This window comes from Carassius auratus, chromosome 34, assembly GCF_003368295.1.
Source record: "Carassius auratus strain Wakin chromosome 34, ASM336829v1, whole genome shotgun sequence".
Lineage (NCBI taxonomy): Eukaryota > Metazoa > Chordata > Actinopteri > Cypriniformes > Cyprinidae > Carassius > Carassius auratus.
The window spans coordinates 8881559-9023240 of record NC_039276.1 but is presented as its reverse complement, the minus strand read 5'-3'; the positions used below and the strand labels follow the sequence as shown (position 1 = coordinate 9023240).

General features: G+C 37.2%; 12 protein-coding genes, 1 long non-coding RNA gene and 1 pseudogene across 31 annotated transcripts; 4 read left to right on the top strand and 10 right to left on the bottom strand.

The window, feature by feature from the left end:
- Nucleotides 1–5362: 5362 nt before the first annotated feature.
- Nucleotides 5363–10664, bottom strand: crlf2 (cytokine receptor like factor 2). The gene is made up of 6 exons (XM_026217772.1): nt 10497–10664; nt 9119–9276; nt 8876–9029; nt 8452–8554; nt 8261–8339; nt 5363–6772 (listed from the first exon to the last, which is right to left on the bottom strand). The coding sequence occupies exons 1-6, from the start codon at nt 10594–10596 to the stop codon at nt 6548–6550; spliced, it is 819 nt and encodes a 272-aa protein (XP_026073557.1). The 5' UTR covers nt 10597–10664; the 3' UTR covers nt 5363–6547.
- Nucleotides 10665–25975: 15311 nt separating this feature from the next.
- slc25a6 (solute carrier family 25 member 6) lies at nt 25976–30616 on the bottom strand. The gene is made up of 4 exons (XM_026217771.1): nt 30361–30616; nt 28258–28744; nt 27306–27446; nt 25976–27216 (listed from the first exon to the last, which is right to left on the bottom strand). Exons 1-4 carry the CDS (start codon nt 30469–30471, stop codon nt 27059–27061), a joined length of 897 nt encoding a protein of 298 aa, XP_026073556.1. The 5' UTR covers nt 30472–30616; the 3' UTR covers nt 25976–27058.
- A 471-nt stretch (nt 30617–31087) lies between these two features.
- LOC113053811 (N-acetylserotonin O-methyltransferase-like protein) lies at nt 31088–33455 on the bottom strand (annotated as a pseudogene).
- Nucleotides 33456–37537: 4082 nt separating this feature from the next.
- Nucleotides 37538–43198, bottom strand: LOC113053090 (P2Y purinoceptor 8-like). Its single transcript, XM_026217770.1, has 2 exons — nt 43046–43198; nt 37538–39335 (listed from the first exon to the last, which is right to left on the bottom strand). Exons 1-2 carry the CDS (start codon nt 43068–43070, stop codon nt 38293–38295), a joined length of 1068 nt encoding a protein of 355 aa, XP_026073555.1. The 5' UTR covers nt 43071–43198; the 3' UTR covers nt 37538–38292.
- A 1397-nt stretch (nt 43199–44595) lies between these two features.
- On the bottom strand, nt 44596–53092 carry LOC113053088 (regulator of nonsense transcripts 3A-like). 4 transcript variants are annotated; one of them, XM_026217763.1, is made up of 12 exons: nt 52493–52804; nt 50654–51250; nt 49864–49970; nt 49664–49770; nt 49398–49496; nt 49137–49247; nt 48748–48803; nt 48515–48673; nt 48040–48164; nt 47180–47468; nt 46814–46891; nt 44596–45512 (listed from the first exon to the last, which is right to left on the bottom strand). In XM_026217763.1, exons 2-12 carry the CDS (start codon nt 50792–50794, stop codon nt 45348–45350), a joined length of 1437 nt encoding a protein of 478 aa, XP_026073548.1. In that variant the 5' UTR covers nt 50795–51250; nt 52493–52804; the 3' UTR covers nt 44596–45347. The 4 variants fall into 4 exon arrangements, with proteins under 4 accessions (XP_026073548.1, XP_026073551.1, XP_026073552.1 ...); XM_026217766.1 differs by having other exon boundaries at nt 47180–47465; nt 52493–52801; XM_026217767.1 differs by lacking the exon at nt 46814–46891 and having other exon boundaries at nt 52493–53092.
- Nucleotides 53093–53559: 467 nt separating this feature from the next.
- cdc16 (cell division cycle 16 homolog (S. cerevisiae)) lies at nt 53560–61330 on the bottom strand. Of its 2 annotated transcripts, none has more exons than XM_026217762.1 (20): nt 61181–61330; nt 60788–60822; nt 60267–60300; nt 59740–59794; nt 59504–59601; nt 59224–59262; nt 58801–58941; nt 58463–58622; nt 58103–58197; nt 57664–57797; nt 57501–57580; nt 57365–57414; nt 57212–57285; nt 56457–56582; nt 56201–56353; nt 56047–56110; nt 55732–55793; nt 54332–54467; nt 54150–54240; nt 53560–54053 (listed from the first exon to the last, which is right to left on the bottom strand). In XM_026217762.1, exons 7-20 carry the CDS (start codon nt 58897–58899, stop codon nt 53809–53811), a joined length of 1569 nt encoding a protein of 522 aa, XP_026073547.1. In that variant the 5' UTR covers nt 58900–58941; nt 59224–59262; nt 59504–59601; nt 59740–59794; nt 60267–60300; nt 60788–60822; nt 61181–61330; the 3' UTR covers nt 53560–53808. The 2 variants fall into 2 exon arrangements, with proteins under 2 accessions (XP_026073547.1, XP_026073546.1); XM_026217761.1 differs by having other exon boundaries at nt 60267–60324; nt 61181–61321.
- Nucleotides 61331–61600: 270 nt separating this feature from the next.
- On the bottom strand, nt 61601–66263 carry LOC113053089 (DCN1-like protein 2). 2 transcript variants are annotated; one of them, XM_026217768.1, is made up of 7 exons: nt 66192–66263; nt 64786–65002; nt 63571–63739; nt 63042–63172; nt 62857–62939; nt 62602–62698; nt 61601–62456 (listed from the first exon to the last, which is right to left on the bottom strand). In XM_026217768.1, exons 1-7 carry the CDS (start codon nt 66192–66194, stop codon nt 62377–62379), a joined length of 780 nt encoding a protein of 259 aa, XP_026073553.1. In that variant the 5' UTR covers nt 66195–66263; the 3' UTR covers nt 61601–62376. The 2 variants fall into 2 exon arrangements, with proteins under 2 accessions (XP_026073553.1, XP_026073554.1); XM_026217769.1 differs by lacking the exon at nt 66192–66263 and adding an exon at nt 65179–65269.
- Nucleotides 66264–68679: 2416 nt separating this feature from the next.
- Nucleotides 68680–84515, top strand: tfdp1a (transcription factor Dp-1, a). Of its 6 annotated transcripts, none has more exons than XM_026217755.1 (12): nt 68680–68824; nt 72919–73003; nt 73089–73155; nt 73331–73434; nt 76006–76127; nt 77852–78017; nt 78162–78308; nt 78398–78466; nt 78537–78688; nt 78982–79148; nt 79245–79326; nt 83263–84515. In XM_026217755.1, the coding sequence occupies exons 2-12, from the start codon at nt 72992–72994 to the stop codon at nt 83402–83404; spliced, it is 1230 nt and encodes a 409-aa protein (XP_026073540.1). In that variant the 5' UTR covers nt 68680–68824; nt 72919–72991; the 3' UTR covers nt 83405–84515. The 6 variants fall into 6 exon arrangements, with proteins under 6 accessions (XP_026073540.1, XP_026073543.1, XP_026073542.1 ...); XM_026217758.1 differs by having other exon boundaries at nt 83247–83383; XM_026217757.1 differs by lacking the exon at nt 68680–68824 and adding an exon at nt 70047–70128.
- An 899-nt stretch (nt 84516–85414) lies between these two features.
- Nucleotides 85415–86534, bottom strand: LOC113053735 (uncharacterized). The gene is made up of 3 exons (XR_003277294.1): nt 86306–86534; nt 86029–86191; nt 85415–85691 (listed from the first exon to the last, which is right to left on the bottom strand). It is a non-coding gene; the product is annotated as an uncharacterized LOC113053735 (long non-coding RNA).
- A 1123-nt stretch (nt 86535–87657) lies between these two features.
- Nucleotides 87658–90945, bottom strand: si:ch211-160b11.4 (bone marrow proteoglycan). Of its 2 annotated transcripts, none has more exons than XM_026217753.1 (7): nt 90795–90945; nt 90406–90471; nt 89469–89975; nt 89192–89274; nt 88442–88579; nt 88237–88342; nt 87658–88041 (listed from the first exon to the last, which is right to left on the bottom strand). In XM_026217753.1, exons 2-7 carry the CDS (start codon nt 90440–90442, stop codon nt 87974–87976), a joined length of 939 nt encoding a protein of 312 aa, XP_026073538.1. In that variant the 5' UTR covers nt 90443–90471; nt 90795–90945; the 3' UTR covers nt 87658–87973. The 2 variants fall into 2 exon arrangements, with proteins under 2 accessions (XP_026073538.1, XP_026073539.1); XM_026217754.1 differs by having other exon boundaries at nt 90406–90489; nt 90795–90903.
- Nucleotides 90946–91726: 781 nt separating this feature from the next.
- LOC113053734 (junctional adhesion molecule B-like) lies at nt 91727–96868 on the top strand. Of its 2 annotated transcripts, none has more exons than XM_026219004.1 (10): nt 91727–92235; nt 93788–93853; nt 93957–94067; nt 94462–94611; nt 94766–94953; nt 95104–95212; nt 95724–95840; nt 95937–95961; nt 96062–96089; nt 96201–96868. In XM_026219004.1, the coding sequence occupies exons 1-10, from the start codon at nt 92184–92186 to the stop codon at nt 96237–96239; spliced, it is 885 nt and encodes a 294-aa protein (XP_026074789.1). In that variant the 5' UTR covers nt 91727–92183; the 3' UTR covers nt 96240–96868. The 2 variants fall into 2 exon arrangements, with proteins under 2 accessions (XP_026074789.1, XP_026074788.1); XM_026219003.1 differs by having other exon boundaries at nt 92004–92235; nt 96059–96089.
- A 1308-nt stretch (nt 96869–98176) lies between these two features.
- LOC113053081 (GA-binding protein alpha chain-like) lies at nt 98177–104713 on the top strand. Of its 6 annotated transcripts, none has more exons than XM_026217747.1 (10): nt 98177–98660; nt 100168–100264; nt 100394–100538; nt 100640–100724; nt 101057–101284; nt 102141–102335; nt 102426–102479; nt 102689–102817; nt 103701–103893; nt 104015–104713. In XM_026217747.1, exons 2-10 carry the CDS (start codon nt 100188–100190, stop codon nt 104274–104276), a joined length of 1368 nt encoding a protein of 455 aa, XP_026073532.1. In that variant the 5' UTR covers nt 98177–98660; nt 100168–100187; the 3' UTR covers nt 104277–104713. The 6 variants fall into 6 exon arrangements, with proteins under 6 accessions (XP_026073532.1, XP_026073534.1, XP_026073533.1 ...); XM_026217749.1 differs by lacking the exon at nt 98177–98660 and adding an exon at nt 98670–98854; XM_026217748.1 differs by lacking the exon at nt 98177–98660 and adding an exon at nt 98670–98858.
- Nucleotides 104714–104807: 94 nt separating this feature from the next.
- Nucleotides 104808–127508, bottom strand: LOC113053080 (amyloid-beta A4 protein-like). Of its 2 annotated transcripts, XM_026217745.1 has the most exons (17): nt 127257–127508; nt 123153–123320; nt 122335–122464; nt 121920–122032; nt 121368–121558; nt 114082–114311; nt 113700–113870; nt 110960–111093; nt 110385–110459; nt 109941–110099; nt 109637–109765; nt 109435–109534; nt 108623–108826; nt 108416–108469; nt 108259–108329; nt 108009–108155; nt 104808–106655 (listed from the first exon to the last, which is right to left on the bottom strand). In XM_026217745.1, the coding sequence occupies exons 1-17, from the start codon at nt 127317–127319 to the stop codon at nt 106554–106556; spliced, it is 2241 nt and encodes a 746-aa protein (XP_026073530.1). In that variant the 5' UTR covers nt 127320–127508; the 3' UTR covers nt 104808–106553. The 2 variants fall into 2 exon arrangements, with proteins under 2 accessions (XP_026073530.1, XP_026073531.1); XM_026217746.1 differs by lacking the exon at nt 113700–113870 and having other exon boundaries at nt 127257–127507.
- A 675-nt stretch (nt 127509–128183) lies between these two features.
- Nucleotides 128184–141207, top strand: LOC113053078 (uncharacterized). Its single transcript, XM_026217744.1, has 4 exons — nt 128184–128483; nt 137426–137755; nt 139917–140243; nt 140626–141207. Exons 1-4 carry the CDS (start codon nt 128444–128446, stop codon nt 140781–140783), a joined length of 855 nt encoding a protein of 284 aa, XP_026073529.1. The 5' UTR covers nt 128184–128443; the 3' UTR covers nt 140784–141207.
- The last annotated feature ends 475 nt before the right edge of the window (nt 141208–141682 follow it).

Below are 141682 nucleotides of genomic sequence, written 5' to 3'. Positions count from 1 at the left end.
ATTCCTCCAGAACGTTTGTTCTTCAAAGTAAACATCAATACTGTTGATTCTTTCTTCTACTCTATATAATTAAATAAAAAAGAGGGCCTCCATGTTTTTTTTTTTTTCACAAATCTTTAACATCTGTTTTACTTTGCATCCACTGAGCACACTTTCACATACAACCCAGAAAGTGAATAACAAGGCATTTTTGATAAAAAAAGGAGCATCAAGGAGGTACAATATGGTCAGCCTCCAGTGGGTTTGCTTGCAGTAACATTTGTCATCCACCATTTACCACCATGGGGGCCCTGACACATTCATCGTAGCATATTAAAAACAAGTTGATAATAGTGAAAACAATGCAGAAAAAAAACTCCCTTAAGTGTCTGCTTCAGGGACAGTTTATGTGCTAGAGATGGTGATTCTTTGATATTCTGCACATTCTTTAGGTGCTGTAGAAGGCCCGTGCTGTAGAACCCATCTTGCTCTTTGTGCATAATGTCTCAGGGCCTTATGATAATGAATGCATGAACTGGGTCTTCCCCCACTAAAGCATTACAATAAATAAAACATTTTAGTCTAGCATGGCTTATCTCTGCAGTCAGACTGGTCGTGGTGGGGGTGTTGCAACAATATATAGTGATATTCTCAATGTTACCCAGAAAACAGGATACAGGTTTAACTCTTTTGAAATACTTCTGCTAAATGTTACTCTGTCAGACATGCAAAAGAAATCTAATGTATCTCTTGCTCTGGCTACTGTGTATAGACCACCAGGGCCGTATACAGAATTACTAAAAGAATTTGCAGATTTCCTCTCAGACCTTCTAGTTACAGTTGATAAGGCGCTAATCATGGGAGATTTTAATATTCACGTTGATAATGCAAATGATACATTAGGACTTGCGTTTACTGACCTAATAAACTCCTTTGGAGTCAAGCAAAATGTCACCGGGCCCACTCATCGTTTTAATCATACACTAGATTTAATTATATCGCATGGAATCGATCTTACTGCTATAGATATTGTACCTCAAAGTGATGATATTACAGACCATTTCCTTGTATCGTGCATGCTGCGTATAACTGATATTAACTATATTTCGCAGCGATACCGTCTGGGCAGAACTATTGTTCCAGCCACCAAGGAAAGATTCGCAAATAACCTGCCTGATCTATCTCAACTGCTATTTGTACCCAAAAATACACATGAATTAGACGAAATTACTGACAACATGGGCACTATTTTCTCTAATACATTAGAAGCTGTTGCCCCAATCAAATTGAAAAAAGTTAGAGAAAAACGTACTGTACCATGGTATAACAGTAATACTCACTCTCTCAAGAAAGTAACTCATAGTCTTGAACGCAAATGGAGAAAAACTAACTTAGAAGTTTTTAGAATTGCATGGAAAAACAGTATGTGCAGCTATAGACAGGCTCTAAAAACTGCTAGGGCAGAGCATATACACAAACTCATTGAAAATAACCAAAACAATCCAAGGTTTTTATTTAGCACAGTGGCTAAGTTAACAAATTACCAGACGCCACCTGATTCAAATATTCCACCAACGTTAAAGGGGCACTAAGTAGGAATTACTCCCATCTAGTGGTGAAATTGTATTTTGCATTCAAACTAATTTTGCTCTCCAGCGCCTCGCTTTTTCAAATGCGCGTTGCATCTACGGTAGGCGATATGTACCAAAAAGCTTTGACGGGATGTCTTCTAATAGCACTTCGTCGAGTTTTCCTTCAGGTGAACAGGTCTGTTATTTCAAACAAACAGCAACATGACCATAAACAAACGAATGTTACAGTATGAATTACTGACTGTGAAAAACATGAAATATTGTAATTAGTAGTTATGTCTTCTTTATTCGTTATATTTTCTGAATAATGTGCATTGTTAGATATAAAAAAATATTGTAGTATAGATTGTAACACTGACTTACCTGTCGAGAAGAAAACTGGCCACTTCAGCGTCTCTTTTGAAATCTTTATCCAGCATTAGCTCTTTCCACCTAGAAAAAGCTTCCCCGACATTAACTCTTGTTTTCTGTAATCTACGGTCACGTTTCCTTTTACGTTCTATTTTTGACTGTTTTGGCGACGATGTTTTCTTCTCCTGTGGCGCGGCATATGTATGGTCCATAATAAGTATGCAATCCAGACTTTTAAACTTTCCGGTGCAGTTTCAAGCGCCTCTCACTGCTCTGCACCTGCGTTTCTGGCTCTGACCGAAAACGTGTTGTGGAAACGCGTTGGCTTAGTACTTTTTGTCCCTCTCTGCTATTATAGTTTTGCAAGATGGCGGAACTACATGGAAGCCTCCGTCGACCTACCCGTCCCATGTATATAAAGATAATAAATTCTTCATTTACGAGGATTAGTTTAAACATTGGCATAGGTATTTGTACACCATTGAGGGCATATTTATGAATAAAAATATTGATTTTAGATAATAAAATACCTAAAAAGTTACTTATTGTCCCTTTAAATAGTAATGACTTTATGAATTTCTTCACTGATAAAATAGATAACATTAGAAATACAATAGCGAATGTAGATTCTACAGCATCTAACACTTCAGTTTCATCCATCTGAAGTGATAAACTGCAGTGCTTTACAACCATAGGACAGGAAGAGCTAAATAAACTTATCACTGTATCTAAACCAACAACATGTTTATTAGATCCTGTACCCACTAAATTACTGAAAGAGCTGTTACCTGTAGCCGAAGAACCGCTTCTCAATATCATAAACTCGTCGTTATCTTTAGGACACGTCCCAAAACCATTCAAGCTGGCGGTTATCAAGCCTCTTATTAAGAAACCAAAACTAGATCCTAGTGTACTGGCAAATTATAGGCCTATTTCAAATCTTCCATTTACTTCTAAAATTTTAGAAAAAGTTGTGTCTGCTCAATTGAGCACCTTCCTACATAAAAATGATCTGTATGAAGAATTTCAGTCAGGTTTTAGGCCCCACTATAGCACAGAAACTGCACTTGTTAAAATTACAAATGACCTGCTCCTTGCGTCAGACCAAGGCTGCATCTCATTTCTAGTCTTACTTGATCTTAGTGCTGCGTTCGACACCATAGATCATGACATACTCATAGATCGATTACAAAACTATACAGGTATTCAAGGGCAGGCTCTAAGATGGTTTAGATCCTACCTGTCCGATCGCTACCATTTTGTTTACTTAAATGGGGAGTCATCTCATTTATCATCAGTAAAATATGGAGTGCCACAAGGATCCGTCCTAGGTCCCCTTCTATTTTCAATATACATGTTGCCCCTTGGTAATATTATTAGAAAATACAGAATTAGCTTCCACTGTTATGCTGATGATACTCAGCTATACAGTATATCTCAACGAGACCAGATGAAACTTCCCAATTATCTAAGCTAACAGAGTGTGTTAAAAATGTAAAAGATTGGATGACAAATAATTTTCTCCAATTAAATTCGGATAAGACAGAGATACTAATTATTGGACCAAAAAACACTACACAGAATCTTGTAGATTACAATCTGCAACTAGACGGATGTACTGTTACTTCCTCTACAGTCAGAAATCTGGGTGTTATATTAGACAGCAATTTGTCTTTTGAAAATCATATTTCCAATGTTACAAAAACTGCATTATTCCATCTTAGAAACATTGCCAACCTACGAAACATGTTATCTGTTTCTGATGCAGAAAAGCTAGTTCATGCATTCTTGACCTCTAGACTGGACTATTGTAATGCACTTCTAGGTGGTTGTCCTGCTTCTTCAATAAACAAGCTACAGGTAGTCCAAAATGCAGCAGCTAGAGTCCTTACGAGGTCAAGAAAATATGATCATATTACCCCAATTTTACAGTCTCTGCACTGGCTACCTATTAAGTTCCGTATCAGTTACAAATTATCATTACTTACCTATAAGGCCCTAAATGGTTTAGCTCCAGCGTACCTAACTAGCCTTCTACCACGTTACAACCCATCACGCACCCTAAGGTCACAAAACACTGGACTTTTGGTCGTTCCTAGGATAGCAAAGTCCACTAAAGGAGGTAGAGCTTTCTCACATTTGGCTCCCAAACTCTGGAATAGCCTTCCTGATAATGTTCGGGGTTCAGACACACTCTTTCTGTTTAAATCTAGATTAAAAACACATCTCTTTCGCCAAGCATTCGAATAATGTATCTTTTAAATTGTGAGTGTAGTTGCATCTGATCAAAGGTGCTTTTTTATTCATTAGCTTTGGTTAAACTAATTTTACTTTGTTGGATCAGCAGCTATGCTAATGATGTCTGTATTTTGTTTCTATGTTTCGCCACGGGATTTACATCCCGTGGTAACTAGGATTTACACAAGCTCCAGTCTGGATCCAGAACACCTGAGAAGAGATGATGCTGACCCTGAGAGGACCTCAGATGATGCTAACCCTGAATCAACAAACAGAACTAACAATTATTGCTGAATGTGTGACTGAATCATATAATAACTTAATTAATAATATTGATAGTTCATCGTCTAGCTGACTACATCTTGTATTATTATTATTATTTTTATTTTTTCTAAAATCCTGTCATATGTGCACAAACTACTAGCTACTACTAAATATTGTAGAAACATAATTTTCTATAAAGTTGCTTTGTAACGATTTGTTTTGTAAAAAGCGCTATACAAATAAACTTGAATTGAATTGAATTGAATTGTGTATGTGTGTGTGTGTGTTTGTTTCCTGGTATTCAAGAGTAAAAATCATCACAGATAGGCCAACATGTTTTTGCATAAAGCTTTGGAGAACAATTCACCAGGGAACACAATTCATTCCTGTTTGCCAGAAAAGCAAAATGTATAATTAAAAGTGTAAAGATGTAATTGTTGGAGTGTTGATTATCATTAAATAGCTCTGCAGAAATATGACTGTAAGCCGTATTTAGCATACTTAATTTATTAATCGAGCAAGCTTTTTGTTGCTTCTCTTATGTAAGCTGGAGGAGGTATGAAGACTTTACCTGGTGTGAACTCTCATATAACTAGAGGTGACTAGCTACATCAGATTGTTAGCCTTTTATGAGTGGACATCAATTATCATGTATGAAACACAAAGAAATACCACCTCCAGTGCCCCTACTTGGAAAAGAGTTTCATTGTAAGAGGCGTCGATGGAAAATTACATATAGTGAAAGCAGTTAATCGTATTTAGAAATCTTTTATTATTCTGAGTAAACTTTTTTTGTACTTGTGAGGTAATTCCCCTGCCCTCTTAACTAAAAAACAAAGATTTCTATTAGTCAGTTAGCACACAAGTGTTACTGGGGAAAAGCCTCAATCACACCTTCGCCATAGCAGTGGGTTTGTGTATCAAAGACAGTTAGCAGTACACTGTTGGTGGATATAAAGTTGAAGGGTTTATTAAATTCAAAAGTAAAAAGCACAAGTACTTACATTTTTTAGCAAAAAAAAAAAAAAAAAATTGACAAAGTGTAAAAATCCAAAAGTCTGAAAATATGTGTACATTTGAATTTGTAGCCTTTTTCTAATTTCACATTTCCTAGCTACTAATTATATGATCAACATATCAATTGTGCTGAAAAAAAAAAATGCATGACAAAAAATGAACTTGAATATCAATGTCCCCAGTATTTGGTTCGTCCTCCTTTCTCTTTGTTCTTGTTCATGTTCTTGAAAATGATTTAGAATGATACAAAGAGCATATTGTGCTTTGATGGAAGTTAGAATCTGACCATTAGTATGAAAGAGTTGCACAACTGTTTCAAATTTGCTTGACCATAAAAAACGCAGCTCATTGAAGGTTCCTTTACATTTGAAATAAAAATGCATTTGACATTTTTTTTAATTTTCATGTTTTTTTTCTTCAGTTTTTCTAAGCTGCAACAGGTACGACTGAACGTGTAAAATTTTTACATTCACATATCCACCTGTATGGCTTTCATTTTTGCTTCTATGTACAGTATACCTTAAGGATTATTTGCTCATTTCTTCACCCCACTCTAATTTATCAATCACAACAGACTGGAATGTGTGGCTGCTGCCCTGGCTTTTACGCCGTCACACTGAAACTCCACATCTGTTATGCAGTTTCACATTAACTTCAAATAACATACACTCTCCCTAAGAGAGGGCTGTGATGCAGTAAAGAGTGTGCTCCTTGTTGGCTTTGATATGATTAAACTCTTCTTTAACACCTCAGGATAGTCAGAGTGCCCTCCATTGTCTAATTATTGTACTACACTCACATTGTTTGCTTATGATGTGCTCAAATGGTTTTCTGTGCACTAGCTTGCTTTAGCCACAGTCCTGATCACAGACTTTAGGATTAACCAATGAGATCTGTAATACCCTAGACAAATATATCAATTAGCATTCCCACTGATCTCAAAGGCACTTGTTTGGTGATGCAAGAATCCTGGAAATGTATTTCTTCAAATCCTTTAGTTGCATCAGAATAGTGACATGTGACCCCATTTATCACACCAATTAAATAATCAATCATGAAAGCATTGAACTGGCTGATGGATATGATTTCAGTCCCTCTCTGTGGTGTTAAAGGATGATATACCCCAACACACTCTGAGAGTACTGCGGTTCTGTGTTTTCACCAGATGTCTGAGAGGAGTAGATGCAGTACATGCTGTCATGTTGCTCTGGGTTGGTGTCCATGGGCTGTATTACCAAAGTTTGATGTTGCTCTTCAATTTCATTCTTGTCCATAATCTCAACATCTGTTGTTGAGCATTCCTCATTCCAATGCGTAAAGTTCTCCCACCACTTAGAAAGGAAATGTCAGACAAAATTATTTCTTGAGAGCTTAGCAATTATGCCTACAATTCATACATTTGTAAAAATAAATATAGTTTCCAGAGCCTCCTTTTAGCGTGAGAAAAATTGTAATAATCTAAAGCACCTTTTTCCACAATTAAGAACTTTTTGTACAATTGAAATGTTCCACTGATCTTTATGTTTATTCATCGAACCATATATATATTGTAAGAGTAGACCAGTCCAGAACAGTGGCGAAGCTACTTTCTGTCCAACCCACCCACAATTAAGTTAACGACGTGAGGACGCACGTGTTTGAAAATAGTGTTACATTTGAAAATTGCCACTCAGTATTTAAAAAGTATACATTGGATTTCCCAAAAGAAATGTAAGTCTTAGCACGGAATCCGGTCCGCCTACAAATGAAACTAGACAGGCATTAGATGGATTTATAGATTAAAAACTTCTGAGCCAAACCTGTTTAAAGCATCACATTACCATAGATACAGTGTAAAGAAAAAAATAAACATTGTGCTAGACACCGTCCACGACGAACTACATATTTACAACTGCGCTAATTTCTGGGGCCTTTAATATCTTCTCCTTTGAACGTGAAGTGAGACACGCTGCGAAGCCCCATCATCTAAGGTAATGCTTTACATATAGTAAACTATAGTTAACATTTGGCAATGCTGTAGGCCTACGTTAACAATGAGAAATACATTTTGTAGGCCTACAGTATTAATTCATCTTTGTTGACATTAGTTAATAAATTTTCTACTTATCTTTAGCTCAGGTAACATTTGGTTAACAGATCAAACTTTCAAAAACTTTTTAATACGCTACACTTTGCCCACCAAGTTTTATGTAGGCCCACCCACTTAAACATTTCTGGCCTCGCACCTGGTCCAGAAAGCAATTTTGCCACAAGTTTTTTTCAGAAATTTTGCGTTTGTAGGTAATTAAGTAAATATATTAAGTAAAAAATAAAATGTGTAAATACCTTAAACTGTGTTCTTTTATTGGATAAAGATCATGGTTTAAGCCCAGCTGAAATTATAAATAGGCTTTACTAGTGTTCTGGCAATATTCAATGTGTACATGTTTATATACATTTTCAAATACTGGGAAAAATATGTTTTATACAGCTAATAGTGTTTTGTTGTACATGTAAAAACACTCTCTGAGATTTTAAAATGTAAAGTGATAAAAAGCTGCTACAGAACCACTATAAATACCACAGGAATATGTTTTTAAACCTAACCAAATTAAGCAACTTCACATTTTTAAAGTATAGAATGGTGACAGAATTCACATTTGATCTGCGATTGTGTGTAATTTATTTGTTTTAAAAACAGAAGTAAAAAAAAAAAAACCTGAAGAATCCTATGGCATGAAAATGCTAATTCTCTTCCAGCAGCTTTAAGAACTATAAACATCTTTAGGTGTATTCTGTCAGATTAATGCATTTGATATGGTGGATGGCATTGGCCTTACCTGAAACTGTTCAGCATCCATGATTTTATTTTTGAAGTGTTTGGGATCTGGTACTTCAGGAAGAATCAGTCTTCTAATTCTTTCAAGACCAAAGAATGGCATAGTGTTCAAACATTTGATAAAAAAAAAAAAATAATATGGCAAGAATTTTATAATAATTGTGCTGGTAATAAGTGCTGGTTTATACTCACCCCTGTTGAGTCAACAGACAAACCAGAAGAAAGGCGGTTAGTGGCAGCACAATTATCAAAATATAAACCCAAATGTAGGCGGATGCTTCTACCACACAAGCATCTGTGAATAAAATGTTTAGTTTATTTGTGAAGCTTTTTACACACACAGAAGAATATATGTAATAATTTACTTCTTTTTATATTTCATTTGACATATCCAAATCAACTTGAAGAATCCAACAGCAAAAGAAATTCATACTAGCGACAAAGTAACACAAGAAAACCACAAAAACTCCACAATTACTCAGAGTAGAGTATAAAATCGTAAATATTTTTAACCATACATATTGCTATGGCTGATGACCAATTGATGCCTGTTTATCAAACCAGGCTCTGGAACTGAACCTGGACCTGAACACATGGATTTTCAAAGAAATAGTACCTGCATTGTTTCCCCAACTTTGCACTTTTGTCCAATTGCTCCATGGCTTGTTCAGACACTCCTTCCTCATTCTTATTCTGAAATCGTAATTCTTTTTCATGCTGACATAGTTCAGGTTCAAATGTGTTTGTGTCACTTTAATGCTGTTTATGTCCTGCATGTAAGCATATAAGATTCATGAAAATTTTTCGAGTCAAGTCTTACTGCAGCTCAAATGTGTAAGTGTCTGCGAGTGTTCAATACCTCCCAGTCTTTGACACACTGGCTTTTGTACTGCACTTCAGCTTCATAACAGTCGGGGTTATCGTTTTCATCTGGGATCTTCCATTTTATATTAAGCCCATGTGATGTATTACTAATCGTAAAATGAATCTGGTCCGGGTCAATATCTAATATCACATCTTGAAAAGAGCAGAATAATTAATAGTACTGTAGGTACACAGTTCAGCAGAAAGTGATCAGGTCAGTCTTGGCAATCAGCATTCTGATATTTCCCAATAATTAATAAGAAGTGCTAAATAACAGATAACAGGACTTGTTTCTCACTAATGCAACTGTTACCATTTCACATCTTATCGATTATATATATATATATATATATATATATATATATATATATATATATATATATATATATATATATATTGCATCAAGGCCCTGGTCACAGAGTCAAAGTTTATTTTGCAGTAACAACCAGCTGGATGTAAGTTATCCGCAACTGTAACTGAAACCGAAGCTACTTTCATATTTCTTGTATCACACCTCAGATTCACTCTCATTGTTTTCATAGCTCTAAATAGTATAGTTTTTTTAAAATGTTCACATTAGCAAATGCTCGAAAATGTACATTTAAATAAAAAACTAAACTCATTGCAGAAAATGCTGAAAAAGTTCACAGATGTTGTTTGAGATTACTGTATGAGTAATATGTCAGAGTTTACAGTATGAAATTGACTGAATGAATAACATTATTGCGAAAACATGGGGATTTTACTTAATGAACGTTCTGATGTGAATCTTTGTCGGGTATACAGGATATACCAGATCATGTGAACGCCTCCCCCTCCTCAGGCCTTTTGATGTGGCTCTCCAGACAGCTCATGCACCATGATGCATCGCTACTTATCAGCAAGCTTATCATCATCATCAGATGTGTCTAAATGTACACTGACAAGAAAGTTCTTGTCATACGCTCCATTCCTAAAAATTAAACGTATGACCTTTACATAGAAAAACACGTGTTTGTGGTGAGTCTAATAATCATGATTCTGAGGGACTTTTTATGTCATTCTCATAAAACTTTGCAAAGTCTCTTTTCATGCTCTTTAGTCAAGTCAAGTCACCTTTATTTAAATTGCACTTTAAACAAAATACATTGTGTCAAAGCAATTGAACAACATTCATTAGGAAAACAGTGTGTCAATAATGCAAAATGATAGTTAAAGGCAGTTCATCATTGAATTCAACTACAAATCTTTCTAAAAGTTATTTATATATGGATAGATTTCACATAGAAATGATGAGTAATTTGCTTATTTGAAAGTTGCTTTAAACAATAAATGTTAAATATTTGTCCTGTCAATTAAGGTCCTAAAGCACTGAAGAAGAAAGAAATACTCACCATATTCATCATCATCAATTTCATCATAATATTCAGCACTAGACATGGAAGCAAAGAGCAAGGCAAGGACTAGCAGGTGATACACACTCCAGCTGTTCATGATATGTCCCTCTGTCAGTTGCTTGTCAATGAAGGTTTCTCATTCTTTAGAGCACAGAGGAAAAGGTGACACAATTTATAGTACCTGAATCACCAAACCCCACTGTTCCACCACTCATTTCCTTTCCATCCTCTAACCACACTTCTTACTCAGTGGTTCAGTGAAGTCTGAGGGAGGGCTTTGATTTGAGCTCTTGTCACATCAGTTATTTTGTTCTAAATTCTGTTATTCATTTCACATTTCTTGGGACTCCAGTCGATTTTTGGTAGAAGTTATTGTTGGTGATTTTACCCATTTATGGGAAAAGTTCTTTGCTGCTACAGAAGAAAACTTCAGTGTTTTCTTACTCCTTGTAAAACGATCCATACACTCTTAAAAATAAAGGTGTTTCGCGATGCCATAGAACTTTTTTTTTTTTTGTCTAAATGGTTCCATAAAGAACCTCTAACATCTGAAGAAACTTTCTATTTCACAAAAGGTTCTTTGTGGTGAAATAATACTGTTCTTTAAAGAACCTTTGAGTGAATGGTTCTTTGTGGAACCCAAAATTGGTTCTTCTATGGCCTCGCTTGAAAAACCTTTTGAAGCACCTTTATTTTTAAGAATGTATACAGATGTTAAAAAAGAAGCCGGGGTTTCACTTCTGGTTATGGATGATAAAATCAATACTAATCTAAAGTAATGTACCTAAAGTAAATGTAACATCACAAATATATGACTTTAATTATCAGCAGAAAAATGTAAAAAAAAATGTAAAAAAAAAAAAAAAAAAAAAAACTCAACCCGCTATTGATAATATATTTATATTTATTTTACATGAGAAAGTCTCATGACAAACTCTTGATCACGTTGACCTCAAGAGCAGATATCCACAGAAACGACCACAGAAAGAGGAAGGAAGAGATCAAGGGTGTGAGAGATAACCAGGGGCCCATTTCACAAAGGAGGCTAAGTGAAAACTCTGAGTATGTTAACGATGAAATGAGGGAAACGCTAGGTTTTCTGTTTCAGAATGGAAGATTTGTCAAACCCAAGAAAGCAGGGTAAGTCAAGTCTGTTTCTGAAAGAGAGCTAACTTATACTCAGAGTCAGTTACCATGGTAACTTACTCTATGAACCTAACCTGGTCAGGAGCAGGTTTTCTTCAATAAACCCAGAGTTTTCGGGTACAAAACAGCTGAAATGAGTTGGCTTAATCAACTCTAAATGGACTGACTCTGAGTTAAGCACGTGCACCACAACTATAAAAAGCCATTATCAATGGAGCACCAATATTACGATTCACCATGGCAACAGCTCCCGCCAAAAAGCCGGCTGCATACTTCCGACTCGATACAAATGTAATTCTTCTCATTTTTATAATATCACAGGTGAAAACTGGCAGAATGTTAGATCAATGAACTAATAGCAAATCATTTTATGGTATCTCATGAGCAAAAAATTTTTTATAAAATAATAATACTAATAATATTTTAAGTGCATTTTTCTTATTTAACAAATGTACTGCCAATAGAGTAAAAAAATACGGCAGTGGCTATTTACACTAAGTGGAACTAACATACTTTCTTAGCGACAGATCCTACTTACAGTAGGCTAAGTGCAAGTAGCTCTAGATGCTATTTAGAGAAAAAATGTACAGTGAAAATCGTGATATATTCTATTTACCACGTAGAAGTAAAAGTACCATGTAAGTGTAAATAATAATTAGATGCTAGTTAAACTTTATACTGGCAGATACATTTGCACCTCAGTATTGTTATACATTAACAGGATGCAATAATAACAGATTGTAAATGATTATATTTATTACAATTATAAATAGTTGTATCATAATTAAACACTCGTTAGGCACTTTACTTCCATTTTTAGAACATTTTGATCATTTTTATTGAAAATAAATTCTAATGTGACATGTGATGGGAAAAGTGAGAAGAACGAGCTCGGCAAAAGCCGGACTCTAACCCAATCGGGGTTTTCCAAGTTTTCCATGCCCAAAACAGTAGATTTGCTCTTAGTAATAGACACTCAGAATAATCTTGTTTTCCATTTGCATTAAGATTATTTTTATTACCACACTGGCATATCTTTTTACTTAAGTTAAATGCACTTAATTTAGATCCCCCCCCCCCCCCCCAAGAAAACAAGACTAAGTATCTTATATAATTTTCTCATATAGAAAATCAATCTTTATTTAATTATTTTTTTATATTTGTACTTGGGGAAAAAAGAAAAGAAAAAAAACACTTAGTAAGAAGGGCATTTTTCCAGCGTGCATTAATGAAGTGTTTAAAAAGGGGAGGAGACTGAACGAAACTCAGAGTTTCCCATCTCAGGGTAAGTCAACTCAGAGTTCAAGTTTAAACTCAGAGTTGGTTGAACCTCCTTAGTGAAACAGGCGCCAGGCTAATACACTTCACTTACTATTTTCTTTTACTGAATTATTTTTGCAAGATCTTTAAAACTTTCAACACCACGACTTACTAGTCTTTTGCAATTAGCAACCACAAAATCCTACCACCAGAAGCCATAAATAATTCAAATGATATGAATAAATTTATATTAACCTTTCCATGTTTGTAAGTTGTATCACACTTCTTGTCTTATTAACCAAACCTTGCAAGTAGGTTAATTTATAATCTTTATGATCTAGCTATAGATAGCTTAATAAAATACACGCAGTAATTTATCATGAACTGCACATATAAGATGTTGGATATTAATTACCACACAAAAGCAGATGCATGGGAAGTGTACGTGTGAACAGTCACACTTATGTGCCTGGAGCTGTTGTTTTGTAAAAGATAATGATCATGTTTTTGCACACAGAGTGTATATTTCAAAGTCAATAGAGGAAATGAGTTGGTGTTTATTTACCCTCTCTTCATATCTTATCAAAAGATCCTTCCAGTACACTAATTATTTTGTTTATTTATCTAATTATCTGCTTAAACAATCGATTAATATCTTAAAAAAAACATACTTAACATTTAATAATCAGCTTAATAATCAGCTTGATAATTTTCCCAATCTAATGAAAAGTGATTATAAACAAAATTTCACCTTAGTCACATGCACGTAACAAGCATCTTATCTTATGAAAAATGCATTACATACACTTGGGTTCATTAATTTACTTTAATCTTTTATTGCATTTTTTCTACTTTTTTTTTTTTTTTTTTTTTTGAAAAAAAAATATATATTTTTTTTATGTTTATGTATTTTGAAAATCCAAGAAGAGCATCCTTGTATGTTTATATACAATTCAAGCTTTGATAATATCTGTCAAATGGGTTTTGATCAAGTGAAGAGAATATATAATTTTTGGGGGGAAATTTCATAATGCTAATACATATTTAGCATGTACACTCTTCACAAAGACTGTCTCAACAGACAATAAATGCATATAGAACCTTAGTTTCAGAAATCCACTGCTTCGTTGAATGACACTGACCACACCAATCTTGTCATTTCATTTGCGCCACAGAGAGGACAGATATGTCAAGGTAGGGAATGAAGGGGAAAAGAGAGCGTCGATTCAAAAGATGACGATAAATCGTTGAGAAGCACTCGATTTCGTCCGGGCTGCGGAGTAGTTGTCCCCCTCTGGGAAGGGCTGCGTGTCTGCAGAGAAACTGAGTTAAGACGAGACCTGTCAGGAACAAAGAGCGAAATTCCAGTGATATGTTTAGCTAAAAGGGTGAGAGAAAAGTGAATCAAAGCAGTGCAGGATCAAAGAAACGTTTCAGTAAAGTCAACTTGGCTGCCAAGAGACCAGCAGGGGATGCATATGATTTATAAGTTGTTCTTCAGAACCTTCTGATGTTGAAGAATTGATTGTTATTGTTGCTAGAGAGAAGAAGAGGAAGACGTGGGACTGAGGTGGATCACCTATTTGCGCTTCAAAAGTGGAGCTCTGTGATGTGTGACCGTTGTCAAACACTGGAATGACACCATTGGTCTTTAACAGAGGCACTGGAACATGTCAGGGCCAATAAGCCATTGCAACAAATGGCAGAAGAGAAAGTGACAGTTGTTTTGTTTGCTTGGACCTGACATGCAGTCAAACAAACAGCTTTTGAAAGTCAACATGACTGCGAGTGATTATCAGTGGCAGTTTGTTTGAGGCAAGGGCGCGCTAAAGGTCAACTAAAGGGTGAATGTCAACAGTGCGGTGTATTTGTGCTAGAAGAGATGCCACACTCACTGATTTACTGTTGCTTTGAATAATACATTTAAGTGCATCTACATTAGTAAACCTGCAGAATTCAGCGGATAAAATGTTCATTAAAGGGATAGTTCACCTAAAAATAAAAATTTTATGTTTACCCCGAGGGCATCCAAGATGTAGGTGACTTTGTTTCTTCAGTAGAACACAAACCAAGATTTTTCACTCAAACCGTGCCAGTCTATCAGTCTTATAATGTAAGTACATGGCAATCACAGCTAAAACATACACAAACACACACACAAAAAACATACACAAACAAAACCAGATTAAATCCTGAGGCTCGTGACGATACAGTGATTTGTAAAGACACAAAATGATTGGTCTGTGCAAGAAACTGAAGAGTATTTATATATTTTTTTTACCTCTAATTCACGCAATGTCTGAACTGTTACTCGCCTTAGAACGTCCTCTTGTGTAAGACCTAGGCAGCAGGCGTGTGAGGTGTCTTCTTCTTCTTGCTTTATGGAGGATCGCAGAATTATAAGTGCATTACCGCCTCCTATCTCTCAAATGGACCATTGACACTACTAATTGAGATTGTAGATAGAGTGTAAGTGGTCCATTTGAGAGATAGGTGTTGGTAATGCAAGTCTGCGATCCACCATAAAGCAAGAAGAAGAAGACGCCTAGCTGCTGCTGAGAATGCACACAAGAGAGTTCTAACAATTCGGTCATTACTTGAATAAGAGGTAATATATATATATATATATATTACGTTGCTAGTGAGGTGAAAGGTGGATGATGATTATAGGGGTCCAAGGCTGATGGGGGGGGCCCCGGCGATCTCAACCGTCTGGCTGAGGCCAGCCTAAAAAGATGATCAGGACAGTTGACAAGCACTTCTGCATGTCATCACGAAAGCTTATCATATACACATGTTTTTAAGGCTTGCCAATTGCAAATTTAAACAATCAAAAGAGATAAAAAAAAACACAAGACATGGAAATGCTCAATTGAGTAGCTGGTTACTTGCGCTGTGTTTGGTGCGCACACAGAGAGCCACGTCTCACAGACATCAATACTGAACCGAGCTCTCCTTTTCGAAGTTCTCCTAGAAGTTCCTCCTGCACCTGAACGAACAAATACAAATCACAGTTTAAACAAGGGATGTGAAAGAGCCCAGTTCAGCACTGGTGGTATTCTGGTGTTCAGGGCTCACGCAGAAAGAGGCATCTCAAAACACAAATTAGCCTCTTTTTGCTCTTGTACTGATATACAAAATATGTCAAAATACCCGTTTTGGAAAGGATGTTCGGAAAAACTGTGAGTTATTTCTTAAGTCAACGTAAAGTAAACTGGTGAAAGAAATCGGATGTATGTCATTATAATGGATGCATTCATTGTCTCTTAAAGTGAACATGCCTAATTTAGCTACTAACTGCTGTAATGTTAATCCAAGAAAATGAAAGAAAGAAAATCACTTTTTTAGGTTTTTAGAATTTTATATATATATATATAATTTTTTTACTAGTAGGTGCAAGACACTATAATTCATTTATGTAAGTGAGGATAGCAAAATAAAGTGAACTGTGACATATTAAACCTAAAAATTATTTATAAAGTGGACTGCTAGTGGAAAAAAACCCAATTGGAACCACAAATTATTCTTTCACTTTCACCTCACCGTGTTTTGCTTACATGTTTATTTCCTGAATTGATAATGTAGTTGTGTAAATATTGTCAGACTAACAGATGACTGAAGTTTTGGTTGATTGTAATCCATTAGATATATTTCTATCAAATTTATCTGACATTATCAAGATGAATTTGTTCTGACTCAGTTTTTGTCATATTTTATAACCATCTGCTAAACTATAGCAAATAAACTGTGATAATGTGAGAAATGTTGAAGTCGCCAACATCTTGGATGCCCTTGGGGTAAGCAGCATCCCTTTAATATCATCAATATAACTGAACTGGTCAATTTCCAAACCTACTTAGTCAGTTATCAGGTTTGGTCATCAGTGACATTTTGCAGTGTACATGAAAAAAAGCTGCTGAGCAAAAACATGTTTACGGTGAGTTAACCACTAACCGCTAAGGTATTTTACATGTCAGACCTTTCTCCGTAACTCAGAACATTATCAGCTTGTACCAATCACTGTTCTGCATAGTTCTTGTAAAAGTGCATGTTTCTCTTATCTTTTTATTGGAATTCATTATCGTTTGCTGAAATAGCCTTTATGGTCATAGCAGAAACAGGATATTCAAAAGAAGCATAACGCATATGAAAAAGCACTCCATATGTGTAAGAATCATAAATAATTCTGCTCTAGCATTGTTTCTGTAGCATAGTCAATAGTATAGTTCTTTACAAAACTTTTTATTTTATTGTATTTTGTTTTATATTTTATGGTTTGTGGATCACAATAATAAAGAATAAATACAAGATAAAATTGAAGACCTTACTATTATTCTAAAATGTGCAAAAAATATATATATAAATACTTTTAAAAAATAATACATTAATTTTTAATACATGACTAATTCACTATCTAAGTCAGAACATTCCATGATTTATTAACAAGAAAAGTCTATTTTTAAAATAAACATAAAAGTAAAGATCCAGCACTGTTAATGATACATGTTACTGTTTTTTTCCTCTGCAGTTTGGTCACAATATATAAAAAAATAAAATAAAAAAAATAAAAAAAAATAGTGGACATTACTATTATATTAAACTATTATATAAGGAAAAATATTTTTTACGAACATTTTTCAAATAATATATTTTTTTAATATTTAAATAATGACTGATTACAGAAGATGTGCGGTATTCGGTAATATGATATATCACAATAATTAACGTACACAATATTGTTATCATATACACTAAAAAATACCATGAATAATTATTTTATAGAAATTGTTCAGATTTTTTAAATTCATTTAAAGACTTTTTCCATCAGCTGATTAAAATGCATGACACAACTGTATGAGGCATAAAATACATAAGCACAATCTGATGTAAACAAGCCCAACACAGATAAGAAGCGCATGGCGTAAAAAAAGAGTGAAGATAATGCATATTCACTCTCTGACAGCAGATGGCGATGATGGAACAGCAAAAATGCAGCTGTAACCAGGTAACCCTTTAGCATTTAAAGGACTTCAAAGATTTAAACAGCCATTCAGATGGTGTTCATAACAACACTGAATACTTAAAGGTGCTGTATGTAAGACAGACACCGAGCAGTTGAACTAGTCCAAATTCAAAATATTGGAGAGGGTTTTTTTCACCTGGCCCCTCCACCTCAGACCCTTTTTAAAGGAGAATGATTGAGTGTGCCATTGCTTTTGAGATAAACATGTATATTAATTTAACATGTTTCATAAATTTCTTCAAACATGTTATTGTATATTTATGCTTTAGTAAAGTAAAAAAAAATAAAAAATACATACAGCACCTTTAAAATCTGAGACTGGCTATTTATTTTACTAAATATTTTACATTTTAAACTGGACTACAGTATTCCCTAGACATTTTTTGAAAAGTTTTGATTCTTTATTGTTCGGTAGCACTTTACACTAAAGCTCCATTATTTAGGCTAACATTAGTTAATACATTAGTTAACATAAACTGCCAATGAAAATTCTTCTAAAGCATTTCTTCATCTTAGTTAATTTCAACAATTAATAACATTATAATTAAAATCAGAAGTTGTAACTGTATTGTTTAATAGACCTGAGCTAACATGAACTAACAGCTGTTATTATTCTGGATACAAAGAATAACTTCTGTAATAAATGTAGCCATTTCATTCATTGTTTACTAATGAGACCTTATTGTAAAGTGTTACCTGTTCTTTATAATTATTTATGTCTTGCTTTATTGTTTATAAATGACCAGTTCTATTTGTTATATAAAAAAGTTATTAAACCTGTTATATTGTTATAAAACACTTTTTTGCATTATTGTGATAATACCTTACGTGTGTTTAAAACGTAAGAAATTATCACAACATGAAGCATAGAGGTTTAAAATAAGTCTAGATGTTAATAATAAATGACTTCCTAGATTACTTAAAGCTGCGGTAGGGAACTTTTGACGCTCTAGCGGTTAATAAACAGAACTGCTTGTGTCTTGCGGAAGAACATTATAGCCGGAACTACTTCTCTCGGTTTATGTCTATGAAGAATCACAAAGGTACTGGGTTACTCCGCCGCGGTACCCCCGAAGCAATCTAAAATAGTCAGAATATACACTTATTATAGGTGCACCCTAGTGATTCAGGACAAGCTAAAAACACAGTTTGGAAAATGGATTCATGGTGTACTCGCTTATGATATACATTTTTCTACATTTTGAACACAAACAAAGTTACAGACCGCAGCTCTGATTGGTTGATTTCTTACCGGGGGTGGTCTGTAATTGCAAATGGCAATAGGACCACTGGGAGGAGACAGAGGAGCTTAATTTTTGGCACAGATTATCTGTCTCATATTCTACCGTAAAGAGATAATGACAGGTTTAATAAATATGTAAAAAATATTTTTTTACAAAAGTTCCCTACTGCACCTTTAATTTACTAACGAGAAAATTATTTTTTTAATAAATATAAAAAAACGACACATCATTCTTAGATACATTACTGTTGTTTATTTGTGTTGTATTTTTTCAAACAGAATGAAAGAGTATAAAGATGTGTGACGTGACAGAGAACATGGCATGCAAGACATCTGAAGCGAGCAGTATGTGTATGTATGTGTGTGTTTATGAGATGCAGCCAGCAGACTGCAAGGTAAGAGTGCTCCACTGGGACAACTCAGAAATAACAACAAAGAGTCAACAGAGGTCTGGATGAAAGCCCTGTCATGAAACATTTCACTTCTCACAGTCCACACCTCAATGAGTATTTGGTCATGGACCGATTGACTGAGGCTGCTGCCACAGCACATGGGATTTTGACCACAACAAACCTTAAATCTTGCAGATACCTCAGTGCAGACACATTTAATATCACAAAACACACTCAATGAATTACATATAACTGTGCTTTATCTGTGCTATTCGTCCTAGGCTTTGTGGGTAACTCACAAGCCTTGCTTTCTTCACAAGTTTACTCTGAACTGGACATTATTTCAGAATTTATCTTTTCAAATACAAACAAAGAAACCCAATATAAAGAATAACAGAGAATGAACTGCATGCTTTTTAATGGTAATAATATATTGAAAGTTCATGTTTGATATGATCCTCAACCTGTTTCTTCTAGCAGTTCATCTTACATCTCAGAACCATTACTTTGTTTCATTTTCATTTCAACAGTGCCATCAAGTGGACTTGTCTGCTTAGTAGTTGTAAATTAGGATAGAAATATAAAAGCCAGAGCATAAATGTTTACTGTGCATTAATTAAAATGAAGTGCACATTTTTGGATTTTCACCAAATTCCTGTATAAATGTATAAGAATTCTCTGATTCATACAAGGGAACACAGATAATGTTTTAATTTCATGTCACATGTTGTCAATGAACAAATAGTTTTCCACAAGTATCAACATGTGGGAGCAATTGAACATTTCCTGTTATCTGAAGAAAGTTAATGGCTTTAAACCAGTCATTTTAATATCAAAGCACTTAACACTAGTATTATAATTACTTGCAGGTTGGCAATTCCAAACCCCTGTCAAGGTTTCATTTGAAGAAAATTACTTAATATTTATCTGACATGTACAGTATGCTTGGAGACCGACGAGGCAGCTCACATTACAGAAGATTGCTTTGTATTATGGCCATTTTGGTAAATTACTTTGGCCTTTGATCTCTGCCAGTTGATTGACTTGCATGGTTTTCATTATAAATACTTGCAAAGTCTGTCTGTTGATACTAGTAAACAAAATCAGAGACATAATAAAGACTGTGTCCAGCTGTGCTTAGTATAGATCAGTTTGATTACAGAGGCTTTGAAATGCTCTTGCTGAGGAAGACATTATTGCCATATATGGATACTTATTACAAACAAAATGAAGTTTCAACAAGCATTGTTCTGTTAGTACACAGTATTGGCAGAGAGGGAGCATACAGCGACAGATTTAGCTATTTTCAGGAAATATAGCCTACAAAAAGTAGAACTTACTAAACATGTTAAATATTGTGCTGCAAGCACAAGGCCACACACTAAATGAATGAATACATGGACATACAATATTGATTTGTTTATATCAGAGCATAAATGTGCATTAATTAAAATGAGTTTGCACTTTATTTTACAGTACGTGTACTAACATGTACTTATAGTGTACTTACAGTGTATTTATCTAAGACAGTTCTGGTAATACAAGGTTACTACATGGGGTAGGGTTAGGTTTAGGGCTAGGTTCAGGGTTAGTACCTAGTTATTACATACTGTAGTTATTGTAACTACTATAGTAAGTACATAGTTTGTACATGAGGAACAGGACTGTAAAATAAAGTGCTACCTAAAAAGAAGTGCACATTTTTGGATTTTCACCAAATATTCTAAAAGAAATAATAGACATATTAAAGACTAAAGAACAGAAACTGCTATTTGGAAATAATTTGATTTTTTTTTCTGGGAGTGAGCTAGGCCTTTTCAAGCTGATGGCCTGCTCCCAGCAGAGTCGGAGTGGAGCTCCTGTCGGACAACATCTCCAGGACGCTACACTCCATATGACTAGTAATAGAGAGGTCAAAATATACATTTAATGCAGGCTCTAGAAAAAAAATCTGATGGAGATTTAAACCAGAAAAATGCTAAATATAGTCTCCTAAACATTAGATCACTCTCACCCAAAGCAGTTATTGTAAATGAAAAAATCACAGATAATAGATTTGATGTACTCAGCTTGACTGAAACTTGGCTAAAACCAAATGATTATATTGGTCTAAATGAGTCTTCTCCACCAAACTACTGTTATAACCATGAGCCCCATCAGACTGGTCGTGGTGGAGGTGTTGCAACAAAACATAGGCTAGTGATATTATCAGTGTTACTCAGAAAACAGGATACAGGTTTAACTCTTTCAATATACTTCTGCTTCATGTTACACTGCCAGATATACAAAATAAATCTCTTGCTCAGGCTACTGTGTATAGACCACCAGGGCTGTACTTCCTAAAAGAATTTGCTGATTTCCTCTCAGACCTGTTACTATTAACAGAGCACTAATTATCACGTTGATAATACAAATGATGTATTCTGACTTGCGTTTACTGACCTAATAAACTTTTCGATTTCAGCAAAATGTGACTATGCCTACTCTTCATTTTAATCATACACTAAATTTAACTATATCGCATGGAATTGATCTTACTTATAGATATTGTGCCTCAAAGTCACAATATCTGGTCTCTGTACCCATAAATAGACATGAACTAGACAAAATGACTAGCAATGGGCAATATATTCTCTAATACATTAGAAGCTGTTGCCCCCATTAAATTGGAAAAGGTTAGAATGTGCCATGGTACAACACTAATACCCATTCTCTCAAAGAAAAAACTCTTAGTCTTGAGTGCAAAAAAATAAAAAATAAATAACTTGGAAGTTTTTTAGAATTTCATGGGCAAACAGTATGTCCAACTATAGACAGGCCCTAAAAGAGAATATACACAAACCTAAAGAAAATAACCAAAACAATCCAAGGTTTTTATTTGGGACAGTGGCTAGCTTAACAAATAATGTCACCCGAACTAAATATCCCCTCACAGTTTTAATAGTAATGACTTCATAAATTTCTTCTCTGATAATAAAGATAAAGAACAAATGTACTGTTGATTCTACAACATCTAATACTTCAGCCTCATTCATCGCACCCACCATAGCACAGAAACTGAACTTGTTAAAATTACAAATGACTTGCTTCTTGCATCAGCCCAAGGCTGCATATCATTGCTAGTTTTACTTGATCTTAGTGCTGCGTTCGACACCATAGATCATGATATACTCATAGATCGATTACAGAAATATACAGGTATTCAAGGGCAGGTTCTAAGATGGATTAGATCCTACCTGTCTGATCACTACCACATTGTTTATTTAAATGGGGAGTCATCTAAGTAATAGCTTGGAGTGCCACAAGGATTTGTCCTTGGTACTCTGCCATTTTTTCATATACATGTTGCCCTTTGTTAATATTATTAGAAAATACGGGATTAGTTTCCACTGTTATGCTGATGATACTAAGCCATATCTCAACAAGACCAGATTATACTTCTAATGTAAAAGTTTAGTTTACCAATAATTTTCTCCTATTAAATTTAGATGAGACAGAGATATTACTTATTGGACCAAAAACCAGTAAACATAATCTCATTGATTACAATTTGCAACTAGAAGGATGAACATCCTCTACATTCAAAAATCTGGGTATTATATTGGACAGCGACTTGTCTTTTGAAATTCATATTTCCCATGTTACAAAGACTGCATTCTTCCATCTTAGTTAGAAACAGTGTCAAGCTACGAAACATGTTTCTGATGCAGAAAAGTTATTTTGTGCATTCATGACCTATAGACTGGTCTATTGTAATGCACTTCTAGGTGGTTGTCCTCCATCTTCAATAAACAAGCTACAGGTAGTCCAAATTGCAACGGCTAGAGTCCTTAAGAGGTCAAGAAAATATTATATTACCCCAATTCTACAGATTCAGTACTGGCTACCTATTAAGTTCTGTATCAGTTACAAAATATTACTTTCCTATAATGCCCCAATGGGTTAGCTGCTGCGTACCTAACTAGCCTTCTGCCACGCAAAACTCTGAACTTTTGGTAGTTTCTAGGATAGCAAAGTCCACTAAAGGATGTAAAGCTTTTTGCATTTGGCTCCCAAACTTTGGAATAGACTTCCTGATAATGTTCGGGGTTTAGACACACTCTCTGTTTATTAGATTAAAGACTCATCTCTTTGGCCAAGCATTTAAATAATGCATCTCATAATCTTGGAATGCAGATATATCTGATCAAATAAGCTTGGGTCAAACATATAAATTTTGCTTGGTTGGAACAGCAGCTATGCTAATTATGTCTCTAATTATGTCTCTATTTTGTTTCTCTGTAGGTAACTAGGATTTACACAAGCTCCAGTCTGGATCCAGAACACCTGAGAAGAGATAATAACAACCCCTCAGAGGACCTCATGATGCTAAACCTGTAGCAACATACAGAACTACAAATTTTGCTTTAAGTTTGATAGCAACATGTAATAATTGCTTTTAATAGTGTTCATTGTCTGTTTGATTACGTCTTTAATTGATTTTTCCGTACATTTCTGCCATATGTACATTAACTGACATAATCACTACTGATAAGCAGCTACTAAATATATTGTAGAAATGTAATTTTCTGTAAAGCTGCTTTGCAACGATTTGTATGGTGAAAAGCGCAGTACAAATAAACTTGAATTTAATTTAATTGAATTAGGGCTCTTAGTGCAAATCGTTAATCGATAAATGCATTAAGCAACTATTATCATAGGCCTATGTTGTTATGTAGATAGAAAAGAGTTAAATGCAAAGTCAGAATTTCATGTCTGTTCTCTGGTTCATTTTACACATACAACAACAACAGGCATAGCCTGGGCCTTTTTGAGGGCAAAATATAAAGATCTTGCAACTTAATAAAACTACAAAAATATATTAATAATAAATAAAACACATATTGAACCAACTTTGGGCTAGATTCAACCTTGATTCAAAATTCATGAACATGCTATGAACTGCAGTTAACAACATTTAAGACCATTTGGGGAAGTTGTGGCCTAATGGTTAGAGAGTCTGACTCCCAATCGAAAGGTTGTGAGTTCAAGTCTCCAGCCGGCAGGAATTGTAGGTGGGGGGAGTGCATGTACAGTTCTCTCTCCACCTTCAATACCACGACTTAGGTGCCCTTGAGCAAGGCATCGAACCCCCAACTGCTCCCCGGGCGCCGCAGCATAAATGGCTGCCCACTGCTCCGGGTGTGTGCTCACAGTGTGTGTGTGTGTGTGTGTGTTCACTGCTCTGTGTGTGTGCACTTCGGATGGGTTAAATGCAGAGCACAAATTCTGAGTATGGGTCACCATACTTGGCTGAATGTCACTTCACTTTCACTTTTGTTTTCTATTCTACACTTTTTTTCTGTCTTACTAAACAACAAACACAAGCAATCATAACAGTCTTTTTTAAAAACCTTCAGCCTGCACAAACCTTGAGAACTGCATTAATAAAAAAAAAACCTGCAGAGGTTAACTTGTCACTTATCACATACTGTCCCACATTAGGCTAATTATAATGTCCCACTTTTCAAAACCACATTTTCTAAAGTGGGACACTAAGAAATTTGATTAAAAATATATAGTTTATACATACAAAGTTACACTATATTTTGATGGACAAACATTACATAAGCACATTAGACAACAAAAGTAGCTAGACGGTTTTGTTTAAAATTAATTTCTACACCTTACTATCAAGTTTGTCAAAACTTTATGTCTCTGACATTTGAATGGCCTTTACACAATGTGATTCCTATCTAATGATTGCTCTGCCCTCAAATATGACTAGACAGCTGAAAGGTCATGTGATTTTGAGCTTTGAATAACCCATAGCTTCACTGGCATTTGTGCATTTATGGGGGAGCTACAAACACTAGACCATAGGTGTCCCACTTTAGGGCAATTCACCCTATATAATGATCTCTAATATAGATCAGTGGCATGAGTCTGCATTTGCTATGCCAGATGTTATATATGTCAATATTTCAAAGGTTACACAGAGGATAAAAGGCTTGCCAGCAGAACGACAGCCCATTAACAAATAATGTGCATTTCTAAATAGCACGCACTTTTAATGGATATCAATGGTGATTTTTTTTGTCTTTAAATGTGCATCTTTTTATGTCTAGTGTAATATATATATATATATATATATATATATATATATATATATATATATATATATATATATATATATATATATATATTTTTTTTTTAACTGTTTGCATCAACACAGCCAAAATGATCAAAAAAAATCTGATCAGGTTATAAGCTTTGAGGAGTATGGTTATATTAATGACTATAGAACCATGCTGCAATCAACCAATCATAATCAAGTATTTGAGAGTACAGAGTAATGATTAATAAAAAAAAGTCCATAAACATTAAATCGCCACAAAGTTTTAACACCATAATAATGAAAAACTTAAAACGTGAGAGCATAGGGTATCTACTTTTATTGAATTCACAAGCATTCTTGATGTTCTTACAGCCTTCCCCTCCATATAGTGTGGATTAAGATCTACATGCTAAATAACAGGTATAATGTTTCAATGATCATTACTGAACTCACAATGCCCTTCCTTAACTGTCTTCACATTTCTACTTCTAAAAGCAGGATCTAGGCCTACTTCAAGATAGAAGACCAGCCTGACGCAACCAAACACTGAGACTGACAAGAAAATGACCATGAAAGTATGACTCCCCTCTCTATCCAAGATGGAAAATACTTAAGCGGACTTCCAAAAAGAGAAATCATGGAAATAAACTTTTCGTGTCACATAAGATCTGACTGTGAATGCTATGTCTCTGGCTCCACACAATCTCTGCTGGAACACTTTACTAGGCTCTTTCACTAGAGGGCAAATGTGTTGTGAATTAAAGCGTCATATTTAATTTGTCTCTGACCAGCTTCTCAGTTGGTTTTTCAAGTCCAACTTGAGAAAACATTTAAAGTGTGGAACGGTAATCTGTGTGTTTGAACTCCACTATTGTTTTTTTTGAGAGTGATATTGTATACCCTTGTAGCTAGGAGAACTGAAAAACTGAGCTTGAGGACTACAAGAACATGGGACTGAACGAATGCAGGACAAAACGCTGTCGTGTCACGCCATCTTGAGGAGGCATTGTGGTATTGCTAAGAAATGATGGCTCAGATTTAAGAAGAAATATTATACATAACATCAATAAGTTCACATATATTTTAAATAATTTTCAGCATAAATATATAACAGCTTTCCTTATATATCCAATTTTATAATTGTATCTTTAATATTTCTCTTTCTTTTTTTTTGTTGTTGTTGGATAAAATAAGGGTTATTTATCATTTTTTAAACATAAAATATAGCCACAAACAACATTATTAATTGCTTTTGGTATCTAACACAATTTAACCAAGACCACATTTGTGCAGGGTGGGGAGGGTTTGGGTGAAGCTTGACAAAGCTGTGTGGGAAAAGCTATTCTACTATCTTTGAGTACATTGTAAGTACATCTTTTAGTACATTTAGTACATTGTTTAAACAAACTTCTTGAATTCATCATAAAGCACGAGCACGAAAGCACCCCCCATTCCTCTGAATACATTAGACAGAGCCCCTTTGAAGAACGCTTTTCCACCCTCATCACGAGCGATCTTTCTCCAGCAGTCAAGGGTTCCAGTATACATAATATCCGCTGAGAAAACAAAAGACAAAGGCCTCAGTTGAAATAAATGCATACTTGATGAAGAACAGTGCATGTGTTTGAGCATGCGTGTTGTATACCTCCTTTGCGTCCAGACTGCATCATCATGCGACGGCGCACAGTGTCAAATGGATAGGACACCACGCCAGCCACTGCTGTCACAGTTTGTGCAATCATCCAGCTCACCACAATGTGGGTGTTCTTAGGGTCAGGAAGCATACCTGCGCACAAAATAATGCACATGTGTTTCACATAGAATTCAGAACTGGTTGTGTGAATTTGACTTGAACTGAAATGAAATGAGGAACCGTATTCTGAATGCTAAATAGTAATTCCAGTAAAGAAAAAACAGGTAATGCAGGTTCTTGAATATAAAGTGATCTTTCACTCTGGTCCCCAAAAAAATATAATTAAATATACAGTAAACAAAATAAAGAAATGTTTAAAGGTGAAATTTCAAGCAACTCTATCCAAAACACTAATATCTACAAACTTCAGATTTTAAACTTTTTTAAAACTAGTGTTATTATCGTTAACTGAAACTATTATAAATAGTTTTCTTTCACTGAAGCTAAAAAAAAAAGGAAACTGATGGGAAACTGGCTGAAGTTAAAAGTAAAAGAAAATACTAAAACTGAAATAAAAATAAATTAAAGTTAAACAAAGCTATTACAAATGACAAAAGCTTATGATAAAATAATTAAAACCTAAACTAAAATGAAAAAGGAAAAAAAAATCGAATTCAGAATGTTAATAAATACTATATAAATGATAACAGTTTCAAACTAAGCTTGTTAAGCCAAGAATCTAGTATATATATATATATATATATATATATATATATATATATATATATATATATATATATATATATATATATATATATATATATATATATATATAAACTTTGAAAAAATGAAAATGATTTCAAATTCAGGAAATAAACTGAAATATAAATAAACATTCTCAAAATAATTCTAGAGTCCCACCACAACCCTGCAACTCATGTCATCTGAGGTACAAACCCATTACCTTTAGCAGTGTCATAGACTCCGAAGTAGGAGGCCCTGTAAATAATGATGCCCTGGACAGAGACATTGAAGCCCTGGTACAGACCCCGCAAACCATCTGACCTAAAGATTTTGAGCAGGCAGTCAGCCAGCCCAGTGAACTCTCTGGTGCTGCCAGCTTTGCCAACATCTGCACCTAAGCGGGTACGAGCAAAATCCAGAGGGTAGACGAAGCAGAGGGATGTGGCTCCTGCCGCTCCACCAGAGGCCAAGTTGCCGGCGAAGTATCGCCAGAACTGCGTGTGCTTGTCAACGCCACCCAAGAATATCTGTTTGTACTTGTCCTTGAAGGCAAAGTTGAGGGCTTGGGTGGGGAAATAGCGAATTACATTGGCTAGGTTTCCACGCCAAAAGGAAATAAAGCCTTGCTCCCTAGGAATCCTCACAATACAGTCGATAATACCTTTGTACTGTTTGTCTGCACTGATCTGCTTACTGGCATGTTGTACCTATAAAGTGAAAAATAATATATTGTTAGATACATTGATTTTTTGTGTTTTGTTGGTCCTTTTTTTTTACCGAGCCCTGCACATGACATGCAAGAAAAAAATTAATTAATTGTGTGCATGATCTACTAATTCGCTCCCTCAATGTACTAAAACGTGCACATGGTTACTATTGCATTCCCTCAATATACTATTGCGAATTAGTAAATCTTATGCACAATTTATAAATCGAGTGAACGAAATAGTTAATCGAGGGAACGCAATAGTAATCGTGTGCACGTTTTAGTATATTGAGGACGATTTAGCCTACAATTTTTTCCTGCATGCCATGTGCGGGGCTCCATATTTTTTTATATTTAATTTATTTAATATTATTGCAATTTAAAGTAACATAAAACCCTTTCTTTTTAAAAAAAATTCTGTGATGGTAAAGCTGAATTTTTAGCAGCCATTACTTTATCTTTTAGTGTCACATGATCCTTCAGATATCATTCTATTATGCTGATTTACTGGTCAAGAAATATTTATTATGGAAAACATAATAAATTTTTCCTATATTCTTTAACAAATAAAAAGTTGTTTCATAAACATTACTAATCGTTCACATTATGTCTTAAATTATATATATATATATATATATATATATATATATATATATATATATATATAGATTTACAATTTAAGTTGTATTATATACCATCTTACTGACCCCAAACCTTGAATGGTAGCCTAGTGTATCACAGTTGCAATAAAATATTCAAGATCATGTGACACTGAAGACTAGAGTAATGACCAATTCAACCTTGCTACCACAAGAATAAATACTTTTTAAAATTGTATTAAAATAGAAAACATTTATTTTGAATTTTTATAATATTTGTTATCAAATAAGTGATCATTGGTAAGCTCAAAGGGATAGCTCACACAACCCATTGACTTCCATAGTATTTTTTTTTTCCTACTATGAAAGTCAATGGCAACCACCAACTGTTTTATTACCAGCAATCTTCAAGATATCTTCTTTTACGTTCAACATAAGAAAGCAACTCATACAGGTTTGGAGCGACATGAGGGTGAGAAATGATGACGTAATTTACATTTTTGGGTGAACTATCCCTTTAAGAGACTTTTTTAAAAACATTTTTTTAAATATTGAAGATTCCAAACGTTATATGGTAGCATTTAGTTCTGACATCATTTACTTCTGATTTTAGAGGAACCGGCGAAATCAGCCCTTATGCAAAAGGTCTGGGCCTGTAAAATGAGACCAGACTGCAGGGGACAAGATGTGCCACTGCCACATAACTATCTGCTAGAAATTCAGTTTGGCCTTAAAATACTGTAATGTAGCCTACATTTGGAACACTGAAATCTAGAAATAAAGATCTACTCGAGAGAATCCCAGAACAGAGACTCGGTATTAAAATTACAATTGTAATTTTGAGGTTCTCCAAGGTTGCGGATGCTGCAGACACACAACTCAAATACGGCCTCTGAAGGACAAGGTCATTCCGCCTCTTTATAGCCACAAAATAATGCAATTCTAAAGAAGGGGTTTTTTTAAATGATCATGCGTCATGGCAGAATGCGTCAATAGAAGCCAGGATGATTATTCTTACCTGCAGCAGCAGTTTGACTCTCTCTATCGGTGCGACTGCAGTTTTGGAAATAGCCGCTGCGACACCGCCGGCCAAAAAGTCTTTAGCAAAAGAAAGAGTAGCATCAACCATGGCGACAATACTTAAGCTCGGTGTATCAAAAACACGATATGCTGAACGTGCTAGCAGAAGCAGGAGGTAGAGAGGAAAGTGATGAGGAGGATGCTGCAGAGGACACACTGCGGTAACTCTCGAGGATTCTCGCGATATTTGCTCCCGATTCACCAGGGTCAAGTAAAGACGTTGTGTACAGCTACAGAATTTACATTTCCATGAAATGTTGTAACTATTAACTATCTCTTATCAATAGTACATTATAAAATGTTATTTACTATTCTAATTGATTAAATTATGTATTACATTATTACAATTTAAAAGATTTGAACTATAAACGAACATACAAAACCAGGGCTGAGGAATCATATATCTGTATTATTAGAATTTTGATTTAAAACTTAATAGCTATGAAATATAATCACTGAATCCATTCCCTGTATAACTACAAACACACTCCTCGCTATATATATATATATATATATATATATATATATATATATATATATATATATATATATATATATATATATATATAAAAGAACATTCATTTGATTCAAACCCATATTTCATTCAGTACATACAACTCTCTCTGTAAATAAAAATAATCATGCTCAAATACTTATTTTGAGCTTTAAAGTGAGAAATCAGGCCAGGGGTTTACAATCAGAGAGGGGCCACAAGGAGGCACTAAGGGGCAATATGCAAAGGGATCATCATAATACAGGGTCCTACTAGGCATCAAAAGTTTGATACTTTACAATCAGGCCGACATATTGAGAATTCTCTTTTTAAAGCACTTACCTGGAGTGCATATTTTAGACACTTTAATCAATAATACATGAAGTTTCTCATCAGACCAATCATTGAGGATTCGTGCAAGAATATACAGGTCTGCTTTAGGTAGGTCATAATTAAAGAATCTCCTGTTGTGCAAAAGAAAGAAAAAACTTTCCCCAACACTGTTTACAACATGCCTCATACCATACAAATATATAAATATTTTATCTAGACTCCACTTCAAAAATTCAGAATCGTGTTTTTTTTTAATGTTTTTCAAAAGAATTCTCTTATGCTCTAGAAAGCAACATTAATTGTATGTTATCAAAAATACAGTAAAACAGTAATACTGTATTAATAAAAACAGTAATACTGTTAAATTACAATTTAATAAATCTAAAAATGTAATGTATTCCTGTGATGTTCAAGCTGAATTTCAGCAGTCGTTACTTCATTCTTCAGTGTCACATGATCCTTCAGAAATGAAAACCTTCACCCTTAAGAACCTTTAAGATTGTTAACCATTTTGTCAGTGTGGAAAATAAACTCTAGTTTTAAATGTAGGTCAAAGCTGGTAAAGAAAATAAACAGGAAAATACAGATGTCCTTGGCATGAAAAGTACCTGAGAGAACTGGTAATTAGAAGAATATATCATTTGAATAACAAGTTTGCAACTCCTTTTTCAGAAAATATGCATGCACCTTGCTCTAGTAAAATCTCAAATTATGCAAGACAGCAGTGGGACAGTGGTTTCTGCACATCTTATCTTTCAGCTCTCGCGGTCACTTGTGCACATCGAAATGGGAAGTCAGCAGTGCAGTGTTTTGATCTGTCTTTTTTTTTTTTTTTTTGTTACTTCACAAAAAAAAATTTCATGAGTGGGGAATGTTGAATAAACCTGAACGTTAGAAAAAAGATCAGAGAATATGTTCTTTATTGCATTTTTTCTTGAATTCATATTTGAATTCACAAAGATTTATTTTCATTTCTTTATTCTCTATTGTGTGTGTGTGTGTGTGTGTGTGTGTGTGTGTGGTGTGTGTGTGTGTGTGTGTGTGTGGTGTGTGTGTGTGTGTGTGTGTGTGTGTGTGTGTGAGTGTGTGTGTGTGATTTAAAAATTTACTTGACTTTGAATTTACCTGATACAGTATATTAGGCCTGTTCATTTAACACATTAAATTTCAGTCGACTTAAAAAATAATAATAATTTTATTACCTAAAAATGATCAAATTGATAGCCTTTATTTTACCATCTGTCTCTATATTTGAGGGAAAAATCATATTCCTCCAATGTCACAGGCTGTTTTATATGGAGAAAGATCAAATGCTGCTGCCACATCTTTTTTAATTAACCTTGCAATGCTGTGCATGGCATGCATGAATCGTATCTTAACTTCACCTTTACTTTAGTAGGTATCCTAGAAAACATCAAAACAGTTCCGCTTAATAGTTGAATGTCAAAAGCTTTTGAAAATGCATGAACCACAGGTGATATAAGCAGGCATGTTTACCTCGTGTTTACCTGAATCACATCCTCATTCTTCTTCCCAAAAGCTTGCTCATGTTGGCTGGTGCCCTCCTTGACAGCATTCTCTAGATGACTGAATTTCTGTTCTGTAGTTCAATACACTGCAACAGACAATAAACAATGTTACATTCACAATCCACCTGACAATGAAGAGAACATGTTATAAATAATCAGTAGGAGGAAATGTATGTATGTGAGTGCCTTGTGTCAACGAACAGAGAAAGGGCTTGTGAGTTATAAATTATATAAATGAGCTTAGGGGTTTCTGAACTTACATGTAGGGAAACCACATGTGATTTCTGTGACAAGCAGAGATAAATCTGTCAGCCTTATCATTTAACCAGATTCTGCTGCATGGCACGTGAAATCCCACAGTACAGCAAAGAGTACTGCTCAGAAATGCTCAGAAAATGTGATCACCACCTGCAATGCATTTAGCATATGAAAATCAATAAACACAAACTCACATGGGCTTCTCACTGTTGACGTGTTTCCAGAGCATCTCCTCAGATAACTCTGCAAATGTAACTTTTGTTTCTTCATAAAAATCAACCACTTTGTAGTCTGTAGCAGAACCTACAAAGAGGAATGATTCATTTTTAAAATGATCTATCTATTTTAAAAATTCAAGACTTTAATTGTAAAAATGAATACATTTCACTTTCACATACCACTCTTGTCAAGGCAGAGCATTATAGCCACACCTGTGAAGATGCTATGTTCCTCACCACTCATCCTGAAATACATTCATTTCGATATACAGTATATTTCAGTTCCTGCATCAGTGCAATAAACTTAAGACAACAAAAAATGAAAATGTACCTAGACAGCATACTGTAAGCATCTTGTCTACCTGTTAACTTCTCCAAGATCAAGCCATCAAATGTTTGAAGATGAAAAGAGTAAGACAAAGTTTTCAACCATTTCTGAATACAGCACATATACTGTTATACAGAATAAAGGGGACATTGTAAATTGTCAGAAACTCAAATTTAAAAAACTGTTTTCTCACATACAGAAATATACAAATTACAAATGGCATTTGGTGAGCCACTTCCAAAGCCTTCTGTTTGGCTGTCTCCGCTGCATGGTCATATGGGTTCATAAACAAGGAAAAAATTTACAGCATTAGATAAACTCTCCAGACGTCGTGAAGATACACTTGCCAAGACAACAAGCTTTCCAGTCAGCTTGCATATTACTGGATTTAACAGCATGTTACACCTCTCCTTTTTGTCTCTTCAGGAGGTATATCCTGAGAATCAATAGAAACAATAAATCCTTGTACAAATCTTTAGCACCTGGACATGGAGTTTAACTCCATGGCTTATTAAGCAAATTCACAATTGCTTGTGATGAAGCAGCAACATTTTGAGTTTGAGTTTGCCCGATAGTCATTTCCTTATCATTGTTTTTTTTTTTAAACAAAAAACATCAGTCTATCCATTTCTAAGAAAAAATTATGCATGCACAGCATGGTTGCTTTAGAAGAGTATTTAGGTAGTCAAATACAGCAGTGTATTAAGAACCTGGCTTGATGAAGAACCCCACATGAAGAAATACTATAGTAATTTATAGTGTTTTTTAACCGTACTATAGTAAAGTACTTGAATTGATTTGTTGGTAATTCTATAGTTGGTGTGGTAATATAACACCTATACTAATATAAACAAATTACTTTACCCAATACTGTAGTTTTCTACAACTATATGGTATAATATAATAAAATACACTACAGTTTACTGTAGTAAAAACTGAAGTATATTACAGTACAGTTTATCAGTTCACAGTTAATACTACAGTGTAAAAGTTTTGTTAATACTCTAATATATAGCTACAATAGCCTATATATACAGTGTAAGGGTTTTTATTTATTTATTTATTTCAACCATGGTTGACAATAAAGATTTATTGTATTGTAATACACTTTATAGAGAGTATTTACTATAAATTACTAAAGTATTTTTCATATTCATGTATTCATGTTTTAGTTTTTACATTTATACAGTCAGAAGTAGCAAACGACACATATGTAAACATATGTAAATATTGATTTATCTTTATTCTTTATTTACCTGGAAAGGCCTGTTCCACTCAACTCTTTGTGCTTTCCAAAACGTACTGCACTGACAGTCAGAGACCTATCACACATGCGCATGTTGTTACCTAATATAATAATCACGAAAAAGGCACCAAAATAAGTAAAATAGCCTAAATGAAACATAAATAGGTTAAAATAGAGAAAGTGGTTTTAAATTCCAAATCATTTTGTGGTCAGAAAAAAAAAATTTCATTTGTAATGCCATGGTTTACCCACTAGGTAGTTACCTGTGTGGCTCTTTACTAAATATATCTTGAAAAAACTATACTCTGTTCTTGTTAATGTTCAAAATAAATAAATAAATAAATAAATAAAAAAGAAACAAAGAAAGAAAAAGAAGGAAAGAAAGAAATATATATATATTTGCAGGTCACACCTGCTTTTTTTTTTTTTTTTTTTTTTTTTTTGAAGAAAAATTTTAGGCATGATTTAACACTAGATTTTTAAATAAGAAATGTAATAACTAAGTAAATAACCAAGTTTAAAATGGTGCTAAAAATTCATTTAACTGGATTCTACAAAAGATTTCTATCCCTCTTTTTTTAAGCATATTTAAGTTTTATTTAAGTAGCCTAAGCCTAATTGATATCGAATCACGATCGAAATCCCTTACCCCTCACCCCCCCAAAAAATCTCACTCCAAGTTGAATTTAAAATTTGTCAATCCTGTGTAAGGTAAACATATTTTAAGGTTTTTCCATGTAAACACCACATTTACCGGCTTAGTCACGGTGAAAGTGAAACTTTAACAATGCATGCTTAAAGCCACGTTAAATTGAAATGTTTAAGGCCACATGAAGCTGTTAGAAAGCATATGAGGATTTCCTAGAAGCAAGGAAAAAAAAACATTGTGTGTACCCAATCTTAACAAAGCTGGAATGTGGTAAGTTTATTCACTAAAACAAGTTTAATATACCATTTACAAATATATATATATATATATATATATATATATATATATATATATATATATATATATATATATGTATATATGCTCACTCTGCTGTCATTTAATAGATTAAATACACTACAATTTTATTGAATACAACGTGGAGTCACATTTTTTATTAAAATATTCATATTAATCAAGGATTAATTGACTTTTATTGCACCTTATTTCGAAATACGTGCTTTCATATGTCCATTAGTTATGTTTTAGTTTGGCTCTAGTTTTGTATTTATTCCAGTTTATATGAAAAGGTTAATGTAGTGTGGATTAAAATTCATATACTGAGTAAATCCTTTTCACTGAACACGTTAAAATAAGTTTGATAAGTTATGGGAAAGAGCGATCATGGTGCTGTAGTTCGTTTATAGCCTAAATTTAGCTTTTAAGTTCTGGCGCCTTTATTGATCTTTCAAAATTCAAAGTTATATTATTTTGTGAAGTCGATTATCTTGATGGACAAAACGTGTAAGTTTCATGAACTATGGTTAAACACAGAGCTTATTTTATTGCGATAATTCAAAAGCATATGGAAAAATCTTTTTTTGTCTATGGAACCAGTGTGATCTGCCTACAGAGTGACGTCATGAACATAACCATAGTCGCGTGACTGCTGACGTCAACAGTGCTCGAGACACATCACCGCTAATTTATTAATTTTAGCGATATGTTTAGCTATGTTCAGACCCCTATTTAGGGTCTTTTGTTCCATAAAATCTAGCACCTTTTTGAATAAACATGAGTTTGCATCCAGTTCGAATGGCACTGCAACAATGACTCAATAGGTCTATATCCAATGACATGATACCGCTTCCTCACTAAAATGCTGTTTCCCTGCCTGGGATTTCTAAATTTTCCAAAATATTTGGGTTTTGGCTTTGTTTTCCCATCACTTTTATACTTGATGGCGATAATGACTGAAAAGTAGTTCGACCAGTATGTCAGTTTGCAAGAAGGTGGGATCACAGAGAACAGTCAAAGCATTGAAAACACATATAATATATGAGGACTGTCAAAAGGGTAAAAAAATCAAAACCCAGGCATTTTGGGCAATTTACAAATCCTGTTCAAGACATGGTCATCCTATTAGGCTACTACTAAGTCATATTATTGCCTATGAGACGCATAGCAGACATCCATATCTAATATAATATAACATATTTAATATGTATGTTTATAATGTATATATATATATATATATATATATATATATATAAATGCTCACTTTCTCTCTCTCTGTTTCTCTCTCTCTCCCTCTCTCCCTCTCTCTCTCTCTCTTTCTCTCTCTCTCTTTCTCTCTCTCTCTCACACATGAACTATAACATCACCTGTCGCACACTTTGAAGTGGCATTTGCAAACTGCTTTATTTCCTTTTTGCGCATTGCACTGGGCATTTTCTTTAGAATTCAGTTGTGTACTACACATCGGTCTGACACCACTTATATCCATTTCCTGGAAGCTATTTTATTTCCACTGCAAATCTTGCACTGATTATTTTTTCCTTTTTTAAAAGTTCCATTTGTTTAGTGCATGTACTCTGCACACCTCGCTTGACATGCCATAGTTCTCAGTTTCAAAGGAACTGAAAAAAAATCTTGACCTGGCTGTGACATGTCTGTGGTTGAGATTCTCAGAACAATTAGCAGTTGTTGCCTGTTAGTTGGATGTTACATTGATTTGTTAAATAGGCCATATGTATAGTTAATCTTAGAATGACAGCAATTAAATCAGTTTATTTAGCTGTGTTTATTAAATGCAACATGACAAAATAAATGCCCCTACATGACTTTGTACACTTTTTTTTACCACAGAAAAATAATACCCAGTAATAAAAAAATAAAAATAAATAAACATGCAACAATGAATACTATTGTAATAATACATGCACATTATTAGCAGTGTAAATAAAATAAATATTAAAACAGCTTAGCTCATAGAAAAGAAAAAGAATTCTAACTAAACAATAACTGCATATTTCATAGCATAAAATTATTTACATATTAGCAATATATCTAAAATAGCTGCCACAATAAGTCTTTGTAGTTTTTTAGTCAGATCGGAAATTACTGAAGTTGCTGCCAACCACGCATCAATGTACAAAAAAATATGTCAAAGTTTCGGTGAGAAGGAACTTGGATGAATGATACCAAAAAAAAAAAAAAAACAAGATACACAACATCACGCGCCCTGAATGCATGAGCAGCATGCTTTCCTTCAAATGCTCAGACAGGAAATCAAAACAGAACAAAAGCTAAACGCTGCAAAAACAATAACAAGAAAACTCTCTATGGGAAGTGATCCTTATGGGTTTGCATTACATTATTATAAGCCGTGTGAATTGTGTGAGAGCTGTGGTTGTTAGCACTTGTGCTCTGACTCATATAACTGCTCATATTGCTCCTGATTCTGACAATTCCCCCATAGAATATCTTCTCAAAATAAAAATAGCAGAAACTAAAAAAACTAAAGAAATGTTACAAATTCAAGAGTCACAGTCCTCTTTTGCATTGACCGTTGAACGTCCTGAGAAAAAGCTTTCTCTATGACCCTCGGTCATTTGCATGTCCGTGCTGAGAGTCTGCAACCTCAGAATTTGCCTTAGCTTCCGACGGAACTCTTTCGATGCAAAATAATAAATAAATGGATCTATGCAGCTATTAATGCAGCTAAGAGTCAGGGAGAGTTTATAGTAGATATAGAGAGATTTGTCATAATACAGCCTTACAATGCCGTGGGCCAATAGTAATATATTATTGGGAGCAAAACAAAAAATGTACACAAACAGAACAATGCATGCCAACCGCACAGCACGGCCTTTCTGATGACTATTGGTACTTCTGACCAGGACGCAGATGATGTTAATGTAGCAAAACACTGTTATGATGAACGGACAGAGGAAGAGGATGATGAACATGCCAAAAATGAAGCCCGTCCAGTGAGCAATACCTGGGAGCAGGTCCTTTCTCAACACATCAAAACATGTGGTGATATTGCGCTCCTCTACAAAATATGTCAGGTCTTTGTGTTGCAGGGGGCTCAGAATCACAAGGACTAGCAGCCATATGAATATACAGATAACAATTGCATATGTTTTCCTCTTCCTCATCTCTCTGAAACGCATCGGTTTCACAATCCCCACATAGCGGTCGGCGCTGATGGCAGTCATGGATAAAACGGAGCTGTACATGTTGGCATAGAAAACCACCGTCAGTACATTGCACATGCCTGGACTCAAAGTCCAGTTGTAACCCTGCATTTGGTACATGATCTGAAAGGGGAGCACAGTAACCAGAATCAAGTCAGTCAGGGTGAGGTTGATCATGAAGATGATGGAGGGGGTTTTTGGAGATGTGCGCATCAGTAACAGAAACAGAGAGATGCCGTTTCCGCTCAGGTTGGTAAGGGTCACGATGATATAGATGGCTGACACAATTTCACTGGCCAAGTGGTTGTCAAACATGGCCAAGGTGGCATTGTCCATTTTGATTCTGTCCGTTTTTGAGTCATTCATGGTTGTTTTTCCACCTGTTTGAAGAGACAGAGAGATTACATCTGCTATGGGATCTTAACACTGAACCTCAAATTGTAATAAACATCTGCATTGTTGGCTAGTTTTATTTGTTGTACCAAAAACGTGGCTGTAGAAACAATTGCTAGTAAATTTCACAAATAATTACTAAGAAATGGTTTCAGAACAATAATCTGTTCTGAAAAATGTCATTGTATGCTTTAACACTGTAGCTGAACTTTGAGAGCTTCATTTAAGATTCTGTTAAAAAAGAACATTTATCATATAAAAATGCATAAACTACAATACATAATTGATATGTAGATTATAATTTATACACTCAGAAAAGAAGTGTAAGGGTACACTTTAAAAAGGTACATTCTGTACCTTATTTACTCGTAAAGGGTGCATGACACATACTAGTTTTGAAAGGGCACCACTGCAGTGACAAAGAATGCATGTAAATGCATGTAAAGTTTTAGAATTTATGTATAAACTATAATTGTATTAATTTGTACAAATAATTTTATATTTATGTTACTATTATTCACATTATTTTATTATAATTTACATACAAAAATTTATTTATAATTTTATTTATTCATTATAAGTAAAATAATTGAATATTTTATTGTATTTTATTGCCTGTGAGATCGTAAGGTTTTGCTGAAAAGAATTCTCCCTGCGGTCACACAGGAAGGCCATCAGATACAACACTAAAAATGATGCTACTTAAAACCATCACATACATTGGGGTGCACTTCTGTGAACAGGAAGTGTGAGGCCAGGTTACAGGCTTTCCAAACACTTTACTTCAGCACGTTCACAAACTGCAGACATTCAACCAACAAATCACTGCCTAACTTAAGTTTCAGAGCTGTTTCAGAAATGTTGACTGAAATGATTCACAATCACAAAATCTCAAGCAAGGGACTTTTTTCGTGTTTTTCAAAGGAAGTCTAAAATTATTTTAATGCCACAGCATGTGCTCGCATCAGATTCGATAGTCATGACCGATTTAGTGCAGCTGTCTTGCACAGATTGAAATTGTAGCGGTGAGCTGTAGTTTCAAATGCTTTAAGTAAAATACTGTTTTCTGAAACGGTGTCCTTGTTTCTTTAAAAGACATGACAAAGGTCATGATGCCTACTTATGTGTACAGCACCTTTATGCATACTAACCTGAACACTTAAAGTTAGTTTCTAAAATGTGTCGCCAACTCTGTTTAAAAGTCAACCCTATATGCTCATGAGTCATTTATTTTTGTGCATCCTAAAGCAAGACTTGCACCAAAAATCTTCATGCAAAAAAAGCCACTTGTTCAGTTTATTAATTAAAATAAGCTTAAGTATATTCTGTGAAAATCTAATTTTATTGTGTTCACTCTGTGTTTACTACATGAGTAATTTGTGTTCACATGACTTAAGTGGATCTGTAGTTTCCAGCATGCTTCGCAAGGGACTGCATTAGGACAGTAAATTTTGGGATTAAGTATTATTTCAAGTGTTTTGTCACCTTAAGCCAACTAGATTGTATTGACCCAACTTTGTATGAACTTGTGCATGAATTAAATTCCAATTAAATTGTGTGTAAAAAAACTTAAAACTTAAATTAAGTGTAGTAAATTCAATTGTTGTTTTAAACCACTGGTAAGAAAACATCTAAAATACACTTTTAAGTAAAATACATGCTTTTAATGTATTTGATCAATATGTATCTTTCAATATTTTTAAAGGCTGTTTCTGAAAAATAGTTTTTTTTTTTTTTGTCAAGTCAAAAATCTCCACTCAAGTACAACTTGCACCAAACTTAACGGTTTTATTAATATCATTATTCTGAAGGTTTTTACAGTTTTACAGGTTATTACTAAATTAATATTAATAAAATTAATATTAAGATTCAAAACGATTTATGATATTCGTATGTAATTCACCCGATTTTATATAAAGCAATTTTTTTTTTTTTTTTTTTTTTGCAATTCTTAATGTAGTTAATAAACTGAGGAAATGGTTATATCAATTAGGCAATGTTTTACCTTATTCATCTGTGGCTTCTTGCCTTAAAGGGAAAGTTTAACCCACAATTCAATTCAAGTCATCATTTATTCATCTTACGTGGTTTAAAACCTTTACAGTATGTCTTTTGCACTTCTTCAGAGCACTAAGAAAGATATTTTGAAGACTGCTGGGGTCCAGACAAAATTGGACACTGCTTATTTTCATTGTATCCACAGAAGAAAGTCGTGCAGCTTTAGAACAACATACTGTAATAGTGAGTAAAGGATTTAAAAAAAAACCGTTAGCTAAACCATTGTTCATTATCTAGAGATTTTATTTGCCATTGTTTATAATTGTTTCGATGTCCATTTGATTTTCCTGCTAAATATTAGCTACACACTGTACTTGAAGTCCCATCAGCTCTATCTTTCACAAGTATTTTTATATGGGCGTTTCTTTCATTAAGCCATAAGCAAGTTTTAAGTGCAACTTTCATGCAAGGGCTCCTGTAGTACAACTGGTGGAGAACACATTTAATAGTGCTAAACTCACACAGTACAAACTAAATTAAACTGTACCTGAAAAAACTGCACGTTATTTTTAATTTGGCACCTGGTTAATTCAGAATCATAAAACTTATAACCTAGTAACCTATTATCACATAAAGCATTGCAAGGGTTTTTTTTTAAGTCTTTTTTTGCAATGAAACCATGCCTGTGTGAAGATAACAACCTACATGCAGAGCAACGGCTCGCTGCCACACTTTCTTGATTTAATAGTTCTCAGGGTATGTTTTTTTTATTTTATTTCTTTAAGTCAGTTTCCTTATATCCAGAAACCATCTCGGCTACAAAAAAAGCTATTGCAAAAGTTCATAAAACTTTTTCAACTTTTTCAACTTGTAAGTTTTCACAGCGGAACCTGTTTATGAAATCGCCGTTTTTCTACAACAGTAAAACAGTTATCAGACACAAATTCACAAAACAGAAGGAATGTAAAAAGTAAACCTTTTAGCTTGAAGGACAGAATTCAACTAAATGATATTAATTTAAAACAGTTTTAGGTATTTTAAACCACCAAATAAAAACCACTGCTCTAGTAGATTAACAAATATCTTGTAAATTAGACTTTGATTAAAAAAAAAACATTATTTCTCACATCTAGGCCTATTGTTTCCTTTTTTTTACAGCGATAAAAACATAAAACTGGCTCAAGAGTAAATCTGTAGGCAATCTCACAGTACTTTCTCATCACTCATGAAGTGTTACACCATCATGACTCATCTTTAGAAAGAGCACTCTGTTGTGAAATGACGTTGATAGTATGTGATCAGTGAATTTAGAATTGAGTCTAACATGGGAAAAATGTTGTCAGTGTTACTATATTTTAAATGTTACATTTGTTGTCCTTTTGTATCAGTAGGAGATTTAGTTGGAACGTTCAAAACACTTGTCAAATCTGGAGCAATAGTTGACTCAAATTGAATGAAATCATCCATTCAGTGAACAATCCCACAGTTCTACCTCAAAAAGAGCAGCAAAACATTCAGGTTCTATCTAATAGCAGAGCACGTCAATTTTTCACAAAAATCTGAATGTGCAATCATATTTCAAAGAAAACTGCATCAAGTCCCTTATCACAGCAACTCAAAGTGTTAAGTATATCTGCACATTTTTAGGAAATGCTTATTTAAAAATACAAACGAATCTATATCAGGCTTGTGTACGTACCCTCAAGAAGCACGACTTCTCTCATGTGTTGATGGCAGTTAATTTGGCTTGACTGTTAGACGCAGGAAACTTCTTGATGAGAGGAAGTACAACGCCTGACTACTCTTTTCATTTAAAATAAAGTAAGCTTAGAGTTACACTACATATGTGAAATGTAGCAACACAACACATTCCACGCTTCCAAAATATCAAAGATGTAGAACATTTATTAGATGATTACATAGTTTCATCATCAAAGTTATAATATTTATTAATTCATCAGTTCACAAATAAAACTGAATTTACAGTATCCAAAGAGGAAGTTCCTCAAATGTCATGCTGGTTGTACACAGTTTCTCTTTCTTCATTAATGATGTTTGACTGTTAATGTTTAATTGGATTCGATTTTTAAACACCTCCTAAGGTGAAATTGATGTGGGAGGATGTGGTGAAGGCAATATGCCACATAAACCAGTAAAGTAAAGGCACACACCTTTCTCCATGCCAAGCACAAATACACTAAGGGGTCCCACCCAACAACAGATACACCAAATTTTTAGTTGTAAACTAACAGATGCATTAATGCAAACCTCAGTGTTTTTTTTTATTTTTCGTCAGGCCTGTATAAAGTCCCATGATGTGGATATATATATATATATATATATATATATATATATATATATATATATATATATATATATATATATATATAGAAAGAAAGTTTTTTTTTTTTATTCATTTTTTTAAAGCAAATAAAAAACAAAAAAGGAAACTGTAATGCAGAAACTAGGGGGTTTTATCAGCGTCATACCTGTGATCTTGTTTCCTGTTTGTTTTGTGAGCGCAACTTTTTTGTTGGTAATTCATGCAGCGAACACATTAAAATAAACATTTTATTTTGGAGTAAAGGGAACTGCTGTATGCTTTTAGTACTGACTGACTAAAGATTACTGCCATTAGTGACAGGACACTTCTGCACAGGATGTATTTATCACATCTTCCATCAATACTCCTTCACTGAGAACTAGAGAAGTGGTGGCGATAGGAATGAAAAAAAAAACAACAGAAAAAAAAAAAACAGACTAAGAAGTAAAATTAAGGTAAAAAGTCATGCTGCAAAAGAGACACAGGAAGACATTATGACTTGTTTTCTCAGTCTGAACGTGTGGGAACTAAAGGTGTAGTATGAGAAACTGCTAATTATATTAATTTCTATCTTTTCAGTACGAACTGTTTCTGCTTTAGAGTTGACTCACAAAGAGCAGACGTCAGCTGCTGAGCTGTACTGCAAGTAAAAGCCATCAATCTTAAGTAGTACAGCCTTAAGGAAAATAGTTATTTTGTATTATTTGATTTGTAATTATGGTGAAGTTTGGTCTTTTATCTTCGGAAATAACCTTAAAAAATACTGAATTATAGAATTGTGTATTTTTTTATTCTTTTTTTGTAAACTTAATTTTACCAAATTATTTTTTAAGCTATACACTGTTAAATTGAAGCACATTGTAAAAGTCCAAAGAAAAGTTATGAATTTAAGTGTTTAAAGAAATAATGGCAACATTCAAATAATACTTTTTATAATCATCTTTATTGTACACAAATGGTCAATCCATCAAAAACAGCATCACATTTTTAATTTCTTTATTTTTTGGACTCTACAATAATTCTAAAAACCTGTATTTTTTGTAGGGTTTTTTAATAACAGACGGGATCTTTAAGTGCAAATCAGTTGCAAAGGTAAGGCGTGTGAACACATGTAGCCTCCCACCACTGAATGACTGCAATTTCTCAAAAACATGCACTATGGTTACAAATATCACAACGTGTGTTATCTGACCTAACAGAAGACGATTTTAACAAACAATTTTGTTCTTTATGGCCCGCAGGAAAATCACTTCTCTGAAAGTTACTAGATCCTGTTATGAGATGTATTTGTTTCTACAGAAAAGCCACAATGTCTATACATCAGGGACAACAGAAGCATCATTCAAAGGCAATACAGTGTGAAAGTGTTCAATTAAGCATTACATGCTTAAATGTTTCATTAATACAATGTAGCATTTTTATATAAAGTAAAATCTATATATATCAACAGTATATACTACAAAAGGCATACAAATCTGATCTGAGGTATTTTTCTCAATGAAGCATTAAATTTATGACACTGTTGACTTTGTGTATAAAATGTTAAGTAGGGAATTCAATGCACTATACTCACACATCGACTAACAAGACAGAAAACCAGGTTGCTCGCGAGTGTTCTTTCTATTGTGCCATGACCCTTGCTTCTAAAAGTAGACTTCTTCCTGTCGTGATCTTTTTTTCACTCATCGACACTCTTCTGTGAGCCTGTACCAATGAGTGTCTTGTGGCAGTGTTCTCCTCCGTGTTCGGGAGAGATTGGTGGGAAGTCAAACATCTTGTTTCCAGAGCCAATTCGCTTGCGGTTTCTAGCACCAGGTTGGTACAGCTGCATTGCCGGTCGGTCCTTTGCCGTGAAATGAGTAAGACACAAAAAACAAAAGCCATACACTCATACTGTATGTCATACCACAAACACAGATTTTTCTCATGACAGGTTATAGTCAAGAAAGTGCTATTCATGCATCTAATCAATTTTCTTCCCCATCTGAATCTTATTTCAGACAACCAGCCATTGACAGCCCCTCAAAATCCATTTAGTCCATAAGGTCGTGTGTTTAATTCCCAGGGAACACATGATAGGTAAAAATTGTTAGCATGAATGCACTGTAAGTCGCTTTGGATAAAAGCATCTGCTAAATGGTAACTTAATAAAATGTATAAACAGAATCCATCATGTAGGCATTTTAGTGTGCAAGATCATATGTATTCTTCTGTATACATTTAGGAGCTTTTCCCAAACCAAGTGAAATGCTATTTACTGTCTACATAGGGAGCAGTATTTTAAGACAACATCCTACATATGCTTTACATACAGTAGGCTGCAACCCATAGTTTGGTGAAACAGGTTGCCAAGCTAACAATGTGATACCCTAATAAGTGTAAAAACATGTTGGGGAAAAAATCCTTTTTAGATATAATTACATTCTATCCACACCTTTCACTATATAAGTATACATACAGTGTATAGACATTGACTTGATAAAAACTGCTGAACTTAAATTTCTCTTGCCGTCTTGGATGGATTTTTTCCCCCTAAAATAAACCAAGATTTGGTCGATTTCTTTTTTTTTTGGGGGGGGGGTTCTTTGTTCAAAGTCCTTCAACTTTAACTTTCAAGTTTAAACAAAAGGTTTGAATTTCTGTCACTTCATCCACCATCTAGGATGGATTTATTGTCTCTGAAAAAACAGAATCTGAAATATTTATTCTGCACTTTATGAAATAAAGTTTCAACATGTTAAATGTTTCAAAATGTCACTTTTTAAATGTATTTTAGAGTTTAAATGAGATGTTGAAATTAATTTACAAATAGGCTACATTTAAAAAACTATATTTATAATTCTATTTTTCTACTGATATTTATCTTTTACAGACCCCCTTATTTTTTAAAGATATCATATAATTTTTCTATAATGTTATATTTTTATATGATGTTCAGAAATCCATAGTATATTCATAGATTTAAATGAGTCGTCGCCTCTCATATATACTTTTTTAACTAGATTTCTAATGGAAATTCCTCATCTGCCATCTAAAATGAATCCCCCCACACCACCTTTACATTGGGGCCAAGATGCATACAATGCCTTCAAATGCTGCCCATGTAGGCAGACATGGGTAGAAAGGCTCAAAAACTAGCTGTACCTTTGCTGGCAGAGCCCCTCCTATCTGGTCTGGCCCCTCAGACTGGGAAGTCCTTTTCTCCTGATGCACTAACACAGACTGAGAGACACGTTGTCTTCCGTCAATAATATTGCCAACAGCCAAATCACAGCTAACTACCTCAACACTGAAAGCCCCATGAGGGAAGCAGATTGTTTTATTGTATTTCCCACAGACATAATGATGTATAAATAAACTACAGATGTGTAAATACTGAATGCATAAGTGGATTCATCTGCTACACAGACCGGACAAACTGACTGATGACAATAACTGTACATAATACCAGAACCAGAGCTGCAAATGAACTGTGGTTGAGATATCGCTACTCTGTTGGCATTTATTTACCTTATTGCGAATCCGTTCTTTCCTGCTGCCCATGTCTTCTCGATCCTCTTTTCCGAGTTTGTCTCCAGTCTCTGGGCAGAAAGAATGGCCATGATGTTGGTCTTTCTTGGCTCTGTCCTGACAGTAGCCTTTACCCCATTTGGTCTCCTCCTTGCGTCGCATAAACTTGTCAAACTCGTAGTGATGCCTCTGTCGTTTGCGCTCCTCGTCTCTGCTGTGATGCTCTTTGTCTCTTTGCCGACAGCCGTGTCCTTCCCTCTGCTCCTTGTCACTCTTGATTTGACTCCTACTAAGTAGAGCCCACTTAATCAAATCAACCACTTCAATTTGACATTATAAATAAATGTATATACAGTGAAGTCCAGAAGTTACTAAATATGAAAAATCGTCAAAATCTGATGATCGTGTTATCCAATGTGATTTCCAAATATTTAAAGAACATGTGGCTCAATGGGGGAAAGAACATCTTACTATCTACACAAAGATTTTTTAATTATTCTTCATCTTAAGACATTTTTCAAAATCCTTAATTTGGACTTGGTTCAATCTATCAGTTTTGTTTATTGAATGGAGCTTGCAGCCGACTGTAAGAAAGGCGCAGGGTTTAAGAGAGAAGTCTGTTGTTTCACCGGAAGGTTGAGACTTTGATTAAGATCAGGTTTTGATTTTTGCTTACGAGGTCAAAAAAAAAAAAAAAAAAAAAAAAAACTTAAATGTATGCATGGATGGAATCTTACACAATAAGATCATTAGGATGCATTCAGAAAACAAAATTTTAATTTTGTGCCAACTTTAAACTTATTCCAAATTCAAATTACAGCAGATTTGCAAAGCAGGGGCAAGTTTTAGGTAGCTCTTACTTATCCTTGGAATCCTTTGACTTAGTGTGTCCTGCCGGCTTTCCCCATCTGTTCTCTCCACTGTCTGCTTTATCTTTCAGTCTGTCAGAGTCCATGTCATCTTCTAGATCACACTTCTTCAGAAGCTTAATGAGTCAATATTCAGACGTCATGTAATGACTAGTTTTCAGTACAGTACTGATAACCACAGCTGAAAAACAGTCTGTCACACTTGAGGTCCAGAAATGAAGATGTTCAAAGATTAAAGTAAACACCAGGTTTATTTGACAAACACAAAGGTAGATATTACAGTACATCCAAATACGAGTAGGCGAATGTGAAAACAGAAGTGAAGTGAAAACCGAGCAACTTAAACACAGGGCTATAATAAGAAAAACCAGTGCTGATTAAATTAATCTCAATGAAACTAAGACCAAAATAACTGTAAGTCAGTGACACAGTCATCTTCAAGTTGTGATATGGTTTTAGGTCATACCTTGATCTTTATCTCCTTTTCAGAAAGCTTCTTCTGCTTTTCAGCCTCCTTCCTCTTTCGTCTCTCCTCTTCTCTGCGCTTCCGCTTCTCCTCTTCCCTCTGTCGCTTCTTTTCCAGTTCCCTCCTTCGCCTCTCCTCTCTTTTTTCCTCTCGTACTCTCTAGAATTGAAAAGGATCATGCATATACAGCATAAAACCGCAGTTTATAACATGCATTGAGATGGTTCTCTTACCTGTTTCTCTAATTTCTTGTTTTTGATGTATTCCAGCAACGGTGTGGTCCTTTTGGCTACAAATAACATCACATAAAGGGAAAACAGAGCTCAGTTAACAGATTTAAAAAACTGGTAGAGACTTGGGCAGCATTGGGCAGCACCTAACACCTGTTATGTTCTACTTCAAGTAATCATCCATTAATATCCTCTATTCCAATAAATCCATAGCAGCCCATTACAAGATATCCTACTGGTATAATAGAATAGCATTTCTCAACATCAAAAGTGTTCTCATCAAAATTAACTAAGACCAGCTTAGAAATAATGCTTGTCATGTAAAAACATGTCCTAGACATGCATTTATCGGTAAAAAGACTATCAGTGCTAAACAATTTCCTAAACAGTACCTATGAGTTCTCGGGTTTTAGCTTCAATCTCTCCCAATAGTGTTTCTGGATTGGCCATTGATTTCTCCTCATCACAAGAGTAATTTTCCAGAAATCGCCTGTATTCTGGGTCTGAACAAATATTTTAAATAGAGAAAAAGTGTTTGACAAATTGATTGGCTTTTTGCAGTATATACTTCACTCAGTAAAGTCATTTTGTATCAATACCTGAAATGTATAAATACTATTAATAATGTTTTACTAATAAAAAAATGTAAATACCTTCTTCAATAGTTCCTGCTTTAGCATCTTTCTTCTTTAACTTTTTCTTGGAAACTTTCTGAAATGGAGCAAATTCTACAACAGCTGGATACTCTTGGCCTAAATTTAAAACCATATATGAAACAAATGGTATTTTAAGCAAATATTTTATGAACTTATTATACATTAAACAAAATAAAAGCCATTTATATTACCTTTATTATAGTTATAACTAGAATGAACTAGATTGAGGGATGATAAACCGTAAAAAGAGGATATTAAATTACCTTTATTATCAATGAATACATAGCCATCAAAGCGATCTCTGAAAACAATGATATCCTCTGGGTTTTTGAAGTTGATGTATGCTCTTGAGAAGAGGTGTGGATATAAGCTGGGGAGAATAAATATATAAAGACATGCACATGTAACAAATGCTCACAGTGCTTCTGATCACAGTATATTCATACACACAAACCAAATAGACCTCTGATCAGCGGAGAAGAACTCAAAATAGTCAAAAGATGGAAGAGGACTCAGATGCTCCTCGAGCTGGTCTTTTGATAAACTGGGTGGCAGTCGGCGTATGACAACCTATATAAAAAGAAGCATGTATAAAGGAAATTGTCCTAAAAGAAAATCTACATCAAAAGCAAGATCAGCACCCACAGTTACAAAATTATAGTTGCGAATATTAGAAATAAAATGGCAATGCAAAAATCGTACATATATGATGTGAGCACAAAATTGCATGAGAGAAAAAAAAAAGGCCCGACTAGTATATAGTACAAAATAAAAGCTGAAATATTAATGATGCGGGGCTCTGAACATTTTTCATTCCTTCACTTATTACGGTCTAATTTTACTGAGAACACAGTTTCTGTGCATGAATCAAATAGAATGGTTTATTGTGCTTTTGTGTCATGTTTAATGATTTAAAATTCCCCATTAATTGCAAATGCATGGTAAAGAACAGTACATTATTTGAATTTTCCATGTGTTCCAAAATGTAAGTCAAACGTGAGTGTGAGTAAATGTTACACATACACATTTTCAAAAAGATCTAATATTCAACTCCTGGACTGTTAAATCCATCCAAAGGGGGTATTTGTATACGAGTCCATTTGTGTTTGACGTGATTGATGCCACTGGGATCTTCGTTTCGAACGGTTGTCCTTCGTTTTCGCTGTCTATGGTGCTGAATCCCGTTTCCTCCATCATCATCATCATCATCATAATCACATTCTCCCAACCTACCAAGCGACTGCGCCACTTACCTTGGTGAAGGTCTCCTTTTTCTCCTCCTTGTGCTTCGGGTTCACCGCGACGTTGTCCTGCTCCCTCTGACAGTCCCAAAACAGGATCTCGACGCTGCCTCTCTCCCTGCTTCCTATCCTCTGCTCCTTTTCAGACCTCATATCTCCATTTCGCCCTGTTTGCTCTCCAAAATCCGCAAACTCTCGCGAGAATTCACCCAAATACCGCGAGGCTTGGACGTTCGTCTTTTATTCTCGTCATGTCAAGAGGTATGTTTCGTTGCATTTTGTTTAAACATTTTTTTACAAGTTAAACAGAAAAATGTTATTTGGGCATTATATATTTGATATACAAATTAATATAGCTATAGTTTGCCGTTTATTCTGAGTAAAACACATCTCTTCCTTTCAGCAAGGTGGAGGGCTATAAAAACAAGAAGCATTACTGTCATCGTTTAGTGACGGGAGCCGCGCTGTCGTCCTCGGAGTCGCTGTCAGTGCTGCTCGGCTGAACGCAGGGTCGATCAGGACCGAACGGGCTGCCGGTGCTGACTCTGCTCCACTCGTCCGGGCTGCAGGGCTGACTCACGGAGCGCCCTTGATAGTCGTGACTAGGAACTGCAAGAAGCACGAGACCACAATCTATGTTCAAACTTATTTTTGTCCATGTATCTAGATTTTGTTTCCATTCCCGTATTTATCTGTGTCTACGAAAGTAGCTACAATTCATTCATTTATTATAAACCCATCTATACAGATATATAACCTTAAGTTAATTGTCAAAAATATTGGCATACCCTGTCTAACTACAAAAATAGGTCCAACTGTTTATTTATCTGCAAAAGTAGCCTATTCGTTCGTCTACAAAAGAATATCCATCCATCTGCGAAACTACTCCATATATCCACTCATTTGTTAATCAAAACAAATGTGTCCGTCCATCTGACTACCAAAACTATCTTTCCACAGCCAGACCTATATTTATCTGCAAAAACCTATCTGTATGAAAAAGCATGCATATGTCCATTCATTTATTTATCTGCAAATGTATCCATCATCTAAATACATAAACTTTATCATTCGAAATATCACATCTACAAAAGTAGACAGCCATTTATTTATCTGCAAAAGTATCTGTCCATCTTTCTGCTAAAGCACCATCCGCCCATTTATTAATTTTGTCTGTCCATCTACTTACTGTTTTCCACATATAACTGCAAAATTATCAATCCTGCCATTAATCTATATGGAAAAGTATCTATCCAACCATTTACTTGAACAATTCACATCTGCAAAGGCATCCATAAGCAAATCCATCATCTATCTGCAAAAGCATTTATCCATTCAGTTATCTGCCAAAATGTTTTATATGAATCTATTTTTATTTTTCTAATTCACAAACCTAGCTCAATATTTAAGTGTCTTTAATCACTAAATGTGACATTCAATACGGTGCTGTCACAGCATCGACATTTAGGCTTAATTTCCGTTGTATATTGTCAACAACATAGTAATGTAATTACTTTCAAACAAAACAGCAGGGAATTCGTGTCCACGATTGGGAAAACTGTACAGTTATATCTATTACACCTGTCCTTAACTTCCAGAACCCCACATCAATAGCAGCAAGTGATTTGAAATACAACATACAATTATGTACAGCAAGTACACTCTTCCTAGCATTCATTTTATTTGTATTGTTTAGAAGTATTTTGATGTTAAAAGTCTCCTAATATAAATTGGCACCAAAATCAATTGCTCTGCATATAGATGCAATCATTTACTTACATCTAGCTACATTATTTCCTCTGAGCATCACTATATATTTAAAGGTGTTGTAGTGTGTAATAACCGTCTTACCACTGAGAAATGTTTGCTTCCCGCTGGCCGTCTCAAGGCAGAGCTGAGGTGAAGGCCTCTCTGGTGTGGACACGGAGCTCTTTAAACTGGGCACAAATGTGGAACAGGTGTCCAGATCTCGACTCAGGCGCACATGCGTGTAGGTGAGGTTGGATTTGGATGGCGTGCAGCCCATGACCAATTCTGCTGCTCACAAGCCAGCTTCCATCTGGGGAGCATCCAGAGTGCCACAGCCTGCACATTTCAGTGGAACCAAACAAAGACACTTCTGCTGTACTTCAGGGGCCGATTTGAAAGACCCCATGACGTTCCTGATGCACAATTAGAGAGGAGGTGCCTGATGCCCCATTGAGAGGGGCTTTGAGTACAGCGAAAAAATGAATATGTAAAAGAACACTTTAAAATAACTTTCAGTAAACTTTTGGTCAAAATTTGGAATAAAGAAGTTAAGCAGCTTGACATTTTTGTGGAACTACGATACGTTTATACATTACGTTAATTTATTTGAAAAAGGAATTCTTTTGGAACTTTATTCATGTCTAACTTTTGATCAATTTAGTGTGTGCCTAATAAATAACACGTTAAAATATATAAAAAATAGAAATTCATTTTAAATTGTAATATTTCACATTACTGTAGGCTATCTTTTATAAAATAAATACAGCTTTGGTTGAGAATAAGAGACTTCTTTCAAAAACATTTTAAAAAATCCTAACTTTTGACCGGCAGCGTGCAGTTATCACACAAATCATATTAATTTATCATATTCTTGAATTCTACTAATAACTGAAAGTTTTTTATAAAGCTTTACAAAAACAAATTTCCCAAAAGGTATAGTTACTAAAGAATCTGTGGGCTGATTTTGGCAACTTGAACAAGAAATGCACAGATTTCCTTGCATTCTCATCTTCAGACACAGATTTGAGCTAGCTGATAAAATCACTGATCAAAGTCTTTGCAAGGAACTTCCTTTGGTTGACTTGACTAATTTCAGGGTTTTATAAACAATGCAAATGTCAGCAGATAATACAGTTTGATTAGCAATGTAAAAAGCACATTTTCACACATTCACAAAACAGGTGTTTTAATACAGCACCAATGAGAATACACAAATCTTTGTAAAAATATGGATGCAGGGTTTATTGATTAAATCATTCGAACCCTTTTGCATTCATTTTACTTATTCATGGTAAAAAAAAAAATCCACAGGGGTCCGACACGGCGGGGTGGCGGATGGAGGGAAGGTGTGACACGTCACATTCTATCATCATCATCTCATACTTAAAGTTCCTCTTTAACCCATCTATAGGTCTCCATCACGTGCTGGTGTCAGACATGGACGTCTCCAGCATCATGTCGCTCTCGTGCATGTCGCATTCTAAGAGGAAGCGCTGGAAAGCATCCGTTTGTTTGTCAGCGTTGAAAGATGGCGTTTCCAGGCACACGTTCACCTCTTCTACGGGTTGAGCTCTTGTCTCATTGCCTTCAGCAGAAGTGTTGATCATCTTCATCAGCGCAGGCGTGCTGAGGGTCTTTCTCACTTTGTCTTTAATATCAGTTCCTGCAAAACAACACAACTAAATAGTTGCCAAGACACCTTAAATCTGTAATTTCCTAATTAGATGCTGCATACAAAGCATATGTGTGGTTGTCTTACCAATGTAAGCGTCTGAATCGCTGATATACATCTCAATGCAGTGACCCAGCATGGTTACGGAAAATGTGTCATCTCGTTTCAGACCAAGTGCCTAAAGAAGGTGTTTATATGTTTGAAGTGCAACATAACTAAATATATATAAATATATCAGCCAAACAAATTTGATGGGTATACATTCTCACAGTGTGAAAGTAGTCGATGGCACTCTCAAAATCTCCCATGAGGCTGTGCACATAACCAATGGATGAGTAAGTGGAGGCATTCTGTGGGATGAGGACCAAAGCTTGCCTGTGGTATTCCAGAGCCTGCTCGTACTTCCTACACAAACGAGATGAAAGCAATAACTTTGTAAAAAAAAAAAAATAGCACAACTAAGGCTAACAATTTATCCACCAAACACAATTGAGTACAGATCACATGTGAATTATTTGCAGAAGTTTGTAGTGTTTTAGAACAAATCATTATATTGATATGGTCCAAAAACAAAATAAATCATTGAACAGACATTTATAACTAAAGAATCATGAGTGGAATGATCTTCAAGTGTGAACTGCAAGCCCTTTGATATCCAGTGGGTGGACATGCATAATTCATGAAACACTAGAGAAACGGAACAAAACAAGCACTCTATTAAAGTGGAGACAACAAGACATACAAGAGAGAAAGGATGCCATGTGACCATGCCCAGTTCATGCTCTTCATTAAAATACCACTCTTGACCATTTTAGAAGCAGACACTTTTTAGTCACAATTCCAGATTAGTGCGTCACTATGGAACAGATCCTGGCTTTTTTAACAGGGATATAATGAGGTACTTCAGTTGCAATATTTGCCAGTAATGCAGTTTATGTACACTACCATTTAAAAGTTAGGGTTCGGTTAGGATTTTGTGTAACGTCTCTTACAGCAATGCTAAATATATTTGAAAAAAGTTAATAATGCGAAATATCATTATTTTTATTTTAAATAAATGTAAAAAAAATACATAAAATGAAAAAATAAAATAAAAAAAATAATATATATATATATATATATATATATATATATATATATATATATATATATATATATACACACATATATATATATATATATATATATATATATATATATATATATATATACATATATATATACACACATATATATACACACATACATATATATATATATATATATATATATATATATATATATATATATATACATATATACATACATACATACATACATACATATATATATATACATATATATATATATATATATATTCCTGTGATGGAAAATCTGAATTTTCAACAGCAATTTACTCCTGTCTTCAGTGTCACATGATCCTGATCACATGAGACCTGTGATACTTTTTTCAGGACTATTTGATAAATATAAGTTTTAAAAGAGCAGCATTTATTTGAAACAATCTATTGTGAGATTATAAATGTCTTTACTGTTACTGATCAGCGTTTACACCATTGATCAACTTAATGCAACCTTGATGAATAAAAGTTTCTTTCAATCCCAAACATTTGAATGGTATTGTAGTTTATGAGAAATGTACTGTAAAATCAGGATTCGTTCAACTTACTTCAATTTTCGACAGACATGCCCCAAATTGTTTAAGAGCGGCTCCCATTTATCTACCGTCACCTGAAAAGAAATAATTCATTAAAAGGGCAGAACATTTGACAAGAGTATGATAAAGTGATTTTATTTATTTTTGACACAAATGAAAACAAATTGTAAGAAACCGGTTGTCTATTGGAAATTTGTGTAAAGAGGTGTTTTCATTGTTTCATCAGTTGAACGATGCACCCAGGAACATAAAAATGCATCATGATTTCTACTTTGAACAAAAACAAGCATTTACACAACTACATGATAAAAGCCACTGGGTGGTTACCTCATTTCCAATGGCCTTGATCTTATCCATCGCATCTAGAAACAACTTCTCGGATGTTTTATAACTGTAACAAAGCATAGCGCTCATAAGCAAAGCTTGTACGAAACCACTAACAACTGATGAATATAAGGAGAATGCTCTTTTAATCACTTACTCTCCATTTTGGAAGGCAACCACAGCTACCTCATGGATCACAAAGGGGTCCTCAGGTGCAATGCTGAGAGCCTGGCTAAAGAAACGTTCTGCCAGCTTGGGGTTGTTAGTGAGCCCATACTCCAACCCGATGTACAGCATGGGCAAGTGACATCTGTTCAAACAGAAAGTCAAACATTTCTTATCTGGCCTAAACTAGAGGCAAATATTATTGTCCTAATGAACTGAACTGTCACAAGCACTGCAGGTCTACAGACCCTTTCATAAGCTGAGCAGAAGTGAAGTACGCAGCCATGGCCTGATCGTGTTCACTCTCCACAGCAAACGAGTGACCGTATGCTATCCATGCCGGTCCGTACGTGCGCTCCAGCGTGGTGGCTTTACTGTAGAAGGGGATTTTGACGTTAACCACAAGTTTCTTCAGCTACAAATCTACTGCTTTCAATGCGAAACCTTCTGTCAGATTTACCACAGAAACATGTTTCACAAAAAATTTTTATGAGAGACTGAGTCCTGCAAGATCAGCACTAAAAAGCGTTTTCCCCCAGAATATTTGCATTTTTATAAGAGGACAAAAAGTTACTTTATTCACTTATAATGAGTGAGTGACTTCCTTAGTAAGCAACATATGTTAGACAACATTATGTGACAATTTCAGTTGAATTTTTCATCATGGCTGCATTAATTGAGCAGAAATACAGTACAAACTGTAATACTACATATTAATATTATGTATTAAATGTGATTTCAATAGTAACGGTGTTCTATTTAAATATATCAAAAAAATTAATTCTTTCATTTGCAGGCGAAGCTGAATTTTTAAGCAATTTTACAATCATTCATTTGAAATGTTAATTTGTGTAACAATCTAAAAGCCCTTACATTCAATTTAACGCATCCTTGCTCAATAAAGTAATAATTTTATTTAAAAAAAAAAAAGAAATACAAATTTACTGACCCCATATTTTTGAATGGAATTGTATGTTTACAATGCAACTTAATACAATCGTACCTGAGATACCGCCTTGCGTGTTCGTTTTTGTGCCCAACCATGAGGTAGTAACAGCCAACGGCAAACCATGAAACCTTGAAAATGTTCACAGAGAAAGACATTATAAGAAAACAAATCACATTAAACTAAGCTGAAACTTAGAAACTAACTTACCGGATTGCTGGGATACAAATCCACCAGTTTATGAGACAGGTAAAACAACTCTAGAGACAACGAATGACACATGTTATAATTCCACATTAAAGGTCAACACTTAATCTAAAGCTGAAATCAAGATTTGGTCTCATACCATTTGCTTTGCTCAGCTCAACAAGGGTTCCTATGTGCACTGGTAAACAGTTAGCATGAAATGGGTCTTTCACCATTACCCTAGATTAAAAACAAGAACAAAAAACGCTTTCCCTAAATATCAAGCCAAACATTAGAAATAAACATCGGTTTTGCAGACTTACATTGATGTAAGAGAGTAGCACATTTTAAAGTCACAGTTGTAATAATGTCGCTCCGCGAGGGAGACGACAACATCCAAGTTGTCCTGGAGACCGTTGACTATTTCTGGGACGACCATCTCGCTAGGTTTGTTATACTGGAAAAGAAGAGTTGCTGATTAGCTCTTCAATAAGCACTTCAAACCCATTGACTGAATAAACAGGTACTTCAAATTCTCCTAGTAATTTGTGCATGTTCTTTTTTTACACTGAAGAGTAAACAACAAAATCAGGAAAATTAATGAAGCGCATCTGATACACATGGTGACGTGAAAGTTCAGTCAATGCTATTTCATATGTAAATCGTGCCAAACCATCTTTGGTACATAAATCTTTTACTACATTTGTCCTAATTTACCCTTGTGAGAGTTTAGATGACAGCAACAAAAAAACTCCCTCTCACCTTCTTTAACTTATTTTCAAAAAGGAAATGCAGCAATTCCACTTCCTCTTCTGTACACTGTTGACTTAAAGGCAGAGAATCCAAGAAATCTTTTTCTACAACAAAAATAGCATTTTATGAATTTAAAAGCATTTATACATTTGATGATCTGAAGTGACTTTCTAGTGAAGATGGTTATAACACGAGCAAATGGCTACAGGTCAGAGAACAATACACTAAACTAAACTGCTGTTATGAATTTATATTTATCTATTTTTTTTAGTTTGGTCCACTAACAATGTTAGTTAAGCTGTAAGCAGCTTTATGAACAAACCCAAGGAATTTCAAAAACTGAAAGAAAATAGGAAAAGCTTCTCTCACCCTCTTGGGCGGTCAGCATGTGATGGGACGTCAAAAGGTCAAAGGCTTCAAAGCAGTAGACGTCCAGTTTCAAGGCCTCTTTGTAGCTAGACGTAGCTAGGGGTCTGTTGTCCATGGCATCATAGATCTTCCCCCGCAGGAGACAGATGGAACTATTGATCTGAGTGAAAAGGCCACATGGAGACCAACTGGACTCATTCATTCAGGCACAGTGCAAATATCAAAAATAAAACATAAGCCAAGAAATTACCAAGGAAACATTCCAGAAATAATAAAAAATCCAATGCAGTTTTCATTCTGGAGAGGGCCGGAATGAATAAATAAAGAGTTGGGCTTACTGAAGCAGGAGACATTTCCCATTCTTTTACGGTTTCCTTTGAGCCATTAGCCTCCTTTACATTCTTCTCCAATATTTTTTTACTGGCTGCTTCCTCCATGTCCAGTATGTCCAGAGCTTGTTGATATTCTTTGGCAGCATACTGAACATTACAAAAGGATGTACTGATTATTTCCTTATAAGTTTTCAGAAACAATTGGTCTGTCAGTCATAAAACTACACAAATGCACCACCACTTTTATTTTCATTTATTAAATATTTTTGATAATCTGATTATGTTTTCAGATTTCCCTCAAAAGGGGCAAAAAATACATATTGTATATGTATTTTGTATATTATATAAAATACTACATTATCACAATATATATATTTTTACATCTTGCATAAAATAAAACACATTTATGGTATTAAAGTAAATACTCACATGACATCTTGCAGCTAGATACTGACATGCTCCATATAACTGGGAAACAAAAAACAAAATATTAATTAATTCCAATGAAAATAACAAAGACGTTATTTTTTTTATTTTTTTTTTACTTCATTAACTAATGCATTTCAAAAACATTTCAGCATGGAAAGATGTTCCAATTAATTTTTCAGGTTACGTTTTTGAAGGACTGCAACTTCTGAGACCTTAGAATATGTTTTACTGTTGAAATGACTTTCATTAGTCAGTCAGCAGATCAAATCAATGGTCTTACCTTGTCAAGTTTGCGAGATCTGAGTGCATGAGAGGCTCTGTGATACTGTGCTGTCAAATAAAGGCACTGTGCTAACCAATAAATGTCTTGAGGATCCTCTACAAGAGATCAAACAGCCTGTGATTATTATGCAACTAAGAGTCAAAGTAATTTAATTAACACTAATACGCATTTTATCTAATCAGTCACTTTCCCTGACAGCATCCATCCAGTGTTCAGGAGGAGAAGATACTTACCATGTGATAAGGACGCTACTTTGTCAGCCCAGAACAGAGCACTTTGATACTGTTGCTATAAAACAGATCATGCAATAATTTGAGGTGAACAACATTTCATTCCTATTTTGATATTTTCACTATTAAGATAAAACCATGATTTTATTTAGCAATCAACATGTATAGATGCTCATTTAATCACATCAATGCAGTTTGACGTGTACACGGCCCTCGAGATTACAGAGCTTATATTACAGATTTATTTTAAGAATAAAACAGTCCAAAACAAAACAATGTCATATCTTTTAACAATTTTGTTATTTTAATGTAAATTAAGAAGCTTTTAAACCTGTTAGCATTAAAGTCAGTTCTAAAAATGCACCCAATTTACAATAATAACTTTAATTTGTCAATTTCTTATAATATTCAGATTACGTAGTATCATACAAACAACTTTATAAAAACATAAATTAACAAAAAATCTCATCTGTTGTGCAAATTAAAGCTAACGGTACAGTGTTAATGCTAAATATACTGCTGATTCTTACCTGATCAATGTAGTGTCTCACTCTTTTACGAAGCCTGTCGAGATTCATGGTGATTGTGCTGTTTGTCAGATACTAAAAACTGTCATTCTTGTCAAATTCGATAGATTGAAAATGAGTTTTGTACGATTTAACCTCTCATAGATTGAAGCCCGCGGTTAGCATACAATGTGTGTTACACTGGTAACATTTCGTAGAGAAACAAGGATTTTGTGAAGTTCCGTAATATTTTTTTATTATTTGTATATGGATTTGGAAGTGTCAACGAAATAATACAACAAAAAGCACATTTCAGTGAAAATACATATTTACACACTAAGAATATTATAACATACATATAAACAAACATAATAAAAATGCAGCAATTCATAGATGCACAAAGCGCTCAGGCTTGAACGTGAAGCCTCTTTGGGTTTTAAACACATTGTCGCTCTCTTGCGGTACACATTGAAATCGCATCACAAGTTCATTTCCGCCATTAAAGGAGTAGTTTACCCAAAATAAAAATTCGGTCATTTACTCACCCTCATGTTGTTGCCGATTCACAACACTTTCTTCTCTGTGGAGGACAAATATTGAGATTTTCAGGCAGAATGACAGCCTAACATCTCATGTTCCACACAAGAAAGTTTTACATGATCATACTGTCACCAATTTTAGTGATATAAAGTTATTTCACTGTGTTCCATAGCTTTTATCCACTAAAACAACAGATTAGCCTGTGATGTGGAACTCAGAGATGAACTGAAGGATTAAAACAAAACTACAAAATGTTATATTATTGGAAAAGCTTTAGATCTTTCTATGAACAGAATGGATGAATGACACACTAGACACAATCCAGGCCTAACTGAGCTACAGAAAAAAAAGAGGGAAGATGTCACACGGGTGACCAAGAGGTCAGCTACAGTACTGACCGCGATGCAGAGTATTCTGGCTGACATCAATATTCTCAGCACTGCAGATTTGGCACTCATCGAAGAGAAGGAAACCACACTTCTGAAAAAGATGAACAGTACATCATGCCTAAATTTAGCTTGTGACCAACCTGCTTTTTTTAATAATAAAAAAAAAAAAAAACCTCCAGAAACTAAAATTAACATCCATGTCCTGAATGTTTGCTGCGAACCAAATATAACTCCGTCCCTACCATCATACTCTAGGGTTGCTTTTTAGTGATCTATGAAGCGAGTTATTAATAATCTGTAATAATCATTTTGATTCAGATGCATGTTGAATTTCTGATGCTAATGGGACAATGTTTCATAGTGAAAGCTCGCAAATCCTGTTGTTGTCCAAGGATAGATGTCCTGTTAAAGAATAACATGGCTGTTAGATTGAGAAGAACATAAAGGGCAATAATTTATTTCTTAACATAAATCTGGTAAACAAAACGATAAAAGAGTAACACTGAACCGTGTTGTTACAAGTTCCGCAACAGGGCAGATGACACATTTGACCTAAATTCACACAAGATCATGGTATGGAGGCATCTTGTTTTGACCACGCCTTTCTTTCATATTTCATATAATAAATCATTACTGATAATACATTTCTCTCTGTACATACTGCAGCAAAAGATACAGTATTTTACAACTGTAACAATAGTGCTGGTGTGGTGAGCCGCATGCTGTGCTGCCCATGAACGTCTGGCTTAAAATGCGGACATGATCAGCATCAAGTCCTGCATGAGATACACACCCAGACAGATGGGTACATAATCTAAAATGAAACTGGAGGGACTATTCCATAATTCATACTGTGAGGAGTGGGTAGGCAATGAGGACTCGGCCCTATAGAGTGACACTGATTGCTATGGAGATGAGGTACTAGGTTCGAAGTTATCCACCCAAAATCTCCAAGGGTTTCCGGCTAGAATAGAGCCGCCAGTGCAAATATAGCTGGCCATGTGCATTTGATGCCTCTATAAGAAATCTTGAGGTTTGCACTCTTGTCCTTCCTGTGTAATGTGTGAACGTCTCTCGAGTTGTCTTCTCCCTCCTTCCTTTTGCAAAGCTTGTCGGTTTCAAGTGTTTCTCTTCATTCTCTCTTCTTATGCTTACAAGTCTTTAAAAAAACTACAAAGTCAATGAGGCGGCCAGCGGCAGCATTACTATACAGTTTTGCGTTTTGATCCTGTCACAATTGGCCGAGCATATTCCACAAAGTCATCGATGAGAACAGGCCAGGCTCCTGAAACAAAACCAAAAGTGACATGATTAAAATCCAGCATACCCTATATGATTAAAGACAGCCAATTTATAACTTCAAAACCAATCTCTAAAAATTCAGTCCGCATATTAGCTCACAAAACATAATGATAATGATAATGTGTCACCTTCTTCATCATAGTTTGACAGGTCATCTGCAATCATGTTGCCAAAATCCAGAAGCAAGTTCCACGTGTCTTTGGGAATTGATCGCTTATGATGCTCCTTCACAAAATAAGGGCAGAGACCAGAGAGCATCTAAATTAATTTCTAAAGGAAATTATTCCACTATTTGGTTAATGTGTTGCGTAGTAGCCAGTAAACCTATTTTAATTTGTATTGGTGCTAAACAGGGTCAAAGGTCCAAAGCTATAATGAATTACCAATAAAAATCTATTCCAGAGGTCTAGGAACTTAAAACGTCCATCCAGAACCAGATTCCAATATGCTACAGCCATCTCTAAATCTGAAATGGAAAAAGACCATTAATACAGATGACTGTTTATTCAGTATATAAAAAAACAAGAGTGAAAATTCGCATAATTACAGAAAGAAAAGGTGCTGTTACCTAAACCTTTTTGTCCAGGATTCTTGGCAAAGTTGAAGGTGAACTGGTAGAAATCTTTGAACTTTCCGCTGTCTTTCAGATCCTGTTCTAATCTGGGCAGAAGTGCTCTAAGTTTCTCCGGACTGTCACACCTACAAATAAAATGAAAAATTTAGGCTCATCACCAATCTAATCACTGGCTCATTCACAAGTCACTCAAACAAAATACGATTTATTTTACGATTTATATTAAGAGTGCTGTTAAGTTTTACAACTCGACTTTTAACTACACAGCTTCTCCTAGCAAATCTGAACATGCAAAGTAATTTTAGACACATTATGCATTTCAGATGGGCTCATTTTTCTTTGGTTCTTATAGCCGAGGACTGTCACAGAAAAGGGCACGATTTCAGTGATTTTGCCAGGACATTTTATGTGAGATATTCCCAAATGTATCTGATATGATATTCCCAAAGTACCCAGCCACCACACACCCCAAATTCTGTCAATAGTGCGCATGACTAAATAAAGAAATGATATCATAGCCCACCCCAGCTCTGTCATGCCATCAATGAACTCTTTCTTGCTGAATTCACACTGTGTTGCCGCACGGAATTTCCATGCCACGACCAGAACACTGATGCTGGCTGGATCTAGATTGAGGTCATCACAGAACTGTTGAATTCCATCGATCCCAATCTTATTCTCATCCTGGGGATCTGAGGGAGAAGAGTAAAACACTTTAAAAAAAAAAAACAAGAACACAAGAAGTGTTGGTTTAGCACAGCAAACCTTTCTAAGAGGCATTCAACATTTAAAGCTGCACAGAGTAAGTTTTTGTTTGAGGTTTTACTGGATCTTCTTTATCCCAGTGGTTTTGGGCTTTACAATGACATGTGAATGCATGAAGTTTGTTTATGAAGGTCCTGCCATTTTTCTTCACCCTGTGGCAGGCAAGCTGCAGGTCTTGTTTTATTGCTCTGACAGGAACAGCTTGTTTAGACATTAAATTTTTCCACTGAAACTTCTGTGGAATAACAAACTTAGTCGTATGTTCATGTCTGCTTAAAATCGTAATGTATCAAAGTAAAGACAAAATAATTCTTCAGTATTGTGACTTACATTTGAATTAAATGGAATATTAAAAAAATGGAAAAAAGGAGGATGGGGACTTGGTTCAATCCATCAGTTTTTGATTAGACAGGCGAAGAACTGAATGTGAGCTTACAGTTGAATATGAGAAAAAGGAGGAGTTTATATGAATGAAATGATTTGAGAAGTCTGCCAATAGTCATAGAAAGACAGAAACAGAGAGAAAATAGAGAGAAAGTATGTAGTTTCACCAGAAGAGTTATTAAATGTTGATTAAATATTACAAAGTTAAAAAAATAAATAAATTGAAGCATACATGGAAGAATTAGGATGTATATGCATTTCATGCCAACTTAAAGCACCTTGAGTGCTGGATAACAACTGTATAAAGTAAACCTGTTGTTTTTATTATTAGTAACTCAGTGGAACTGCATAGCACAGATGGTTGTGTGATCTCAAAATGAGCCCATGAGACTGCAAGCCACTTTGTATAGAAAAGTAAAATGGATTTACATTTAAATCATATTTCTCAAGCAATATGACATTTTTTTTTAATTGTATCAATTTATAATTACAAATTATACAAATTATAAGAGGACCTTTAAGCATGCAATAGCGCTCCTAGGCACAGGATAGCAGGCGTAATGAACATCAGAATTAGATTGAAACTCACCTTTATATCGATTGTAAAGCTGCTCCAGCTTTTTTCGGTCCACTGAGCTTTTCATGGATTCCTTGTGGTACAAATCTGGGTTCTGAAAGTAGTTGTCGGTGGCCACCTCTAATTTCCAATCATTTTGAGTAAGGCAGTATACAGCGGTCTTCTCCCCGGCTTGAGTAAAGGACATGAACTGCCGTACCTTGTCCTTTTGGGAGGATTTTAGTTTATGCTGTGTGGACACAAGAGATATGCCCTCAGACATGAACTCAGACAGACGGAGAATTGCACTCAGCAGCATGTACAAACAGAAAGAGACACAAACGAACATACAGAGAGAGAAAATTGCACACATTCAGGCACGAGACTAAAGCTGATAACTGGAACAACCATGAACAAAGCACTGACCAAACATCCTGACTTATGTGGCAATATAAAAGGACATTCTACCAGTTATAGCAAGTTCGACTGAAGCACTAAGCATGTGAGGACCTGTGACAGGCCACTTGCGCTTGGCATGTAATATGAGATGGCAAGCTCAGGGCGGCCAGTGCAAAACAACCGGGTTACCCGACAGTTATTTCCATCGATGCACAGTAAGCTTTTTTTACTCTAGTTCTTAACACGAGTTTAAAAGAACCGTTCTGACAATGCCATCACAATTCATAGAATCAGAACACAATGTGCAAAAAGTTTGATAGCCCACTCAAGACATCCAATCTGGAAAATAACCAGGCTACTATTAGGGGCTTGGTTGAAAGAACAGACTATGGATGTCACTTAACCCTCCTGCTCTACTGACATTGACTGCCTGGGTGTTTGGGGTCCCAGAGACCCCTATTTTGAATGTGTAAAATCATTGTAAACATTTAAAAATATCAGTGATGTTATTGCATTTATCAGTCAGGTTTTAAACTTGGGGTCTCAATGACACCATAACAGAAATGTACTTAGTTTTTAAAAAAACTATTTCATCATAACATCAAGTTGAAAGCTTGTTTCGAATCAGATCTTTTGCATTTTCGAAAAGTCATGACGCATAGCCTGACTGTTCGATGTTAAGTCCGATTTTGATGTATAGAAATAGGGCTTAGAGGGTCTCTAAAACCCAAAACAGAACATTAACAGCATGCATGCTTGGCTAAAGCACAGAATAATGTTAATAATCATATACATTATCCATTACATAGGACATGACTCCGGGAGAGATAACCAGGAAGGTGACGTTATATGCTGAACTCCCTAAATAACAACAACTGACCTTCCTGCCAATACAAAACATACAAATTATGGTCATTCTCGATGCGACAGGCGAAGACAACAACTCGTACACGACGCGGAATATCTACGTGTGCCAGAGCTTCTTATTCGACAACAGAAGCAGAAAACGTAAGCATTATATTTATTTATATGTCACCTACCATTTTATCACCCGCTGTTTGACCAAATTGATACCCAATGCTCCCATGTACAACTGCGCATGCGTGCAGGCATCAAGGGAATGCGCTAGAACACCAGCGAGTCTGCGCGGTGAAACAGTTACCTGTTGGGAGTTGTAGTTCGTAAATGTGAGTTTTGTAGTTCGGACTTCGGATAATACAAGACTGTGACTGTGTATAATTAAAATCTGTGTACCAGACATGAGTAGTAAGACATTAAAAGTATTAAACTACATTCAACCACATTTTCTATAGTGTGACAGTTGTTGAGCTGTTTCCTCTCTCTAGAACAAAGTATCATATGAATCAATTCATTCGGCTGAAATTATTCACTCATTCATCTGTAAAGGAACGTGGATTCGTTTTAGCAAATCGATTTGGTCAGACGGTTCATATTTGTTATGTATCTGTTTATAAAGGTTTCATGCATTAATTTGAGATTATGTCGTATTTTGATTGGGAATATAAAAAAAGCTAGTTTTTACCAGATGCAGTTTGCCCCTCTAAATGGTTGTTCATATATTTTTAGTAAGTGCTTTTTAGTATAAATAATTGTAAAAAATATTTACTCTACCTTCATTTTTTTTTAAATAAATTAAGCTTTAAAATAACTTTACTTACTGCATGCATATTTTTAGAAATTTGAATAATATTTTTTCATTAGTTTAGTACCAACTGAACATCATTTAAACGCCACAGCCTTCCTGAGTATTGTTGCTGACTGTCCATCCCTTTATGAAAATAGTTTATTTTCAGTTTGCGCCTTGTTACATTGCTCACATCATCTCAAACTGGTTTCTTGAACATGAGTTCACTATACACAAATGACATGGTTCTAGCAAGGTGTAACTAATAAAGTGGTGTGTGTGTGGGGGGGGGGGGTTGTCAGATCAGATCAGAATTATGTTTTAATTATTCATATTATGATACTACTACTCTCATCTCTCAGTAGCACAATCTGCAGATTCTTCCAGCATAATCTAAAACTGGTTATGACCTACTTTTGATCTTGTTCAGCTGACAACAATGAACTGATATTAAAACATTTTTCAGATTTCTAATAGCTTATATAGTTCATGCATGATGTAACTCAAGTTACCTTCTGCTCAAAGTATTTCTCTTGTAAAAAATCTACACAGACACATCATGTGTCGCAAAAGCAAGGCCTTCTATAATTTATGTCATGTGCAGTATTTGTAAAACAAGCACTGTTTACAGTCAGGCAGACAGGCACATTAAGACAGCGTGTAATAAAAAAAATGGGTATTGTAATAAATGCTGAATTGTTTAATTTGTCTCATTTATCGGTTCATTTAGGATATTTTGTTTCTGAATAATGATTTTGTTTAACTACTATACTTAATAATATTTATATTTTCAAAAGGTGTAAAATCCATCTTAATAAATGTACAGTATTTAACCCAAATAACTTCTTCAAATATGTCCACCCAGAGACCTGAGAATGATAGTGACACAGAAATGTTGACACCCTTTTTTGAAGTTCTCTCTATTTAGTTATCTGCATAAAACATACTGTACAGTGCATTCTGTAGAGGCAGCATGAATATAGATAAACAGGTTCCAGAGCCTGAAACCAGACAGCAACCTAATGACATGTAGTTTAATTACAGACATTTACATTTATTATTTAGCTGATTCATACTTTCTAAATATTTACCAAATAAATATTTAAAAAAATTCTAATAACAGAGTTATATAATCACTTACTGAAGTTATGTTAATGTTTGCATGTTTATTCAATGAAAAATATTTACTGTTTAAAAATAATGTTGTAGAAATAGATATACCGCTAGGGCTTTAATCTCTTCAATTTAAATGTTTTAATCCTAATGTGATCATGCTCACATTTGATCTTAACTTTTATTTAAACAAGAATATATTTGTTTTTATTTATTGAGGTTATCTCTTCTAAAAAGCCAATTTAAAATGCCAAGAAAGGTGTATACTTTTTCATTTTAAACACTTAAGCACAATTAAATGTGGATCCTTCTGTTTACTGTACTTAAACCTTTAACTGGGTTACATTTTTGACATAGTATCTGTACTTGATCTTAAGCACAATTTCTCATTACATTTTACAGCCCTGCCTAATAATGATACAAACAACGGTCATGTACAGTGGAACGGGGAAGCGGTATTAATACACATAACTCTTTAGAAAGTGCTTTTAAAGTATTCATTACACTTGCAAATACTGATAACAACTATTTTTATAGTGTTTGTCTCTAATGATCAAAATATATTTGATACTTTATAGACATAAACCTTTTTATTAATGAGCTACTCTTTATTATTTACATGCATTGCTACGCACGCTCTGCCCTCTCAGACGCATGGGATAGGAGCTTGTGAAATCAACCAATGAGAACATTTCAACGAAGAAACTGTAGAGTTCCATCCAATTGGAATTCAGTGTGGGCGTGGCTTCCGTGGTACGCTCCTTCGACGTCATGCGCATTGCTGTCCAATCGGATTTCCCGTGGCGTAGACACCGCCAAGCTCAGTTTTCCAGACCCAGAGAGGGAGCAGTTTCTACTGTGTGCTCGGCTGCTATTCATTCAGCACTAGACAGTTGAAGGCGGATGCAACCGACCGTAAGTGAGAACCGGGGAGCCTTTGAGTCCACGTAGACAGCTTTAACCCAATGTTTCTCTTATTTATAAATCATTAGTCCATAAAGGATTTTATTTTCATCTGTTTTAAATCTGAGTTTGAAAATGAAAAGATAATTTGGCATGAAATAAGTGTGCTTGTCTGCAAATCCTCCAGTAACCTCAAGGGTGTATCTGGATGAAATTATACATAATGGATTCTATGATCGTTAGTATGTGAACCCTAAGTCCGGGTTAATTATCACTTTTGTTAAAAACTGAAACTGTTTCCAGTGGCTTGTGTTAGCCGACAAGCTAACCTAGTCAAGTACAGGGCAATGGGAAATCCTCAATGATCTTTAACGTTACTCATCATTAGCCATTGCACGAAAAAGCACCGTTATACAAAACCAGACGTGTAGAAAACAATAGTATGTAGATCCTAGATCGATCATATTAAAGCTGCTCAGATGACCTGGATTTGAGTGGACGTTAGCTTCCTAGCTCGCCTGGTCGCTAGCTTAACAGGTTTAACGTTCCATATTCGCTCTAAAGCGTTTTTGAAATACGTTTGCAAATCTAAACGGTTGTTGTTATAAAATGCTCATAACCGTGAAGGGTATATTAACTACATAATTACTAGTTTAGATCATAATAAGGACCTGTCACTTCAGCTAGCAGGCTACTAAAGCATCATTGTTTGATGGCTTTGCTTTGGCTTCCATGTAAAATGGCTGCCAGGCATTAAACCAAATCCATCCTGTTTGTTATATTAGTTCTGATGAGTTAGTAAACAAGTATGTCTCATTCTGAACGGCTATTTTCCATTTTTGAAGGACTATCTGTCATTTAAACTAATGCTGTGGTGAAGCCAATGATTGTACCCTCCATCAGAACAGTGTTATGATTGTCAACTCTGTTGCTGAATATAATAGGTCGTTCCTATATACTTTAGATACATAATTTGTAGAACCCCCGTTCTAAAATATATCAGTAATTTAAATTATTTTCTTAATTAATGCACGAGGATTTAACAATTTCAATGTTTATTTTATGTGCCTGCTTATAACATCCGCATCCATTGGTTTTGTAAATGCGCTCTTATCTTACAATCAAACATCTCCCAAGTACAAGCTCGTTATTAAAGCATGATCATTCACTGCACAAGGGTTTTATTTTTCATATTATTTGATTTATTTTTGTTTCCTGTTTGAGAGATGGGCTTCAGACCTCCTCTTCCTCTGCCCTCTTGCTAACTGGCTATGCCAACAAAAACAGCACCTAAGAAGGCAAAGGGCTTCAGGACTGTAAGTTCATAGGAAAGTTTTCACACTTCGTTTCCAGATGGCCAATTAAGACCGATCCGTTCGCAAAACGGTACGAGCACATGCACAATACTCGATCAGGTTGCATTTAAACAGGGGGAGCACGTTTTGATCACATTTAGAGCAGGGTTTCGGTGCAAAACGTGTTTGAAAGGCAGCTAGCTAACTGGGCTAACATGCTTTATTATAGTACACACTGCTCCGATTGTGCATTATGTTTGATGTGGAAAATATAAACGAATAAAACGCAATCTTCGTTCTGCTTTATGCGTTTATATGCTTTTTATAACTTTGGACATTGGCCATTAATATTTGCTATATTTAAGGGCCCATTGCTTTTGCAAAAAAGTTACTTAAAACGTCAGGAACTAATGCAGATGGATGGCTTTCAGAAGACTGCATGCGGTTTTTGAGTGCACGAGTTGAAAATTAGATGTTAAATTGAGAGAGATTCGTCGAGGTCTTTGTCTGGTAATATAAGTTGCATGTGTGCAAATCGGCGGGCCTCGTTTTTATCAACTTTGGCTGTGTCTTAAAACCTAGTGAGCTACCTACTTAGACAGCATTTTTAAATAAGCAGACTTGCACCCCTTTAATTGAAATGGGTGATAAGGAACCAAGCTTTTTTTGTATTCACACTGTGCCTGTGCTTGAAAGTGGACTCAAGTCTCATTTTAGTTCACTTTACCTTTGACAGTGTCCATCAATTTCTCATTCACACTAGCAAGAGTGCCGTTGTGCAGAATAACAGCATACGACCAGAATATCAGAAGATATTTTTTTCAGTGCTACAGCACGATTAACTGTTTTAAAGGATTAGTTCATTTTCAAATTAAAATTTCCTGATAATTTATTCACCCCCCCATGTCTTCCAAGATGTTTACGTCTGTCTTTCTTCAGTCGAAAAGAAATTGAGGTTTTTTATAAAAAATAAATTCCAGCATTATTCTCCTTATATTGGACTTCAATGACTACCAAACGGTTGAAGGTCAAAATGACCATTTCAGTGAAGCTTTAAAGGGCTCTACACGATACCAGAGAAGGAATAAGGGTCTTAACTAGCAAAACGATTGGTCATTTTCAAAAAAAAAAAGGATGTGCTTTATAAACAGAAATTCTCGCCAAAACCCTTAATCCTCATCTTGTATTGTGTAGAGCCCTTTGAAGCTGCACTGAAACTGTAATTTTGAAAGTTTACAACCTTTTCGTAGCCATTGAAGTCCACAATAAGTAGAATAATCCTGTAATGTTTTCATCAAAAACCTTAATTTCTTTTTGACTGAAGAAAGAAAGATGTAAACATCTTAGATTACATGGCGGTGATTAAATTGTCAGGAAATGTTTATTTATAGAGTTAAAGCAACATCATATAAGAAGTGGTTGACCGATATATCGGCAAGGCCGATATTTGGCTTTTTTTTTTTTTTTTCAAGTTTTTCTGCTTGGCCGAAGCGTTCAAGACTGATTTAGACATCGCTGAGAGCGCCAGCACCTGAGCACACAGTGCTCACATTCTCTCTGGTTTACTGTGGTTGTTAACAGTTCTGTCTAATACGGATAGAAGTCTGTCTAATAATCAGATAGAATGGTTAAACAAAGGGATTAATGTATACAGAAAGTATTATAATGATTGCTTTTATATTATTAGTAATAGAAAGGCAAACATTATAATACTTTGTCGTTTGCCGTCATCATTAAGCAAATACACATTTCATATAATTTAAACAAGTCTTTGAATGACTAATGAACTTTTAATTTCACAAACCTTGTAGACTTAGTCAGATCCAGCTGTGAGATTTTTATCCAACATGATTGCATGTTCTCTGCGTGACGGTCGGTCTGTGTAAATTGAATGCTTAAATGTGATTTCAAATTATGCTGCTCTTTCCCTTAATGCATTTGCCCACTGTCATATTAATGTAATTTTCTCTGTGTGTAGTATGTAAAATAAGGGTTAACCTGGCTTTATTTGACACACATGATTCCAAGTGCAGTTAGTGCACACAAACTTGAAAACTCCTTTTTAATTATATTTTTATTAAATATTTATTTCTGAAAAATACTTTGTCATCTAAAGTTTAGTTTTTATTTGATATAATTTAATCCATTGTCAAATTATTTCAGATTTCTTAAAAATTAAAAATGTTAAAAAATTATATTGGCGTTTATATCGACTATCGGCCCTCCTCCTTTCCAAGATATCAGCAGTCAAAAAAAAAAAAAAAAAAATATATATATATATATGTGTGTGTGTATGTATGTATATATGTATATAAAAAAAGTAAGAAACCAAAGCATAGAGCATTGTTTGCAGGTCATCATCCCATAAAACATTAATTTTATTTGGTTGTTTTGAAACTTATAACATTTTGATATGAAATATTTGAAACACTTGTATATAAATAGTATATAAATATGCTAAATAGTTGAAAGTTTCAGACATGCAGCAACATTTATTTTCATATATTTAAAACATTTGGCATTTTTGTGGAATGCTGGTCCTGTTTTGCTTGTAGAGGTTTTTGGCATGAAGGCAAACTTGAGGCCTGCCATAGAGCTTCTGTTCACAGATCAGAAGAACCACCTGAAACTGCAAGATATACTTGTTTGAAAGCCCATTGATCCTTGTGTCCTTTTGGCGGTTGTTGCAAGTGAAAACTTTCATCACAAGTGACTTTCTTTATGAAAAACAAAGTTTTGTGTAGTAATCTTTGGTTACAGTATTCAAGTTTCCTTAGCTTTTGTGCCAAACCAGTTTCATTTCTGTTGCAGAGACATTTTGTTGTGGAATTTTGGCTCAGGTTTTTCATCTAGACCAGGCATCTATTCCTCCGCCCCAGGGATCATGGCCAAAGATGTGAGTATTCTCTTGCTCTAGTACATGTAATTGACTGAAAATTAAGTTTAAGTCAAAGAGTTGATGGTCATCTTGTTTTCCACAGGCTGGTCTGATTGAGGCCAATGGGGAGCTGAAGGTTTTCATTGATCAGAACATGAGCCCTGGCAAAGGTAAGAGGAGCTTTCAAAGTTTCTGAAGATAACAGTGCACTGCATCAGCAGCTGAACTCTTTGAAGATATTCAAGGGTGTTAGATCTTACAGTAATCCTTTACAAAAGCCCAAACACCTGCTTGACCCTACATAGCACTGCATTAAGATGTCTTTTGTGAAAACTACTCCTGCAGGTGTGCTGTCTTTAGTAACAGTGCAGCCACAGTCAGTGACTGTTGGAAAACAGCTGTTGCCCAAAACACTGGGCCCTTCCAACGTGAATATTGCTCCACACATGGTAAGTTTTTAATAAAGTTTGATTGTGTAAACAAAGACACATATAGATCACTTAAGGGTTTTTCAAACCACACGCAATTCCAGGCTTAATCTCCTGTCTGTACACGCTGTTAAAAAGCCAATGCTTCAATCAGATGTGTTCGTTCAGACACTTAGTATTTTTGGTTTTATCTCTTACTATAGTAATGCCAATTGCAGGGCTCAATAATAGCAGTATACAGTCCTGGTCAACACTTGACTTTTTGAAAAGTCTCCTATGATCACCAAGGCTGAATTTATTGGAGCAAGAAAAAACAAAACAAAAACAGGAATATTGTGAAATATGATTGCAATTTAAAACTACTTTTTTTAACTTGTATTTTAAGATGTAATTTATTCCTTACTCCAGTCTTCAGTTTCACATGATCATTCAGAATTCATTATAATATGCCGATTTTGTGCTTGAGAAGCATTTCTTATTTTCAGTGTTGAAAACGTTGTGCTGCTTGATATTTTTTTGTGGGAATTTAAATTTTTTAATGAATAGAAAGGTAAAAAGAATAGCATTCATTTGAAACAGAAATCTTTTGTAACATTATAACATGGTGCAGCTTTGCTTAATAAAAGTATTAATAAAAAAAAGGGGTAAAGGATCTTACTGACCCCAACATTGTGAACGGTAGTGTATGTTTTTTACTAAACCGTTTCTTTGCAGAATGGCCTTTTTATGATTATAGATTTGCTTTATGTCAGCTGCAAAGCATTACTGATTACATTTTTACATCCATTTTAACTGCATTTAACGGTTTCTTACATGATGATCAACAAATGTACAATCATCATGTAGGAAACAAAAGAACTCGAGCTTTAGCAAAATAGGGCAAGTCACTCTTTTATCGCCTGGGCCATCAGGCCTTTTTTTATTTTTAAGCCCTGCAAGTGTTTTTGTTTATGACAACTAAGAGTTGTTTGGCATCAATAGGGGAAAAGCTAATATAAGCTGAAAATAATTTAGCCTCTGCTCTTGTAGTGATTTACAATGAGCTAGAGTCATGATGTTGAACACACACCATCTCCCGAATGAAGAAAGATAATTATTTGACTTCTGATCTGACAGTTCAGCTTGAAACACATTTCCAAGAATGGTTATGTTTAGTTTACAGTTTGATAAATCCACATTGAGCTATTCACAGTAATCACTGAAAGAGTGAGGTACAGTATATTCCTTCTTAGGGATGGGAACCAGCTTTGTCTACAGCTTTAATATATCTAAGGGATGCAGATTTTAGTTGCTGGATAGAGTAAGGGTTTGTCTGATAACCTCCACGTCCGACACTGAAACGGGCTTCCCATTATGACTAAAAATAAAATTTAGAAAAGAGGAATTGATGACTCATTTAATTGACGCTTGCTGTTTAGCCACCTGCATATTCACAGTTGCTGTTGTTAAAGGGGTCATATGATGTTGCTAAAAAGAACATTATTTGGTGTAATGAAATGTTTATGTGGTTTAAGTTAAAAAAAACACATTATTTCCCACTTACTGTACATTACTGTTTCTCCTCTATGCCCCGCCTTCTGAAACAAATCGATTTTTGCAAGGCTCAACGATCTGAAAAGTGAGTTGTGCTCTGATTGGCCAGCTATCCAGTGCATTGTGATTGGCCGAATTCCTCAAGCATGTGACAGAAATGTTATGCCCCTTGACATATTGTGATGCTCTTGTCGGCTGAAACGATGAGACATAAACATAAAACCCATTATAAAGGTGATATAAACATGATTTCGCTTTCTCAACGAAACCGCGTCACACAGTGAGCGGATGCCGGCTTGAGTGAGTGTCCGTTGGGCTTGGGGTGACCATATGTGATGACCCTGGGCTGGACTCCGCTTTGTCCATGGTGAAAGCCGTTCTAGTGATCCACAGTGCAAAGTTAATGTATTTCCTCAGCAATCAGCACGGATCAGCTCCAGGCATAAAGAAGCGGAAAACATCATCTTTTGGAAGGCCAAACAAAGTAGTTTTGTTTTCACAGTGAAACACACAGCGTCTATACGACATGGCGGTGGCAGCAACAATACTACAATGAGTAAAAGGTACGCCGTCTTTCTTTGCGTGAACATCTGGGCAGTATTATGCCAATCTTCCCACATAGTGACGTAGAGATGTGGGGGCATGTTAGAACGGGTGTGGACGAGTCTTAACTTTTATAAAGAATATCTCTTTTGATTTGAGACTTTTGCAACTTTACAGAGATTCTTTATGCACCAAGAGTTTGTAACACTCCAAAGAGAAAGGAAAAATTAAAATCACATCATATGACCCCTTTAATTCCTCTGCATATGTCAGTGAGAATTGGAACAATTTCATTTATATGTAACCAGCATAAAAATGAAACTGGCTAGCATTTGTCCTAGTTGAATGAATGTTTGTTTACCTTCCGTAACAGCATAGCTTAAATTTCCTCAAGGTAAAATCATAACAGATGATATTAACATGTTTAGTATCATAACAGATATTTTGGCAACAAGCATCATGTACTCTTATTATGTTTCCCGTATTGTCTTCAAAACCTGATCATCTCTATCACAGGTCATTAGCACACCTCAGAGGCCCAGTGGCTCCAATGTAATCCTAATGAACAGCCCACACACACCCAGCTCTCAGTTCATCACCCAGAGTCAACCATCAGAAGCCTCTCCGTGGTCCTCGGGGTAAGTCTTACTTCAGCAGGCTACTTCACAACATGGAATGACATTTCTCTGTGGAACCACATGCTTTTCAAGGTTTTTTTCTAATACACACTGGCCACAATTAATGGCAACCCTAAATATTCTAATGAATAAAATATCTCTGAAGTATATTCCCATTCATATTCAACATTTTGAGCACTCCAGCGTGATTATAAACATGAAATTATCCAGCTATGGCTAACTGTTTCACAGAAATATAAAGAGGAGGGAAAACAAAGCCCAAATTCCCTTAATCATCCATCACAAAGAGAAAAACCAAAGAATATATTTCTGATGTGCAGCAAAAGATAATTGAGCTTCACTAATTAGTGAAGTGGCTTTAAGAAAAGAGCTAGAGCAGTGAAAATTCCCATTTCCACCATCAGGGCAATAATTAAGAATTTCCAATCAATATAAAATGTTACAAATCTGCCTGGAAGAGGACGTGTGTCTATATCATCCTAATGCACGGTGAGAAGGAGAGTTGAGTGGCTAAAGACTCTCCAAGGATCACACATGGAGAAGTCTCGTGGTCAGAAAACCTAAAAAAAAAACTGTCAAACAGAACCTACATCACCAAATGATGTTTGGGAGGGTTACAAGAAAAATTCTCCTAGCTCACCCACAGACAAACTAAAGCATATTCAGTTATCAGACATGACTGGAACTTCTGATGGGACTGGCTTCTTTGGTCAGATTAAACTAATAAATGAGCTTTTTAGCAGCTAACACTCGAGATGGGTTTGGTGAACACAGAGATAAAAAGTACCCCATGTGTACAATTAAATATACAGCTGTATTTTTGATGTAGTGGGCCTATATTTCTGCTGGAGGTCCTGGACATCTTGTTTAGACTCATGGTATCATGGATTCTATCAAATACCAACAGATAAAGAAATCTGTAAGTGACTAACTCTGTTAAAAATCTAATAATCAACCATGTTTGGATCTTCCAACGGTACAATAACCCAAACACACAACTAAAAAACAACACAGAAATGGTTCACTGAGCTCAAAACCAAGCTTCTGCTATGGCCCTTCCAGTCCTCTGACCTGAACCCTACAGAAAATGAGAGGAGTGAACTGAAGAGGAGAAGCACCAACATGGAGCTGGGAATCTAAAGGGTCTGGAGTGTTTCTGAATGAAGGAATGGTCTCTGATCTCTTGTATGGTCTTCTCTAACCTCATCAGGCATTATAAGAAAACATTTATACCTGTTAATCTGGCAAATGGAGGTTTTAAAAAGTATTGAATAAAAGGGAGCCATTAATTGTGGCCAATGTGTATTAGAGAAAAAAAAATATTTCATAATGATATTTCCTATTTTAAATTCTTATTATCCAATGAAAGGATACATTTTTGTGATTTATTATATTTTTTTAAAATGGGATTAACAATGCAGATGAATTTTTCTTCTTTGATCATATTTACCAAGGGGGCTGATATTTCTGGCCACGGCTGTATATAAGATGACACTGTGTTAACAAAGGAAGGAAAATACATAATTATTATTATGGCTTCAGTATTTTAACTTCAAAATCATTGAAAAATATATTACATTACAAAACATTTTGTTTTCTTCCAAGAAGTCTTGCTAGGAAAATTATGAAAATTCAGCAAAACATTTTTGTCCTTCCTTTTTCTGTCATCTATCACAATGTTAAACATCATGTAGTAATTTGGTTTTTGTTCTCCTTTTCCTCAGAAAGAGGGGTAAGAAGGGGGAGAAGAATGGGAAAGGACTCCGACATTTCTCAATGAAAGTTTGCGAAAAGGTCCAGCGGAAGGGTGTCACAACCTACAACGAGGTTGCTGATGAGCTTGTGGCTGAATTCAGCTCTGGTGATAATCATATCTCCCCTAACGATGCGGTAAGCCTCTTCATGTGGCTAGGCATTGCTAGCTTTGTTTGTTGAGTACAGAAGATGTGCAGCTCTTAACTAATTAAAGAGTTGATCATTCACATGTATCTTATAATGAATAGTGCTTCATTCTCTGTGTTTGGCACTGTTCAGCATGTGTATGACCAGAAGAACATTCGACGGCGTGTATATGATGCACTCAATGTGTTGATGGCCATGAACATCATCTCCAAAGAGAAAAAAGAGATCAAATGGATTGGCCTGCCCACAAACTCTGCTCAGGAGTGCCAGAACCTGGAGGTGGGTGTACTGGTCCATTATTTCATTAACGTTTTAGTTTTGTATTAGACCGTTATTAGAGCAACTACTTTAACTGATTACGTTTTAAGGTGGAAAGGCAACGACGTTTGGAGAGAATCAAACAAAAACAGTCGCAACTTCAAGAACTAATTTTACAGGTCAGAAGCCGCTCTCATAAGAATTATTTTGGTTATGAACTTGTCTTTTAAAAAAAAGTTTTGATTGCAGCAAATTGCCTTCAAGAACCTTGTACAGCGGAACCGCCAGAGAGAACAACAGACGAAAAGGCCTCCACCTGCCAACTCGGTCATTCACTTGCCATTTATCATTGTAAACACCAGCAAGAAAACAGTCATTGACTGCAGCATCTCCAATGACAAGTATGATATCCAAAGCCAGACCATTTAAATTAATTTAAATTAAAATGAAGTTAAATTTATGCATTTAGCAGATGCTTTTATCCAAAGTGACTTACAGTGCCTTCAGGCCATCAATTTTTACCTATCATGTGTTCCCGGGGAATCGAACCCCCAACCTTGCGCTTGATAGCACAATGCTCTACCAATTGAGCTACAGGAACACTTAGGCTAACATTTAACATTTAGGCTGTTGGTTCCATTAATCGTATAATCCTTATTTCACACACCTTTCCTCATTACTTGTTTGTGATTAGGTTTGAGTACCTCTTCAACTTTGATAGCATGTTTGAGATTCATGATGACATAGAGGTGTTGAAGCGCATGGGCATGGCTTGTGGTCTCGAGGTGGGCAAATGCTCTGCTGAGGATCTCAAGACTGCCAGAAGCTTGGTGCCCAAAGCACTGGAGCCCTATGTCACAGGTTAGTACCAGCTGGTGACTATATCCAGAGTATATATCTGAAGCTTTGTGGCTCTAAAGATCACTTGTTTAATTTGATGATTATTTTTGCATGCAGAAATGGCACAGGGACCTATCAATAATGTCTACATGACAACAGGGGCTTCGTCTGCTAATGGAGGCCGCTATCATGTTGGGAGGTGAGTTTCTGTGGTGCACAGAATTTCAGTTGTTCATTTAATAAAATTGGTGTTGGAAACAAGAGTACCTATTGAATCCAGTTATGCTAATATATATATATATATATATATATATATATATATACACACACACACACACACACACACACACACACACATTTACATAGTTGATGTATCTCAGAAGGGACATGGATGCATTTAAACTTCAGTCACACATGTATAAATTAGTTTTTAACATAAAAGATTGAATACTGATATTTAAAATAATCTAAATCTGAAAAAAAGTCTAAATATAAAATAAAATAAAAAAGTGACTGTTAATGATTGAGTCACTGAGATTCAACTGATTCAATCAGGAACAAAGCATTTCATGAATGATTGAATCACTGAATCATTTATTCAACTGATTCGTTCAAAAAGCTGATCCATTCAATAAGTAAACACCGTTCATTGCTCAGAGATGCAAAACAGTGATCTTTGTTTGGAAATATTTTCGTTAGCAAAATTGAGCAATATTATGTCTAAAATGTAAGTCACTTATTGCTTTACTGAACTTGTATAAAATGATTATTAAAGTAGTGGTTTACTGTTTTTTTTTTTTTTTTTAGGCTTGATTGTGTTTATGGTGTGCAGTCTAACATGCGTTCATGCTTCGTAAAAAAAAAAAAAATTTCACATAATTTACCTTTATTCTACACCAACCTGTCCTTTCTCTGACAAACGCCTTGATTTATTTCCTGTTATTATTAAAACCCCTCCCTCAGAAATGCACTTCTGGTCTGAGATTGGTCTGCTGGCTCAGTGTGTTGTGATTCGCTAAACTCCCTCGAGCGTAACATCATTCTCCTCTCAAGCTCAGAATGTGACCGGTTGTATTGTAAACAATGACGTCCTCTATATTGCTTATCAATTTGAACCTGATTGAGTCGCAGAGAATATTAATGAAGAGGATTGCTCAGAACCTGTGCAAGTACGGCTCTTATGGTATGTGTGTTTGTTGTTGTCTCATACTTTTAGATACGATGTTGTTTGTAAATGCTACTCCTTCTGTTGGCTTTTAATATACGGTTTTATTCTGATTAAAGCTTTAATACAGCACAGTAACTGTATGTGCGTCCATGTATAATGCTTCTCATTGCTTTGTGGAAATAAGTGTATAAATGGAGTTTGTTGGAGCTGATTTGACAATATGAATGAGAGAGTGAGAGATGCAGAGCAGGGCAGTTTTGAAACTTGTGAATACATTTGAATTTTTGGAAGACAGAATCACGATTCAAATATTAATAGATTTTTACGTGCACCCCTAGTTTTCTCTTCCTCTTCTCTAAAGCAGCACAGCATTGCCACGCTCCCTTTGTTGCATGTTACTGTGAGCAGGGTTTATCTGGGTTTGTGAAGTAATGGACTTGAAAAGAAGCTAGTTGTTGTCCGTTACAAGCCGTTTTTGTAGGCATTAAACTGATAGAATAAAAAAAAAAAGGGGGATATCTCAGTTTGCATTGAACTTTCAGTGCTGCAACTTTGCAGATATTTTTTATGCTCAAACAGCAATATTACAAACTAAGTACAGTAAAAAAACTGAAATTGTACTCTTTGTGAGAGTATAGAATACGTTAACTATAAAAAATTATATAAATATAAAAAAGCATACAGAACCATTTTTGCTGTCTACAACTTTTAATAGACTAATAAATCACTGTGTGGTCACAGTTGGTGTTATTTGGCGATATAGCCTACTTGATGATGTCAAATTGCACATCATTACAACAACACTTACCACATCATCACAGACAATGCTGTATATCCCACACTCGAATTGAGTGGAAAATGAATCATCTATGGTTGTGTGTGCACTTGTTTGCACCTGAGCAAAGGTGTTGTGTAATTGTTTAACTTGCAAGCGCCAGACCACTGCTTCGCAGGGCTCCAGACTAACATTTGAGAACAGTGGAACCAACGCCACTAGTTCTACAGATGGTGGTGCCAGGAGCAGATTTGGTAGTGCTGGGGGTATTCAAAATAAAGATAATTTAATCATAAAATTACTATTTATTTTTTGCATTAATAAGTACAGTTGCTAATAACATTGCTTATTGTTTATACAGATTTGACAGTAAAGCACTGTGCTTGAGTTAAGATGCATACAAAATTTACTTTTATTAACAACAGTAATGGGTGCAAAATCTACTTTTTAAATACAGAAAATGTACATATTCCCCTCTCATTAAATGTACCATTATTTTTCTAGTATATGGAACTGACAAACTTCAGTGATTGTGTGATTTAGTAGCAAATTTAAATGTGTGACTTTTCTTAATTCATACACAAAAAGTGTAAAATTGACAAAATCTGATTTCTTAATGATTTCTTAATATATTTTTATAGAATTTTATAATAATGATTTTATAATAGGGCCGGGACTTTAACGCGTTAATTGAGATTAATTAATTACACAAAAAATAACGTGTTAACTAAGATTAATTAATTACAGAAAAAAAATTCCCGCATTTTTAATAACTTATTTTTTCACCGCGGAACGTTTCTCACTGGATGAGTTTCGGCGGGACCGATTATACTGAAGCACCAACTAGCGTTCGCATATCACCGCAGGCGCAGCACATCGAGTCTCAAGTATCACCTCAACGCAAAACATGTAGCAGCTAGCGTGGACTTTACACTTTATGTTGAACTGTGTATTATTTTGTTGGTGCAACTGGCAGTTTATGTTGAACTCTATCGTTTTGGCCAAGGTTATTGAAAGTTGGACTTAGTATGTTATGGCCTCTGAAGCAACAGAGAGAGGTTTTCTAATAGTCAGGGTTTCCAATGTTCTGAATGTAATTGACAGTATTGTGTTTTACTTAAAAAACACTTTACAGAAGGTTCCAGCACATATAAGCTTCCTGAATTTCTGAAATGTACTATTTCTAAATTGTTTCTAAATATGCTATTGCTACACTTATTGGCAAAAATTGCACTGGTCTGCTAGACTTGGTTGAACAAAAATAAACAATATTTTGTTGCTTAAGCTTATGTATTCAGTCATTATTCAATGGTATACTATAAATACATGTGAAAAAAAATGACTTCTCACTGTTCTCAGGTCAAATATTTATCTGCGCTTAAAATGCGATTAATTTCAATTAATTAATTACAAAGCCTCTAATTAATTAGATTAATTTTTTTAATCGAGTCCCGTCCCTATTTTATAATTTCAAAATATAGAAAAAAAGAAAAAAAAAGTCATTTGAAAAGTACTTTAATTTCTGTCAAAAGGTTGTACAAACCCCGAAATGAATGATATAATGCATTCGCCTATTTCTACCTCAACACCATGGTTACGGTTACAGTTACAGTGTTACACTTCTGGTTTCCTGGCGTATTTTAGCACTGTTTATAACCGAGATTTCTGTGCAGAGTTTGAATGATTCTCACTAGATCTCGCAGTAACCAATCATTGTGCGGCAAATTTAAGCGCTTCTCACTGGATCTCGAAGCACTGTTGTATCTGTGCCGTAACAGTGTCGTGAAATCAATTGGAACTCAGACATTTGGCCACGGTCTGTAGCCCTGATTCGTCAAACCTACTTTCCTGCAGTCTGTGTTATTCTGACTATTTTGTATTAAGTAACGAATATGCTTCGGGGAAATGTATCGTAGTAAAAGTATACATTTTAATTCGCAAATGTAGTGGAGTAAAAGTTGGTTGAAATATAAAAACTCAAGTTAAGTAATGATACTCCCAAAAAATACTTTTAAAATAAGTAATAAAATAATTATAATAGATTCATTATTAAAATAAAAAGAGTGGCAACATTTTGCTAAGTTTCTCCTTTTGTGTTCCAATAAATAAAGCAAGTCATACTTTCTTTTGGAATGACAGGTAAATAAAAATGAATAGTCTGTGTCTTGTATTTCAGCATGTTTCTTTTACAGTGACGGTGGGGCAGATGGCACGATGGCCTCCAGTTCAAATGACTCCCACTACAGCGGGTCTCGGGTGGAGACTCCCGTCTCTTACATGGGCGAGGATGATGACGACGATGACGAATTTGACACAAACGATGACGAGGACTAAGCCCAGTCCATCATGCACAAGTTCTTCCAGCTGCCATATCTGAGGATTGATCAACCACATCATTCTTTTTCCTCTTCTGCAACTCACCATTTCTTTCACTCGCTGTCTGAGAAGGGCATTGAAGAACACAGGCTTTAGTAGGATGAGTTCTTTTCATCCTCGTCTTTCTGAGCTCAGGACAAGTCACATCACCACAGGCTGTGTGCTTTGCCTGCTGGAAATGAAAGTTTTTCAGCTGAAGGACTTTGCTGAAGTTTAGAGGTGTCACTTTATTTTCTGGCGCAGCGTTCCTACTCGATGTTATCCGCTCTGATCTGCGTGACCCTCTGAAACGTCCCCTTCCGAAGAAAATCTCAGCATTGCTTGCTGTTGGAAATATTGTTTGATCTCTGTGTGAAGTAGTTCTCCTGTCTTTGAATGATTTTTTTTGTTGTTGTTGTTGTTGAATGTGCTGGCTTGATTTGGATTCTGATGATTCGGAGACTAATGAATCGAAGAACCTACAAAGCCGGCTGCTATTTTTTGCCCCATGGAGGGCAGGTATTCGGAGGTGTGGACTCTTTTTGTATGCTGGCCTGACGATTTCTTGCAGGCTTTTTTTGTAGAATCTCCTCCCGTGTGTGTTCCGCTCCTTGGCGTTCTGCAGAGTGCTGCTTTTTTGGAGGACTCTGAGAAGTCAGTCTTTTTTTGTTTTGTTCTCTTTTGGTTTCGGAGCTTTATAGGCCGACCTGTTCTAGAGACACTGGAAGACATCAGAGAAACTTCAGTACCTTAAAGCAGTTATAGGAATATAAAAGGCTTTGTTTCTTAACCACATGATATCAGAATTTGTTTCTAGTGTCCTCTCTCTGCGTCAGTAATACCTTGAAGCGTGTACGATTATTGTTGTGTATTAAAAAGATATGGACTTATGGTCTCTATCGACTTCCCTTTGAAAATTTCCTTTAAAAAAACACCTGAATCCTTGTACTGACTCCTCAAAGTAACTTTTCTGTAATCTAATATAAGTTTCAAATTTAAATATAAAGAATGTTTTAAGAATTCAAACTCATTGTGTTTATTTGCGACACTAATGTAATACTACTAATTTCAATAAACTTTATTTTATATATGTGCCTAGTGTGATTAGATTTGCATTCAGGAAGTTGACATAATATTTTCTAATACTTCCTTTGTATGTTCTGAAAAGTATTTGAGAGACTGTTTGTGCAGATTTTTAATTAAGAATATTTGTGCTTTTAGGATTCACTTGCTACACCACATAAGTTTCGAACTTAATTGTAAAAATGGTGAAAACCTGAATGTTAAAGCTGTAATTTCCAGACCTGGAAAAGTCATGGGCATTTCTTTAGTTAATAATTGTCAAATGTTTTTGGTATTCTAGTGCTCACGGAGAGTATTTTATCACTGTAAGTGCAGAGGTTTTCAGTCATTTGACCAAATGCGACAGAGCAGTCCCTATGTGATCCAGAGTCAAGCTCTTCTTCAGGACTCATTTCTCTCATTCTTTCTTTATTATGCTATTTGCAAAGGCTATAAATAAGTCATCTTATACCCTGAATGACATCTCCCATGAGCTCGTCTATTTTTTGCTTAGTAACCATTTAGGTCAATGTTAGTATGTCTTTTTGTTTGTCACACTTTTCTTGAGAATGAATGTACCTTCTTAAAATATGTTATTTATTTTATCTGGTCATATACAATACTGTTCAAAATTCTGAGGTTGGTAAATTTAGACTTTTGTTTTTGAAAAGTTTTTTTTTTATGCTTACCAAGGGTGCATTTATATATATATATATATATATATATATATATATATATATATATATATAAAAAACAGTAGGAACAGTAATACGGTACTGTGAAATAATATTAGAATCTTAGTTATTTTTAGAATCAGTCTTCAGTGTTATATTATCCTTCAGAAATCATTCTAAGATGCTGATTTGGTGCTCGAGAAATATTCCTAATGTTGAAAACAGTCATGCTGTTTAATAGTTTTATATCTTATTAAAAAAGTTTAAAAAAAACGCAACATTCATTTAAAATATATATCTTTTGTTACAAATTATTCCTTGTCACTTTGCAGAAAACCAACAGGTGGAGCACCTTCTCTTCAATATTGGGGCTGCTAGATTCATTTATTGTACATTTATTGAATCTCCCACGTTTTAAACAATTCTTGCTATACATCATGTTAGTTCCCCCTGTTCTGGTCCTCCCTCATTTGGGTTGACTTCATTGCAGTTGCCTGGTAGATCCTTATCTCCTCTTGTGGGATCTCTTCCTGTAATGTGACATTAAAAACATTTTTGAATATTTCAATGAAACATAGGTCAGATTGGAATCGCACCCGTTGAAAAAATTAAACCGTGACAACCAATGGGTCTTATGAAAGAGGCTACCTAAGACCTTAAGATATAAAGTTGTTAAAGCTTAAAAAAACATATTAGCTAAAATGAATGATTACATGGAAAAATATAGAGCCTGACTTTATTTGCCCACATTAGCGTGGTTCCTGGCTTGCAGAAGTACTACATGGTGATCAGTATATCGTCTACAAAGTTGTGATGATAGACGATGTCTGCACACAGCACATAGTCATAATAGTAGACGGCACTCACGAAGTCAAGTTTCACATCCTGGCCCCAGACCAGAGCCGCCACCTGAGGTGTGGATCTTCGGCGGCCCTTGTGTTGAGCGAGAGGTTAAAGTTAAATTTGACTAGTCATCAGGCAGATCTGTGGCCGTGACCCAGGCACCTTGATGTGAAAGTGGTGTAAAGATCTGTAAATTTAAATAAATGGAAATTACAAACAAATTATTTAAATAATAAAAAACAAAATTCCATTTGAACTTCTACATCATAGTGCGCACAGAAGAAAAAGAGATGCAATGTACCCAGTAAACTTGCCACTGTTGACACCAGTCCTGTTGCTGCTCCAAGTTCCAGCACTGCTTTATCCAGCAGATCAACCTGTTCCCGGAGAGCCACAGCCTGCCTGTGTGCAAACACATACACAGGCAATACTTGCAAACTCCACAAAACTCTAAAGAACTCCTAATACAAAGTTTTAGTTAACTCTGCGTCATTCTAAACCCCAGGTAAACAGAATCCTGGGTTATCTTGCATCACACTTTGCACTGCTCATGATTTAGCTGGGCTTATTTACAGTTACAATTTTAAAAAAAATGTGTCTCTGTACATGACTTATTAATTTGTGACTGAAATGGCTGGAGTGGTTTTGGTTTAGTTATTGCAAATCCTTAACTGACACCCAGTAGCTAAAACAGCTGCTGAGGTAAAATGGAAAACTGACTCAGCCGTGTAGAACAATGTTGTGCATGCCAAAGGAAGCTTCAATCCCATATCTCATAGTGTGTGTTGGACAAAGTGAGTGTTGGAGTGTTGATCTTTAGATATTCTGATAATACAATATTTGACCCTTTCTGGAAAATCTTTACCTTCATAGATTCTAGCAGATCCTCTCAGCAACTGCTCCTCGGTTATGCACGTTGTTGGCCTGAGGCAAGCTCTCAAAGTACCTCAAAAATATTCATTTTTCCAAAGAGAAGTTTCTCTAAAAAGAACTAAGCATTTCCGTACTGAAGCTCATTTTTAAAGGTGATGTGTGTCATTTTTTTTGTGAGAATTGTTCATTTTTATCTTAGAAGCAAGGCATTTGTTGTTGGATTTCTGAGAAACATGTAAACACAGTGGGTCTGTAGTACTGTCTATGGGAATTTAACAGTTCTTGTCTCAGAAGACAGAATACACGTGCAGTGTATATTCTTGATTCACAGTTCTTTTTATTTTTATTACTCTTTTAAATGTAAAAGTCTGTTTGATGATTCTAGTAGCTCAAAAATGAAACACTTTTCCTTTAAAACCTCTTGCACTAAAGTTCATTTGTAACATTTTGACTGTCCCAGTGTCCACCGCTGGCTACACAACAAACGTGTGTGTCACACCAAGTGGCTCTTTCTTTATCCCATAGATGATGCATAGAAGCACGGGAACCCAGGCATTCCTGGCCAGATGATGGGATGGAAAAAGGCCTGCATGGTAGGCTCATGGTGATGATAGCTATTACCAGCGCCTGGCTAAAGCTTTAGTGAAAAGCTCTGCCAGGATTTAACATTATGTGACCTTTCAGTTAAATGATTAAAGCAGTTTAAAACAGTTAAAGGATTAAACTACTGGCATGATAATTACAGTCTTAGATACAGTAATAAAATATAACAAATCACACTTTAATGACAATAAGATTAACTTTTATTTAATATCATTTTCAGTAGAAGTGTTTTAGCTATTAAACAAATTGTTTACAACAACTTAATGCTATGTTAACCAAACTAAATTAATCAATTGTTTTTTTAAATAAAAATTTTACTAATATTGTTTTTTCATAAAAAAGGCAAGAATAAAAATGGTTGATTACTGAATACCCCTTATATATTAATTTTCCAAAAAAAAAAAAAAAAAAAAGCAGTAGTATTAATTATTATTATTTACACTTTTTTTCAGAAATGTTACTGAATAGCAGGTTAGGTGAACCTTCTCGCTGTCTAAACTGGACAGGAACAGAGGAACGGTTTGGGTATTGTGCATGGTACATCCCTGAACGCCAGATCATCTGAAAATAGACAAAGCTTTGTAAAAACTGGTAAAGACAGATCTTGAAAATAGGAAAGCATCTTCATAAAAGGAAAACCGAGAATACAATAGGTGAAGGAGTTTAAGGATTTATATACGGTTCCTCTGGATCTGTGCAACGAATGCAACTCTTATTTACTTTTTATATAGACTGTGGTTTAGTAGCAACACTTACTCCATGTCTCCACACAGTTCTCCATCCCACCAGCATTATTGGGCTCTCCAAAAGCCCAGCCATTATAGCTCCACTGCGTTCCATCCAACCAAACGAAATTATTTGTCTGTCAAAACAGGAAAGGGACTTACTACAGGGACAGGTATGGTGGAGAAATGAATAACCCATGTGAAAAAGTGAAACGCTGCGAAACAAATGAACGTACACCAATGACTCTTCGTCCTCCAAGCCATGCGCGAATGCCCCCGCCATACTGCTCCATTAACTTTCCCATTCCGTCACGAATGTAGCTGCTTGTCACAGAAGCCAGGTGGCCATTGGGGCAGATAGATTGACAGTGTAACTAAAGAGAAACATATTGTAAAATGAAAATATAATAAAAATACTGTTTAATTATCTCATTAACCGATATGTTTAATCAGCTGTGGGATATACAAATGTATTAGAATTATCATTATATTCTAAATCTTTAAAATGTGTGTGTGTGTGTGTGTGTGTACTTGTTTCTCTATTCTGGTGGGGACTTAAACTTGAATACACACAGACTCATGGGGACTCGTGTCACGGTGGGGACCTAAATTGAGGTCCCCACGGGTAAACAAGCTAATAAATTACACAGAATGAAGTTTCTTGGAAATCTAAAAATGCAGAAAGTTTCCTGTGAGGGTTAGGTTTAGGGGTAGGGTTGGTGTAGGGCGATAGAAAATACGGTCTGTACAGTATAAAAACCATTATGCCTATGGAAAGTCCCCAAAAGGATAGCTGACCAGATGTGTGTGTGTGTGTGTGTGTGTTTTCTACTGGACATATACTGTATAAAATCAAGCATAAATGTCACTTGATGATTGTTCTCTTTTATTTAAATTTCCTGGCAAGAACCATATTACTCTAAATAAACGAATAAGCATCATAATGTGTGTTCGATCATTATAACAAGTGAACATGACATGAATACCTCAGCAGTATAGGCATCAAGGTTTCTGGTGAAGTACTGGTAACATTTGCCCTGTAGGACAACTCCTCCACAAGTCCATCTCCCTGTGGACATATCACCACACTACAATCACCATTCCATATGTCAAAGCTTACATTACACGTCACACCGGCTTGTTAAAGGCAACTGTTCACAGTGATCCTGAGCACTGCAGTATTCAGTGCATTTGGCAAAGTAGTATCAGACCTGTTCACTACTTTACACAATGGTAAAACTAATGTCATCTGAGGTGGCTTACCAATCGGTGTCCTTCGTCTTTCCCTCACAAGTTCCAATTGTATTTCTGGATCTTCAACCACTATATATTCAGCCTCAAGTGTAGGCTCCTCCTTTTCTGCATTTTCTTTTTTTCCATCTTCCACATCTACATTAGTTTCAGACTCTAACTGTAGTACAGATTCCTCCACAGGTGTGATCTTACTGTCCATCTGAATGACAGTTTTTTCTGGCTCTGTCTCAGGCTCTAGTTCTGTCTCTGGCATCTCTTCAATCAGGTAATCTGCCTCGAGCATGGGTTCCTCCAGCATCTCTTCTGGTACTGTGTGTTCCTCTGTTGTCTCTGGCCCCAGCAGCACTGAATCAGGCTCCAGCATACGTGAATCTGCAACAGCTTCATCCTGCATCAGAGGACCTTGCTCTACTTCTGTGTGCTCTGCCGCTGGATCTTTTTCAACCGCTGGCACCTTCACTACTTGATCAGGAAGCTTTTCATCCTGAACTGGTGGACTGGCAGAAGCTACAGAAGCTAGTAGTGATCAGAAAAGTAATAATGTTAAACATAATATAAATATGCACCACTTTTAAGATTGTTTTTTTTTTTTTACATTTAGTAAGATATTCTAAGCTTTCACCAATAATAATTACTTAAAAAAAGTGGAAGATATTTTGTTGAAGATGCATAGTTAAAAATATGTAGTTTAAAGGGATAGTATACTCCGTTGTTGTTTTTAAAAAAAAGGGTGCACTATTTTATTATTCCACTCTCAAAAGAGCAAGGTTTTACATTAAAAAGCAAATAAAAAGTGAAAGCATTTATTCCAGTGTTTACAGAAAGCTGCATTAAATACATAAACAAGAGTATAAAAAAAAATTAGGACACCAGGTTAACTATTAAACTAGCACAGTTAATATTAACCGTATGTTTAAAGGAAATGTAACTAGAGAACAGATCATACCTGTTATGGTGAGAACCAGCAAGAGTAATGTTCTCATCTTGCCAAAAATCTCCTAAGAGTTGCTTTCTGCAAAGAGATGATTTACTAATAAAACCAAGATAAAGAAATTATTTTAGCTTTCACTTAATGAAGTTTTTATTGACTGTAATTCATAAAAGCCCTTTTCATTTAAGAAAGGACTGGGCTACAATGAAAGAAAATAGTCTTTAAATTAACAGTTGTTAAAATATTATTTTATGTCACTGAATCAACCAAAATACATTAGGTTTCACCGACTACATTTAATTAAATCATCATGACCTGCAGATTATCAAGATTATAAAGAAAAGAAAGAAAGACAAAAAGGATTTTCTTTTTCAGAAATATGTAGAGTAAATGGTTATACTCACCATGTGTTGATCTTGTCTTTACTGACTCGTCACCCGCATTTCTCTCAGTGCTGTGAGGTCCAATCAGTGCTTCTTATAAAAGAACTTTTGGACAGTTTTATGGCCTTTTGTCTTATCTTCACATGTTTTGACCGTTCTCTGTAGGTCCTATCTTCTCGCTCACCACAAATGGTTGATAGCGTATGAAGTTTGAACTCTATTGGTCGAACTTCAGTCATTATCTTCAGCAAGTATAAAACTAATACAGCAAAACAAAGATAAAACCCAAAGCTAGGCAATTTAGTAATCACGGCCAGGACATGTCCAGGACAAAGAGAACATAATTGTGCGGCCTCTCTGTGCAGGCCTACTACTTGTCAAAAGTTTGAACACATAGGCTCTTTATTTTTCACTACTGTTGCATTTTCCCATAATAACAGTGGAGTGTGTGTGTGTGTGTGTGTGTGGGAGCATAGGGCTGTATGGCTAACATCATGTGTGGATTTGACAACAGCACAGCAGCTGACACTGTGGACAGGTGTTATATGCCATGGGTATATCAAAATGCCATGTCATATGGAGGAAAGGAATACTGTGAATAAAGCAGCTGTCAAAAGTTTCATACCCACAAGCCTCACAGTGAGTGTGAGGTCTCAAAAGTATTACGCATGAACAATGCATCCCTGTTCATATGAAACCTAAACCCATAGAAGAAAAGATGTAAAACTATATGTTGCCTCACTCATGTTATCTTAATTGCAAAGGTATTCTTCAGAATTATGACAGAAAAATCAACTGTATTATGCCAAACATTGCCTTGAAAGGGTATCTCATAAAACATAAAACAATTTGCATGACTTCAGCACTTTAACAATAATTTTACCAACGCAAACTGTTCATCATCCCTTTTTTTTCAGTCCGATGTTTTCCTGCATCTTAAGAACTTGGTCTGACCTTGTGGCAACCCAGTGTAAGTTGATGCAATCATTAAATTATACCTTTGACTTGAATAAAAAACAATCAATACATTTTAACTTAGACAAAATATTTTACAGTGCATAGCAATAAAGTAGCCTAATCTGATGTTATCCACCGTTGTCATAAAAAGTAGGATAAATAGAATTATAGAAAGACGTGTGAAAGAAATGTATATTGTTTTAAGGAAATTCATATTTATTAATGTTTTAATGGGGGAAAACGGTGTACCACGCTAACCTATAAAAAAATTATAATAAGAAACCATTTTATCTTATACAAACGTCGCTCATGTACAGAAATCGACACATGTCTCAGCGCATTTGCGCCGTGCACGCTTAGAGTTCTGACGAGAGCGCGCAAACCATCTTGAAGAAAGAGCAAGAAGCACATCAGACTCAGCACGCGCTCCTGCTCCATCCGGACAATCTGAAGATGAGCACAGCACACAAACTTACCTTGCCCGCTCTGCTCATGCTGCTCTACAGTAAGTATATTGATGATGCTTGGGTTTCTCATTATCTGACGCGCTTTAGTTCGTTTGTTCTGGATATTTTAAAAGAAAGACATTTCTTACTATGGGAAACTCTGAGGGGTGAATTGGAAAATACAGTCAATAACTTTAATTAATCATTTGTATATTTAGGCCTATTTTTATTATTTTATTTCTACTCTATTCAATGATTTTTAAAGTGTTAAAGTTCCTTGTAATTAAAAATGGCATAATGTTTAAAAGTTATTACAAGTTTTTATAGTAAAAAAAAATTGAAATTAATGTATATTGACATCAGCTTTGTGAACAGATTTGGTTCATATTCAAAACCCTGTGTCTGGGGTGTGTGTGTGTGTGCTTTTTCAAAGAGAGAAGGATGCTTTGAGGCTCTGGATTGGGTGGTTGGTGGGGGTTTTGTGAAACACTGTTTATACAAACTTCTCAAACATCATTTGAACACATGAGATCCTGAGGGTGATAAAATGTTTGTGAAGAAGTTGTCCAGATCTGAACTTTACTCTGATGTGGCAGGGACCTTTTCATGTCACTGATGCCCCTTGACTGACTCCTTGTGTATTGGTCTTTATCATGGAGATTATGGTTACCCCGCCAGCATGAGAAATTCTTTATTCCGCCTAGTCTAGAGATCCAAATATCTGTTAACCACATGAAGTTTCGCAGACTATATCAAATATCATTTTTTGTTATATAAGAATGTATATTAAAAATATCATGTGAAAATATTGACTTTGACCAAATTGATTGTTTTTTATTCTGACAACTTTCATGTTTCAGGCCACTACTGGTGATAGTTAGGGTTGTCAAATACCTAGTGGGGTTGGGTTGTGATTGTAACCCCAGTCCTCATCCAGCTGAAGAGGTTTTAAGTTACAGCGGCATAGTAGGTCTTTTGTATCTCTGGGTAAAAAGACCCTCACCATGTAGCATTTCTTTCTCTAGACTCATTAAAGTCAGTACTTTTCGACTGTTAACATCCAGTGGACTATAGAAAATTACTAGACAGTTAAAGGAAAGTGTTTTCCCTCACTTTCCCCAGAAGTGCATGTTTTTCAGTGTGTGAGGAGGTTATCAAGCTTGGTTTGGACTGCCACCCCCACCACACACAGCCACACTGTGTCAGAACATCCATCCATTACTAAAATTCCTACACATCTCTGTTCCTGGCACCACCAGAGTGTGGAGTGAATGTTAGTGAGGATTCACATTTGACTCAAATTTGTTCATTCTGAAATCTGTTTACAGTATTCTTCCTATTTACTTAAGGGGTGTAATATATTTGATAAAAATCTAACACATTCTTGAGTAATCAGTGTCATTTAATCAAACATTCTGGGTTAAGTTGAAGCTATGTGCCTGGATTTCAGTTTGTCCTGAACAAAAACTATGGGGCAAATATATAACAATTCCCTCATATTCTTTCATTGAAAGTTGAATATTTGTCTGCTATTATATAAATGCTGTAGGAGGGATTTTTGTGCCCTGTTACAACATTTACATGTCAATTTGTATATTCCCTCTCCTCCAGTTTCTAGCTCAGATCCTGTTACTGTGACGACAAGCAAAGCCAAAGTGGAGGTACATGAAAACACAAGTAAGATAATTCGTCTTCAGATAATCAGCTTGACATATTTAGATATAGAAAAACTTTCAGACCATATTGATTTGACTCTTCTGTCTTCTATTCTTTGCAAAAGATGCTGTCCTGTCCTGTGAATTCAAGACAGAGAAAGACACAAACCCACGTGTTGAATGGAAGAAGAGAAGCAAAGATGTTTCCTATGTTTATTTTGATGGGGATTTTACAGGTACTTTAGGTAGTTGTTTAGCCCGCTCTCATATTAATTGCAACCACAAACATTTCCCGCATCTCTCTCATTTGTATATTGCTTTAGATATTTTATCATTTTAAAGGGGAAGTGTGTCATTAAAATGACTTGTGGCAGGAAATTACATTCTGTTTGCTGTGTCACATTAGTCAGAAAAGTTCAATTGTCAATAGTGTAACAATGTAGCTCACACAAAAGTCACTTTAAAACCTAGCCGCATCAGGAAATCTTTTGCCCTCGCACAAAATTCCAGACTGCATGGATATCTATTGAAATTACTGATTTGCCCACAAAAATCTAAATCTGATTGCACCTTAACCACGTTTTTCAGTGAATATTTGTTTTCTACTTTTCTAACCTTTACTAAAACCAGGTTCATTTAAAAGCCGTGCATCCATCGACGGGGCAACGATGACCCTCCGTGGTGTTACGCAGAAAGACTCAGGAGTGTATCATTGTGAAGTCACAGCCCGCCATGACAAAATCAAGCTGGGGGAGGTCACTGTCACCCTCAATGTGCTCGGTGAGAATGAAAATCGTGTAAATTATTCGATCTTGTAATCTCATTTTCATTATTTACATGTGCAGTTGTACCAACAATATTCGTAACTAAGTCATAAGTCTCAAACACAACCTTTCTATAAGTGATGTAATGCAACTCTGTCTTACATGGACAGTTGCGCCACATGCGCCGTCATGTGAAGTCCCAGAAACAGTCATGAGAGGATTTTCTGCAGAGCTCCGCTGCAAAGACAAACTGAGCGTTCCCACTGCCACCTACAGCTGGTACAAAGACAACAAACCACTTCACACTAGCAATCTCCCTGAAATCAACTACACCCTGGACCCCAAAGCAGGGACTCTGGTTGGTGTATTGCTAATCTCTTTTTTTCCCACTGACAAACTTGTATTTTCAGAAAACTAGTTAGCATTTTCCCGTGATAGCTAACAAACACTGCTTAACATGTCAAGTATGATTTGTATATACTGTTTCTTTTCCTTTGGTGTTGAGCAGAAGTTCAAGGCGGTGTCAAAATCTGATGAGGGTCAGTATCGATGTGAGGCCTCCAATGGGGTGGGGGCACCCAAAAGTTGTGCCGGCCAGCATATGAAGATAACTGAATGTAAGTTCAGTTCAGTTTGGTCTTTTTAAAGGGTCAGGAAATCATAGAAATCAGTTTTACTTGATATTTTGTAATACAGTAAAAGAGTTGAATGTAACATGAAAATGTAGGCATTTACAGCAAAGTCTTAAAGGTGCAATAGCAGAAAAAACGTTATGTTCGGTGGAGGATGACGTTGATTGGGGACCAAGAGAAAAAATATTAATGGCAGTGATTATAGTTCCTCTGCTTTATCACAAAGTAGACTGGTACTTTTCAGAAATGCGACTGGCCTCTGCACTATTGTTCAAAGTTTGTGTTCAGTTGTATTCTTTGGGAAACAAATGAATACTTTCATAGTGCAAGGATGCAATGATCAAAAATGAGAAGTTGAGACATTAATGCATAAATGTTAGATACAACCAAAAAAACATGAGGGTTAACTCAAAGGTCAGAGAGCCACAAAACCCTTGACTAACATCATAATTAGACCATGTGTGGCTGAATATCTGTTTGACATGCTCTGTTGCAGTTGAGCTGAACATGACAGTCGTTACAGCAGTAGAAGTGGGAGCGTCTCTGTTGCTCCTCTCCTGCTGTGTGGCCATCTGTCTGTGCTGCAGAAGAGGGGGCTGTTGTTGCTGCCGCAGTGAGTACCACTTTACTCAAACTAACAACAGGCTGTATAACTTTGAAAAATGTCTTGTCCTTATCTTCTAACATATGTCTTAAAATTTACCAACAGAGAATCAAGGAGAGACACAACAAAGGTACGTCTAATGCAGTATTTTTAATGCAATCTTACCTATAAGAATAATTCATAACAAACCTTTAGAAACAAAAAAGTTATTTCTTTGCACTTTTCAGCAGAACCAAGACCAGCTATAACCCTCCAGATGTAAGTTTCTTATTGACAACTCACTAGTTAAATAGTATAATACTGGCACTATAGAGATATATGATTATGGTAATGGCTTGTCCTCATCCCATTGTTCATCTCTCTCCTCAGCCGAGATGTTACAAACATACACAATCCTTTGTGCTATGAAGTGTGCACATACTGGACAGTGCTGTGCTAAAAAAAAGTGAAGCGACCTCAAAAACTAGAGAACCATATCATACATCAAGTGCACTTGTACTGTATGTCTCCATGTTTTGCTCTGATGGCCTGTAAGAGAAGAAAACACGCCCCCTGGTGTTGAGGCCCATCCACAACAGACCTACATTTCGATTAATCTCTGCTGTTTCTTTTTTGTATTACTGTAAAAAGCTTTTATATTTTTCAATCTAAGAGAACTCATTTTTTTTAGATAGCATGTAGTATTTTAATTGTCTCATATCTGTTTGACTTCTCACAACTAGAGTTTGTAGATACTGTAAATGTTGCACAATTTCATACTAGTTCTTCTGCTCTTCCAGCGCCTCCTGCTGGCGGACAATCAGTTTGCATTCAAGTCTGGCTCCAGCAACGTTTTTTTTTTCTTTTCTCTGGAGCAACTCGGAGCACTATTCATACTCTTTATAAGAATTTAAGAATAATCAACTTACACCACCAGTCAAACATTTTTGAACAGTAGGATTTTTAATGTTTTTAAAATGTTTTTTTTTTTTATATATATATATTATTTTGATTTGCTGATTATCAATATTTAAAACAGTTGAGTACATTTTTTTTTTTCCAGGATTCTTCGATGAATAGAAAGATCAGCATTTACCAGAAATATAAACTTATATTATATTTATATTTATAATATATAAATATTAAACTTATACTTATCATAGAAACCTGATTTTTATTTATTTATAGTAAAATATTTCAAAATGTGACTGTTCTTGCTGTAGGATCAAATAAATGCAGGCTTGGTGAGCAGAAGATCATTTCTTTAAAACATTAAAAATCTTAATGTTCAAAAAAATGTTGACTAGTAGTGTATATTAGCCTACAGTTTGAAGTTAAAGATATTAATATTAATTAGGTGAGTCAGAGATAATTATTTGACAGTGATTACTCATTTATTGTTTGCATGAAGTCTAAATAAAAAAAAACTGAACATTCACTTATTTGTGGTTTTTTTTCTAAAATATTATATGGTTTTAAATGAGGTGTCAATTGTCAAATGTATTTTTACATTTTGTTTGGGCTTTCTTTGTAGTTTTTACGAGACTTTTTTAATCGTTTTCATATTGATATCAGAATTGTATCGTATCAACAGAAATTAAGAAATATATTGTGATATAAATTTTGTCTATATCATCCAGCGCTGTTCAGAAGTATCATCTGTTGTCTGATGATGGGTATTTCTCAATGAAATGCAATTTGCTTATTAAAGGAATATAGTTGACCCAAAAAGATTTGAAGTTCTATCAATCATTTACCCTCATGTCCTCCCAAACCTGTATATGACTTACTTTCTTGTGCGACTCAAAAAAATATTTTTTGAAGAATTGACTTCCATTAATAGGGGACACACACAAAAGTCATTTCTGAAAACATCTTTTATGCTCCACATAAGCAACAAAGCTAAACAGACATCGGAACAACATAAGGTTGTGTATATGATGACAAAATTTAAATTGTAATATCTTATAGACAAAGATAAAAAAAATGTGTCTGAGCTTATTTGACTATTCGGTTAAGCTTTTGTTTGGCTCAAATGAATCAGCAGTATCTCCAAAAACTAGATTTTCTGGTCTTTTGTTACATTAACTGAAATGTAAAAATAACCTAATGCAAAATTCACACTCTGCTGCCATACTTATTCCTCTCCTTACACAGATTAAAACACTGTAGCATATATTTCCAATATTACATAAGGCACAAATCAGTTGAATCTTCCAAGTTAATGGACACATCCAACAGTGTGAGACATTACGTTAAACACAAAATGCTGGAAACATGAACATGAAGAGTCACAGAACTTTAATGTCCATCCACAGGAATAATTCAAGTCACTCTTTAGAAAAGAATACAATTTTCTTTATTTGTTACGTCTGCAAAAAAACTAAGAACGTGTTGTTGTCCATGAGCTCTGGGGTACATACATACACATATAACACAAGATAATAAACATAAAAATACATATGTAAACACACACACACAGACGGAGTAAGATAAAGGCATAAACATGTATGTACATATGTATACAGTAATGCGTTGATTTCCACACTTAAGGCACTGTTAAATTCACCACCTTCCATTTTCTGGTGTTAGCTTTTTTGGGGGGTGGGGGCACAAATAAACAACTGTATATATGATACACAGTTACAAACTGCACAGAGTGGGTTTGTACATGTTGCTGTCAGTGGGCAGCGAGGCCTCCAGCTCATCCCCGCCCCCAATGCAATGTTGACCAAAAACCAGCATGAACATTCACTCAACTTATTAGCACCCAAACTAAACTATAGCCCCTGACACCCAGCTCTAGTGCGCAAAAACTCCGACCCAGCACTTGCTGAACGGGATAAAGAGGTACGTCGGGTCGCAATGCTAATTCACGTGAGCTAAGCGTGTGCAACAAAATGAGTATGTTGCATATGTGTGAGGCTATTATCGTGTCAGTTTTCCCGCTTTCTGCGCGAGCTAACTGTTAGCATCCTGAGGGGAACACAACAGAGCTAATAACAGAACTGACTGTAAGCACTGCCTCTCACGTCCGACAAGCAGTAGGTAAACATACTTGTAAACTTTATTCAGGACAATTTCAAATATAACGTTAGCTGTTTTCATTGAAATATGTCGTGAATACCGACGCGAACACCATTACTTTTCGTAAAAGTTAGCGCGAGTTGTCCGCGCGAGAAGACATTCAGTTCAACCGTCAGTATCAGCTAAGCAGCTGACAAAGAGGCCAGGTGTGTATTTATACATAATCCATACGTGATTGTACCTGTCTTAGACATTATATTCCGCCCGAATCGCGCAATTAAACCGTGTTGTTTCCGTCCGTTTATTCGGTCGCACGGCAGTTTTCGGAAGTCTGTCAGCCGCCGTGACTTCGGCCAGGATTTCCGGCTGCTTTTACATCTGCCCTTCTCTTGTTTTGTTTCCGTTTCTTCCATTTCCGTTTTAACTTTCAGAATCAAAAGTCTTGATGTGTTGCTACCCCTGGAAGTTTCAGAAGTTTGGAAAAGTCGTCTTTTATGCCCAATTTTGCGGTTATATTACGAAACCCAAAAGCACTCCAACATGGCAACTGCGTTTGTATCGATTCGTGCGTCGTCTTCCCACCCAGTTGCTTGTGGAAATTATATTATTAGAAGCGTTCCCGTTTAAATCCACATACTATAATAATAAATGGATTGACCAAATTGATTAGATATTTAATAAATAAGTGCGTCCCCTTAGTTAAAAAGAGTGTTAATGTGGGGAAATGCCATGGTGGGCCTAAACTCAAGCAAAGCCTCGGTGTTTCGTGAGAGTTTATTGGACTTCAGAGACTTCTTAGAGACCGCAAGAGTGCGTTAACCTGACCATGTAGTGACTTTTAGGCACAGTTGTATGTTTTGTATTACTTTGGGTTCAATAAGATGCTAAACATTATGTGAAATTAAATATTTTATTTTTATTTTCAAGAGTGTGTGTGTATATATATATATATATATATATATATATAGAGAGAGAGAGAGAGAGAGAGAGAGAGAGAGATAATTAGGTAACACATTACAATAAGCTATTATATGTTAAATTTGGTTACCATGAATTATACAAACATTACTATTACAGCATTTGTTAATCTTAGTTACTGTTCAACATTTACTAATACATTTAAAAAAAATCTAATATTTTAATGCACTGTGAACTAATATGTACAGTTGTATTTATATAAACTAACATGAACAAATATTAATAAATGCTGTTGTTAAAAAATAAAAGGTAATGAATGGTCACTGTTCCTTAGTGTTAGCTAATACTTCAACCAATACTGCAAAAGAATGTTTCCTTTAATTTGTATATTTTTTATGTATTTGCTTTATAGCTGGACAAGGAGTTGAAGGGATGTCAAAAAGTGAGACAGAGGAGATGATTGAAATTGAGATTGATGGACGGGAGAAACAGGAGTGTCTAGAGGAAGGGTAAGTGCTTTTTCTGTCTTTCTCTTCCTTATTTTCCTTCTCTGTTTGATGTGTTTAGCGGAATCCTCTTATTAAGCAATGTGTGTCTTCTGCCTGTGAAATGGTTTGTTTCATGTGACCAAATGTCAGGATCGAGGAGCAGACCATCACAGCAGCTGAACTAATAACTCAAGACATTGACATCAATGAGCCGATCGGTAACCTGAAGAAGTTACTGGAGCCTCGTCTTCAGGTCCCTCTGGATGGATACGAAATTTGTCTGCAGGACATCCTAGTATGTTCTTCTATATTAGTGTAATCTTATTTGAGTGCACTCATTGTATTTGTGGATTCAACTCTTCACTCCCTGACTCTTCTGCTTCTTTCCTCATGCAGTTGCATCCTGATCACAGCCTGTTCGATCAAGGAGTGAAAACAGATGGTACAGTACAGCTCAGCGTGCAGATTGTCACGAAACAGGGTAACAGTTTACAATGATCTCATATTGCTGTTGGACAAATCTCAATTTGTCAACATGCCCTTCAGACAAATGAAAATCTTTGAATAGTTGACATGTCCTGCAGAGTGACGTGCTGTTGTAAACAGCACTTAGTTCATTATTTTATAATTATTCATGCCTTGATATGAAATCACCAGTTACATAAGATATTATTTGTTAATGTCAATTATATACTAAGATAGATAAATATATATATATAAAAAAAAACAATTTAGCTGACAACTACCCATTCACAACATTAATAAAACATTAATATAAATGTGATATGCCTGTGGGTTTGTGGTCTGTTTTAGGTGAAGAAAAATTGAATATTCTGGAGATTGTGAAACCAGTGGAGACTGTGGAGGTGGTGATCGATCCAGACGCGGCTGCTGGCGAGGAAGGCCATCTGGTGGAGGATGGACACGTGATTGCGGTGGAACGAGCCGCCATTTCTGATGAGACTTCAGAGCAGGTGACCCGATGGGCGGCCGCGTTGGAAGGGTACCGTAAGGAGCAGGTTCGACTGAACATTCCCTATGGTGAGTTTTTCAATTAATGTTTACATGTTACAGAATTAAATCTAAATATTTAATTGATTTTGTAATAGTGTAGTAGGCACAGCTTATGAGAACTATATCACACATACACTAGTGTTAGATCAAGGCTCCAATAATTTGAACAAAAATACAGTAATACTGTGAAATTTTATTCAAAATAACTACAAAATAACTTTTTTATTTCAATATATTTTAAAATGTAATTTATTACTGTGATGGCAAAGCTGAATTTTCAGTATCATTACTTCAGTCTTTAGTGTCACATGATCTTTTATAAATCACTCGAATATGCTGATTTGGCGATTAAGAAACATTTCTTATTATCAGTGTTAAAATATTTTTGTGGAAACCATGATACATTTTTCACTGGATTTTTTGATAAATAGGAAGTTCAAAATAACATTATTTATATGGAATTTGAAATCTTTTGTTGCATTGGAGGAGTCTTTACTGTGACCTTAATAAATGTAATGTGTCCTTGCTGTATAAAAGTATTAATTTCTTTAAAAAACTTGACTCAAAACATTTGCACAGTAGTGTATGCATTTCTGCTAAATAATTGCATGAATCTTGAAATGGCAATGAACTGTAAAAGAGATTACAATTGAATTATTTTGTTACAACTCGTATCAGATTCACTTCTGAAAATAAGTCAGGAATCATTTTGGGTTAAGAAATGAATGTGTAATACACTTGGTAGTATAGTAAATTATCAACTTTAAAATATGCAGTTCAGTAAATGTTGTAATACATTTTTATTGTCAGATCAGTGCATTTTTACATCCCTAGTCAGTAGCAGTATCATTTAATGAGCTTTATTTGTCTGTCTGTCTGTCAGACCCGGTGCAGTGGACAGCAGATCAGGTGATCCACTGGGCAGTTTGGGTTATGAAAGAGTTTGGCATTGAGGAAATGGAGGTGGGTGGCATTCACATTCCCGGCCGCCAGCTCTGTGGTTTCAGCCAGGAGGAGTTCCTTCAGAGAGTGCCCAGCGGAGAGATCCTGTGGAGCCACCTGGAGCTTCTACGCAAGTGTAAGTTTCACTTAGGAAAGAGAGCGTGTGTTCTCCAACTCTTATCAAAATATTTTAGCCCATTTTTAATCTCTTTAATGCTCTGTGCAGACGTACTTGCGAGTCAGGATCAGGGTCAGGAAGCAACAGTCACCATTGATCAACGTGAGTTTCAGTAGACATGAATCTTGTCTGTTTTTGAAGTTTTACCAACAAAAGCACCTTTTGAGTACCTTCTTAAATAACATGTTTTGTATAACCTGCACATGATTTGCTTAAAGGGCAGTTTGTGTCTCTAGGCACAAACACTTAATATTTTCAATGAAAGGAGCATGTGTTGGTCTTCTGGGTAACGGTTTCTTGATATTCTCCAGCTGTGCAGATCATTCCTGCCCCTGTGCAGCAGGCCACATCTACAGCCATCAAGGTGATGAAGCACAACAAAACCCCCCGAGCTCCCCGTATCTCAGGAGAGGAGCGCAGCTCCCCTGGCAACCGCACAGGTACATACAAACAAATACAACAAATGTGTATGTGTAAAAGCCCAGGTTGATCAATAGTTTGATTATATTAAATAATGTATGTGTAAATGTAGTTTTTAATAATACATTTATTAAAATAAGGAAATTAATACTTTTATTCAGGAAGGACATATTAAATCAACCAAAAGTGACAGTAAAAATGTTTAGGTAAAAAAAAAATCTATTTCAAATAAACTTTCATTTCATCAAAGAGTCAAGAAAAATATGTATGACAGTTTGTAAAAGAATAAGTAGCACATCTGTTTTCAACACACACACACACACACACACATATATGTATATGTATATTAGGGGGGGCACGGTTCAACTTTTTCACGACAGTTCGGTATGTGCTATGTTTATGGAAAACTATACTTTCTAATAAAAAAGAAGAATATTCTATCCAACTACAAGCAACAGCACAAATAAATACAATAGAGTAAAGAGACAAACAATAAACAGTGATTTTCCGTTTTTATTTTTTTATTTTTTTTTAGATAGGTCAAGCATAAATTTTTAGGTACAGAAATTGTATAAAGTAATCTAATGTAAAACAGCATTTCATATTGGACTGTATAAATTAAAGATTTTTTTTTTTTATTAAAGTTATTTATATATATAATTTGCCATGATATAAAAAAGTTTTTCTAAAAATGTCATCTTTCATTTCATGGTCCATGGTGGAACAGTTTTTTTTTAACATCCTGTGGTGTGTGTTCTTTTCAAATCACATCATGTGATTTTAATGGGAACCATTCCTAAAATTCAGAATTTTTCAACCTTCTACTGAGAAAAATAAGAATCTCATTGCACAACGCTAATAAATGATTGTAGAATTGATTATGATTGTTGCGTGTCATCTCAGGTAATAACGGTCAGATTCAACTGTGGCAGTTTCTTTTGGAGCTGCTGACTGACAAGGATTCTCGGGACTGCATTTCCTGGGTGGGAGAGGAGGGCGAGTTCAAACTCAATCAGCCTGAGCTAGTAGCTCAGAAATGGGGTCAGCGCAAGAACAAGCCCACCATGAACTATGAGAAGCTAAGCAGAGCTCTCAGGTGCGAGTGTATGATTTCCCCACTCTAGTTTAGGTGCTTTTGGAGAGATATAGTTAGTCTTCAGCAAAAACTTAAATGAGAACACTAAATCTATCCATCCAATTTTATCTCCCTTAAACAGGTACTACTATGATGGAGACATGATCAGCAAAGTGCAGGGCAAGCGCTTTGTTTACAAGTTTGTGTGCGACCTGAGGACTCTGATCGGATACAGCGCCGCAGAGCTCAACAGCCTGGTGACGGAGTGCGAACAGAAGAAACTCGCCCGGGTGCAACTGCACGGCCTCGGTCAGTCCGTCAACACAGTCACGCTGGCCACTGCCACAGGCCAGCCCGTCACAACAGTCACTCTGGCTGCTGCAGCTTTGGAGAAAGACAGTTGAGGAGGGAGTGGCTTGTTACTCCCAGCCAATCAGGAGACAAGTTTAAGATGGGAGCGATCTGGGTTCAAAATTTGACTTTGGGCTGGGTGGGAAACAGCGGGTTTATAAGCAGATGTGTGCTTTGTTGCGAGTGTGTATGTATGTGTGAGCATCCTTAAAATGCTTAGAGAGCGAATGGATGTGTGGATGTGAGACACAAAGTATAGATGATCATGTATGAGCTTTCAGTTTTTGTACGCATGTTCTGACTGCAGGGTAGCATCGGCTATATTTCCATTGTATATACTCTGTTTTTGATAACCACATGGGCAGTGTATTTTGATATTTTCCATTTGTAAAGGATCTTTTATTTTTTATTTTTGAGTGTCCAATTCCCTCAAGGTGAGGTACTTTTTACTGTCCACCAGAGGGCAATAAAGAGACAGTTGGTTTTTGAATTGCTCTGGTCTTGCATAATGCAGCAAAAAAAAAAAAAAAAAAAAGACATCCTTTGTTTCTTGTTTTGTGCACCAAACACCACATCACAAGGACTTTATATGTACATTCAAAACTTTATTCATGGATAACAGTGTTGTAGAAAGCTTTTCCCCTTCTGAGCCAATGGTTTGAATAGACAATGAAGGAAAATGTCACAGAAAGAGCTTTCTTTGTTCCCTACTGACCACAGACACTCACCTCAGAGTATCCACTAATCAGCACAACACCAGATTTGAGAGCTAAGGTAATTCTATACAGGAACGTAGCGAGCAGTGTGCACTGTGACATAATTGCACAATGTTTGATTCGGTTAATGGCTGTGTCTCATACAATGTATTTTACAACATTCACAATTTCCTCTCAACGTCATGGCACTTTTAAAATAACTCTTAAGAGATCATTTCGAAAGAACGCATGGCATGAACCCAGTACATTAATATTTACCAGTTCCTTTCCGTCTGCTCTGGCCTGTAAGGTGCCATGAGATACTTCAGTGAAAATAAAAAGGGGGAGAAGGTGAGGTGTTTCTGTCCCAAAATGTGTTCGTGAATATCACAGACACTAGAGGAATACAAAGAGGGCAAAGTGGGAGAAAATTCACATAATCCAAAAATGGTGGCTATTTTTGAAGCAAAATCCCACCAACATTCCATAACTCCCTTCTCTGATCCCGGCCCCATACCAAATCTGGACATGGAAAAAAAACCCTCAATGAAGCAGAAAGGGCCTAGACCCTTAAAAAAAAACAAAAATGCAGAGTGCATGGAACGTTAAGGAACCAAAACATGGGCTAACATTACACTCCATAATACAATACATACATCTTTTTTCCAGCCCCATGCAACCATTTAAGTGTGCGTGGCATGGTCCAAAAGAAATAAAAAGCACACTTAGATTAAAGCATGTCCCTGTGTCGATGTAGCCAAGCAGATTTGTTTTCACTTATTTAAAATGTGATCACAAGAAGACAATAAACTGTACAATCCAGCTAAAATCTCTACATGAGAGAGAGGTCAAAGTCTGCATCTGGATCCAGAAACCATCTCTCTGTTAAAATTGCCATGCACTATATAGATACAGCTAGTTTCTGCCTTTATTCAATACATATTACACACAAAATAAAAACAAACATTCTTTTCTTATTTCTGTAAATGTTTTTTATACCCTTTTTCTGACGTATGGATTTTATATATATATATATATATATTTTTTTTTTTCAGGAAAAAAAAGAAAAAGAAAAACTCTGAATGGAAAATGTAACAATGAGTACATTATTGGGCATCTGCTTGTTTGTGGTTGGAGCCTCATGTAGCCAAACACAGCACTGCATCATCTGAGTGCCCAGGAAAAACGAAGGAAATGCGCAAACAAAAGAGAAGGAGACGTAAGTGCTTAAGGTAGTTCTGGAGGGGTTCAAAAATGGTCAACAGAGAGTAGTGGAGAAGAAAAAAAAAAAACTTGATGGTTCAGAGGATCATGGGTAAGTTAGAAGGAATGCATGTGTAAAGAGAACGCTTCATTCACCACAGTGCTGTGATGGACAGGCATGGGAGCGCACAGATGGACCAATGTACTGACAGATGGCTGGATGGGCAGCAATGACACGTCACTCTTCTGTGCAATCTGAGTGAGCGCTCATTCGATTGGATGGAATGGTCAGGTGATGGAAGCCACTCTCATCTCCATGGTGACAGAGCTGACTGATAGTGTGTATGAGGGATCAGTCTGCAATCTCTGTCCCGATAGAGTGGGGTGATGGTGGTGGGGATGGTTGGTGGTGTGGGGATCTGATGTGGTTCTTTAGTTCTGCATTTGCTCGAAGAACTTGTAGGTGGGGTTCTCATAGCCGTTCTGCTGCATCTTAGTCAGATGACGTTCCTCGGGAGTCACTGCTGCATCCACCTGACACAGAAAAACAGCCTGTCATTAAAAGTGTTTGATCAGACCTAGACTAAGATTCCCAGCAGTATTTATTTATATACTGTTCATATTTATTGTTCTGACCTTTTATTAATTTGACCAATAATTTGGATAGTTTAATACATTTTATGTGCTTTTTTCCCCATTTAGCTTTTCCCCATGTTTTTTATTTCAGGGTTTGATTAAGTAATTTTTTAGTATTAATACTAATATACTAAAAATGCTGCTTAACTGTAATACAGTTTTTCATCAAATAATTCTATTTTATTTCAGCTTCATTTCAATAAATAGATTTATGCCTTTTGAGCGATGACTTTCCATGACCTTTTTTCCAGACCTGCATGATGGTGGATACCCATACAGCAAATAAATATATATTTTCTGGCCAAATATCAAATTTGAAATGTGTTCGAATTTGGAGCTCAATAAAATACATTTCTGAAATTACATTTCCAATCTTAAAGTAGTTTAAAGGCAAATGTGGATGGATTAAACTACTAGAGATTAAAACTAGATTTATTTTTTATTTTTATATATAATTTAATATTGTATATATATTTTTTGAAACAATGTAAACTATGTTGAATTTTATTAACGTAACAAACAACAAATATATATATATATATATATATATATATATATATATATATATATATATATATATATATATTTTTTTTTTTTTTTTTTTTTTCTCAAACATATGAAGTGTACTTTAAATGCTTGAAAAATATATATTTATATATTTTAAATGGGCAAATATATATTGGTAGTAAATATATTTACATTAATATATTAACTGTATATATTACATGATATATTCATTTAAATATATTGATATATTTTTTTATTTTATTTTGGCCATTCTTTGTATTAAAAAAATGTATATATATTTGAGAATGTAGATTATTTTTCCATACGGGTAATGATTTTTAAATGATTTCAAAAAGGCTGCACTTTCTAGTTGAAAAAGTGATTAGTGATTTAGAGCTGGCAGCAGACATTTCTTTTAATGTTTTTAATATAATGTACCAGTAATATTTTTTATTGCTCACAAGACCCCAAGTCTACCAATAATAATAATAATAATAATAATAATAATAAAAACCATTTTAATATACAAGACTTCAAAAGTCTTTTTATTTTAAATGAGCATTTTATCAGGCTCCTATGTATTAGTTCAGTAATTTCACTTTAATGGCAATGAAAATGTTACTACAAATGTCCAATGATATTTTCATAGGAGCCTGCTAAAAACAGATGATTTGAATGAAAAATCTCAAACGGAAAGAGGTTTTTGCATCTGAAGTCTTCATACGTTTATCACATGTGTCTCACCTCAATAACTCCATGGTGAATGGAAGTGTACTGCTTCTTCCTTAACATAACCAGAGTGATCACAATGACAGTAGCGATGACAACTCCTCCCACCATCAGCCCAATGATTGCCCCCTTATTAGAGCCCATGTCTTCTGCAAGGAACATCTGAACCCAAACACATTTATTACTTTGTACAACGTGAAATACTAGATACATATTGTATTTTATCTCTATATTTTTAGCTAAATATTTGTGTAAATTGTTGTACCAGTCTCTTGTCACGAACATCATAACCAGCGTTGTGCCTTTCCTCAATGTCCAGCCGAACCTTTGGGATCTCTACAAACAACCACACATATGAATATAAGAATTAGATATATGATATTTAACAAAGCAATGGCTGAAAATAACATGCACACACTTACCGGGTCTCGTGGGCAGACCCTTATCTGGAATTGGACGGACATCTACGGGTTCAACTGTACAAGACAAAAAAAAGAAGAAGTTGTGCAGTCTCTTCTAAATGTAATGTAAATATAGTGTTTACTATTGGTTACTTAATATCTGTTAATGTATGTTGTCATAAAAATGGACCTTTTAAAAGTTACAGCGTTCAGTGTGCAGATGTTTACCATGGTTGTCAGTGTTGACCTGGTTGAAGCTTTCGGGGTGGATGAAGCCCAGGCCGTCCTGCTCCGGTGGCAGGGTGTCCAGGGCGGTGGTGCTGTCAGGCAGGTCGGGCATCAGGGCGTCGTTCCCATAACTCACCCTCATCTTACTCTGGAGAGACGACAACTGTTGGGTGACTTCAGCCTGATCGCGCTGAATCAGCAATGCTGCAGAAAGAACGGATGAAAGACCTTAATCAGGGCTTTTCAACCTTTCTAATGGCAGACTTGAATACAAGATTAAATATGTCATAACTAATATAATTTCTAAGCATCCACTATACCGTTCAAAATCGTCAGTTAAGTTTTTTTTAAAGAAATATATTAGTTTAGCAAGGAGGCATTCAATTTAAATAAATATATTAGTTTAGCAAGGAGGCATTCAATTTAAATAAATATATTAGTTTAGCAGGGAGGCATTAAATTTATCAAAAATATTAAGCAGTTTTTAACAATAAATAATAATATTTATTGTTAAATCATGTGACACTGAAGACTTATAAAATTTAATTTATTCCTGTGATGGCAGAGCTTAATTTTAAAACTTACTAAAATAGAAAACATTAAACATTATATTTTTTTTCCCCCACAATATCTTACCGACCCCAAACTTTTGAAAAGTAGTGCATTCAGTTATGTGCATATTAGTTTTTTTTATTTCTTATTTTTAAAATTACGTTTCAAATTCTCCCAAGTCAGTGGAACCCAGTTTGAAAACACATTCCCTAAATGATATGTGAATGTATTTAGCGCTAAAAGAAGCGCCTCACACTCACCTACTTGGTCCTGGATTTCATTAGCCACTTGTGGCACCTTGTAGAGGTACCCCAAGGACTGGTTCATGCGTTCTTCAATCACACGCAGATGGGTCATCACCTACAGGCACAAGGGGTCAAAATGAAGTGGGTCAAAGGGTCAAAATGGGGTGTCTACACATTTTTTGTCTTGAAATAGGAAAAAACAGCTTGACAATCGTACAAATGGCCGAATCTGAGAAGCCTTCTTGGGATCCACCTCTCGCACATGCTCAAAGTGTTTGAGAGTGTGCTGCCTGTCCTTCTGCTCCGCTCGTATGTACTTCTTCAACAGACTGAGGACCTGCCGAGGCTGTACAAGACGGGACACAGGACAAATTAGGTTTTTCTTGGTTAACAGTCAGCATAAGTTCAGCAGATGAGAGACATTGTAACAAAAACAAATGATACACATTAGTACTGTAAACACATTTGTGCATCTTATTTCATTTTGTTTGTAGTTCAGGGCTATGGGTGTGTGTGAATACCCGAGGCTGGTCAGACTGCAGGGTGCTCAGGTAGCTTTCCAGAGCCTGACGGCGGCGGTCATTCAGCAGAGCTTCCACTCGTGCCATGTGGGTTTCTACCAGCTGCTGTCTCTCCCCAGCCGCTTCTTTCTCCAACGCCTCCACCTTCTCCTGAAAGCGCTATAGAAATGCGAATAAACACATAACCAGCAGCCATTTAATCCTGAAGAATAAAATACCACAAGCCTTTCAATCCCCTTGAAAATCCACCCTCCACTTTAAAGGGAACAATATGCTGTGCTGCTAAACTGAATGCACTTGAACCGTAACCCTTGCTAAGTGCTTTATATAACAGTAACAATAAGTCGCTGCATTATGTGAACATTAAATGTTGTTTACTCTCCGACGTTCACTGCTTATGATTGATCAGCCAATATATGCCCTTCACAAGTATCAAAGGGTTACCTGAATTATGGTCTTCTTATCAGCACGAGGAAGATTCTTCGCCTGTCTCTCTGCCTCCTCCCATTCTCTCATCACCTGAACCAAGATAAGAGAAATGGAAGGACAGAGTTATCAAATTAATTCTGAAAACTTATGAACAAAAAACATGTTTTGGAGATGTACTATGGTAATACATTATATTACAATATAATAAAATAATGTAAAAAAATGTGTTCCTAACTAAATATTCATTCACTAGTAATACTTTTATAATACTATTTTTTGGAATAGACTTTTTAAACCAAGTAAAATTACAAAAACTCTGAATGTGTATCTTTAATTGTACACTGCCATAGTCAAGCTCCAAATAAATGGTTTATACATTTTAACGAATCACTTCAAACTGTTCGTTTCGCTGAACTGATTCAAAACTCTGATTTAGCTATTTATTTGTGTTGCTCAAATTATTCATATATATTCAAATGTTTTAACGGTATTGCCCAGCCCTATTACTAACACAGTTTGTGTAAGAGAACTTCATCCCACTGCTGTACCTCCACTGTAACTACAATGCATCACTCTACTCAGATTCCCACCTCTGACATTCTCTCTCTGTGTTTGGCCTCCAGGCTCTCCTTTGCCTTCTGGAAGCGGGTGTGCTCGTTCATATCTCCTGGAGCTTCCAGGTAACGATCCACAGCATCAGCAGGGCTCGGGGCCATGGTTGGCACTATAGAAAGTGAGAAGTCTTGTTCAGTGAAAGTAAAAAAACAGATAAATGTGAGCAAGACAGGCAAAGACTCCTGGGAAAGAACAGCTAGTTCAGGTGCAGGTTAAAACTGGTTAGCAGAGACAGAAACATTATGTGAGATTGCTTTTGCCAAAGGTGCACTCAGAAAGTTAAGTTTCATGCTGGAAAATCAGAGTATGGTACATCTGTGTACAGTATATACAGTAACCCCAAAAACTGTTTTGACACTTAATAATATATAAATGTAACGGAATTTAGTAGAAAATATTAAATGTGGCGTATGCAAACAAATGACACTAAACTTTGTTGCAAAACTTAATTTATAATAATGTGCATCAATTAAAGCTGCAGTTGGTAACTTTTGTAAAAATGTATTTTTTACATATTTGTTAAACCTGTCATTATGTCCTGACAGTAGAATATGAGACAGATAATCTGTGAAAAGATCAAGCTCTTCTGACTCCTCCCAGTGGTCCTATTGCCATTTGCAGAAATTCATCCGATCCCGGTAAGAAATAACCAATCAGAGCTGCGGTCCGTAACTTTGTTTGTGTTCAAAGTATACAAAATGTATATAATAAGCGAGTACACCATGAATCCATTTTCCAAACTGTGTTTTTAGCTTGTCCTGAATCACTAGGGTGCACCTATAATAAGTGTTTATATTCAGAATATTTTAGATTGCTTCGGGGATACCGCGGCGGAGTAACCCAGTACCGTTGTGATTCTTCATAGACATAAACAGAGAGAAGTAGTTCCGGCTACAATGTTCTTCCGCAAGACGCAAGCAGTTCTGTTTATTAACCGCTAGAGCGTCAAAAGTTATCGACTGCAGCTTTAATAATGCACAATAAGACCATGGAATTTAAAAGTATTAAAAAAGGGAAAAAAGATTTCAGTTTTAATTTCATAAAGACATGAAGACACGTTCCACTAAGAGTAAAATAATGTCTTAATTTAACTATTTTAAACATAACGGATGTCTTTTTGTAAAATGTTTTGTTTGAAAAGTGGGCCGGTTAATTTCACTCTTTTAAAATAAATGCAAGGTGGCTTGATATTTTGCAATGCAGTGACATATGTAAGTGTAACATAAGCTTGCAAATACTTTTTTTGCCACTGAACATGTTTGGAGCTTGTGTGTGTTTTCTGTAGCAGCTCCTGTGAAGCTGCGGTGACACTTTCTGACAGCGAGCTTGCGGAAACAGCCAGACCAGCTGTGAGGAATATGCCCTGTCAGGATGAGGGCTGCTCTGCTGTCACTGTCCCACAGAGTTCAGCATTGTGCTTAACTGAGCGTAAACCGCCCACTGAACCTCTGCCACTGACTGGTCTGACCAGAAGCCAACTACAGCTCCATCTCTGGCCCACACACAGAGATAACACAAATGGAGAGACAGAATGGGGAAGGTACATTCAGAAACACATTGTTTAGCAGGTTAAGAAATACACTCACTGGCATACAGGTGCTCTCAAATAGACAAGAGCACGAACAAATATTCATGCTATCAAATTTGAAAGTATCTATTTGAAACCTCTGGAGGGTGACACTCAAAAACCACCATAACTACCGTACAGTATGGGGAGCATTTCCATCTAAATATATATATTTTAAGATAACTTGTTTTTGCAAGGATGGAAACAAATAGAAGTTTTTTGTGGGACTAGTCATAAAACAATTCTGAAGTTTTGGATGGCTCACTTTTGGTAACTATGTTTAACTGTTGGTAGCTCATTATTATGCAAGTATATTAATGGGATATAAGTAATAAAGTAATAACAGATTATATAAGTCATCAACATACTCTTTTAGTTTTGAGGAATGTTAATGATACACAAATGTAATGTGATTTTCAACTTCTGCATGTCAAACTTCAGAAAGAAATATTACAAATAAAAGCAAAACAATTTTTATAAATATAAGCTACTCAGTGCATTTATATATATTATCATAAACAACCATTCTCTTTTGCCTATTCTTGTATAATACAGTTACACACTTCACAAAACTAATTTTAACATTAAATAACACACAACACACGTATATATGTATACATATCTATATCTATCTATCTATCTATCTATCTATCTATCTATCTATACACACACACACACACACACACACACACACATATATATTTATTAATTACAGCATCACGCTCAAACAGCTTCCCATTATCTAACACTTATTAAAGTCAGAACAGTATCAAAACTGTAAAACTAACTAGTCTCACACCACTCTATATGCCCTATACCCAGTGTTAAGTAATTTTTGGGATTTGTATAATCACAATAATATTTTTTTATTTACCATGGTGCTGTAGACACAGATGGAGAGTTACAAAGTTAAAGAAAAGTTCCAGTTCTCAGAGTGCTCAGAAAAGACAGCAGGAGGTTGAACTAAAAGAACAAGATGCTCTGCCTATACGGTCACCTCACAGAGACCTGTAATCCATGCGAGCTAAAGCTTCCAGCCATCTGCTGAGCTTGTGAGTTTGGCACGAATGAAGTGAAGAAAGTGAGAAAGAGACGATGTGCTGATTAGTGGAGAGATGGACTTCATCTCAGGAGACATCTGGACTTACACACACTGCTGCTGCAGACAGCCATGCAGTACTCCTCCGACTCAAAGTTATTACGGTTACCACCGCAGCCACCAAACATGAAAGGGGTGCACTGGCCCGTCTGAGGCACAAAATACCAGCGGGATATCTTGGCATGGCATGGCCCCGACCGAGGAGGGGCCCAGCATACCGCTGATGGGGAAGAGACACTCAGTGGATTCGTGTAAGTGTTCATTTGTAACCTTTTGCTCAAGCTCAAGGAACTACACAATGATGGTTCAAACATCATGTCTCGAAATGCCACATGATCTCATTAGTATTCATAGTTGTAGTCATAACTGTATGTTTTTAATGTTTGTTAATGAACCACTGACATGTTTAATGTCAACAGATGAAGTCTCACCTCGCACAACCTCCTCTATAGACTCCGTCGTGGTAGTGGTGGTGGTGGTCATGGCAATGTTTGAGGTCTGCTCACTGGTGTCCTGCTCATCAGTGTCTTCATCGTCTTCATCATCTTCACCGTCACCATCTTCATCGTTGTCCCAGACATCCTCTTCCTCGTTGTTGATATCTTCATCCTCCTCGGTCACTGCAGGCTCAGGTTTGGTCGGGGCCTGTTCTCTCAGTACGCTGTATGAAAAAAAAAAAAAAAAATGTATGAAGATCATGACATACACATTTCTTAGACTACAGCGAAAATATGGGATTCAAAATATAATTTCAATATAATTTTAATATAGAAAATCATATTATTTCTTAGTCATTGATCAAACAAGCAAGTTTGTCATGTGAACGTCTTGGTTACGTATGTAACCCTCGTTCCCTGAAGGAGGGAACGGAGACGTTACGAATGGGGATCTCGCCCGAGAGCCCAATCACCTTCGAGTGGTACAAAACGAGCCAATGGTACACAAAGTACCTTGGTCTGCGGAATTTGCATCGCGAGCTCCGCCCCGCAGAGCGGGTATATAAGGAGCAACGCGAGCAACTCGCATTCAAGTCTTCGCTGAGGAGCCGAGCCAGTGACCCGGCCGTTCAGCGGAACAGCGATGTGGCAAGGGGACGTAACGTCTCCGTTCCCTCCTTCAGGGAACGAGGGTTACATACGTAACCAAGACGTTCCCTTTCAGTCGGTCACGTTCGACGTTACGAATGGGGTCCCTTACAAAACGCCACATGGCTGTCTTCCAGCGACCCGTGTGAGTGATAGCACCCTGTCGTGAGGCCAGCACGAGTGAGGGCCTACAGCTCGCACAGAATACGCTGGGTAGCACATTCCAGCTGGACATATGCTAGCAGGCTGCCTGCCCGTGGGAGGACTTACAGAAGTAGGTATCTACCAAGGTGGTGATACATAAGAACTCTGAGGTACCCAGCCCGCAGGGTGGAATTTTCAACGACAGAGCTGGCAAGGGCTTGCCAAGGGAAAGACACATGCTGCGGAGAGACTTACTGTGGACATACACACGTGGGATTACCCAGAAGGGGAATCACGACACATGGAGGCACCTAGTCCCACACATGGCTGACCAAGGGGCATGTACGCAAGTGTTGGACATCAACAGTGCTGGAGGAACCCAGGGTTCTGACTGAGGAACTCACCTGAGGGGAATAGCGCACGCATCCAGTCCGCGGAGTGGAATGGCGCAGCAAGCGGATTGACACCGAGCAGGTCCTTACTGGCCCGAAGGGGCGAGTATCTGGGAGGACACGGGCTCTACACGGAGATTATAAAATCTTGCGAATGTGTTAGGTGTCGCCCAGCCCGCAGCTCTACAGATGTCTGCTAGCGAGGCGCCATGCGCCAACGCCCAGGAGGAAGCTACGCTCCTAGTTGAGTGAGCTCTCACCCCTAGGGGGCATGGCAGGTCTCGAGCCTGATAAGCCAGGACAATAGCATCCACTATCCAGTGGGATAACCTCTGCTTGGAGACAGCCTTTCCCTTCTGCTGGCCTCCGTAACAGACAAAGAGCTGGTCTGAGGTCCTAAGGCACCGAGTTCTGTCCACGTAGGTGCGGAGCGCACGTACTGGACAGAGCAGCGCCAGGGCTGGGTCTGCCTCCTCCAGGGGCAGCGCTTGCAAGTTCACCACCTGATCCCTAAAAGGAGTGGTGGGAACTTTGGGCACGTACCCAGGCCGGGGTCTCAAGATAACGTGAGAGTTAGCCGGCCCGAATTCCAGGCACGCTTCGTCAACTGAAAATGCCTGCAGGTCCCCGACCCTCTTCACCGAAGCCAAAGCCGTCAGGAGCGCAGTTTTCAAAGATAAAAACTTTAGCTCTACTGAGAGCAAGGGTTCGAAGGGAGCTCTCTGCAGTGCTGATAGAACCACTGCGAGGTCCCAAGAGGGGACTTGCTGAGGGCGAGGCGGATTGAGCCTCCTTGCTCCTCTCAGGAACCTGATGATCAGATCGTGCCTTCCAAGAGACTTACCTTCAACAGGGTCATGGTGAGCCGAAATGGCAGCCACATAGACCTTGAGGGTGGAAGGAGACAGCCTACGTTCCAACCCCTCCTGAAGAAAGGAAAGCACTGACCCAATCGGGCACTTCCAGGGGTCCTCACGCCGTGAAGAACACCAAGTGACGAAGAGGTTCCACTTCAAGGCATAGGCATGTCTGGTGGACATGGCTCTAGCTGAAGTGATGGTAGCTACCACCTGTGGTGGCAAGGTACCTAAACCTTCCGTGACCCGTCCAGAACCCACACATGTAGGTTCCATAGATCGGGACGTGGGTGCCAGAGGGTGCCCCGTCTCTGAGAAAGAAGGTCCCTCCTCAGAGGAATTGGCCAGGGAGGGGCTGTCGCGAGGAGTACAAGTTCGGGGAACCAGGTCCGGCCGGGCCAAAAAGGCGCAACCATGAGGACCTGCTCCTCGTCCTCCCTGATCTTGCACAACGTCTGTGCAAGAAGGCTCACTGGGGGAAACGCATACTTGCGCAGGCCCAGCGGCCAGCTGTGTGCCAGGGCGTCCGTGCCGAGGGTGCCCTCGGTCAGGGAGTAAAACAACTGGCAGTGGGAATTTTCTGGAGAGGCAAACAGGTCTACCTGGGCGTCTCCGAAGTGTTCCCAAATCAGCTGAACCGACTGGGGGTGGAGTCTCCATTCCCCGGGGCGAGACTGCTGTCGTGAGAGCTCGTCGGCTGCACGATTGAGCCTGCCTGGAATGTGAATGGCACGAAGCGACCTCAGATGCTTGTGACTCCACAGGAGGAGATGGCGAGTGAGTTGCGACATGCGGCGGGAGCGTAGACCACCCTGACGGTTGATGTACGCTACGGTCGCAGTGTTGTCCGTACGAACCAGAACGTGCTTGTCCTTCAGCAGGGCCCTGAAGCGGTGCAGAGCAAGACGTACTGCTAGCAACTCGAGGCAATTGACATGCCACTGAAGTCGGGGTCCTGGCCAGGAGCCTGACGCAGCATGCCCATTGCACATGGCACCCCAGCCCGTGGCAGAGGCATCTGTTGACACAACAACATGTCTGGACACCGGTTCTAGGGGCACGCCGGCCCGTAGAAACGAGGGGTCCAACCACGGGGTGAAGTATCGACGGCAGGCCGGAGTGATGGTCACTCGGAGCGTGCCCTGTTGCCATGCCCATCTCGGGACTCGGTCGTGAAGCCAGTGCTGAAGCGGTCTCATATGGAGTAGCCCGAGCGGTATGACTGCCGCCGCGGACGCCATATGCCCCAGGAGCCTCTGAAACAGTTTCAGTGGAACCGCTCTCTTGCCCTCGAATTGTCTCAGGCAACTCAGCAGTGACTGCGCGCGCTCGTTTGTAAGCTGCGCGAACATGGCGACCGAGTCTATTTCCATACCGAGAAAAGAGATCCTCTGCACAGGGGAGAGTTTGCTCTTTTCCCAGTTGACCTGAAGACCCAGTCGGGCGAGGTGTCTGAGCACCAGATCCCTGTGCTCGCACAACCGCTCTCGAGAGTGAGCTAGGATCAGCCAGTCGTCGAGGTAGTTGAGGATACGGACACCCTGTTCCCTGAGAGGAGCCAGGGCCCCCTCCGCAACCTTCGTAAAGACGCGGGGAGAGAGGGCCAACCCGAATGGGAGAACCTTGTACTGATATGCCTGCCCCTCGAAAGCAAACCGAAGAAACGGTCTGTGTCGAGGAAGAATGGAGACATGAAAGTACGCGTCCTTCAGGTCGATCGCTGCAAACCAATCCATCGGACGAATGCATTCGAAAATGCGCTTGGGCGTTAGCATCTTGAACGGGAGTCTGTGTAGAGCTCGGTTCAAGGCACGCAGGTCCAGGATTGGCCGTAACCCACCTGTCTTCTTGGGTACTATGAAGTAAGGGCTGTAAAAGCCGGACTTCATGTCGGCTGGAGGGACCGGCTCTATCGCGCCCTTTGCCAGCAGGGTCGCGACCTCCGCGCGCATGACAGGGGCATCTTTGCCCACCATCGTCGCGTGGACACCCCGAAACCTGGGGGGACGCCGGGCGAACTGAATCGCGTAGCCGAGCCTGAGCGTCCGGATGAGCCAGCGGGAAGGCCTGGGGAGCTCTAGCCAGGCTCCCAGGAACCGAACCAGCGGGGTCAAGGGGACTACAGGCGTACCCACAGTGGGGCAGCGTGGTGGAGCAGACAGCCCCGGCATGGGAGGCATAGCGTCCCTTAGCGGGGGCGGAGTGCGGGCACTCGTCTGACTCCAAGTGGCAAAGAGGGCATGAGAAGGCGAAGCGTTCTTGAGCCGTCTTTGCATGGAAATTGGCAAGGGGAGAGGGGAACGAGAGCGGCGAGGAAGCACGTCGCCAGCTGTCATTCGTGGCCTCTTGGGACCCGGAGGTAGAGGAAACAGCTCTTTTAGTGAAGATATGGGTACCACTGGCCGCAGGGCCAGTGGCGGAACAAAAGGAAAACGAGAACAAAGGATTCTCCCCCGGCCCTCCTCCGGGGGAAGGAGTGGTCCTGCTACCATCTCCTGATGAGCTGACGTCTCCAACTCCAGGTCGCCCGTCTCAGGAACGCCGCTTGGCCTGGCGTTTGGCAGGTTTAGGGGCAGAGACGGGTTGCGCCGCCCTTCTGCGGCCGTCTCCTCGCTGCGGCCGGGGTGAAGGCTGCTGCTGTGGCCGAGCGGGAGTGGAGGAGGCCGCAGGGGGGCGCCCTCGGCGACGAGCAGGCTGAGGTTGCGCCGGCGGCGGGGTGGAAGCAGCAGAGGGCCGCCGGGGCAGGATGTGTCTGAAGGCCTCAGACTGCTTCTGGGCGGCAGAGAACTGCTGGGCAAAGCTCTCTACCGCGTCGCCGAAGAGGCCATCCTGGGAGACCGGGGAGTTGAGGAGCTGAGCCCGATCAGACTCCCTCATGTCTGCCAGGTTCAGCCATAGGTGGCGCTCCTGGACCACCAAAGTGGACATCACCTGACCCAAGGAGCGCGCAGTGACCTTCGTCGCCCGGAGAGCGAGGTCGGTTGCAGTGCGCGCCTCCTGCAGAACCCCTGGGTCAGCACTGCCCTCGTGCAGCTGCCGGAGCAGCTTGGCCTGATAGACCTGCAGAGAGGCCATGGCATGCAGGGCAGAAGCGGCCTGGCCCGCAGCTCTGTAAGCCTTGGCCACAAGCGTGGATGAGAACTTACAGGCTTTGGAGGGCAGCTTGGGACCACCACGCCAAGCGGAGGCGCTCTGTGGACACAGTTGCATCGCAACAGAGCGCTCCACCGGGGGAATCCCAACATACCCCTTGGCCGCCCCGCCATCGAGGGCAGTGAAGGCGGAGGAAGAACCAGAACGGTTTCGGGCAGTTAAAGGTACCCTCCATGAACTAGTTACTTCCTGGTGCACTTCCGGGAAGAAAGGAACCAGAGGGGGGTGCTGGCGATCCGCACGAGCAGCCCCCAGGAACCAATCATCCAGCCTCGAGCGCTCAGGACAGGGCGGAGGATTCCACTCAAGCCCGATGCTCTCCGCTGCCCGGGAAAGCACGGCCGTCAGCTCGGGATCAGACTCGGACAACGCTGGCACTCCCGAGGGAGGCAACGCAGCCGAACCCTCATCTCCCGAGGACTCAAGCCCGCCTTGTGATGCGGCGATCGACATACGGTCCTCTTCGCGAGCCCCGAATGAGATGTCAGGAGCCTGAGAGGGTCCAGCAAACACATCCGGGAACTCAACCGGCTGCGGCGTATGTGAGGGGGGTGTGGCCCGAGGAGGTTCGCTCGTCGGGGAAGCCCACACGGTAACCCTCAGATCACCCTGGCCACCAGCCGAAGTAGCTCTCTTACGAGAAGAAGAGCTAGAACGGGGTGTGGCAGAGGGGACTCTATACCTTTTAAGGTAATCGAGTCTCGATCTCAACGCCGAGATGGTCATGTCCCCGCAATGAGAACATGAGCCATCCACGAACGCAGTCTCAGCGTGCTGGAAGCCCAGACACGTGACACAGCGATCGTGACCGTCACGAGGAGCGATATATCGACCGCACCCAGAAACACACGGGCGAAATGACATCTTTAAAAAGACGCAAATCGGCCCGTAACTCTTTTGTGAGAGAAATTTGTCTCTTTTAGAGGTGTTGAAGCGCTCAGGGGAACGCGGGAGCTGTCGCAGGAAACCCAGACGAACCGCTGAATCGCGCCGTCACACCAACACCAGCTCTTGTTTGTAAACACTCCGGTGATTGCAGCAAGCGATGTGCTCGGCTCCGAAGCGAAAGCTTGAATGCGAGTTGCTCGCGTTGCTCCTTATATACCCGCTCTGCGGGGCGGAGCTCGCGATGCAAATTCCGCAGACCAAGGTACTTTGTGTACCATTGGCTCGTTTTGTACCACTCGAAGGTGATTGGGCTCTCGGGCGAGATCCCCATTCGTAACGTCGAACGTGACCGACTGAAAGGGAACTAGATATTCTTCAATTAAAGCACAAATATCACCGATGGCAAAAATAGTAAGATATATGTATGATTTAGATTTCATTTAATTAGATATATTTATACATTCAATTATAGTCATTATTTTAAGGTCCAGTTCTCATTATTAACTAGGACTTACAGTAGCTGTTAAGTTTAGGCATTGGGTAAGATTAAGCATGTAGAATATGGTCAGGGAAAATATGTGCTTTATAAGTACTAATAAACAGCCAATATGCTAGTAATATGCATACTAATAAGCAACTTATTAATAGTGAGAATTTGTCTCTATCCTTAAGTTTTACTTATATTATTTTATTAATAAAATGGCAAAAAATAATGCTAATACAGATTCACTTACAATACAATAATTCACTTGTATTTCCTCATACATTTTTGGCCACTTTCATATATTGATATAGAAAAGTATTTTCTTGCCTCTTCAAGTGTATTTGGCAAAACATTTTGGTATTTGAAAGCTGAAACTGAATATGTTTTCAGTTTGAAAATATGTAGCACTGTTTCCAACCTAGATTTAGCATACATTTTGCCCCCTGAAATATATGCTTTATGAGATATGCTTTTCATCTTTCCCAAATCAGGCTGGAAAACATCATTTATTTTATACATAGTTACAGTTATATAATAGTTGATAGTTTATTAAAGCAAAGAGGGGACATAGAGAGAGAGAGAGAGAGAGAGAGAGAGAGAGAGAGAGAGAGTGATTTATAAATCTCTTAATATAAGTTGTAACAAAAACGTTGTTTAAAAATAAACATTGTAACTAGTGTCAGTAGTTTTGAAGAGCTACTTGTGTTTGTGTACCTGCTGTCGGTATACTCGGCCTCTGCGCCGCCCCACCACACATCTGAGTTGGCCTCCTCCTGCTCCTCACTGTCTGACTCCTTCTGCTCCTCTACAGGGCAGCACACAAACTCTACACCACGGAAACGGTCGATGCCACACGGTAGCAGCATGCCGTAGTCATGGAGATTCATGGAACGATCACCGCAGGACTGCAGAGGGGCAGCCACAGGGAACAAGCGAAGGAGAACGAAACAGAGAGAGAGGTGTAAGGTGCTGAGTCATCATAGAGCTATAAGTAGAACGCTCTCGTGGGTTAGATAGAGATGAATTATACATCCTATGCAATCATAATCTGCCTACACCATTATTTAACATGCAAACAGAATTGATATATTTGGGTGTTTCTGGTTGACAAAAACAGAAAAAGAAAAATCACAGCATAAATATCTGTTCAGAAGCATTTAAGATGGGGATCCATTAAACTCGGTGGCAGATCTGGATTGTTCTAGTACAACTTTCAGCTTTAAAACTTTGTGAATGTGTAAATGTCTTGTGATTGTGACCTCTGACCTCTTTGGCCACTGTGTGCCAGTGCAGATGACTCTCGCACATGTCCATTCGCTCCTGGTGCAGGAACTTGCACTTATCTGGGACGAGGAGGGCATCACTGACAAACTCCCCAACTAATAAAAAAAACAAAAAACAAAAACAAACATTTGCTCGCCAGATGCTCAGACAGATTTCTGCTGATATGTGCATTGCATGGTAAAAACATCCTGAGCAAATGTTGATACCCTTATTGCATTTTGATGAATCTCATCTTATCTGATGCAGAAGCATGATAAGAAAATCACACAACAACCAAGTTAAAAGCATTAGTTTAATGTCCCACAAATCCAGGTTAATACACCCCAGGAGTGGTGGAGCACTCTGATGTAAGCATCACGTTGAAGGATGGCCTTGTAAACACACATACTGTACGTACCCAGGCAGCGGTAGGGGACCACAATGCGTGTGTGACTGCGGCACTGGCGACGACCCATTTTGCACCAGTTCTGGATGCTGACGGGCTGGTTGGCCTCGACTACGTTAGTGATCTGGAGGTCTGGGTATACCTGTGGGAGTTAAGTCAGGGTATAATTACCAAAAGATGCAGAACAGAAAACAGAAAAGCCATTGGCAAGTCAACACATTTTACTTTCATAATCCGACCTATTTTCAAGTAAAATATATGACGTGAAAAAAAGATCCCTTGATTTCAATCATTGGGAAATCTGAAATCATACAGTTTTCAGTTTTAATATATTATATATGTAATTTATTCATGTCAGAAATCATTATAATATGCTGATTTGGTGCACCACAAAACATTTTTATCAATACTGAAAATATTTTTATTGCTGAAAACTGAAAATAAAAAAATTCAGGATTTTCTGTTTAAAAGAACAGCATTTATTTTATTTATTTTACCTTCTGTAACATTATAAATGTCTTTACAGCCACTTTTGATCAACTTTAATGCACCACTGCTGGAAAAAGTGTTAATTTCTTTAAAAAAAAAAAATCTTACTGTTCCAAACAGCTATCCAAATAAATCATCAGCCAACAACTTAACAGAACTTGACATGCTTATGTAATACTCAGAAGGCCCTTGGCTATTAATTACTGTGACTGCCATTATATAATTGACTATAATTACTAAAGTCATGATACAATAATGTTTTCCAATCTGTGGAAGCTATTGACAAGTAACACTGACACGATAGCAAAACTCATTCTCATATTTCTTTTTTCTCTCATTACCTCTTGGCAGTACTGAAGGATGCCCTCTTTGGTGCTGATGCAGCTCTTGGTGCCAGTTGGATCCGGCTCCCACTTGCCACTCTGGATGTTGATATGCATGTTGAGTTTCCCACAAAACATGGCCACCTGGGGATCCGCCAACAAGCCCACTGAGTCATCCGATGGCACCTGCCAACATAACATGAAGAACCATGATCACATGAGCCTATGATCTTCAGCTGTCTTCATGTGATCAGTTAATCAGCATATCATTGAAATAACCAGCTCTAATTTTTATTGACTGACTGTCCTAATCACGATTTGGACTGAGACAGGATGACAATGTAAAAAGGGAAAAACAACAAATGTGATTGGAAGAACGGGAATTGAGCAAACAGTTCCTGTGATTATGAGCATCTGATGGATGTAGATAACAGCAGGTTTACCCATCTAATTAGAATACTAAATATTACAATGTCCACAAAACATGCTCTGTGAGGACCACTGGGACAGAGGCATCAGTACTGTTTGATTTACCGATCCAAGGATATTACTTTGAATAACACACAAACACATGTTAACAATAGCAATATTGCACCAAATGTTGTCCTAACTAGCCAAACAGTCGACTACACAAACACATATTGAGGTTTGTGAGCTGCTAGCATATACTGTGGCATCAACAAATTATGTGGTGCACTTTGGGATTCTGTTTGAATATAAAGTGCATATGGGTTCTGTAAGGTTTTTGTATGTTTTTGAAAGAATCCTCATATATGTGATCCCAGGCTGAATGTAATTGATCAAAAATATAGGTAAAACTGTCATACTGTGAAATATCATTACAATTTAAAAGAACAGTTTTCTATTAATAATATATTTTGAAATATAAATTTATTTCTGTGATGGCAAAGCTGAATTTCAGCAGCCATTACTCAGCAGCCAGTACTTCAGCGTCACATGATCGATTCAAATATACTGATTTGCTGTTCAGGTAACATTTTGTTTATTAATACCGATATAGTATAATAATTTCTTTAGAGGAAAAGAAATACTAACCCCAGCCTTTTGAATGGTAGGCTATACATTATTTATCTTCATTTCCCGCTTGGAAATATGTATTTGGATTGGTTTTAAATACAATCTAATCTCTTGAAGTGGATGGGAAGATATTTAAAAATAACAAAAAGGAAAAGATAAATTAATGAGAAAGTAGTATGTGTTTGGGTAAAAGAATTTTGAGGTCCTGAAAATTAGTGGAAGACTAAAGAAAACCATATTTGTAATGACAATATAAGTCAGTTCAGAAACTAAGTCATTGCGTAAGAGAGAGAGTATGAGCGAGAGAGAGAGAGAGTGAGTATGAGAGAGAGAGAGAGAGAGAGAGAGAGAGAGAGAGAGAGAGAGAGAGAGAGAATGAATAATGGCTGTCCTCTTTTGTGTCTTTGGCCTGGCCTCGACCCAGTGGGTCACAAAGGTTCCTTACAACCAGACCCACCCAGTCTGTTCAACTGAGCGTGAGGAATTATGGGACTGTTGTGTTTTCCCCCTTTTGTCCTGAGTAACAAACAGTGGAAGTGCTGCTATAGCCAGCTGTCTAAAATATGCCTCGGTTTAATCAAATAGATGGATAGATTAGATAGAGTCTGTCTTGGAGTGTTTTGTTCGTTTTAACCTTTTAACAAATGGTTTGGTGGTTACAGTGCAATAAAACATGCCTCTGCTGTAGGGCAATTAAAAACAGAATACTGTAATTATGCTGGCCGCAGTACAGTAGTCAGCTCTTTAGGAAAACCGTGTTAGACACAAAATGGTCTTAACTACTACAACGAGCTGTAGAATATCAGCTATAGATCAGTTGACATGTACTGTTTAGATTGGATTATTACAATGGTGCTGTCAAATTGTCAATGCATGATGTATGAAATGCTTCAATATTGACACAGCCGCTGAACCATTCCTAAAAGATAATCATCTGCGAATATCAATCTCCCAAATTAGAGTCTCAGCCAGGTTGTCATAGCAGCTCAGGATCCACATTAGTGCATCTATCAAAATGAAATGTGCAGCTTTCAAGAGCCATTCAGCTCTGGCTTAATCTTTAAGGCTGTCAAAATCGATGAGGTTGTTTTTATGTACCACTCAAAGACATCGTTTAAAACTGACCACGATTACATGTTCCACTGACATTTCCCAGTCAAACAAAGGAAGCCCTTTTTCAGATGGAAGCTGGCTGAAAACAGATTTACTAATTATAAGCAGACGAAGCAAGAGAGCTTTCAGGTAAAATGGCTGGTTTATGGTTCTGGTGACCATTTAAAGAGGTGACAACACAAACTTTCAAAGCTTGTTTTGGCACACTACATACAAATGACACCTCTAATGGAAAAAGCTTGAGGGTCTTATTTCTTGCAGCAGTCAGTGTGCAAATTATATAATGTCTTGCAACGGGTGATTTTTTTTAAAAGGACTTTTCAAAAGATATTATAAATCTGATCAAAGATATCTGATCAAAACTAATATTTTAGATGCCTATAACAAGCCTTTTTTTTTTAAACAATTTTGATGACTCCAATTTAATTGAGATGAATTTAGTGAATGTTCAGGAATGCAGTAGCAGATGACCATAGATCGAACACACATGGACTCAAACCCAATACATTTGATTTCATACAGTTGTTGTGATATAATTGTGGAATAAGAATCAATAATAATGTGAAAAACAATGATAGAATCTAGACAATGTTTGGTGATACATACCGATCCAAGCAGACAAAACATGAGCAGTGTCCTGACTAACCTTTTTTTTTTTTGAGAATAAAAATTTTTGGTTGTTAAAAATTATACTTAAAAATGACATTCCTATATTGAAATATTTGTTTGATGTCCCCAAAGCCCTAATTCGTATTTGCACCATGACACTGGTTCCATGTATAGGCTTATATCATATGTTAAGGTACTCTAACAACATCACGTGTAGGCCTATATTATGGAAATGCAGTATATAATAAAATTTCTCTATTAGTGTAAAACTAATTGGGTGTCAATAAAGACTTGAACTTAAAATACATGTACCAAACTTAAAATAATCTGTGCATATGCAATGCATTAACCGCGTCTGTTTGTGGGCGCGAGAATCAGGTTACATGTATCCAGAGCAGATTTTTGCCTTTACGCCGTTTGGATAAAAAAAGGAACCGCCGCAGTTCACTGACGCCATCTTGCTTCTGTCAACTAACATCTTTTCTTACATTCCTTCCAAAATCTCTCCACCGTGAACCAGTCCCACATCATGTACGGATTTGAATAAGCATTCCCACAAAACAAAGCAAATTCACTCATAAACACTCGTGAATATTAAATGCGCAAGGAGTCGCGGAGGAATTTTCTCTGATGCTCAAATGGTTCAGGAGGGCCGCAGGATTGCTGCCACAGCATTTATTCGTCCAAAATGGAGCACTGCAATCTCACAAACCAGCCGTAGGTTTTGTTTCTTTATTCTGTGTGTAAAAATACATCGCAGGTGGTGAGGGACTGCACTCTTTAACACATGTCTCCTTGACAAAGAGCTGTCAGTCACTGTGTTTACATGACTTCACCAGCCGCATCTGCGTGACACGAGTTAATGTTCCTCTGATCCATATTTATTTGCTCTAACACGAAAACATCACGGGTACAGCGAAAGAAAACCGCCATAGCAACATTTTCCACCATGCAATTCTCAATCAGCACGTCCTTCGTATGTGATGTTTTCATATGAAGGTGAGCAGATGACTAACTTACCAAATACTAAAACGGTCAATGCTTTAGCTACTATAAAGATGTCAGACGTCTTTTCCCAATTATATTGCCCGTTATGCCTAATATTTGTGTAAACCGGGCAATCCTGCTGCACCAGTAGCCTCCACCCAGCACCTTTTAAATTTGATTTAAAACACTGAGGGCAAAGAAAACCCATCGCATCAGAAAGAAACATTATCCTGCAGGAATACGACACTGACTGTCCCGCAGCGCTCAAATGTTTGTCTGCATCCGCACTCGCTTTGCGTTTTTCCCCTTCGCTCCCAGACCATCCTTTAAAGCATGGAGCACAACCCTTCTCCATTACACAATCACTGTTCTTACCTCGATGCCGAGCGACAGAGTCGTCAGCATTAAAAGCAGGAACACCGTACGGTCCATACCCATGGCCGTTTTCCCAAACGTAGCACGTCCTGATGGATAAACGTCCTGAGAGGATCAGGGGTTTTCTGTCGTGATTTTTAGCTCCGTGTCCCTCTGTCGTCTGTGCTGATTGTGCTTTGTGAGCAATGAGAATGCGCGACTGCACACAGCTGCTCCAGTGAAAGTCAGCTGACCACACGTCTGGAGACTGTGCAAGAGAGTGTTGTAGACTGGAGGTGGTCAGAGAGCAAACCGCAGAATTTGACCGATACATTGAAACATTTGAGGAAATGAACAGCAAGCAGGGACTAAGCCTTGTAGTTCGATTTGTATTAGTGTAACACATCTGTTTATAGCTACTGAAATAATAATTAGAAATAACTAAAACCGTGGTGACTATTGAATGAGTTTAAGTTTTAGCATTGCAAAGTCTCCCCACTTAGGTCAATGATGTCTGCGGGGCCACATTATTCCAATAGCTATAGACATTTATTTGTAATAGGCTATGTCTAGCTAAAACTTAAGATCCAAAATAGGCTACATGCCTGAATTATTAAAATAATAGGAAACTGTACGTAGGTGTGGTTATGATTCGTATTTGTCAATCTTGCTATATAAAAGGAAATATGGCAAAAATGTCTGCCCTATCATTATTGCTCCTATCTGTAGCTAACTACACTGGTCTTGTGGCTGTGACAACAGGGTCAAAACTCTTATTTCGGTGGCAATTACAGAGAAAAGGACTAGAAATAAATAAATAAATGCATGAAAAAGGGAACTAAAGTCCTCCAGCGCCATCGTATGGTATTGATGCAACAATTCATTGAGAATTTTTTGTTCATTTGTCCAGTCTGGAGATTTTTTTTCCACCCGAAATAGTTGCTTAAAACAGTAGTCTACACACGGCTAGTCAGGTGCCAGTTCATGCATGTTATGTAGGTCTACCACCTAAAGAAGTCTGTTTCAGGTAGGCAAACTGAAAATTATAAAAGTATAAACTTCTCAGTAACATCCGGATTAATTGGAGCTGTTCTGTTAAGTGCGTCAAACAGTGGTTAAACACGGAAACAAAGTTCCGTTATGCAACAGGAAATATAGCCTACTGGTCATTAGGTTTTACTTCAACATTTCTATCCTCTTGGACTGGCATGATGACCCTGGCATTGCTGACGCTTCTGCTGATCATGAGTAAGTCTATATGTTGATGGACAACGGTGTCAAACAATTGCAAAGGAAACTATAAATACAGTTCTGCAGATTAGAAATAAATTAGGAAGATTATTTCACAGTGATATAGTCGATTTTATACATACATGCACTTTTTTTTAAATTTGACTTAAAACTATTGAGTTGTCTTTTATCTTTAGATACTGTAAAAGAACCATTCATAAAAACCTAAAAAAACATAGCCATGCATTAAAATCCAAGCTATATGTTATAGCATTGTTATTTTTAAATGAACTTATTGTAATTAATGGGGTTATTATTTAATATTCCCAAGAATTAGATGTATAAATCTTGGCTTTCATTAAAACCTAGAGATTAATTGAAAGAAATAAATTTGAGGGGGATTTTGAGGGGCAGTGACCCAAACCAAAAAAAAAAAAAGCGGCAAAAGGAAGGTGGGTTCTTTCAATTAAATATTGAAATTTAAACTTAATTTGGTTGGTTTCATGTTGTTAAAGTTAACTTTAAGAAAACAAAATATGACTGTCTGTAAAAGCTAATTATTACATTTAATTAACTAATTAATACAAATTATTATTTTTTTATTATTATTTAATTCACATTGGTTTGAATCAGATTTGGTCAGATGGTCATTTTACACCCTGATGGTGCATCTTACCCACTGACTCGACTTCGATCAACTTACCCTAAACCTGGGGCAAACTGAGCCATGGGAACACTTTTAAATTTTTTTTTTAATATAAGAAGCCATATTTTACCCTTTGTCATAGATGCATTCTGATCATTTATAATGATAGGAATACTTTCATTTGGATAGGATAGACACTTTGTACTTATGCTTCATTTTCCCTTATCTTGAGGATCAAATAAATAAGTTTAAATTTCAATATTTAATTGTTTTGCATCTCTGAAACAATATGTTAAACACCAAAGTTGTAGCCTTCCTAAAAACAAACTAAACAGAGAGTTTGTTGGCCATTAGTGACTACAGGTGGAAATTTATTTTATTTTTATTTGTTTCATAGCAATATCTGGCAACACTGCCAGAACTTAAACTGATGGTAATCAAATGAGCCCACAGACATGTTATTGCTGAAAGAATACCACATATGGTAAGGGAAAGGCAAAAAAAAAAAAAAAAAAAAAAAACACATCATGATATTATCTGTCAGAAACGTTAACCCATTATCAAAACTGTAGCATACAACACTAGTGATCTTTAGATCTTTAGAACAAGTATGTTATGTCTATGCTATTTTATATTAAATTTTTACAAAGTCGTGCCAGCAACATTCAATGGTTATTAAAGAAAAGTATAACAGTAATAGGCCTATATATATTACTGAATAATAATAATAAAAACAAAACTGATAAAATTATATACCCCTAACCTAAAGTAATGGTGCAATGTTATTCCAAAATAGAGAAAACATCTTTCACAAACATCTATATCTGTCTCTTTAGTGTTTAGTGTGTATAATGAGTGGGGTTATTATAGCAGTTCCCACCTAGACCACACACATTTTCAAACCTTGGCTACGGGCATGCCTTCCATTCCCCTAATGCGTTTCTCCTTTTCACAATCTGGCAGAAATTATGCATGGTTCCAAAATACATGGTCACATAACACTAAAACTGTATAGTTGCCAAGATGCAGGGAGTGGATCAACTTACCCACTGGCTCAACTTACCCCACTCTCCCCTACTTCTATTGAAGATGAGACAGAAGCAGGCTCAGAGAGTGAGGGAGAGACCACTCTAATCAAAACATTTACAATAAAGTTAATTATTACAGAGTGTGCTGTCTTCTCTTATAACTGTACATTTGTAACTGGATAATTCGTATTAACAAGAATCCACCTTCCTTGTGCGTCTTTTGGTTTGAGCCATTGCCCCTCAAAATGTCTGTGCATGGCCCTGCTGATAGGTAATGAATAACCTTTCCCCCTTCAAAAACAATTATCTATCTATCTATTATCCATCTATCTATCTATCTATCTATCTATCTATCTATCTATCTATCTATCTATCTATCTATCTATCTATCTATATATATATATATATATATATATATATATATATATATATATATATATATATATATATATTAGGGGTGTAACGGTTCACAAAATTCACGGTTCGGTTCGATACGATACACTGATGTCACGGTTCGGTTCGGTTCGGTACGTTTTAGATACAGCAAAATGCAAAAACATCTCAACTTTTCAGAATGCCGCAAGCGCACCGCGGGTCATGTGACAAGAACTAACCAATCAGCTTCATCCTTTCCCATAACAACGTTGAAAACTCAGCCAAGATGAAGGAACAGCTGATTATAGTTGTATATGGATTGCAATTTTGAAATAAATTTAGTAGCAGAGCTACTGCAAGCGATTTTTAGAGCTGCAAATCCATTTATCCTTCGCTGAAATTTCCGCGTCTCATGGAGAGAGCACGTCATTGTTGCTTAGCAAAGACAGACGCCTCATGAGCGCTTCTGCCCAAGCGCTTTGGAAAGGAGGAGAAAGACGCGCTTAGCGTTTTCCACGCGTTTTTAGGAGCGATATGTGAACGGACCCTAAGTGTAGTGTGCAAACTTACCACAGTGTGGATTTCAGAAAGTGTGCAAAGACTTCACGTGCACACTTACCATAACATGGATTTACAAATAATGTTCTAAGGAGGGGCTCTCATGTCACTCTGATCGAGCAGCTCATAGATGGAATCATGCATCTCAAACAATATGTTTGAGAGTCATCTTCTTTTTCTAGTCTGTTAAACGCATTGGCCATTTTGCAACGAGCCTTCAGCGCGTACTGAGTGAGCGAGCGCCTGCTGAGTCATAACATAACATAAACATAAGTTGGTGTTTTTTTCTTCTTCGGGGGTGTCAGGGGCGTTGCCTGTTACGTCGTTTGGGTTATTGGGCTACCTTGTTGAACGCATATCATTATATTTTTTTTTTCAAATATAATTAATTAGTCCAAAGAACCGTTCGGTATGCATAATGCGTACCGCGTACCGAACCGAAAGCGTCGTACCGAACGGTTCAATACGAATACGCGTATCGTTACACCCCTAATATATATAAAGATAGATAGATAGATAGATATAGATAGATTGATCAGTTTATATAACACAATATACCAAAAATACGGTGCACGGGAGATGACATGGTTGATATTATTTCGTGGTACAACAAGTTTTTCTTGCAGCCGCGAGTTGTCTTGCAGCCACATGTGTGACCATAGCAACCTGGGATTATCAGAGACTTATTTATTAATATTTTATTTGGAATTAAGAAATTATTATATTATTTATTATAGAAAATATTAAATTATTATATGAACCATATGCCTTGGCTACCTGACATTATTACGTGCGATAGTCAGCATTCAAATGAAGTTTATCATGAATAAATGTTACATGAAGTTTAATAATATAAAATAGGCCTACAAGAACTTTTTTTTATCCATCCTACAGTCTTGTAAGTCGATTAACTGCACATATTTCCCCCGTAATATTTGTATATTATTATTATTATTATTATTATTATTACACTATTATTATTGATTAAATTTTATATTCGTTTATATTAATTTTTGCTTCATTTCAATATCTTTACTTAATGTTCTTAATACTTTTGAAAATAATAGCTTACAGTAAATGCTTGACATGAAAATCAACCTTTGATTTTGCTGACTGGAATTTATGCTGGAATGCAGTTTAAATCTAAAATACATTTCATTTTATTTTGGCTAATTAATAGAGAATAATTATAAATACTATAGTGTTTCATTGAGGAATTAATCATTCACATATTTTCATTTATAAATGAAAACACAACAGGCTCATTTATCATTTATGCCAATAAAGTTTTGACGTGATGATAAATTAGCGTGTTGTGTTTTGTGTTTAATATCTCGTGGCCACAAAACGTCTAAGGTTACTTATGTAACCCTGGTTCCTCGAAGGAACGAGACGCTGCGTCGAGAACGATTGGGGAACGCGTCCATCGTGACGTCTCTGAATAATATGTATAATCAGTCCAAAGGAAGGGCGAGACGTCATAGGCGGGTGACGTCAGAGACCAGGAAGCATAAAAGCAGGAGAGGCACAGCCGGCCCCAGCCTCAAAGGATGAAGCAAGCGCCAGCCAGAGATGCCAGAAGTGTGGCACTGCGACGCAGCGTCTCGTTCCTTCGGGGAACCAGGGTTACATACGTAACCTTAGACGTTCCTCTTCAGGAACTCGAGCTGCGTCGAGAACGTTTGGGGAACGAGAATGCCCACGCCGCCAGACTTACAAATCTTTGCCAGTGTGGGAAACTGCACAGCTAGGACGAGAGAACAGAGGGGCCTGGAGCGGTTCGTGAAACTAGACCGTAAAATCTTACGAAGGTCAAGGGGGTGGACCACCCCGCAGCCTCGCAGATGTCACGCATAGAGACACCTGCTAGGAAGGCCTTGGAGGCTGTCACACTTCTAGTGGAGTGAGCCTTGACCCCCGGGAGAGGGGAGATCAGAGGACTCGAGGCTTAGGACAGCATCCTGATCACCGCTTAGCATAAGCTTCTTCTGGCCGGAGGCCTCAGCCTCAGCGCACCATGGAGGAAACATGTAACCAGAGGGTTTCTGCTCACTGACTGGCCACCGAGAGGGGCGTGGTAGGCCACCATGGCCGCCACGTAGACCTTCAAGGTGGAGTGGGTCAACCCTGCGGAGAGCCTGCAGGAACTCCAGCACTGTACCATCCGGGCAGTTAACTGGGTCGAGCTGGCGGTCTCCGCACCAAGAAGTGAAAAGCTTCCACTTCAAGGCATACAGTTTCCTCATTGAGGGAGCTCTGGATTGGAGAACGGTCTTACAACCTCGGTTGAGAGACCGGAAGCTAAGAGTTGTGCCTCCTTAGAGACAACACCTACAGCCTCTAAGCTCCATGCGGGGGCGCACCCTCCGCCTGCGAGAGGAGATCTCTCCTGACGGGAACCTCCCATGGAGTGCCATCAAAAAGAGAAATCAGGCCCAGGAACCATACCCGGCCTGTCCAGAACGGGGCTACTAACAGCAGCCGGACTCCGTCCCGGCACACTCTCTCCAGAACTCCCGAGAGCAGAGCAATCGGGGGAAAATGTACAGATGAAGCCTCGGCCATGTCGTGTACCATGGCATCCAGCCCCAGTGGAGCTGGATGAGTCAGAGGAAGCCAGAGGGGACAGTGCGATGTCTCTCGAGTCGCAAACAGATCTACCCGAGTCTGGCCAACATCTCCAACTCTGCTTCATCACCTCAGTGTGAAGCCACCATTCCCCAGGCCTCGGCCCCTGCTCAACAGGATGCATGCTCCCATATTAAGATGCCCAGGAATGTGAACTGCTCTGAGCAAGAGGAATTCGTCCTGGGCCCACACAAGGATCTGGTACGCTAGTTGTATAAACGGGGTGAGTGCAGACCTCCTTGGTGGTTGATGTAAGAGACCACCGCTGTGTTGTCGGTGCGCACCAACACATGGTGACCTCTTAGGTCTGGGAGAAATTAACGAAGTGCACGAAGCACGGCCAGCATCTCCAGGCAGTTGATGTGCCATGAAAGCACACTTTCCTTGGCGTTAAGTCTTAACCCCAGCTCTTTCACCTCGGTGCCGAACTGTCATCTGCTCAAATTGAGCTGATATCAACCAATCGTCAATGTGGTTGAGTCGTGAAAGTGTGGGGTGAGAGTGCAAGGCCAGTGGAAGATCCTTATTGGTAGGCTTTTGTCCCCAAAAGCAAACCTCAGGAACTTCCGATGAAGAAGGATGGAGATAAGTGCATCTTTTGATAGATTGTGACACACAAGTCCTCGGACTTGGCCTGTGCAGGCGTGCTAAACTTCAGTCCCCTGACTGAGAGGTTCAAAAGCACAGATCTAGAAAAGGACACAACACCTCATCCTTCCTCGGAACAGTGAAGTACCGGCTGTAGGACCCGGACTCTGCAACCCAAGGAGGGACCACCTCGATGGTCTCCATCCTCAGAGAGAGTCTACTTCTGTTCCATTACCAGAGCCTGCTTGGTGCCCACCAGAACTGGATTCGGTGGCCTCTCACTACAGTGTGCAGGACCCACTGAGACACATTTGGCAGTAGTTTTCACACTTCAATATAGTCTACTAAGGGAATTAGCCTCTCACGACTGATCTCTGGTTGCATCAGAGCAATTAGCTCGGTGCCCTGAAGCGGCGCACCGGCAGGAGACGGCCGAACTAGCTGCTCTGGAAACCTCCCAGAAGGTCGCGAGCCTCTTAGCACCGCTACGTTTCCGGGCGGTAACTGAGAGAAGCGCTCGCCCTGGAACACTGGCAGGGTTGGCAGATCGATCTCCTGAGGGCACTGAGGAGAGACGGGCACCGTGTAATGCGGTGTACACCGCTCTTCCCCAGAGGGGCCTGCCCTCCGAGGTCCTGAGCCGCAGCATCAGGACTATCATAGCTGAAGTCTCCTAAAAACGACGGTCCTCAGACCCATATCGTCTGTCAGGAAGACTAGACCAGAGCCTGCTCGGGGCAGGACCCCGTGAAGTACACTTGGCAGGGGCTCCCACCCCGCCATGTGACCTCCTAAGGGAACCAGTCTCGCAAAACTGGCCTCTGGTGCGCCTAGAGCCACTAGCTCGGTGCCTTGAAGCGGTGGACTGGCAGGAGATGACCGTACTAGCTGCTCTAGAGACCTCCATAGAGGTAGCGAGCCTCTCAGCACCACTACGTTTCCGGGCGGTAACTGAGAGAAGTGCTCGCCGGAGATCGCTGCGCCCTGGAACAACGGCAGGGTTGGCAGAATGATCTCCTGAGGGCACTGAGAAGAGACGGGCACCGTGTAATGCGGTGTACACCACTCTTCCCCAGAGGGAGCTGGCCCTCAAAACGTCCTAGGCGTCAGGACGTTATGATGAAGGCTATCCAGCGAAAACAACAGTCCGTAGAACTGCTTTCCACTAGAAGCCTTCGGCCTGGGAGCGCCACTTTGACTCTAGCGTCTGCTGAGTACAAAAGTGACACCCCCGGCACGTGGGGCTGGAACACGTTTGGGACTGCTCCGCCCAGCAGCCCCTGACCGCCTCAACCTCCTCAGAGGAAGAGCGGTACACACGTGTTCTCACAAAAGAAATCACATCCCTAGAGCCCCTGTACATCTAACTTCACATAGTCAGATAAATATGTCATTTTATTCCTTAGAATTAAATGTAGTCAGCAACCAGACTAGTCAACACGATCTGGTGTAGAAAAACTCACATAAAAATGAAGCCATGTAATACACGCGTTGCCTCGGCAGCGCTCATTTCTTTTTTTTTATATATATATTATTTTATGCTACTCAGTCACACAAATAACATAAATCTCCTCAGAGAAATATGGATGCTGCAGCGAGCTGTCTCAGAGGGTGAAGAAACTGCAGCGCTGGTTTCCAAGCCTCGAGAATGAGCTCTAGATCTAGTGAACACGGGTGGAGATAGGACGAGCCGTCTCCAACCCGTTCGTCAGATCATGTGCGATTCCTGCTATCGTGGTCGCCGCCGTGCCTCAGCAACAGCGAGACTGCGACCGCAAGATCGCATGCACGGACACACTCCTCAGAGCGTGCCCAGCGAGAGAGCATGCAGCAGCAGCAGCGAGCTGTCTCAGAGGGTGAAAGAACCGCAGCGCTGGTTTCCAGGCCTCGAGCAGGAGCTCTAGATCTAGTGAACACGGGCGGAGATAGGACGAGCCGTCTCCAACCCGTTCACCAGATCATGTGCGATTCCTGCTATTGTTGTCGCCGCCGTGCCTCAGCACCAGCGAGACTGCGACCGCAGGATCGCATGCACGGACACACTCCTCAGAGCGTGCCCGGCGAGAGCGGAGCGCTTACGTTAATATTAGGCATAACATGCTTGTGTAACTGGTGCTTGTGTGACTGGTGCTTGTGTAACTGGCGAGCTCATCGACGCCTATCCACATCAATTTCCTCAGAGAAAGACAGGCAGCGCCGTCGCGCCCTCTCATCGGGGAGAAAGTACCGCAAACGCAGGCTTCCGACCACCGAAAGCGAGCGCCGGATCTGGTGGCTAAGAAAGAAGATAGGGACTTGCCCGTCTTACATTCCTTCCAGCAGATCCGAAAGCGAGTCCCGCGAGCACAACCACCGTTTTGCCTCGGCGAAAACGGGACTGGCCCTGCGAGAAATGCCAGTGAAAGCTCTCTCCTCAAAGAGAGCCTTCTGAGAGTGAAGCAAAGGCTCGCATCGCAGCCGTCAACTCCCTCGAGAGCTGACACTGCGCGCTTCACTCTCAAGCAGTCAACACACAAGCTGCGTGTGTCACTACCCTTTTTTTTTTTTTTTGGCAGGGAAAAACACACAGCCTGAGCGCTGCCTGCTCTCGCCCAAAACTTCTCTTGATTGAAGCTTTGACAATGGAGTTTATCAGTGGACAAACGACACTAAATAAGACTCACAAACAAATAGTGGCTGACACACACACAGAGCGCTTGCTGAAGACACAAGGCTGGGGCCAGCTGTGCCTCTCCTGCTTTTATGCTTCCTGGTCACCCGCCTATGACGTCTCGCCCTTCCTTTGGACTGATTATACATATTATTCAGAGACGTCACGCTGGACGCGTTCCCCAATCGTTCTGGACGCAGCTCGAGTTCCTGAAGAGGAACTAAGTGTACCAACCATGTCATCTCCCAGGCACCGTACAAAAATGATATACTAAGTAAAAGAATGTGACCAGACCAACAATAAAGTCTATTTTTCATTTTAAATTATTTATAGGTTCGGAAACATTAAACAATTCTGTGAAATCTACACAAAAACATAAGAAATCAGGATGCTCCAGACAGAGTGAAATTGAGTATTAGCTATGATGAGTATGCCTACTCTTTTGTATATATATGTACTGTAATAATTGTTTATTTTATTGCTGTAGATGGTTCTGCAGTGGGACAAATGATGAAATCTAAAGAGAAAGGCTTTGTTGGACAGGATGTCCTTTTACCATGCAACTGTTCTAATGACCTTGATGAACTGATATGGAAAAAAGATCAGAGAGTAGTGAATGTTCATCCGCACAACAAAAGCATAATAGATGAATCCTACATAAATAGGACACAACTCTTCCTAAACAAGCAGAAGAGAAACTGCTCCCTGCTGCTCCTTAACTTCTCTTCAGCAGACGCAGGACTGTACACCTGTCATGCCTTAGTCAGTATTGGGGACAAGGTCTGGTCAAGGCAGTCATCAGAAGTTTATCTAACAGGTGAGTAGTCTAAATGTGAATTAGAGAATTCCCTAGAACTTAATGTTGACTGTGTTCATTAGTCATTTTTATATACTTCACACATTTTGAACTGTAATGTGTGGCAGTGTACATTGTAGTAGTTGATCGTTGACAGATAGTGATGACGTTGTTGACTTAGATATTGCCCTTAATTACACTGTCTTTTACAGCAACTTTTCTTGTTATAAGACAGTGGTCACTGAAGGGAACTGACTGTTTTGAGAAAAGTTTCGATGGCAATGGCATTTTTTCTTCCCCTCTTACCTTAGTATAAAGTAGTATTTATAATGGCAGTGTTGTTTACAGCAGAAAGGAAACACTGTATCACTACTGTTCCTTAAGTGCCACCTGCTGTCAGAGAGGGAAACTGCTTCTCATTCAGACTTTCTTCAGTTTGTTTCATATATATATATATATATATATATATATATATATATATATATATATTTTTTTTTTTCTTTTTTTTTTTTTTTTGCAGCAGCAGCAGCAGCAGCAGCATTATTTCACAAAACTATAGTCAGAACAGTCTGTTTTTTTTAATCCTGTAAATCTAATTAAAGTAATAAAAAAAATGTGTGTAGCATCTTTGGTTGGATCATGATTAAAATGCAGTGGTTGCCTTTAATTTCAAATGCCTACAGATTTGTTTTGCCTTCATAAAAAAACAAAAACAACAACAACAAAAACAATCATTAACAGAGTTGACCAAATATCCTGTTAGGTGCAATACTAATTAAAATACTAACTATAGGGCCTGTAATTGGAAGTACAATCTGGGCTGCCTTGTTGCTCCTCTCCCTAGTTAGGTCAAGGATGTCTGTAAGATGGGCTACATTATTCCTATGTCTAGCTAAAATTTAAGATCAAAAATAGGCTACATTCCTGAATTAATGAATTAATAGGAAATTGTACACCATGTACAGGCGTGGGATTCATATTTGTCAATCTTGCTATATTAAAAGTATCCTATCTGCGTGGTGAAAATGTCTGCCCTATCATTATTGCTCCTATCTGTAACAACAATCCAAGTTGGAGTTATTCAGTCAGGGCAATTACAGAGAAAAGGCATAAAAAAAAATACATGGCATGGAAAGGGAACTAAAGTCCTCCTGTGCCATTGCATAACAATTCATTGCATTTTTTTTTTTTTTGTCCAGACTGGTGATTGTTTATTTTTATTTTTTCACCCAAAAATTATGTTATGTAGGTCTACCACCTAAAGAAGTCTGTTTCAGGTAGGCAAACTGAAAATTATAAAAGTATAAACTTCTCAGTAACATTCGGATTAATTGGAGCTGTTCGCGGAATTCTGTTAAGTGCGTCAAACAGTGGTTAAACACGGAAACAAAGTTCCGTTATGCAACAGGAAATATAGCCTACTGGTCATTAGGTTTTACTTCAACATTTCTATCCTCTTGGACTGGCATGATGACCCTGGCATTGCTGACGCTTCTGCTGATCATGAGTAAGTCTATATGTTGATGGACAACGGTGTCAAACAATTGCAAAGGAAACTATAAATACAGTTCTGCAGATTAGAAATAAATTAGGAACATTATTTCACAGTGATATAGTCGGTTTTATAAATACATGCACATTTTATTTAATTTGACTGTTAAAACTATTGAGTTGTCTTTTATCTTTAGAGCGGTGCTTCTTAAACCTGTCCTGGGAAACCCTAACCACTGCACATTTTGTATATTTCTCTCTCATAGGACACAGTCAATTTAAGTCTTGAATTAAATCAGGTGAGTTAAATGAAGGAAACATACAAAATATGCAGTGTTTGGGGTCCCCTGAGAAGGACTGCGTTAGAGCAAAGCCTTTTGTTGTCGTTGTTGTTATATTTATCTTACAGGGAATTGTTCTTCGTTTTTTTCTCATGACCATAGATGACACAAAGTCGCATCTCAGCATTTTTAATGAATGGCTATGTTATTTTTCATTTTGTTATTTAATCTGAATATCAACATTTGTGAGAGATATTCAGTCTAAACAGTTTTTAAGTTAACTGATCTAATTTTGTGTCATATTTTTGAATGAATAAAGTTATTTATAGGTTCAGAATTATAAAAAAATTTGTATGAGTATGCCTATTGTTTGTATATTTATGTAATAATTGTTTATTTTATTGTTTTAGATGGTTCTGCAGTGGGACAAATGATGAAATCTAATGTGGCGGGCTTTGTTGGACAGGATGTTCTTTTACCATGCAACTGTTCTAATAACCTTAAAGAACTGGTTTGGCAGAGAGATCTGAGAGTAGTGAATTTTCATTCACATGAAATTAGCAAAATAGATGATGCCTACGTAGACAGGACGCAACTCTTCCTAAACAAGGAGAAGAGAAACTGTTCCCTGCTGCTCATCAAGGTCTCCTCAGAAGATGCAGGACTGTATACCTGTTGTGCCATAGCCAGGGTTGGTGACGCCTGGTCAAGCAAGACATCAACAGTTTATCTAACAGGTGAGTTATCTAAATTTAAATTATATAGGAGTGTACACCTGTTATGCCATAGCCAATGTTGACTACAACATCTGGTTAACGAGGTCATCAGAAGTTTATCTAACAGGTGAGTTGTCTAAATTTAAATTATAGAACTCTCTAGAACATAACCTTGCCTGTGTTCATTAGTTATTTTTATATATTTCACATGTTATATAACTGTAATTTGTGGCATTGTAATAAAAATTCTTTACATTCATATAGCGCTTTTTCTGGGCACTCAATGTGCTTTACATAGAAGGGTGGAATCTCCTCGACCACCACCAGTGTACATTTCAGTAGTTGATCGTAGACACATAGTGATGACATTGGTGACTTAGACATTGCCATTTTTTCCCGACAGTCTCTGAAAATAGAGTACCAGCAGAAGACCTGATCCAAATGGCAAAAGAGCTCTCTACTTATGCTCCAAATGTGTCTAAACCCTTGGGGGTCCCCACAACACATTTTCCAGAAGTGGACCAGGGGCTCCACAGACTCCGCATATGTTCAGTCAAATAAATAAATAAATGTAGCTTTTGTGTTGCATTACATTTTAAAATCAAATTTAAAATTTCATATACATGTACAACAATTCTTCTAAAATAATAAAATCCCAGTGGGTTGTTTTTAATCAGCTTTTTATTAACGTTTTTCTTTTTGTTATAAGACAGTTGTCACTGAAGGGAACTGACTGTCTTGAGACAAGTTTAGATGGCAATGGCATTTTCTTCTCCTTAGAATATTAATAATCGCAGTGTTGTTTACAACAGAAAGGATATATTGTATCACTGCTGTTACATAAGAATCACCTGCTGTCAGAGAGTGAAATTGTGTCTCATTCAGATATGTCTTTATGTAGCATAATTTCACAAAGCTAAATACAGACCGTTCTGTTTTTCCCTTTAAACCCTGTACATGTAATTAAAATAAAAAAATAACTGCTCATGCAACGTGTAGCATCTTTGTTTGGATCATGATTAAAATGCAGTGGTTGCATCTAATTTCAAATGCCTTATATATATATATGTATATAAAATTATAAATAATTTTGACTGAAAAAAACAAAAAACAATCATTATCAAAGTTGGCCAAAAAAATCACGATAGATGCATCACTAAATAAAAATAAAAACTAACTCTAAATCCTGGAATTGGAAGTACAACCTGGGCTGCCTTTTCCTATCAATTCTTCAATAGGTAGAAGGCTTTCTTAAAGGCCGAGGTCAGGGATTTTAGGCTTAAAAAGGTTGATGACCACAGGAAACCTTAAAATCAAATTACAACACACTTGGAAACCTATTTATTTATTTTATTCATTTTTGCTACTTTTCAAATGCCTTTTCTATAATTTGTTTTACCGTGGTCCCTGTTTTCAATTGTAAAATATTTAATACCATCATAAAAATACGATAACTTGTT

Excerpts from the sequence above, each read along its gene's own strand:
- crlf2 (XM_026217772.1), bottom strand. The coding sequence starts at position 10,596 with ATGAACAGCTGGAGTGTGTATCACCTGCTAGTCCTTGCCTTGCTCTTT. Across the intron at positions 8,340-8,451 it reads TGTCTGTTGACTCAACAGGG|AATTAGAAGACTGATTCTTC; the intron begins GTGAGTATAAAC and ends TGGTCTTGAAAG. Across the intron at positions 6,773-8,260 it reads TGGATGCTGAACAGTTTCAG|TGGTGGGAGAACTTTACGCA; the intron begins GTAAGGCCAATG and ends TTCCTTTCTAAG.
- slc25a6 (XM_026217771.1), bottom strand. The coding sequence starts at position 30,471 with ATGGTTGATGCTACTCTTTCTTTTGCTAAAGACTTTTTGGCCGGCGGT. Across the intron at positions 27,447-28,257 it reads AGTCTATGACACTGCTAAAG|GTATGCTTCCTGACCCTAAG; the intron begins GTAATGGGTTTG and ends TTTTGTGCGCAG. Across the intron at positions 27,217-27,305 it reads GCAGTCTGGACGCAAAGGAG|CGGATATTATGTATACTGGA; the intron begins GTATACAACACG and ends TTGTTTTCTCAG.
- LOC113053090 (XM_026217770.1), bottom strand. The coding sequence starts at position 43,070 with ATGAGAGAAGTCGTGCTTCTTGAGG. Across the intron at positions 39,336-43,045 it reads AGAAGTCGTGCTTCTTGAGG|GTGGAAAAACAACCATGAAT; the intron begins GTACGTACACAA and ends CTCTTCAAACAG.
- LOC113053088 (XM_026217763.1), bottom strand. The coding sequence starts at position 50,794 with ATGAGGTCTGAAAAGGAGCAGAGGATAGGAAGCAGGGAGAGAGGCAGC. Across the intron at positions 49,971-50,653 it reads AAAAGGAGACCTTCACCAAG|GTTGTCATACGCCGACTGCC; the intron begins GTAAGTGGCGCA and ends CTTTTTATATAG. Across the intron at positions 49,497-49,663 it reads TGTATTCATTGATAATAAAG|GCCAAGAGTATCCAGCTGTT; the intron begins GTAATTTAATAT and ends TTTTAAATTTAG.
- cdc16 (XM_026217761.1), bottom strand. The coding sequence starts at position 60,314 with ATGAATCTCGACAGGCTTCGTAAAAGAGTGAGACACTACATTGATCAG. Across the intron at positions 57,798-58,102 it reads TTGAAAATAAGTTAAAGAAG|TATAACAAACCTAGCGAGAT; the intron begins GTGAGAGGGAGT and ends CTTCTTTTCCAG. Across the intron at positions 54,468-55,731 it reads CATGTCTGTCGAAAATTGAA|GAAGTACGAGCAGGCTCTGG; the intron begins GTAAGTTGAACG and ends TCGTTTGTGTAG.
- LOC113053089 (XM_026217768.1), bottom strand. Across the intron at positions 62,940-63,041 it reads TCCTGGACAAAAAGGTTTAG|ATTTAGAGATGGCTGTAGCA; the intron begins GTAACAGCACCT and ends TTTCCATTTCAG. Across the intron at positions 62,457-62,601 it reads GTCAAACTATGATGAAGAAG|GAGCCTGGCCTGTTCTCATC; the intron begins GTGACACATTAT and ends GTTTTGTTTCAG.
- tfdp1a (XM_026217755.1), top strand. Across the intron at positions 76,128-77,851 it reads GCCTCTCCGTGGTCCTCGGG|AAAGAGGGGTAAGAAGGGGG; the intron begins GTAAGTCTTACT and ends CCTTTTCCTCAG. Across the intron at positions 78,467-78,536 it reads TTCAAGAACTAATTTTACAG|CAAATTGCCTTCAAGAACCT; the intron begins GTCAGAAGCCGC and ends TTTTGATTGCAG.
- si:ch211-160b11.4 (XM_026217753.1), bottom strand. The coding sequence starts at position 90,442 with ATGAGAACATTACTCTTGCTGGTTCTCACCATAACAG. Across the intron at positions 89,976-90,405 it reads GCTGGTTCTCACCATAACAG|CTTCTGTAGCTTCTGCCAGT; the intron begins GTATGATCTGTT and ends GATCACTACTAG. Across the intron at positions 88,580-89,191 it reads TTGATGCCTATACTGCTGAG|TTACACTGTCAATCTATCTG; the intron begins GTATTCATGTCA and ends GTTTCTCTTTAG.
- LOC113053734 (XM_026219003.1), top strand. The coding sequence starts at position 92,184 with ATGAGCACAGCACACAAACTTACCTTGCCCGCTCTGCTCATGCTGCTC. Across the intron at positions 94,068-94,461 it reads TTTTGATGGGGATTTTACAG|GTTCATTTAAAAGCCGTGCA; the intron begins GTACTTTAGGTA and ends TACTAAAACCAG. Across the intron at positions 96,090-96,200 it reads CCAGCTATAACCCTCCAGAT|CCGAGATGTTACAAACATAC; the intron begins GTAAGTTTCTTA and ends CTCTCTCCTCAG.
- LOC113053081 (XM_026217747.1), top strand. The coding sequence starts at position 100,188 with ATGTCAAAAAGTGAGACAGAGGAGATGATTGAAATTGAGATTGATGGA. Across the intron at positions 102,480-102,688 it reads AACAGTCACCATTGATCAAC|CTGTGCAGATCATTCCTGCC; the intron begins GTGAGTTTCAGT and ends GATATTCTCCAG. Across the intron at positions 103,894-104,014 it reads AAGCTAAGCAGAGCTCTCAG|GTACTACTATGATGGAGACA; the intron begins GTGCGAGTGTAT and ends TCCCTTAAACAG.
- LOC113053080 (XM_026217745.1), bottom strand. The coding sequence starts at position 127,319 with ATGGGTATGGACCGTACGGTGTTCCTGCTTTTAATGCTGACGACTCTG. Across the intron at positions 111,094-113,699 it reads TGTCTGCAGCAGCAGTGTGT|TGCCAACCATGGCCCCGAGC; the intron begins GTAAGTCCAGAT and ends CACTTTCTATAG. Across the intron at positions 109,535-109,636 it reads CTTCTCAGATTCGGCCATTT|GTGATGACCCATCTGCGTGT; the intron begins GTACGATTGTCA and ends TTGTGCCTGTAG.
- LOC113053078 (XM_026217744.1), top strand. The coding sequence starts at position 128,444 with ATGATGACCCTGGCATTGCTGACGCTTCTGCTGATCATGA. Across the intron at positions 137,756-139,916 it reads ATCAGAAGTTTATCTAACAG|ATGGTTCTGCAGTGGGACAA; the intron begins GTGAGTAGTCTA and ends TTATTGTTTTAG. Across the intron at positions 140,244-140,625 it reads ATCAACAGTTTATCTAACAG|TCTCTGAAAATAGAGTACCA; the intron begins GTGAGTTATCTA and ends TTTTCCCGACAG.